Consider the following 121,422-nt stretch of genomic DNA (forward strand, 5'->3'; position numbering starts at 1 on the left):
CCTGGACAGACTCCCATCCACGGAGCTCTCAGACAGGGCCGACCTACGGGACACACTGCGGGACCGCATACGGCTCAGGTCCTAAGACACAGGGATTGTAGAATGAATATCCATGTTCAAAAGCCCCATCATCTTGGGATCTGTAGCTACCACTCACTCTCACGGGCTGTGGGGCTGTCACTCACCTGGGAGCCCTGAGATCTCCTCTGTCCTCTGGCCTCTACCCTGGGGACCAGAGGCTCAGAGTCCTGGGAGAACCAGGTGAGCTCCATAGGAGTGGTGGTGGAGGTGGGACCTCGGACTGGAGAACCAGGGGCATTGGGCTCTCTCCTAGGGAAGGGGCCAGAAGGTGATGGTTCATTAGGCACACCAGACCAGCGTCTCTCTGGGATCAGGCTTGGGGCTGTGGCCCTCTCCTCCATCCTGAAGAGGAGCTGTTCCAGGCTGGGTTTATTGGCAGGCTTCCTGGGTGGCTCTGGTCCAGCCAAGGGTCTCTCCAGTGCTGCCTCGCCTTGTCTCTGATCCCAGAGCTCCTGCTGAGAGGAGGCCCACACTGGGCTTGGACGCCCCACAGCACCCTCAGGCACCATCCTGTGGCTGCCTTCCCTCTCTGGGGTGTGAGGGTGGGATCTCACCCCACTCCCTTGATTTACGCCCTGGACACCAGCAGTGGGGAACACTTCCCTAGTGGGCGAGGACTGTGTCTGTGACCTGAATGAGTCTATGTCCAGGATGGCAGGCCTGTAGTGCTCCTCTGACCTGGGAGAGGGCTGTTTCCACCGGGCACTGGTGTGGGGGGTGGCTCTGGAGAACTGGTCACCCCGGGACACAGAGTCCAGATCGAGCACTTTTGGTCTGAGGGGTGAAGAGTCCAGCGCTCCCCTTTCCTGGTCCTCTCGCCTCTGCTTTTCCTTTAGTCTCTGCCTCTCTAGCTCCTGCTGTCGGGCTACCTGTCTCATTTTCTCCTGCTCATCTCTCTCCATCAGTCTATGTTTCTCAACCTCCAGGATCTGCTGCCTCTCTCGCTCAACCTGCTTTTGTTTTTCAAACTCAAAGAGTTGCCTTCTCTCCATCTCCTTAATCCTGTCTAGCTCCTCTGCCCTCTGTCTTTCGTTCTCTGACTCCCTTTGTCTCACCCTCTGGTTTTCCAACTCTTGTCTTTCAAAGTCTAACTGCTTCTGTCTCTCTCTCTCCAGATCTCTTTGTCTCTGTCTCTCCAAGTCCCTCTGTCTCTCCATGTCCCTCTGTCTCTCCAAATCCCTCTGTCTCTCAAAGTCCCTCTGTCGTTCTCTTTCCAGCTCTTTAACTCTTTCCCTTTCCAATTCTCTTAGTCTTTCTCTCTCCCTGTCCAACTCTCTCTGTCTGTCTACCTCCTGTTGTATGGCCATTTGTCTCATTTTCTCCTGCTCATCTCTCTCCATCTTCTCCCTCAGTCTCTGTTTCTCATGCTCCAGACGCTGCTGCCTCTCTCTTTCAATCTGCTTTTGTTTTTCAAACTCAAAAAGCTGTCTTCTCTCCATTTCCTTTATTCTCTCTAACTCTTCTCCTCTCTGTCTCTCCCTTTGGAGTTCCAACTTCTGTCTCAGTCTCTCCTCATTCTGTATCTCCAGCTCCCGCTGTCTCTCCCTCTCCAAATCTTGCTGTCTTGCTCTTTCCAGCTCTCTCTGTCGCTTTATCTCCAGCTCTCGCTGTCTTTCCCTCTCTAACTCTTGCTTTCTCTTCCTCTCCAGTTCTCGTTGTCGCTCTCTTTCTAACTCTTTCTGTCTCTCCCTTTCCAGCTCCCTCAGTCTCTCTCTTTCTAACTCTTTCTGTCTCTCCCTTTCCAGCTCCCTCAGTCTCTCTCTTTCTAACTCTTTCTGTCTCTCCCTTTCCAGCTCCCTCAGTCTCTCCTTCTCCATCTCCTTTTGTCGCTCTCTTTCTAACTCTCTCTGCTTCTCCCGCTCTCTCATTCTCGCAAATTCTAACTGTTTATGTCTCTCCAATTCAAGCTGTCTCTGTTTCTCTCTCTCCATCTCTCTATTTCTCTCTCCCTGTTGTTCTCTCTCTATCTCCAGTCCTCTGAGTTTCTCAAAGTCCATTTGTTTCCTTTTTTCAATTTCCATCTCTTCTATCCCTGCCTGTTTTCCCCATGCCATGCCTCTCTCCCTTTCCTGTACTCCTGTACTCCTCTCCATCATTTCGTTGCCTTGTTCTCGACCCTGGGGACGTTTTCCAAAAGCTTCATCTAGAGAGGGATTCCTTCGTAGTGGTAAGACCTTCCCTTGAGAGCTCCATTGTCCAGACCTCACAGAGAAATCATCAAATGGCACTTCCATGTTGCCTCTCTCTGCCCCCTCCTCTCCATGGGATGTTGGCTCCTGGATCTGACCAGTCAGAGCAAAGTAGGTGGCCCTGGGTTTGGGTGGCTGCTCATCTACCTCTAGCATTTTCAAGCGTTTTGGTGCTGCTACTTCCTCTCTCTCCCTCTCTGGCTCTCGATGCTTATCCCTGTCCACATCCATTTGCATTCTCCTTTCTGCTTCTTTCTGCCTCTCCTTCTCCTCTTCCTTTATTTCCTTCTCTCTCTCCGCCACCAACTGTCTCTCCTTTTCCATTTCCCTTTCCCTTTGCCTTCCTTTCTCCACATCTGCCTCCCTCTCCACGTCTGCAGTATTCCACTTCTGTAGTGACCCAACCCTCAGGTACCGGGGTCCATGTTCCTGCTGCGTGGCTGGTGCTTCCCTTTGAGGCAAACGGAACTCTCCTTCTACCTGAGTGGGTCTACCTTCTGCTGGCTCCCCCCTGGCTGGCTTGTTCCAGTCTGATCGTCGTGAGCGGAGAGTCATGGCCTTGTCCTCATGCTGAGCAGAGGGCACACTCTCACTCACTGCCCTGCGCTCCCCTACCGCCTGCACAGTGTCGAATGAGTGCTCTACACGCCGTGGGCTGGAAGGGGATGCAGGCTGACGGTAGGTGGCAGTGACCAGGTTGCCGTCATCTTCCACATCCCCCCGCCTGAGAGAGAGGCTCCTTCTGGGCATGGCCTTGCTCATGTCCTGTGCACGGTCGTCTTCCATCACCAGCACACTGTGCCTCTCCACCACATTCTCAAACACGGCTGCTCGCACCGTCTGCACGCCAATGCTGGGGGAGCTCTCCAGGGCCTCACTCTCCACCAACCTTACAACTGAAGGGCCAGAGGGCGGCTGTATAGGTTGCTCTTGGAGGCCTCTGCTGTCCTCCTCCACCTTATAGATATAGATAAAAAATAAAATAAAAAAGATAAAAGCAAGTAAGTAAAACTTTATTTATATAGCGAATATATATTTGTACATGAATGCAACTCAAAGCTCTTAAAAAAAACAAAGTTCATTTAAACTCAGACGCAGAGGACCTGTGTCTGTAATACTCATCATAGCTTGGACATAAACCCAGCTATAAACTTCACCATAGTCTTTAATTTACTCACATGTGCATACTGTAATAAACGTTGTGTGTATACTTGTAAACTAGGGATCAGATAATGATTTGGGGACAACTAAGTGAAAAATCTAGTTTCAGAAATTCAGTACTAGACCAGCAAGTAAATGTCTATAAACAAACAGTCTTGTCTGGTGTGTGTATTTCTCAATGGGAGATCAAAAGAGAGAGCACACAAAGAAAAATGACTGAGTGAGAAACTGTGTCTGCGTAGAAAGGGGATCCAACTCCTCTTTGTTGGACTCAAACGTGGGTGTGGTGCTGATGTGGTAATCAAAGCCTCCCCATGTTGACCTTTTCCCAGTGCTGTACTCTCAGCATGTTTCATAACCAACACAGCCACCAGAGATGACTTAATGCCCCCTCTTAGGTTTCAGAGCTTTGTAACTGCATGTCAGTGATTTTCCCTTCACTTCTATGCCCTCTTTTCCTCTGGGAGATGTTTGCCTGAGAGATGATTCAGAGCAAATGCTTTGTGCTCAGGTTGTTTTGGTTGCTGAAACACAACTCCACATTTTCCTATGAATACAGTGCTTAGTGCTTATCTAGTTGCAATTGTGCCCTAAGCTTCAGTCATTTTGTGGGCTTAGAGTGAATAACTACATTCATGGTTAATGGCGATGTTTTCAAAACTAGTAATATCTATTTTCAAATTATCATCATCTCCTATACTTCGATATACTACGATCTCACCAAACAAACAATGATCGTGGAACAAGACAAGATGAAACACATAAAATAACTCACCAATCCCTGTGTGTTATGAGGCACCTCCTCTGAACTCTGATTTATTCAATTTAATCAGTTATAAATGTAATCTCAGTAATTTCCTTTCTAGGCACTAAAAAACTGTATGGACATTAGTAAGCTGTTCTTTTTTTACAGAAAAATCTTAACTAACAACAAACCATTGCCAGCCAAAAGACACCCGTATTTAATACAGGATTTCTGATAGTTATGGGTTGTGACTAGGTTAATAGAGAAAATTCTCACATACGGGTCCTCAGCAATTCAAGACCAAGGGTAGGTTTCACAGACAAGGCTTAAGCCTAGTCCTGGACTAAATCACACTTTCAATGTAAAATCTCCATTGAAGATGCTTTTTAGTCTAGGATTAGGCTTAAGCCTTGTCTGTGAAACTGGCCCCAAATTACCCACATTAATCTTAAGCAAAGCCCTAACCTCTCTTACCCTCCTTTGAGGATCAATGTCACTCTCATGGCGGTCTGTTGCCTCATTGGGGGAGGGACTGCTGAGGTCTGTGGAACCCTCAGGTGCAAACCTGATGAAGAGAAACGCACATCACACAAGACAAGACAATTCACCACAATGAGTCATAAAGGGACATGGACAAAGACAAGGACAGACTGTGGCTGGTGAGCAGAGCTTACCTTTTGGTCAGGTCAAGGGGCAAAGGGCGGGGTTTGAATGATGGTTTCACAACTGGGGTCTGAGCAGGGGGCGTGTCTTCAGTTAGCTTCTTGATTCGCTGTTTAACACCCAGTAAATCGGACTCTGGGATTGGCTGTACTGGAGAGCGAGGTTCTGGCCCCTGAGCAGCGACGCGCCCTGCAGGAGAGAAGGAGGAGTCAAGCAGGAGACTGATGCGTCTCTTAATGCTGCCTCCACCTTTTTCCTCATCCTTCTCTTCATCTTTCTCCTCCTCCTTTTTCTTCTCAATCCCTCTTGCTGGGGGTAAGGGCTTGGTGTCTGGACCTTGTTGTGGAGGAGCTAAGGCCCCCTCTGGGCCTTTCTCCCTCTCTTTCCTCCGCGGCGGAACGCCCTCCTCTGGTGTGTTTTCTTTGCTGTCAGCCTTGGCAGGTCGGCGGTGCAGTGACAGGCCGATTGACTCAAACTTGGAGGTGAGGTCAGCTGAGAGAGGCCGTCTCCCTGCCCAGCGAGAGGCAAGGGTGGGAGAGTCCGCCTGAGACGGAGACGGCATGAAAATGGCTGACACAGGCCTTGGTCTCGAGCCTTTAGACTGGGCTCGGAGTGTGACAGTCCCCTCTGGCCTTTCTTCCTCCTCCTTCTCCTTCTCCTCCTCCTCTTGCCCTATCTGACTAAGGAAGCCCATGGACTTGGCTCTGGTCATAGAGGCTCCTCCAGTCCTGTGACTGGATGCTGTTTTGTCCCGCTCTACCTCCTGCTTGGTACTCCCAGACCACTCTGCTGCTGGGGGTTTCCTGGGGCCTCGTGGTTGGGACCACCCTGCTGCACCAGACTTCTGCCGCTCCACTGGTTGGGGAGGTGTTGGTTTGCTGGGCTCACCAATGGTTAGGGGAGGAGCTGGTTTAAAAGGCTGGACTATAAGCTTGGTGGTTTGTCCGGTGCTCAGTTTGGGGGAGGGCTTGTAGGAGGTAGGAGCAGGACGGCAGGGGTTGGTCGACACTGGCCTGTGTTTGCTGGTGGTGGTCACATTCGGTTGCTGTGGTTTTGGGGCACTGGGAGGGTCAGGCTTGTAGGCAGTAGGGCGAGTGGGCTCTGGCCGGGGCTTGGTGTGAGGCTTAGGGGCAAGTATGGGCCTGATGGTGGGGTTTTTCTCCACAGCGTAAGGTTTGGGAGTCAGGCGTGGTTTGGGTCCAGGGGGTGGCTTACTGGGTTCTGGAGTGATGATGAGGGACCCCTGGGTGTTGGATGAGCCCTCTATAAGGCTCTTGTTGCTGGAATCAGCCAGGGGGCTGAGGTGCAGTCGTCCCCCTACACTTGTCCTTCCAACCTCCCCAGGTTGAACCTCCACCTGTGCAGCCATCCCCTTGAGTAGCACCTAGGAGGGAAGTACAAATCATTACTATATATAGTATTGTTCTGTATACCAATATAACCATAAACTACATCCAATAAATGATCTATCCAAATCTCTTTACTGGGTCCCATTCTGTCACTCCCATCTCTGACTCAATGTAGGGTTAGCTGCATTAGCCTACACCAGGAACATGGGAGGATCAAGACTAGCTTGATAATACTTCCTCTATCTGGGTATTACTCTGGACTTTGCCTTTGGAGTGGCTAGAACACCATAAGCAGGCTGTTGAACGAACAACATCAATGACCTAAGTTAGATTGGAGATATCCATTCCCTCTGGAGGGTTCAGTTCTCAAGTTATACTCAGAATCCACTGTTTCTCTGCTATGACTTTATCTGAGAGAACGCTCCCTCTCCTAGGAGGCGCATTGTTTTATTTTCCATAGTGTCGTAGTAAAGGCCAGCTCAGGCCTATGGCTGTGAAAGGGGAATTCCATTGAAGACTCACTACCAGTACTTAAATATACCAAGCTTCACCAAACCATTTAAATATCCTGATCTCAATAGTCCAATTAGTGTGAATGGGGATGGTAACAGAGACATGTGATCATTTGGGTGATGTTGTGGTTGTAGGCCCATACTGTATGAAGGGGTAGGTACCATGTAATAATGAAAGTGAAGGGAGGTTCCTATCTTGAAGATGAAGAGCAACAACATTGGTTTTCTGCACTTTAAGAGGCTTGTGCGTCAGACCTCATAATGTATTCCACATGTTCCCCTCTTGAGAAAGGCCCTACTACACTTCAACAGATTGACTTCTCTACCTCGGCACAAGGGGAGGGGTGCACAGAACTGCTTGGTGCAATTATCTAATACTGCCTTGGCTGCAGTTTCTTTAGGTTGCTGTGGGCAACCCCATCATAACTCACCTGACTGGCTGTCAACCGACTGCAGTGGAGCCCTGGTTCCCGTGGTAAGCATGCAGTGATGTCACAGTCATATCACATAGAAAGCCTGAGAAAAGAGGACACATTCTGTCACCACAAGGAGCTCTCCTTTCAGCTTCCTACAGCCTAAGGCTGCATGTAGCCTAAATCACAGTGTAGCATACTCTACATTACACTGGGATATAGGCTACATGCAGCCTTATAGGCAGAGGACATAGCCTACACTGTAGGCTATATCCTCTGCTTCTTTACTGTATTCTAAGCACTCCCTCAGGAAACTCAATGAGCATGTTTACATTGACACAGACAGAATAGGACAAACAGAGACACACCCAAACATCCATATTGAAGCACAAACAAAAAGGGAAACACATTACGGAAAATAAAACTCCTCACATAAAAAGGGATGTAACATTTAAATGAGAGAGGGAAACTGGACGAGAGAGCCAAGGGAAAGTGTGTTCTAGTAAGGTTTGATAACTTGAGGCAGTGGTTGTTGACAGGAAACGCCTTTGCAAAGCTGGAATGCTAAACATTCACTGTAGATGGAAGGTCCAGCAACACAGCAGGGATTGAGGGAGAAGTAGCAGCTGGGATTGCATTGCACAACTGCAACACTACTCCATGCAAACAACACCTTTGGTTTGCTAGCTTCAAAGATTTGCCTACCGCCAATTGTGCCTAATAGATGAGAGCAATCGTGGGAGTTATACCACACATTCAGAACAATACTATGTGTAGGCCTATGTAAACAGACACAAAAGATAACTCGGATATTAGACTGCACACGACACAACTAGGGAGCAAAAGTCCTAGAGGAACGGTGAAGGAGAGAGATAAGGTTGAAGGGGACTGATAAGATGGTACAGGGGAAGAGAGAGACTATGATATGTGTAATGTAATGTGTGCATGTACACACAATACACCACCATTTCCCACTATCACATTCTAGTATCATGTGACACTTGACTCTGAAGACTTCAATTCAACTCAAATAGTCATGATTCATTGGGTGACAACACACGCTAGGGAAAAAAAGTCACCTGGAAATGGGTTAAACATAACCTTGCTTCCTGTAAGTTGTTGTGGCTTTGTGAGTGCGTTGGTGACATTTAGTGTCCTGTCAATGACAGTCTGGTTAAGCCAGTTTAGCAGAGGGAACACTAGCCCGCTCCTGAATCGGAGAACAAAGATGAAAGCACCACTAAAACAATAACTGGCTAGATGATGATGGTATGGCTGATCAATGTCAGCTCACTGGTACATCGGTAGCAACTTCCCGAAATTGGTAAGAATAGGCCTAGATCAGACTATCTAGTAAAGAAAAGGGCTTATTCCATCTGGAGTAGTGTTGACCTAGGAGAGACCACCACACCACGGTGGCGGAGTTTTAAACAAAACATTTTTTTACGTCAATTAATCTCACCGTCAACATGACCAAAAAGCAATGAACTAAAACCAACTTGGAGCTAGCTAGTCAGGAAATATATAATATACACCTACACAGAGATATATCATATTATGTCGCGTACTAACGCGTTGAAGTATTATTGATGTGAAAGACGCCGCTGAATTCGCAAAAAAAACAAAAAAAAAACGACTAGCTTTGACACCTGCTTAGCTAGCTAGCCATAGGACTAAGGAGTTCATGTTTCAAACACTTGAAACCATCACCAATAGTTGACGGATTCAAACAGAAGACAGGATAAAGTTAGAAAACATTGGTGATGTTCGTTGACAAAACGAAGCTGAAATCGTGTTCGTTGTGCGTGTTAACGCTGCGTCAAACAGCACTGGTGGCTAACTGAGCTAACCCCTAACCCATGGGTACATTAGGAGAGATGAGCCTTTACAATACTACTACTAGACACGTTACAATACTACTACTAGACACGTTACAATACTACTACTAGTTAGAGAAGTCATACTGTACAGCCCAGTGCTTGTTAGACCTTCTCACAGACTCCAGTTAGTCGTTGACAAAAGAATTGCTAGCGTGTTGGTATAGCCACTGGTTGCTATTAAGCTTAGCTAACAGTGAGAAGTCCATATCCATCCTCACCTCCCTTCTGCCTCCTGGCATTTCGTCTTCTCCTTAACTTCAGCCAGATCCCGATCAGTCACGGTGTGTTGTTGTATATTTACTGCACTCTCTCTGTCAGTCAACAGTTAAGACAACCTGTTGCTAGACGAGTTTGTTCGGACGAGATGAGCTTTTTGACTTTCTTTTTGCACTTCCCATGCTCACTGACCTGACCTAAGCATTCACCATCTTTGCTCTTACCGTACTAGCTCAACTTGCTATTGCTACTAGTGGGGGATTTGTTTTGTTTTGATCCGTACCGTAGTCAGTGAGTAACGAGCTGGGATGTTGGTATGGTGTGCCCCCATGTGGGCAGTCTTAATCATTACATAGGCTGTCAGGTGACATACACATTTGTGGAAATTTCCAATGGCCATTAATCCATTTTCATTTCATATTCATCCTGTTAGGAATCCACATTTGAAATGGTTGTTGTCTTTAGTGTTGCATGTTCAGTGCTGTGTGTTACCACAAATAACCATATCATTACTTTGATTGTGCATAATCCTTTATTCACTCCAATGACAGGCCATTGCCAGTTTCACCTTTCATCTTCACTATAAACCTCCTCAAAACTAAAAGTGAATCAATGAATTCTCCCAAAAAAATATGTAATAATATCTTTATATCTCGCCTTTTCACACCTTGTATAGTAAGCAATCAATAGTCAGCAAAAATCTCTAACTTCACACAATATATTTGCAACACTGAATTGAAACTGGGGGTGGGGGGGGGAAAGTGCCATGTTATAATTGTGACTGAAAACTGGTTCTGGGTGGGGTTGGGGGGGGTTATGAATGTGGTATGGTACAATAGGAGAGATGAACACAGATGGGAGAGAACAATCTGCATATGCTTGGTCTAATCCCTTAGCCTACAGTGTACTTGAGTTACATCTTCCACCAAAACACAAGTATTTAATACTTTGTTTAATACTACCGTACACTGTATTATAAGCACAAGTCCTCAATACATGAGATCATTCTGATGTTCAGGCCACCTCAGAGTGAAGCTCCCCAAATAAACTGTCACTCGTTTTGTCTGTAGCAGAGTTGAGGGATATATATATATCCATACAGAATTTGTACCTGGGAGTGAACACCTAGGAAGGGTTCAGAGGGTGTGACGTACCTGCAGCTGGCTAACTGCTACCTCAAATATAATGCACCCCTTAACCTATTCCATTACACTTCACCCTAGGTAGATCCTAATCTGACCAATCCAACCCCAGTATGTGTCCCGTGACTGATATTCCTCTTCTACTATCATCATTTTCCATATGACAGGAAAGCTGACTAACCCTTGGCCCCCTGATGTACTGTACTCTGCATAACACAAACCAATTGCATGATATCCCCTTGATGGGACAGTAGGTGGCACAGTACTTACTTTGCTGCATACTAAACTTGTTCCTGTTGATAATACTTCTATAACAGAGCAGCATGGAAAAACCTGTGAGAGAGCAGGATATTTAACAAAAAGCTGGGGGGGGGGGGGGGGGGGGGTTCAGTGAGGACAATCAAATTCAGTGTTATCTACTTTGTGTGAACCATGGAAGTGCTGAACAGAAGCTTCTGTTTTTTCTTCTTCTTCTTTCCCCCGTTCTCCACTGAAAAAGAGAGGCGTGGGATGAGTATGCACTCAATTGATATTCACAAACTCTTATAACATTGCGCAAAACAGGCATCAGCTATTTAAGTGTCACTGATACTGACCAGGGATGACCACTGGTTGTGGTGGGGCAGTTGGACCATGGTCCAGCTGCAGGAGTGCCTCCTCAAAGGCCTGGCTGAAGGAGTTCTGGAAGCTGGGCACTGGGACCCGGTCAGACCCATCACTCTCTCCATCGCTGTCTGCCACTGGGGGAACCAGCAGCATATCTGAGGAATCAGCAGAGGAAATGGAGTGACTCACAGTACAACACTGTTTGTTTGTCTGACCATCAGTCATTTACATTTCAGTCTGATTTAAAACAATAGCACTAACAGACACTGGGGAGAAACAAAGGATTTAGACACAGTTCTCACCTTTCTTTTGAGTGATTTTGGACCCGACATCATTTCTAGCTTTGCCATCTCTCAGCATCTAGGGACAGCGAAACAGGATGACATTAGTCAGGTGCTTCTTTTTTTGTGTTTTTAATATCCAAAATGTGATGAATCTCCCTGAAGTCAATGGCAGAATAAGTTTGGCATACAGACCTGGGCGAAGGACATGCAATGAGAGTCATCCTCCACACTACCCACACTGGGCACAGGACTTTGCCCACTCAGACTGGGAAACATCATTCCATCTGCAATCGCACAAAGGGCCCATGTCAGTTTTCAAGAGACAGACAGACAGACAGACAGACAGACAGACAGACACACACACACACACACACACACACACACACACACACACACAATTGACAAGAAAAGTATGTCATAAATACTCTATAAGATTATAGTCGTGAAGCACCTCCTTTCAGTGAGTTAATGGGGGTCTTTACTCCAAAATCATTTTCAAGTAGATTTCTCATCAGTCAAGCTTGACATTAATGCTTATGTCGACCTCCCATTGAGGTAAGACTCAGAGAACGAGAGAGGAGAGCTGGTCTTACCAGAGGCAGGGATGCTCCTAGGAGGTGAAGGTGGAGCCAACAGCAACTCTGGGTACACAGGTGGACTGCCGTCATCAGACAGCAACCCAAATGCCGGGAACTGCTGAAGATTCTCTAGGCCGATATGTACTTCTGGGTCTGAGGGCGAGAACACAGTCAGTGTTTTGTGGAATAAGGCCCTGGGGCCGTATTACAGAAACTTCCTAAGTTGCATATCCTATCATAACTGTTTGGTAACCATGGTAATTAGGGTTAGGACCGAACCCTAGTCTGAATACTTTCCGAACCCACTGTATATTCCCAAAATGTGTCCAGTTTATGGAATACCATTTGTTGATAGGTAACAGACATAAACTTTGATAACCGACGTTGGATTTAATATTTAGGATGAGATAATGAATGAATGAATGAATGAATGAATGAATGAATGAATGGTCTTTATTGTCATTGCTACAGATAAGATAAGATAAGACAGGATGAAGTAAATAAGATAGGATTCCTAAAGTTAGTTAGGATTTGCTTCTGTAATACCAAATTGAGATAAATCCTATCTTCTACTTTCCTATCTTAACTTAGGACTTAAGATAGGAAGTTTCTGTAATACGGCCCCTGGATGGCAAATCAGGTATACTGTAGGCACATGAAGGATTTCGTTCTTTACAGAGCGACTGCCTCGGAGCAGAGTGAGCGCACACAATCCAGAAGCTTAGCAGCCATAGAAATATAATTGTAATTCTGTTTTAGCAACAAGATAAAAACAAACATCACAAGCAAACTTGATTAAGAGGGGGAAATGAATCAATCCCAGGGATAGTTTTCAGTTGCGTACTATGCACTGAGAAAAGACCAAAACAAATCACTTACATTTGCCCTGCTTTTTGTTCTCCTCCATCTCAATGCGCTTCTCTCTCCGCTTCTCATCCCTTGCTTTCTTTTGTCTGTGGCGCTTTCGTTTCTCCAGATCATCTAAGATTTGGAGAACAGTGGAGGAGAGAAAGATATTGAATTTCAATGTTAGGCCATGTAACAAGCATACGCAGTTCACTCAGATGGCTCATGTGTATGTTGGGCTATCTGACCTGCAAAGCTGTCCAGTGTCTCTTTGGACAGGATGGGGGACTGCAGGGCCAGCTCACAGATGCTGAACTCACAGGTGAGTGGCAGATGAGCCAGGTAGCGGTGTCGACGGCGAATCTCCTGTAGCCAAGCAAAACATTGGCACTTCATGAATTAACATTCTTGGTGTAAATGTAAAACATCAGCAGCAATCGTCTCTGAAGTGCGGTGTGATGTCTTACCTCAGTCACGGTCTGTCCCTCGATCTCCACCACAGTGGCAGTGATGTGGTGAGGGCTGGTCTCTAGGCTGCCATATTCACGCTGCAGACAGCGCACGTTCACCGGGTGCAGGAACATCTGCTGGCAGTCCTCCGCTGGAGAGGGGGATGCAGTGAAGCTTATCTCACAACTGTCTCTTAACCATGGTATGTACACCTCCGTTTATAGGACCTTTTTTCCCCAGTTTGTCTTTCTATCCTAATAATGTATGCAGTGATTTAAGATGGGAGGCAGGCATACCTTGACTAGCTATGTAGTGGAGAGTCACTAGACTGTCGAGGTGTATCCTACCTTGGTAGAAATAGTAGTAGGGTCCATGTTCCGCTGGGTTTTGGGGACGCCCCGTTTCAGCCTGGCTGGGAAGGTTTCCCTCGGCCGGCTGGGTCTCTGGGGGTGCGTCCATCAAGGCCTCAGGGGCCTCCTCCAGCACTCCCTCGAGGACCCCATCAGGGAGCTCTGGGTGCTCATCTGGGGCCTGCTCAGGGACCTCCTCCGTAATCTCTGCCACCTCGTCGTCAAATGCAGAGGAGTACTGCATCACCGGCTGGAAGGAGTGAAACATGGAGAAGGTCTCAGAGCCTGAACAGTTCGGGAAATACACAAGGTGGTGGTGGGGGATCCCACACTCACCTTAGTACTGCTGAAGGTGGTTACCACTTCCTCCATAGGAGAGGGGGGATCTGCCAGGGTGAGATTGGACAGTTCAAGGTTGTCCACAGCATACACCTTCTGGTGTTTTAGCAGAGCCTCCTCTTGCTCCTGGACCACGGCATGACAGAAGAAAAAGGAAGGATCAATTACTTATTCTACTTATTCTGCTTGAGGTCAACATTTAATGTAAACTTCATTCATAATGGTTCCTATGGAAGAAGTTGTCAGTGTTTTAGGTTGTCAGGGGTACCTGCAGATGGCACAGGGCGCTCTCGACAAAGCAGGACTGGGCGTCCTCTTCTTGGGTGAGCTGAGCCTGCAGGGCAGCCTTTTCTTCAGCAACCAGGCCCAGCACCTGCTCCAGAGAGGCCAGCAGCAGCTTGGAGTATGGGCTCAGACGCACGTCTAGAGGACAAAGGTTTAAACGTGTTATATGGACTCCCAACACAAACTGGGGTTTACATTAGGGAATGTTCGTCCTCATCGTCTCACCTCCGAAGCGAATGGGCTCCTCCACCTTCACCCACTGGGAGCTGGGCATAGCCACCAGAGCCCCCTTCTCCCTTCGCATCAAGCACATGGTGATGCGGTCACCGGCTGCATACTGCCTGGTCTCCATGGCAACCACACTGCAGCGATAGACAATGGGCATAGAATGTATTATTCGCAATATTCAACAATGATTGATATTCTAGATATTTAGCGACACAACATGTTGTAACATAGCTCATGTAACATAGTAACATCTCATCTCTAACCTTTTGAGGTCTGCCGACTGCACAGATTCGTAGCAGATCGGGCACTTGGACCAACTCTTGTCGCTGAGCGACAGGTAGTGCAGCATACACGGCCAGCAGAAGATGTGGCCACAGCGTGTGATGCGGGCCGCCACCGGAGGGTAGAGGCAGATGGGGCAGGAGGGCACCTCATGGCTGTAGATGCGCTGGAGGGGAAGAAAAGTTCACTGTACTTAGAGTTAGAATTCAAATGGAGGGTGGCTTGGGAGAGGGTCATGCAAACGAGACTGATTATAGGTGAAACACAAGAGACAGGGCTGATATACTCACTACTTGCTGAACACAGTCCCAGTTAACCAGCGTGTCTGGGTCAGTGAAGTGGGCCTTGTAGTCCTGGTCATCAGTCACCACAAACTGGCAGCTGAGGCAAAATGACACCAGACAGTGAATTCTCAACAATTACTTGCTGCGTTTCATAAGAATACACAGTACATCAATGGAAATGGAGCTTACTTGGCCTGCAGGAACAGCTCCTTGTTGAAGGGCTTGTGCTTATGGCCCCACTTGTTGCGGCGACCCCAGCCGGAGGGACTCTCTCCTCCTTGGCCCCCACGGGGTTCAAAGGTAAAGTTGAGAAGGTGGTTCAAGTTGATCTTTTTGGGTCCAGCGAACTGAGCCGAGCTGAATTCAGCCCGGCAGCTCTCTGCTACCTAAGGAAAGGGAGAGAAAAATAAAATGGGGACGATAAATGTACGCTACTTTATACAATATTGAGAGCCTAAATCAGAAGATAGAAATTAGCAGGAGTCCATAACACTTACTTACTTAGGCATTTCAATTCCCTAGGGAACATAGGCCATTGATGAAATAAGTAATAAGTAATTAAGTAATTGATGGAATAATAATAATAAGACCATAACAAGTGATGCGAAATAGATAATATAATATAATAAAATAGAATACATAAAGTACAATAAAAGTGTACATATGTGTCCCCTACAAAGTATGAAGCATTGCAAGCATCCCTCTTTGTGTGAATTAGTGACAATTATTCAAACGTAGGACAGAAAAGTTACCGGAACATGTAGTGCTTATTTGATTCATTATCAGTTTTGCTTCTTACAGCTTTGTGTTTATTTGAAGGTAGTCCCCGGATTTGAGGTAGGCTGAAAAGTTACCGGAGCTGGTAGTGCTTCTTTGATTCATTTCCAAGGATCTGACAGTATTATTCGAAAATTGGCCAAAAGGTACAGTCTGACATTCGCACTCCTCTTTGCACCCTGTTATTCTAATTATAACAACCTATCACTTTTGCCACACCATCAGGAGATTAATCGGCGTCACCTCAAAAGTCCTAAAAAATCTCTATGGCAAATGCACCATTCAAGCTTCGTCAAAATTGGGCCAATCAGTGTAACTTTGTAAACGCTGCCTCTGTATGGCAAGACACATTATTCACCCAAGTTTCATAAACATTGTCCAGTGGTGTTTAAGCGTGACATACGAATGGACAGAGACAGATCCATAGTCACCCCCCGATTTAATTGTGGAGGACAAAAAGCTACCTTATTTAGCCAGTTAAGCCATATCCACCACTGGTCAATATAGATATATGCACTGACAATGTGAGTGTGTACTAGGCTCTCTACTGTAAAATATTGCTATCCTCCATTTCCCACAAATCATTAGTAATCAGTAATGTTACACTGTTACACAGAGTAACATTATTTAATCGTCCTCTGGACAATGCTCACCTCATCACGTCTTCCTCCTCCTGCAACCCCATATTGCCTTCCACCTCCACCTCTCTGAGGGGGTCTCTTGTCATAAGTCTTGCTTTTCTGTGAATTGTTGCGACGAGGACCTGGGAAGCTGTCACTCTTGGGAAGGACGGGCTCTCGCTTGCGGCTATAACGTTTAGAGCCTCCATTATTCTTTCCATCTGGAGAAAATGGAAAGAAAAATGAGGAGTGTCATTTTATACCAAAATATCTTAGTGACATTATGGGCTCAGTGGAGAGATGTTGATAGATGTTAGAGTTTGATTATCAGATGCATGTTTGCATTGCCACTTACTAATGTAGAGCAAGATAACATGTAGGCCTAACATGAGACTGAAGATCTTGTTGAAAATGCCAGTCTTTATTCTATAACTGTTGTGCTATTGGCCTACGCCTATTTCAAAGACAACAAGGCGGTGATCAGTAGATGACAGTTAAATCCTCCTTGGATTAAGCATGCCATTCTCTATCTTAGTTCTAAAAATGGCTACGTTGTTTGTCAAAGCACTTTGAAGAACAGCTCTGGACTGATATAGAAGCCACATGATTAGTATGGGGTGGGCCCGGCACACTTATCAGCACTAAACAGGGACAGGAAACTCATGTTGTTTTACGTATTCAGACCTCAAAGGTGGTCAGATGCCAAGATGACACGAAATTGGTCCGCAAAGAGCAAGATAACAGGCTAGAAATATTGCCGGGATTGTCTAACTCACTCGGCAAAGCCTACAACAAAGATAGGCCACATTGCAGTTGGTATGGAATACCTTACTTTTATTTTCGGTGTATTGACAAGTAACCGTTTGATCAAACTGCACTGTGATATCCAAGCCATGCATGCATGTGTCAAAAGGCGATAGTCGGTTACGTCACCCGTATCAAGTAAACAAAACATGCTCTACCGTCTGAAAGGCCTGTACGGCAGGCCCCACATGGACTCAGCAGGGTTGGTCCACTTACATTAGTTCTGTCATGACACGGTTATAATTGGGTTTAAATGGCATATAATGGGGATATTTTCACCTGTTTTCGGTTTAGATTCGCCGGGGCTTGAACCCTTGTTGCTGTTGGCGTTGCTGTTTGGATTCTTCTCCATGTTGGTCTCCTGTCTGTGAACGGGTCTGAGGCCGGGCTCCGGTGAGAGAGCGTCCGAGCTCTGGAGCATCAAACGGGGAAAAGGGTGAAGTGAGCGGGTTGTAGCGAATGCGGGTCAGGCAGCGAAGGCCCTGGTTCATTTCGGTCAAACACGGAGACTCCATCACGGAGACATCTTGACAAACAAAACAAACCGAGAAAAATAGAGACACAATTCAGGCGTCTCAAGTAATGGTGGTTGTCAAAGAAGGAGAGCAAATGCTCACACCGCGGGGCCAAGACCCCGAAAATCGTAGCTTTTCCTTGCTGTGGTAAACACTTGGCCCCAATAAGGCGTTGCCCGTTCTCCAAAATATGGAAAACGTGCAGTTGACAAGTTTTTTTCCCTAAAAAAATATGTTCGTTAGTACGAGCTAGTGCTAATGGCGACGGGTCGCCAAACAGGAACCTGACAGACCCGGATGGAACAATCCGTGCAAACTGTTTTGTAGGAATGGGTATTCTGGGAAATGTAGTTCGCGTGTTATGTTTAGAGACCACATGGCAAAGAAAGAAATACCATAAGTGATGTGAGGTACATTTATTCACTAAAGATCCCTGAATATTTTTTCATTAAAAAGGTGACAGTAAAATGGTTGGCTGGTAAATATCTTTATTTATGTTTGAAGGACATTGGATAACATGTAAAATAGCATAACAGAAACAGAAAAACATTTATGTACAATATGTAAACCATCTGTCATACTTCGAGAATGACATATGCCATATTTCTTATCAACATGGGTTTAATTAGTTACCAACTGAGAATACAGTAACATTGGATGAAACATACTCTCAACGGTTGCATTTAAGCACTGGGCTAATTCCTGTCACTAATTCCCTCAGTCCTGTGACAGAAGTACTTTTACTAACAGCCTTAGTTACTGTAGATATAATTCCATCGACAGCTTTTCTTCTACTGTCCTGTGGCTCACAAATGAGTTTCATTGTAGCAACAAAATCAGGTCACTCATCTTCCTCTCCCTCACTCTCTTCATCCGTGTCATAGACCCCACGACTTCTTCCCCCACGACCTTCATATAGGGTGCAGCTCAGTACTGCTTTGCGGACGTCTTGTCTTTCTGCTACATATGGAGAGAAGGGAAATCCAACTACATTTAATACACTTAAGACATTTTATCAACAGAACATCACATTACTATAACCAATAGACCACACAGGTATGTGTACTAATTATAATGTATGTATGTCTGTCTGTAATTTGTTCATAGTGTATGTCTGTAATTTGTTTTAAATGTATGTGTGTTAATACCAGAAGTTTGTTTGTAATGTATGTGTGCCTATGTTTGTCATTTGTCTGCAACATTGGTCCCCTGCTGCTATCTTGAACCAGGTCTCTCTTGAAAGATTAATAAATAAATTCTATGTACAATTCATATCAAGTAAATCAGATCATCTTTCTATCCATCTGAATGCAAAAATATTGACTGACAGAATTTCCTTTCTTCTTTAAAGATACTTGACAAATGGGGAAATGACTCAGCATATTGACTGCAATGAAAATGTATGCACAGATAACTGATGTACAACTCTAAAACAAGACCCATGTTTGAAGCCTGAGTTTGGGATTGTTCAAGAGTTGCACATCTCAATGATCTATGCATTAATGTAAAGAAAAACATCACTTACCCTCACTCTTGCAGCTGGGAAGCATCCGGTGGAGCTGCTGAGTATTGTATCGGACAAGAAACTTCTGACATGTTCTGATTGTTCCTGCAACAGGGTTTCAATATGCTTAAATATGCTTGTTAAATAGAGACACATTTCCAGTTATGTCATCTGAATATATGCAGGGCCATTAATGAGCGTACATCTGGTGATATTAATTAGGACTAGAGCAGAGGTACACAGTCAGGTCTGCGTCTATGTAGCATTATTGCATTCCAATGACGAATATGGCAAAAAGGAAGTTGGTCTCTCTTACCTCCAACATGCAAAGAGTTCAGGAAACATGGCAGTTTTTGACCTCCTCTATTCTCTAGACTGGTGATGAACGGTAAAGCAGACCAGAGGAGTTGATAGCAGCTCTTCGGAAAGCGCAGGAACACAATTCCAGTGTGAGCATTCACATACTTCACTGAGAAGAGACACACAGTTGCAAATCATATTACAGGTTAGTACATTAGAGTTCCTGTTAGCCCTAGCCCATAGGCACAGCAGAGGAATTGCAAAGGTCCCATCAAATACTCTATCCATTTTATCATTAGTCTCTCAGTCCACCAATATCTTTGTTTTCTACTTTGTAGGTCTATAAGAGTGGTATGTTTTGCCATATATGTGCCTTATTTTAACCGGTTTTATCTTTGTGTGAAGCGTATTGCATTCTTGATCATTACTTCACCTTGCCTTCTACTAGGATTCTAAACTTAAGTGGAATTGATCAATCGCAAGACTGCAGGGGTAAGGATTCAACAATGCAGCCCAGTAGCCCAATTATACGCATTTCAAATTAATTTATCAAATACAGATATTTTTCTCTTGCTTTTCTCTTTTTACTGTAAAAACGCCATTAGGGTATAGTAATATACTATATTCAATGATTTCTCATAACTACCTGAGAATCTGAGGCTACAGAGCGCTGCTCCATAGTCGCCGTGCGCCTGCCACACTGCAGCTCTGACGGCCGTGTAGATGGTTCGGTCATCTAGCATTAGCAGCTTGCTTCGATCTGAGACGCAAACTTCGCACAGCAAATATCTGTGAACACAGAGCGATGGATAAGCAATCAAATGGGATACCAATAATTGCTGTCCCGTACTCAATGTCTCAAAAGGTACAATAACTACTCACCTGTTTTTAAGTCGCACCATCTCATTCCCTACACGCAACCGTTTACTTTTCACTTCCGTGATGGGCGGTGTGGGGCTTGACTGGCAACCAATCGCTGTCGTTTAGGAACGTAGAGGAACTTACTGCACAGGCGCCCGCCCGAGTCATCTACCTCCTGCGCCACAGCCGCCACCGATTGATCAATGAGCTACTTTTAAACGCACTAACACGAACTAAATGTCCGGACACATAAACCCTCTTGTGAAACAGTTAAATCATATTAAGCTAAACAGTACACTGCTTTACACTTCGTCATTGGCGATATCCTGCGATTTATTTATTTTGTTTTGTTTAATGTAACAAATGTTCCTAAGGGGATAATAAAGTAATGATGATGTTATCTTACATCTTACTCGGGTACATAAGGTTCAGAGATAGGAAATGTTAGGATATTTATAGCATAGCATAGAGTACAGCACTGTGTTTTATTTGCATAGTATAGTATAGTGGATAGTGTATATAGCCTTTATTTATGTAAACCAGCTCTTTTTCCCTTCTTGTTTTTAGTAAAACATTTTCCTAGCACCAGGGGAGCCCCCCCTCCCAAATTTCGTTGTATGGTACCTGTACTATATTAATGACAATAAAGACCATTCATTCATTCATTACATGAACACCATCGTATCCAATATAGGAATACAATAGCTTTGTTTAAAACAAGCAGTTGGATTGAGTGGTCCAGGTGCTGTCTTTTCCATCTTTCTCTTTCACACCAACTGTCAAAACTTGTGTAAAAGCCAAAAAAGGGTATAACTTTAAGACTAGAAAAACATATGTCGTGTTGACTGAGAGAACAGACAACTGCTACTCACAAAAACACTAGGGCATGGTGGTAGGCTACTTGTAAAACAACAGAAAAAGAGCTCTCAACACCGTGGTCAAGACAGGGTTGTGAATTAAGCCAGCCCCAATGTTGCAGTTTGATTTTCACTTTTATGAACCACTCATGGTTACTGAAATTCAAGACCTCTGACATCACATGAGTACCACCCATTTAATACAATTGCCAATTGGGTTTCAATGAAAAAACAATAAACATATGTGTTTATATACACTATTTACATCTTAACAAATCAATACATTTCAGAAACACAAAACACAACAACACTGATAAGTTAATATATTCAAAAGATTTGCTGAAGTGCACAGAACTCCATATAGAGTTATTATGTATATCAATTGTTTTTGTTTTCACAAAGAGTCACAGCAAAAGGTATGTAGTGTACACTCCAATACATAACAAATAGAATAGTTGAAATATTGTCTCCTCAGGATAAATGCAGTTACTTAGATTTGAGGGCATTAAACACAACAGGTGGACATTTAGAGAAATTGTGTCTGGGATTAAGTTAAAGTAAAATGTGACACTTTGTGTACAGTCTTGGTTTGTGCAGTCTTTATCTATAGGAGAGAGCAATGAATGGAGTGTGTAGTAGGTGGACTCCATTGTGCTCACAGGACACTCCAACTCCCCCCATCTTGCAGTTCAGGGCCAGGCCCATATCCACAGCATTCAGCAGGGGGCCCAGCCCCTCCCCCAACTGATCAGTAGCAGTGTCCTGCAGAGATAGTCGAGCTCTTGGCCTTTCTCGTTGACCCCCTCTGGAAAGCCCCCCCACCCTCCGCATGTCCACCAGGCTTGGCCCCCCTCTGGCACCACCAGCTGCCTCCTGAAGACCGTGGAACAGAAACAGCAAATCCACTCGCAGCTCCAATATGTTATCCTTTGACCACAAACTGTACCTGTATAGGAACAAGAAAAGGAATGATAAGGACCATGTGTATGGTATATCAGCTACAGAAATTGTAATTAATTAGCTACAGAAACACAACGTTCACAGTCCATATTAGATATCAGCAGGTTATTAATTTCAGGTTATCAATTGTCAGTTACCAGATGAACAAAAACAGGAAATGTGACAGGCTGGTTAGCTTGGTAAGTGTACCATTTATGACAGACAGTGTTCATAGTGAATGAGCTCTTACCGTGTAGGAAGCTTGCGTTTGGCCATGTATGGAAGCACAGGCTCAATGTTCAGGTGTTGAGGATTCAATACTTGGAGATGTATCTCAGCTCTCAGGATTGTAACAGTCAACACATCCTGACTGAGGAGGAATTCCACATCTGTATCTAGGGGAGTGGGTGGAATAGTGGAAAAACATAAGGCAAGACTCTACACATGTGATACCAACAAGGTACATGAATGATGATGAAAGTACACATGTTCTTGACCATGGCCTATAATTACAGTAAGGCACATTCCCTTACCTCCACTCAAGTGACCCTGAATTCCTTTGACGCTCCTGCAATGGAAACCTTTCTGACAACAACGATAAACCCGTCGGACAAAACGGAAAAGCGGTTGTTCTGGGAAAACAGCGCGCCGTGAGCCTCCCTGGGGCAACGAGAGCACCCGGAGACGGTGTAACAGTGCCAAATCCCTGGGAGACTCGTGGCTCTCCTTCCAAGGTGCCGCCAGTACTGCGCAATGTTCCAGTTGCGTATCCACGCTCTCTCGTCGCCAGCGTCTCAAAATATCTGTGCGCAAAGTATTGTGTCCATCCTGAAAAGCAGATGACTTTGACAGTAACTCCTGCACTGCGCGACAATGGACTCCAACGAAACTAGTGAGGAAAAATAATGCAATCCAAGAGCACGGGGTAGATGCCATGGTGTGGTGAGACCGTGACTGGCTTGGAGAGCTCCACTGGTAAGAAATGGTCGTTCCAGGTTACGGTGCTATAACTCCGTTCAGTCACCTGGTCATTCTGAAATGGACAGCTTATCTGCGTGGTTTTAGGGGTAGCTCTATACGCCTACACTGACACAATGGGGACGTTCTGCCACTTAGAATTTGAATTATGTCCCTACTTTACTCTCCACCCCCTCTGTTTTGTTCGTGTCCTTAACCACCCATTTGCGCCCCGCGGCTCTTTAAATGCGCTTGCATAATAAGGCGCCCCAAGAACGGCGACTTCAGCCATTCAAATTCAGCTAAGTATCTAATGACCCTAATTACACTATATTTGGACCATCAAGAATGAACTCATTTGCAAGACACGAGGCACAGAAACCAACGGTGAATACAACTTTTCTATATGAATGTACGGCACGCAAGAAGCTGGAGACCTATGCTATCCAGTTTCAAATTATCTTAAATTTCACTTAAACTTGCGCTTTGTTCACTTCACCCAAAGTAATAACATTTCCATGATAACACCAGTGGTCAGATCGTGCTTTTCAGTGTTTGCTCTGGGTACCCCATCTGTTTACATTGGGCTGTATTATCTACTTCTGTAGAGGGAATATGGCCTGTAGGACCCCTGTTTAAACATGCGTTTTAGGGGACAATGTCACTCATTTAGACACAGCTTAAAGATTAGATAGGCTACTTTATTTATCTATGAATGAATCTTTTGAATGAATGCATTTTCAATTTGATTACTTGTAAGAGAAGTGTTGCAAATGACACAGGTATTGAGGAAAGAACAAAATCTGCAGTCAATTTTTACAAACTGCCATCTAATATTATTGAAAGAACATTTATGAGTTTACTTATACATAGTACTGTATCACAGTGTCAACAATTGGCTTTGCCTTGATTTCATGGGGCTAAAAATCAACCCTATTAAAGACACCTCTCTCAGTGCTAGAATATTACACTTAACATACAAAAAGAATAACATGGATATTGACAGTTGTAATTTGAAAGAAATAAAACTATTTACATACAATATGTCACCTATGAGTAGCCTGTTATTAACAATTCAGTCAGGACTGAATTCCTTGATCCAAATGAATAGGATTAAATTGATTAAGAAATACAGGAGGCATATATTAATGTTTATACTCTGAGTAGCAACTACACTATACAATATGGTTACAAAACCGCTCTATTTAAGTTAATACTGTAGTATTTGTGAAGTGTATGTACCTTATTATGCGCCAAAATTGCTTTGCAGTGACCGAGACCTCACAGAACATGACCACCGTTTCCACAAATCATTTGGCCAGATTCCTGTACTTCAATGCACCATTTGTTCAACGTGTTTCACATGAATTCAGACAGATTTATTAGACAGCATATTTAGAGCAGAGAGCAGTTGCTGCTAGATGTCGCTGTGTCACTCCCAGTCAGAGGAGGTTAACCCCGTGTTTCAGTAACCTATGTCGGGCCTTGGTGGGCAGGGAGAAAGCACTGTCCTGATGGTTGGGGATGCCAGAGTTTCTGATCGCTTTTTGATCCCCTTGCTGCAGGAAGTAAGTCTCCTGGGCTACGCTGCGGGTCCCATAGACGGCCACACCCGCGTTCCTGTGGTAGAAATGTTACCCAAATGTTACACATACAACATACACCAACACTCAGGGACAATGATTTAAGATAACAGACAGACACATCATAATGATGGCCCCCGTTCCCCTCCCCCCCCCCCCCCCCCCCCCGTCATCTGACTGAGGAGTAATGAAAGACAAGAGAGCCCCCTCTGTCACTGTCATACTGACCTGACAATAGCCTCCTGCAGGGCGTGAGTGTGAAAGAAATGCGAGTGAAGCAGTGATGTGGCTCTCACAAAGGAACGCTCCTGGGCTCCCCCTGGTCGGCCAGACAGGTTGGCTGCAGGGACACACAATCACACACTATTTACCTCAAACTACTATGAAACCACAAAATGCACCTAATATCCCAATCCGACTGAAGACTCTTGCAAAGTACCACAAATATACCACAATATACTCCAATTAACTTCCCGAAAAGCACTGCACTTAATACTCACTCTAGCAGCAAGGTGAGCAGTGGGAAAGTGAGAGAAATAGGGTTTCAAAAACATTACACAACAGACAGGTTAATAGAGGGAGAAAGAGAAAAAGAGAGAGAATGTCAAACAGAGAAAGCCAGGTGAAGAAAAGATGGAGCACATGTAGAGAGATCTGACGATAGTAGAGCCTCACTAGTGAGTGTGTTCTGTATACAGTCATAGTGTGCAAAGGTGTAGGGCCCCTGAGGCCCCGGAGCCCCTGGAGTGGTGGTCCTCAGGTGTGCTTCTAGTCCATTCAGAGATGCAAGGCTGCTGTGATACTGGAGATAAAGCACACGTTGGGAGTCAACAAAAATGGTGTGACAACTTTAAAGCAGTCCATACTTGCAGTTACAAGTTCTAGAGCGGAGATGGGGTTTCATTATCAATTTGCTAATTCACAGAGCAGGTTTTTTCCAAACGGGGTAAAAAGAACCATAGAAGAAAAAAAAAAAGAATCATATATTTGAGAATATTCCCCAACAGTTCTCACCACTTCCTCCATGGCAGCAGTGTCACTGTGGAAGTGGGGCTCCACCAGAAGAGCCAGTACCAGCCCTCTGATCCTGTGCTGGTACAATGCCATGGGGAGCAGGGGGGTCTCTGCAGATTTCTCACAGTGAAAAGGGACACCCACACCAGCCTGCTGGACACCTTTGCATGCACATCCATCCATGTTGCCTTCCCTCACACTCAACACCTCCTTGTCTCCCTGTCTGTCCACATCCCCCATTCTCTGACTGCCAGGCTCATGGTTGCTCTTGCCAAACAGCTCCCGGGACACTCTGTGTTCTCCAACGTTCTTTCCACTTATTGCAATATTATCACCGGTCTGTCCATTGAGATGAGACATATCCTCTTGCATTGAGCTGCCTTCCACAAAACCTTCTCCTGTAAGGTCCTTTATATTTGACTCACTGAACTCACCATCATTGCTAATAGAACTGTAATATAATGAACTTTCAAAGACACCTTCTACCTCACATGACCGCTTTCCATTTGACATTGTGTGTTTAGGGGACTGTAGGGACGTCTTGAGAGGTGAATTGCTGAAAGCGCCAGCAGTGCCTAATGACGGAATTGGTCTAAACAATAAGTCATCGGATATGGATGACCGTGGAGTGGACAGCATAGCTGGTGGGGGGTCAGGATCAGAGGGATCAGTGTCTGTAGAGGGTGTGTCAGACAGGGTCCTTGACAGGCGAGTCTTCCTTGGGCGAATAGCCTCCTTTGGGGTAGAGTGGGGCCTGCTGAAGACAAATAAAGTGTCAGAGGTTACATTTTCCCCCCTACTTCAGGGCTGCAACATTTCTAACGTGGTCTCCCACTCATACTCTTCTACATCGTACTCCTGCTCTCTTAATCAGGTGGTGTTTCTACACAGTATTTCTACAGTGAAAGGCGATGAGTCTCTGTCCGAAGGAGTGAGTGGACGCTCTGACCTGGACGCTCTGTCCACAGGAGAGCAGCGCAGGTGCTGTAGCTCGGCAGAGGTCAGGAACACGGTGGTGGACGTCACTGCAGCGGGCAGAGGAGCAGCGCCCGAGGAGCTGGACGAGCTCAGGTCATTGGGTCTCTGATCCTAAATCAAATTTGTAACATTTATTTTTGAAGTAGCTTTTATATTCTGATATCAATGCATAAATAAACGTTAAGCATAGAAAATGTAGGATGATCAGAATCTCCAAATTCTCAATTGTGAAACGATCCAATTCTCAGTCATGGATATCATACCTGGTTATACGTTTCAGTCTCGTGAACCATGACCTTCACAGTGAGATCAGGGTGCATCTGTGTGCTGACAACCCTGTAAAACAAATACAAGTTAAATGACAGAGCATGACAAGTTAGTACGCAGCTTATTTCCATTACAGTCCTTGGGTGCTGCAAAGGTAAACAAGACAACTTACCTGCCACGGTAGAGTATGCAACCGGCTAACACCAGGGGGCAGCGCTGACAGGCCTGAAGAATGAGGGCAGCCTTGAGTAAGAGAAGTGGGTCAATCTGAAAAACACAAAGTGATGCAATTAGGAGAAGGAAACTTGGGTAAGTGGGTTGTGTAAATCAACTTAAATGGTGAACGACTTGGGTTGAGGGTTAATCGTTAAGATTAACTGCAAACGCAACCGATAACCTGCATTTTTATATACGCCATTTCAAGTACATATAATACACCTGATACATACATGTGTAGAGTCAATTGTGCTCAAGCAACTAAAGATGTGATGAAGCTCTGTGGATCCTCCTTGCAAATGGGAGAGGTACTGGGCCCATCGAACCGCTAAATCTTCCTGACTGTTGATCTACATTCAAGACAAATCAGAGAGTGGGCACACATGGCAGAGACAAAACAACAAATGTCAGATAAACAAAAATCACTATGCAAAATGAAGAGAATCACTTGAGTGTACAATATTCAGTATTCAGTATTTCAGCATAGGGAAAAGACACATTTATCATAACTACAGCAAAAACATCACACCCATATGTGTTATACACATATCATATGTATTGTGACATTTAACATGTTTGCACAACAAAAAATAAAAGCATGTCTTAGTAGACTTTACCTGATAGCTTTGGCGGATGGGGCCGTTGTAGAAACAGAAGAGATTAATCATCTGATCAAGAAAGTTAGAGATGCTGACATCTGGTATATCCACTGAACAACCTAAGGCCTGAGAGGAAGGAAGAGAGATCAATGCACAGACACAAGCTGAGAAAAACAATTGGAGGACAGGGAGAAAAATCATCTTCAGGCCAGGGTGATGCTAATGCATTTACCTAGAAAGTGTTGTTTACAAGCCGGTGGATTCATAAAGCAATTAATTTGAAATGCTCTTAAACCTAGACACATTTGTAATGTTTTATATGATATGCATTCACATCACAATAATTCATGTGAAAGATTGAGATCAGATGTTACATATTAATGTAACAATTGATTCAAACAACACCCTCTAGAAAACAACAGAGAGCAAATGTCTCACGGACCTTCGTGGTATGATATAGAGCTTGATAAAGGCATGTGCATGTGGTGCAGGTCTAGGCCTTGAGGAACTCACCCACAAGAAGTCATCCTTCATGCGAATGGCAAACTTGCTTCGGCGCAGCCTGAGCAGACGCACAGGGGAGGAGGAGAGCTCAGAGACACAGCGGCTCACGCCTGCCAGCTGTCCACACATGAGCTCTTGCTTATCCAAAGGTGTCTGGATGAAATAAAAGGGCTAAAGTAAGCCGAAAGGGTCTCCTCACAAGGATCAACAATAACAATAATACATTATTAATTCAAAACCTTTCATCAATAACCATGACGGCTTCTTCTCTGAAAGCCCTACCTCTTCAGGATAAAAGTAGCAGATACCAGCTCTTGTCAGGTCACTCTCCCCCTTGACCTTTGATCCATCATACAGGAAGAAGTAATTGCACCTGTGAATCACAATAATAAGTGGAGTGGAACAGGCAGTTCATTCTCGATGGAATTAATTGACATAAAACCACTTCATGGCATAGGTGAATAGCCTAGTTGAGATCATGCACATTAAATGAAGAAAACAAGAGCAAGGATAATAATGGCATAACCACTGAAGGAAGAAATCTGCATAATCATGGATGCTGTCAAAAGACCAACAATGTGGTTTTACCGTCTTGAATCAGGCACCGTGATCTCTGCCATCGCTGTCACACAGGTGGTTGTTGGTTTTTCCGGGGACAGCCCTCGCTCTCTCACTGTGCCCGTAATCCAGTTGCTTCGAAAGGTCAATAAACAAGCTATCCGACTGTAAAACTATCATAGCGATAATTGTGATATGAACGAGCACTCAATTGTATGTTCATATTTCTTCTAATAAGCCTGGCGAACAAAGTTATTCGACTTTTATGGTGGTTATTATTGAGAATGTAGCTAGCTAGTAATATTTTTTGCAAACCATAACATGTTACTGCCAATATGGAGCTAACCAGTTAGACCTGTATCGGTCAATGAAACACACTTGTGAAATGTCTAAAAAGTTGACAATCATGACACCATACCGACAGTATTAGTAACATTGACGAATTCCATTGTCCTCGTCAATGTTGGCTTCTATGGACACAATTACGAAGGTAAATCATCTCTTTGGTTGACGACTCGATTTAGCTCAGTAGAAGAATGCGAGTCACAAGAAGTTGGTCATGTGAAACTTTCAAAGTAAGGGTAGCAAATAGGGCCAAACAGTGCGCACTTATAACGAATTTCTAACGCCATTTATAAATGCACTCTCCCCGGATCTACACCGATTTATTATGTTATTTGTACTCACACAACTGCAAAAAAATAAATAAAACAATGAAACAAATAACAATATAATTACGGTAATAGTTCTTTATTTCTGTTAAGATAAGCAGATGTGTTAAATGGTCCAGAAAGAATTGCAACTAACATTTTGGGTGCCTTGTATCAAGAGCACAGAGGTAAACTGAATGAATGAATGAATAGTTTAATGACCACACAACCTAGGTCGGTGGAATTTGTTGTCGGTACAGCTCAAAAGCAGTGTCAAAAAACATACACACATTGTACATGACTATTACATGAATGGAAATGAAGAGAGTAAACTGTATGAGGGAGTGTGGTCCAGTAACTGAATGAGGCAATGAAGGTAGGCTGGTCCCAGTGCCAGTGATGAGGTCTGGAGGGGGTTCACTCTTCATGTCCCTCATAGCCATCAGGGAGGGCATTAAGTTCAGAGTTGTGGAACAAGGAGTGGGTTCCATCTCCCCAAGGGAAACGCTGTTGAGAAACATGAGTCAAGTTAATTAAAAACAAAATTCAATGAATAGTGGGACACACAGACAGACTGCAACAGAGATCTCAAGTATCAATACCTGGAGAACTGAACTCTATATGCATATGGCGTGAGAGTTGGGGAGTTAGAGCTTTACTGGTCCATACTTCACTTCTTGCTGGGTTCAATAAATCAACTGCTGTTACCATACTGTTCTGCTTGTGACATGAATGAATGAATAAATTAATGAAAAACGTAAGGAATTTTGCCCTCAGTTAAGTGATGGTGGCAGGGCATAAGCTCAAAGGCATATTCATAAAGCAAGGAGCATTTTAGGACAGTCAAAGTGTCACAAGCAAGAAGGCGTCACTCGTAGTGGACTTATTTCAACTGGGAATAAGAGAAATGTGGACGAGTAAAGGCCCTATAATTTGGAGACTCAACTCAGAATTCATATACGTAACATATGGAGTTGGTCCCCTTTTATTTTATTTTTTTAAGTATGCACATACTCTCCATCCACATTACATTTGCATTTCTGCATAGTGTGTAGCTAAATCATAGGGTGATGGCTAAATTGAAAATGAAGAAATTGAAATCGTCTGTCGATTGTAATGTAGAGTGCCATATTTGTAGTTTTCCACCGTGAAGGGAATAAAGTTAATTTGGATATTAAGCTTCTGGACTGTTTATTTCGTGGGGCCGATGAAAATCTCAAGATGGAGAGTATGCAGATACTTTCACTCAGGCAGTCATTGATGAAAAAGTTGAATGCTCCTGCAAGCCATTGAGACGATACTTATTTATTAATTAAACTATACAGTGTCATGTCAGAGCTAGTTCTCCAGCTTGAGTATCATATGCATATCAACTTGTTATTTTCACACTTGAACCAGACCTTGGTACGAATGCGAAGGTGGCTATAAGGGACGAACTCGGGCTGTACGTGGTGCAGTGCGTGCTGCTGCATTTTCAGGTACATGTTCAACATGCACACTGCAACCCCAGGAAGGGCAACCACGAAGGTGAGGATCTTCCATGTCTTAGCTGGAAGAGAAACAAAGAAAGATAAATCAATTAGCTATCTGTATAATGAGTGACAATTAGCTATCTGTATAATGAGTGACAATGCACCACGGCTTGGATTAGGCCACATCAAATTTAGACGTGCTGGTGTAAGCGAAGACATCTAGATCAGTCTTGTCTAGCCCTGTAAACGAGATGCATTAGCACTGAGGATAGGACGGAGGAAGTCTCGGGGTTAGCTGGGTCGCTAGCTAGCAAACCATTTAGAGTACTAGGTAGCATTCAATTAAAACGATTCAGCATTGAATAGGGGTAAGCTAGGGACGTTAGTACTATAAGGCAACTGCCAACACAAAGGACTAGACATGTCATTAGCTATGTCGTGGCGACTTAATAACAACTGCCATTTTAGCCAGCAGTAGCTAGCAAGGTCACTGTATATGCGTAACTGTTTCTGACAAACAAGATATAGGTTCTATTAAAAAACTGTCCTGCAAAGCTTCTAATCTGAGGCATGTTTATGTGATCTTACCAGCTTGGTCCCCATGACCTGCTGCGGTAGCGGAGAGTTGACGGGTCTGGGTCAAGCGAGACCGTACGAGGGCATTACAAACACGTCCGAACGCCGCCATCTTCGCTGTCTGTCTGACCGTCTCACGAATGAACGGAGGTGACGCACTTCGCTCCAGAGACGGGTCTCCCACAGCCACGCCACCTCCAGGGCTGAAGCGGAAACACAACAGAGACGGGTCTCACACAGCCACGCCACCTACAGGGCTGAAGCGTCAACACAACAGAGACGGGTCTCACACAGCCACCACGCCACCTACAGGGCTGAAGCGTCAACACAACAGAGACGGGTCTCACACAGCCACGCCACCTACAGGGCTGAAGCGTCAACACAACAGACTAGCTTTCTACAGCCGCCGTCAGGTTGGGATTACTGAATGACAAGTGACAACCAAAAATGTCCGCTGCTTCAAAAGCAGCTATAGGGGAGGACAGCCAATCTCATCAACACCAGAGGAAGTATCGTATGTATACGTTTGTTGTGTGCTTCTCTCTAAATAGGATAGGCATTGCAACTACCCATTTCGATTGGATAACTCAACTTATGAACATATTATTCATGCAACTGTTACGTTCTTGTTCTCTAGGGATGAAGTAACAAATTACAGTTGGTATGAGTAAAAATTCAAGATATTCTATTGGCCAGTTTTGAAGTCTTATAGTAATGACATAAAAACAGAATTAGAACTAACAAATGCCTCCTATTAATCATAAACAAAATAAGTCACCAAATAAAAGAAACAACGACATCCACCAATCATGGTTTTTCTTCAATCAAATAAAAGAGTCATAAAGTATAAACGGTGACTATTAAAGCACAAAATAAACACTACACAAGTATCAATGAATTCACTAAACAAGTATCAAATAATTCACTAAACAAAGAACACAACTAACAAATTAAACCACCAGCATGGCATAACACAAAACGGTGGGAACTGTTGTGATGAACACAACAGCTCCTGCTGGTTTTCCCTCAGTGTCTTTTGAATCGTGTGGCCTCTGATGATTGGCTGGTGTGGCCTCTGATGATTGGCGGGTGTTTCCCAATTATCAAGGGGGGTGGATCCCCTGGACTAGGACTCCTCTTCTGTTTAGATTTTAAAGAGACACACATTTTAAATGCTTTATTTATGTCCACATACATGTACAATTCTAAAGGACATAAATACTAACAGTGCATTTTGATATCATGGAAACAATCTGTTACAGTAATGCTGAGCCAACAACCAGTTCTGCCACACACAGGATGTTATTCGCACCAGATGATAACAGTGGGTTGACACTTGACAGATACAGTATCAATACTATAAGACAGACAGTATCCAGCTCATGGGTACAGGAAGCACCGCCTTCTCCATATTGAGCGGCTACCAATAACAGCGGATACTGAGCAATATTTTGCTAACTGTTTGGCCCTTCTCTTAGGAAGACCAGCCATATGAAGGCCTCTAACAACAGACTTATGTTATGAACATGGCCCAGGCTGCCAAATATAAAAACTAAAAGTTGACATCTGTAGCCCAGTTGTGATATGGCCTGCTCCAGCTGTTAGTATTTTAAGATTTTGGTTAAAAAGGCTTCCTCTAGGCTATGGTCAAAGGTGCAGCCAACTTCTAAAATAAGCACCTCTCTGTGGTTTTCGTTGACAATTACAACATTTGCTGAAATATTAGAGAACACTCCTAATGACTCTTCGTCACTACACAAACTGAACATGTGGGGCTTTACAGTGGAGTGCTTGTACAGCGTTGCGGCAGGCCTGAATATGGAAAAGACACCCTCTGAAATCAGATCCACAATTCGATCATGCCTACATATGTAGAGCCCTTTATAAGCATGACAACCATTTAAGATGTGGGGCATGGTTTCAGTAATCTGCTGGTGACTGTGATGTATGCAGTGTGGGCTATGACTGTCAGGAAGCCAGATGGAAAGGTTTAGCTTCGTTGGTCAAACCTGCAGCCTAGCTTTTAAAGTGAAGGTGACAATACACTCGTCAAGAGTTACGCTTTTGAACACTGCGTGAGAGACAAAGTGATCAGCAGCAGGGAGACATGCCAGCTTCCCTTGCAATTTCAGTTCAGTCCAGTGCTGTCGTTGTCTTTGTCGTAGCGCCATCATAAGGTGTCCCCGGGTATTGACTGGTGGGAGAAGATGATCTGTCCCACAGATGTTAATGGTTGCCCTCACTGAGATGCTGGGGTCAGTGATGATCTCCTCAGAGACAGCCACCACCACTGAGTTTGACCCCACCCACTCCAGGGCCACGTTGTTCCAGCCGCAGAGATCGTTGAGGTCAGGCCAGTCAGACCACACTCCGAATCCAGGGGAGTGAGTGTCCAACTTTCCACTGGCTTTCCTCTTAAATCCCAGGAAACTAGACTCTGATGGACGCGCCATGGGGACCTTGCGTCTCCGTAAGTCCAAGAACAGTGAGGCTCTAGCCATCTCCCTCACACACTGGTCGTCACTGTTCAGCATGTTCAGGAGATGGCTGAGTCTGGTGGCAAAATAAGTCCACTCAAAGTTAGGAACTCAGAGTCCGCCCTCCTGTTTGCTGTGGAATATGATGTCACGTGTGGTATGAGTGTTCAGTCCAGTCCATTTTCTAAACAAAAGTACGGTCTTATCGTTCATTTCACGTAGAGACTTGCGTGGAATGTGTATATTAGAAAACAGATGCTGAACCTTGACCAGGGCTATTTGTCTGACTGCTTCTAGTTTCATGATGAGTGGCAGGGGTGATGCATCTATCAAATCAAGCCTGGTGGAGTACTCAGAAATTATGTCTGCAACTTGATCTTTCCACTCTCCTGCCACGTTGAATTTATGACCCAGATATAAGTTTCATGCAATGAATAAGCTCTGAGTGGCTGGTTATTGATTTTGAATACAGGTGTGGTATCTGATTTAGATCAGATTTTGTTTGATTTACAACCAGAACAGACACTACTACAGACACAAACATATAGACAGACAACCAGGCTACTGATAGCCGTCACAAACTACAAAATGCTTGTCTGAATTCAATACCATACCACTTTGTCACCTCATGTCCGCCTTTTTGGCTCTGAGCAGTTTCCAGTTGGAGACCAGATTGTGCTGTGTCGTTAGTGGAGTCCTGCCTCAACTGATGCAGACAGAGGAAGGTCTGGTTCTCATCTTCATTATTATCATCACCATGACTGGTGGCGACCATAGACTCTGAACTGAAGATGGTATTGGAGAAGACAGAGTCGAGGGTGAATGGGGAACCGAAGAGGGACTCCTGGCAGGAGGATCTGGGCTGGTCTGCGGCCGCTGCCGAAGTCTCTGGGGGACTTCATCGGTGGCGACGGCTCGCTCCCGTTAACATCTGGATCGGGTTGGTTATTCTGACCCGCTGTGCCTTCCTGATCCTGGTTCTGGTTCTCATCCGATCCATTGACAGGTGGAGGTAAGGGATCCACTTTTATCGCCACGGCCCCAGAGTCGCTGTGGACACTGGTGTGCCGTGAGGAGCCCTCGGCCGTGGAGATGACCCTACTGGCCCGGGGGAGTGTGGACAACGCCTCCTTCCTGACCTCATCCTTGACCTCAGACTTCTCCAGCTGCCTAGAACTGGCCATTGGACGTCGGACAGAGTCGAGGGGGAAGCCAGGTCATTCAGGGTGTTGCTCCTCTTATGGGGGGAGATAGTGTCGGCTATGGAGGTGGTGGCGGAGCCCCCGGAGCCATCTGAGCCCATGAAGGAGCCATTGTCCTGGCAGGAAGAGGAGGGGGGTCCCCCACCGTCAAGGACCTCACAGGAGCCCAAGCACATGGGGGTCACATGGTCACGGTCAGGGTGACACCCCTGCTCTGGGCCTGAGGCTTCGTCAGCTTTCTCATCTTCAGGGCGATCCAGTTCCCATGCCTCTGTGGAGGCGAGAGGTCGTACAACTTACGTACTGGTCCATAATCCTTTCCTCCAGCTTCTCCTTCTGCCTCTTCAGCTCATTCAACTTGTCTATGTACTGTCTGCTCCACATGTAACAAGTCCTTACTCTCCATGGTGTGCTCCAGCAGGGTGCGGCTCTGCAGCATCAGGGTCTGGACATGATCCAGCAGGTGGCGGTTCTCCTCCTCCAGGTTCCCCTTCAGCTGGCCCAGCAACTCACACTGGTTGGTCAGTTTGGTGGATGTGATGTCCAGTTGTTGGTACTGCTCTTTGAGCTTGGAGAAGCCAGACTCCTGACGGGTCTGGTCCAGCTTGACGCTGTTCAGCAGAGTCTTCAGGAGCCGGTTGCACCACGTCTTACTAAGTACAAACTAACCCTAGTTATAGCGTAAGTATTTACTAAATCAAGATTTAGTCACTACTAAACTTGAATGGGTTGCACCAACCACACTAGTTATGACGTAGACCTTAGTAACTACTAAATATTTATACATACCCCTAAGGTGGTGTAAGTTATAACTAACTCGTAGCTAACCGTAGTTAGATAAAGTAGCCTGCCGAAGCAGGGGAAAACCAGCCTATGGAAGATAGCGATTCAGACACATGAGCCGTAGTTATAACAAATTAAATTGTTTATTAATACAATGTATTACATTTTGGCTTGTAGTTCCACGCTTATGGTTGGATCACAATCACAATGGCCTAGTATTTGACTTGTAGCCCAGTCACGTATGATCCCAGTATTGTAGCATCAGGCGGACAGGTTGGGTTGTTATTGTGCACGTCATGTTATTGCTCATATATATTTATTTTAATCCTGTTCTTTTACCAACTGCTAAGACAACAATATAGTAAGCTAGTTACTTTAGCTAGCTAAAGATATTGGCCCCCCAAATCATTTTACAACTTGTTTAGCAATTGTTACGATGTTTCTGTGGAACTCTGCAGTGAAGGCAGTGTTGCCATATTGGTCTGATGCCCAAAAAAAAATTCTGACTTTTATTCAGAAATTTTATTTTTCAGACTTTTATTCAGAAATATTTTTAGATCTGGTAGATCTGGTTCAGCCTTTTCTTCCCAGAGCCTGTGGCACTCGGAGGTGGTGGTCCAGTGCTGTCCCTCAGAGCCTTCTCCAGTCCCTTCTCCAGTCCAGTTCTCCAGAAAGGAAAATCGAATGACCAAAAGATACACATTTTTTTTTTTTTTTTTGCTGCGTCTGAGAATAATGGCTATTATAAAAGTACATTCTTGTATAATGTTTTATTATCAACTTCTGTTCCTTCTTTATGCCAAGCTTGTTTTGGCAGCAGAATTGTTTGCTCTTTTTAACCAGTCACCTGATTAATGTATAGGCCTATGGGAGAACTCAACAGAAACACAACTTTGAACCTGTGATCAGAGACATAGATGTAGGCAGAGAACACTAGACACAGATCGGCAGAGAGGGAGGTAAGATGACATAAGACAGCATGTCAGAGTTACACGATTTTTGTTGGATTGTATTACCACTGTTCTCATCACATTATATTACTTAAGGTTATGGGTTATTTGGAGTTCATTAAGTGTCTTTCAATCACAATATTCACTGAATAATCCTATTGTAACTTAATTTATCTAAATATAATTTTGAGAAATCTGTGTTTGGCTTTTGGAAGGAAGAAATGTAATAATTAATTTCTTTATTTACTTAATTGGGGCACTTCATACTTGGGGGGGATTACCGTATATGATGGAGGTTTGCATAGACTATTGATTGAGAGGTTAATACTTAACATATTTGACGGTGCTCTGCTATAGTCAAACCACCCTGGCTGGCACAAAGACATTGTAACAGGTAGCTGACATGCACTAGGAATGGTCACCTATTTTATTCCTTAGAATACAAATGACAGATTGGGTTGAATGACATTTTTGTTTTGACTCAAGAATAAGATAATTATAGTAAAACAAAGGGACTAAATAAAGGAATATCTTTCACAGAAATGGAATCCACAAACTATGATCAGTTCAGTGCCTCTGAACTTGAAAGTAATAGTGGGCGGAAGATGATCCTACAAAGAGGTAAATTATACCATAGGTTATTATGGGGAACGACACATTCATCTAACCAATATGTGGCTATTAATTGTCATTTTCACCATTTGTGTGTTCTCTTAGTGAGGCGGGGCAAGGTGGCTTATCTCCTGTATAGTGTCTTGGTGTTCGTCTTGTTGATACTACTGCTGATTACTGGAATTAAATGTAAGGCTCACTAAATTGTGCAGATCATTTTCCATTGGAGGCGGCAGATAGTCAATACAAAATGTGTGTTTCAGTGTTCATCTTTATACACTCTTGTTATACACTGTGACCACTTCACAATGTCATCACTTTTATTACCACTCTGTCCTCCTTTTCTCCAGTTTCTCAAATAAACAGAGAGCTAGCTGAGGTGCAGCTTAAACTTGAGTCACTTAAAAAGCATGTGATGGGTGAAGAAGTCACATTAGGTAATTATGGCTATCAGACAAAAACAACCATATCTTGATGGAATGTGATGACAAACATCCTGATACCAATATATGTAAATAACTGCTTGTAGTAAAAGTTATTCAGTTTTAATAAGTCCAGGACTGATTGCATATTTATGCTTCCCACTCCCCCTTGACAGCCCCCCCTTATGCCACGTATGGATATTATGATCCTTATGATTATGAGCTTCCAGTGAGAGGTAATAGACTCATTATTAGACTACTTAGACATTACTATCCCTTGGACTGACGTTTGCTCACCATGGCAGCCTGATCACTTTGATCCCATTGTCCCCAGGGCCGTGTGAGGAAGGCTGGACATTCTTCCACAGTAGCTGCTACATGATTTCCAAAGAAGAGGTCCAGTGGACCAGCGCAGTGGAAACATGTAGTACACTGGGAGCACACTTGCTTGTTCTTAACAGTGAGGAGGAGCTGGTAAGGTAGAGGAGAAGTTATTGTTGGTCTCACATGAGGCACCATAGGATGATGCTAAGAGAGCTCCTATTTTTCGACTGTTTAGGACTACATCTCAACACTGCTCTTAAGCTCCAAGAGCTACTGGATTGGGCTTATGAGAGGAGAAGAGGACCAATGGACCTGGGTGGATGGAACTGACTTTCAGTCAACTCCAAAGTAAGGGATGATTGTGGGATGGGGGGGATGTAGGATATGAAATGAACTGCTGTCAAGAACTGTAGAATCACTCTGTGTCTTCTGCCGTACACTGAAGACACATCTCTTCAAGCTACACCTTAAACTGTCCCTCCTGAGACATCTACTTCCCCTCTACTCCTCTGTAAAGTTTCTCTGCTGTAAAAAAAAAACTAAAATAAAAACGTCCTTATTCTAGCACTACGACTGCCAATGGCGTCTGGCCCGAGCAGATAACATTTTCCTGCTATGACTGGTGGATAGATGATTCACTTAGACAAATGTTGATTCACTTATTCACTTAGACAAATGTTGTTGTAAGTCGCTTTAGATAAAGGCATCTGCTAGATGCCAAAAATGTAAAGTGAAATCCTTAAACCTGTTCATATAATAGCTGCTACCTTTCTCTCCTCTCAGATTCTGGGATCAAGGGCAGCCAGATAACTGGGACTACCGTCTGAATGGAGAGGACTGCGGGCAGCTTCATCATGCAAGTGCGGACCCTCGACGCAAGCTTTGGAATGATGCAGACTGTACCCTGGCCTTCCAGTATATTTGTGAGGCAAAAAGGAAATGATAAAACAGTGTATCCATTTTTGCTAATGATGCATGAGCCTGGCCCTCAAAATGATGACAGTAATATTAGGGTGCTTGATTAACACTTGGTGCAGCCTATCATTAAATAAGTGCCTATTATCCTCCTACTTTTCTGTATGTTAAAAATAGTGGGGGGGGGTTTGGAAAGAGAACAATAAAACACAAAGCCACCTGTTTGATAATATCTATTATTGATGTCAAAGAAAGTGTGTGCTAGTGATAACAACAGTAAGCAGTGACAGCGTCTCAGGTTCTGTTCTCATGAGAGTTCATTCGCAGCGGTCACTGGGAAGTTGCTTATTCTCCTCGTTGTACCCTGCCGTGGCAAAACAATGGGCTGCCTTTCTGTCACACTCACAGATAAACTGCTCACATGGATTGTTCTTGTCTGTTTGACAGAGGGAGAAAAGGGGAGGGGAGAGGGAGAGAGAGAGAGAGATATGAGGGTAAATGGCACAATTGTAAAACTAGTAGTAAATGTAGTTGCAAAATGTGTTTAAAAATGTAATGAGGCTCTCATGTCATGTCACTCCTTGAACACTACAAACATATCAGATACATAAGTGTGTGTTGGGATGCATGTCATGTCATTCTTGTCATAGGATGGTTAATTAAGCTAAACGTTGGTGGCCCATTCTTTGATGAATTGTCTATGAATTGCATTTTAAAACCAGGTGGCTTTAAAATTCTGAGTAATTTCTTCCACATGTGTTCCAGGAGGCTTAAATTTACACAAGAATATGGTGTTTGGCTACACGAGATTACACAGATAATGTCATCGACCAAGTTCAAGAGGGTCATTGATATACAGATGTAGGAGCATAGAACAGCCTAAAGAGGGTGCTGTTGTATGTCCTATGTTCCCAATAGCACATACTGTATGCAGTCTGAAAGTTATTTTTTTCAAAAGGGCTATGTTTGAATCTTGCAATTATGTTTAACTCACCAGCACGGCAGGTGACAGTGTTAGTGTCCCGGTTACACTTGTAGCTGTATACTTCAGTGTAAGGGTTATTTATGATAGGCCAACATTCCTCGTGTTGCATGGCCTCACTGAAGCACTGGTCATGAACCTGGCAGCATCTAGAACACACACAGGGCACAAAGATCAATGGTTTCAAAACCCCAACATCACAGCCTTCACAGGCACATCACTTTTTTCCTAACCTATATCTCCACACAACCTTTCACACATTCATCTTCAATTCTGAGAGCCCTGTTCACTGCCTCTGCTGCCCCTGTCCTCCCCCACCTACGTACCTGTCAAGCTCATCCACAGGTGTGCCTGAGCCGCCCCCTCCACAGTAGCAGCCGTAGTCAGCGTAGTCCAGCAAAGGCCAGCTTTCAGGGTTGACGCAGACAATCATCGTCCTGAACTGCCATAGTGCAAGGTTGCTTGGTAATGCCAGTACTATGAGACACACAAGCATTGTGATGAATAATGGAGAGATAACCTTAGATTTGAAGGGTCACACAGGGTCTTTTGCAATATACAAGTTACATGTATGTGTAGTTTGTCAAATGTTTTGCAATACAAAGTGACTTTACTAAAGGAATCCTTTTTGCAAAGAAAAGACAGTACAAATGTATACTGCTCTGATAATGAAAACAGCATCAAAGCTGTCTCACATACATACAGTGTATAAAATACTCACAGACTGGCAGACAGAGTGTTAAGAACAGCAAAGTGTGAAATCCACTCATTTTGGCGATGAAAGGTCTGGGCTGTGAACCCATGAATATTTATACTGACTCATGACCTTGAGGGGCAGGCCTTGATGATCAACGCACACAGGGCCAGTTACACTTGAGGACAAAGAATAAAAAATTGCAAATACAGAGACCCACTAATTAACACTTATGGACTTGTGTACAACGATAAAGATGCATTCAATTGCATTTCAATATTTAGATTTACATGTAAATACACATTAGATGTAAGACTCAATAACTCATTGCACAATGCTTGACTTGAGCAATGTGACGTGTATGTATGGGAATTTAATCATGTGTTTATCATTTACACAGCTGTTCTGCTGGAAGTGTTCTTTGGAGGCAGTGACGTACAGGCTAAATTTAGTGTGGTGTTTTGTCAATAAAAAGACTACTTGTGTTTCAACCCTGACCATAACTCTCTGGCTCTAAGAAAACAGTGACAGACTTCAGGACAAAGTATGAAATAGTCTAATACAATTGGAAAAATCTATGAAAACTAAAATGCATTACATCCAACTGTCAAACATCCAGCAGTCATGAATTCCATAGTATTGTTCACACATAATTGCATTGTATGGTACAAAGTGTGTACCTTTAACTCAATTCTAAATAAGTAGATGTTGGTGACAAACACAATTCATACAAGAAAACATTTTTTTGTGTGGGTGTCATAACTAGGTGGTACTGTAGATCCCCAACCCTGTGCACCAATATGGTGGCAGGTGATTGGAACATAATGAACCATCACTCGATCTCTCATACTTAAATGTTGAGATATGGTTGAGATCCTTCATCACTGATCTCATATGGTAATGAGACAACATTTATTTTATTTTTTCATTTCAAATGTGTTATTCTTCGTTTCGACATTGCAAAACATTTTCCTGTAAGTAAACCTTAAAATAGCTTGAAAGGATAATACTGTAGTGATGAGATGTTGTCATTCTTTTCAGTTTCTTATCTCTGAAGTCCTCTCCAACCACTATAAAGCTGGAGCAAGTCAAGCTGCACACTCCCCCCTATTGCCTTTGCCATGAATACCTCTGCCATCCTGCTGCTGCTGACTGGTAAAACTGTCATCCTCTAATATCACTTAATTTCTATCTTCTAAGATTGTTGACTTTCCTTTCATTGCCTTACATGATAATGTAAGTCGCTTTGGATTAAAGGCGTCTGCTAAATGTAAAACATGTAATGTAAATGAGTCTGGCTGAGATTTTCACCCCTGTCCTTTACCAGCCTTTGTGGCCCATGGTGCACTGCTTCCTAAGGCTTTGTGGCAGTTTGGGCAGATGATCAAATGCGTCCAGCCAGAGGTCAGCCCTCTACTCTATAACAACTATGGCTGCTGGTGTGGTTTTGGGGGGACTGGGACCCCACGGGATGAGGTGGATGGGTAAATTAATCCTATTCTTTCATTTGTTTTACTCAATATCAACTTCTATCAATCCATACATGGATTTCTTTTGAGTATTCATCAAAATCTCATCACCTTCTCCTCCCTCCCAGGTGTTGTAAGGTCCATGACTACTGCTATGAAGCCAGTAGAAAAGCTCCAGGTTGCACAGCCATTGCTGACCTCCCTTATATCAAGGTTTATGACTACTCCTGCACCGATCAGCAGGTCTCTTGTTCAGGTAATATTCTAAAACTAAAATGAAAGTATCCTCAAGTTAAAACAATAACATGAAATATAATCTATAGTGGAACAGAACCGTTTGTTACCTTGTTATAGATGTTTGAAAATATAATTATAAAAGATCTCTGTAGGGACAGTTATAACAGCAGTACAAACTATTAATGCTCTTGTGAGTGTGTCCAAGTTCTTCTGTAAAATGTTCAGATGCAAAGTAATTGTAGGTTTGGTACTGTATGGTTTCAGCTTTTTAGGTGTACAGCTCACTGCTAATAATGCTTGTTATCACCCACATCCTCAGCCAACAACGATAAGTGCCAGGCCGCTGTGTGCGAGTGTGACCGTGTTGCTGTCCATTGTTTCGCCAAGTCAGCTTACAACGCTGAGAACAAGGACCTGGACCCCAAGGTCCACTGTGTCAACTGAGCCAATACAAATCCCCTAGTAGATCAAACATCTTAAACCACAAATATGCATTCCCTGAACATTTATTTTAATGAATGTTATTTCACCATGTCACCATTGATGCCAATTGACGGAGAGGTCCTGCTCTGAAAGCCAACCCCGGTCCACAACCAACCCTGATTAAAACATAAATTATATGGCATTCTTTTGAGTGTTTGTTTTTGTTAATTTTGCATTTTATTTTAAAAAACACAAAGGAACTAAATTGAGATTTAAATACCTGAAAATATAGGAGGATGTATCAATAATCAGTGTGAAATACACTATTACCTGTCTGCACTGCAGCCCATACCGGTTTTATATCTGTGTATCTGTGTATCTGTGTACTCACACGTTTGTGTGTTATGGCGGCTTTCCATTCCTTTTTAGGACTGGTTAAGCAGCTGGGTTTGTCTCACTCTTACACCATGGTACTTTTCCATCAAAGTGATGATAAGTGTCACATTCAGGTCATTTCCAGTTCCATGAGCTAACATTTAGATATTTAAAAACAACATTTCACCTTTGTGTTCAACTGATATCATGGACAGAAATACTTTTTATTACACAGTAAAATCTTTCTTTTATGCTGAAAAAGGTAAAAAAAAATAAAGAATAATATCTTTCCACTTCTGCTGCTGTAACAAACAACTTTTCAGTTTTTTTACAACAGTTTTTCAGTCGACTGAAAATTGTCAACTTATTCATAATTAATCTGCGATGTTTAATCATTGATACAAAAAGCTACATTATACAAGAGAAAAACAGACAACATCTCTATCTCTGAGGTTTACATGGACATCTTCATTATATTGGCTTGTACAGAAGCGTGGTCACATACTTCTTTTTGTAGCGGTGTGTTGCACTTAGAACCATCACTCCATCCTGAAATAAATAAAAAATAGACATGGATCAGGCAGAATAGAAGAGAGAGAAGAGCAGGTCTGAATCATCCTCTCATGAGATGCAGAGTTGCTGTCAATTAATCCAATCTAAATTCAGAACTATTCCATGTCCAATAATTCAACTGACAGAAGCCAAACCTGACCCCCGCTAAGGTGCATGGCCTCGATGAAGCAGAAGTGATTTACCTTGATGGAGAGGGCATAAAGGTGGTTCAGCATCACATGGTTTGGTTCTGGAAGCAGGGCTGGGTCACACTGTCCAAGATATAGAAAAACAAAACTAAACATGAACACTATCTATAACTACATGCCCATCAGTGAAAATGAATACTGACACCCCTGTATGAATCTCCCTGCAGCTGCACATGCTTCACCACTTCTGGATCTTCACTCACAGATATGCCTGTGTCCTTGTTGAGCAGGACCTGCAGAAGGTGTGGAGGCAGGATGGGGGGGTTCTTGAGCTTGTCGTCTGTCTTGGTTATGTATGCTTCCTGCAGGTAGGGTCCTGGAGGAGAACTGGAGAGGTCTGTAAAAGACAAACACCAGAACAATGCAAGTCATATAGGCTACTCTGCAAAACATGCGTTGGAAATATTCCTACAGTCTTCAATAAATTGTAATTCTCAACCCTCACATCTGAGATATACATGAAAATTATAATATTAGTCCCCTGAATAAACACAGATTATAAACTCCTCTGCAGTTAAGGCACGGGAACTCATACATCATCATCAGTGATTCTCCTATATGAATCCTTTACCAATAAATGGAGTTATAACGGACAACAGATGCGGAGCAGTGTCTGTACCTGACATGTCTGCGCATTCCTGCGAATCTATCATGAGGGCATCAAAGACCTCAAAGTCAGTCCTCTTCACCTGAATGACATTATTAACGGTGCCCGTTTTGGTTGTCTGAACAGCCTGAGGAGGATGAAATTATATTGATGAACAGAACACAGAAGAAATGGTAATCATATCCATCATTCAGACAGAGCGAGGCTTTGTTCTCACCGCTGTCGGGTCGAGGGTCCACTGTCCATCTACACAGAACTTATACTGGTGTTCTCCCTCAGGCAAGTCCACAACTGCCGCAAAGTTGTTCTGACTAGGGAAGTACATAACACAATTCAATACAGCAGGAAATGTCAATTATTAATAATAAACCATTATTCACATGTTTCAAGTTAAAGAGGCCAAAATATCTGCTTACCTTTTATTAAGTGGAATCTTGGTGGCCCAATTATTGAACGAGCCAGAGACAAATATGTCTTTGCCAGCACCAGTCCAACGGAAAACAGTGGGCCTTGCCTGACTTGGACTTGTACTGTCACTCTCCAGGTCCCGCTGCCAGGCCAGAAACTCCTGGATCTCCTGAGGAGCCTTGACAGTCAGGAAGGGACTTACATTAATAACATCACACAGAATAATTAGCCATTTGGTACTGCCCATCAGAAATACATTAAACACACAAATACATCTGTTTTTGATAAGAGTACTGCCATTTCTGCAATTCAATCAAATCCTCACGGTAATGTTTATGCAGTAAGCCTACTGTTTTTTTTTTTTATTGTTTTTTTTTAAATTACAGTCCACACACACTGGGCCTAATCTGTAGTTATACAACATCAGTATTTTATCATAAGAGCCAAGGAAATGTCAGTCACTGTGTGAACATTGTAGCCTAATGCTGGTTTGATAGAAGCTGTAGGATTCTGTTCAATCTGTTCCCTGGTACTGTACCTTTGCATCTTCTCTTTGAAAAATGTCAGCATCCTCTGTGCTGTCCATCAGCATCTTAGGGTGTGCGCCGTCCTTGGCCCCTTGTCCATCTCGCTGATATGACCTCTCACCCCCACTGGCCCTATCACTGCTGCTGTTCCCCATTCTGCCTCAGCAGCAACTGGTCACAACCACTCTACTTATTAACACATGATACTAATACAAGCCTATCTCCAACGATGGAATGTCGTCGTAATGATCTTTTCGGAATTCAACCATGTGTGCCCATATCTGATCGGCATCACTTATCCTCACTTATATTCAAAAGGCAGCTTAGTATCCATACAAATTAACTTTACACCGGAAGCCACGGTGGAAAACTCCAAACATGGCATAGCAATTGCATTTCCGCAATTTAGCCTACGGTGTTTAGCCAATCACCCTCTGTCTTACCTGCACACTACTGTGCGCAAATGCGGAGTGCCATGTTTGGATTTCCCCAAATGCAATTTGTACTGATATTCAGCAGTCTTTTGAATATTTCGTCGGGCCATTTCGATCGGCAAGCCAGTAGGCTACGACAACACTACATCTCTTGAAATGATGTGTGGCGTTGGAGCTAAAACAAACCATGCATGACAAGAGGAAGCACATTACTACATCCCCAAAACATAACGTGTCTTTGCTAAACACACGTTGTAATATTAAATAAACAATTGCAAGACATCCCCCGCCAACGGGCGCGCGCGCGCGCACACGTACACGTGTACACACACACACACACACACACACACACACAATAGGCATTGTAGGTTTCCCTGGGCTATAAGATCTGCGGAATTGTCTGTCGAACTTGTGCACAGGCAACAAGACAGAATGGTTACACAATAACAGCGTTTCTATGATAAAACGTGTAAGTCGATTCGCGTTTCTTACCTTTTTTATATTCTTTAAAAAGTTTGTTTCCCTATTCTATCGTGTTATGGCCATTTCCAAGTGGAAAGCTCCGAGGTAAATGACATTGTAGCCTACTAGAAAAGCACACACCTCTTCCGCCTCCTGTTTCCTTCTAGAGGTCATCAAGTTAATAAGTCACGTCTGTCTGTGATATGTTTCCAACATATACCATTGTTCTGTATTTGAAAAACAAATTCGGATCTTGTCACCTCAACTGAATAAACTAACGAAATGTGGATGAAAGTAAACTGAAACACATTTCAGGATTTCCCACACCATTGTGGTTGCTTAGGTAGTCCACTTTGAATGTATACTATAGTATAGGTCTACTTTTTAGACAAGAAATTATAAATAAAAACATTGGAAGAAAGAGACAAGCTATTAGTAGATAAGACGAACAGGTTATGAATAGATAGTATAGCAATGTTACATTACAAAGTCTACACTTTGATCAAGCATTAATTTCTGTAAATGTGTAAAAAAATAACATGTTTAAAGTGTGTTAGATTTGAATACTGTAAACACATGATTCACGTAATAATGGTGAGCTGCAGCCAGTTAATATCTGTAAGACCAAACAGCCACCTATATGACCTTGGAGGGAGCTAACCAACTGTGTCCATGCACCACCATAGTTTGACCTATTCTCTGATGCATTCTCACGGCTATCCAGTTTCCAGAACTGGGCCCTGCTGTACTCTGGGAGTCACATTTCTATCCACAGGGGCGCCAAAAAAGTGTACACACTTAGATAAACACAGATAGAGGTGTAAAAAGCACCAAACACCATGCTAAACATTCAGACCTTTAGTAAACTACACCAACATAGTTTTATACAACTAAGGATGGTAGACATATGGTTCTGTATTGGTTTTGTATGGTGTGTGCATGCATTCAGTTTGTTGTAGATGGTTCACTGTCGAATTCCTTGACTGAAATTGTAATAAAGAATGAACTCATCGATGAATGTGAGAGCCTGGAAATGACCACAATGATTATCACAAGAACTGTCATGGTCTACTTCATCATTACCATCATCATCATCATCATCATCATCATTGAATTCACTTCTGCATTCTTCATCTGCATAATCATCAAGTAATGTTAAGTTTAACCATCGCTGTAGTTGTAGCTCTGTCCCAGGCCAAGGAAGAAAAGCTCCTCTATATTTAGCCATTATAATGCTTCTAAGATTACATATCAGAATACAGGATCCTCCGGACTCAGCAGATTGCAATTCGTGTCAAGAATGAGTGGGAATGGAGGACAGGGGGTATGAGGGGTGTGTGTGTGTGTGTGTGTGTGTGTGTGTGTGTGTGTGTGTGTGTGTGTGTGTGTGTGTGTGTGTGTGTGTGTGTGTGTGTGTGTGTGTGTGTGTGCGCGCGTGCGTGCGTGTGTGTGTGTGTGTGTGTGTGTGTGTGTGAGAGAGAGAGAGAGTGAGAGAAATACCCTTTAGTGTCTTTACTACTTGACTTCTAGAAAGGAAATTGTTATGTTACCACACATCAACAATTCATCAGTTCATGCCTTTTTTTCTGCAAGGCAAGAAGCAAAACACAAAAAGCAGCTTCAAGCTGACAATGTTGACAATGTGAAACATACACACGTAAAAAATAATGACAGGAATTATACACCTCCAACCATCTGAACATAAATCAATTTGCTACAGTATGCATCTCAGGCTAGTGTTCAAGACTTGTGTTTTCAGTATGTATAAACAATAAAAAAGAAACAACATTGTATAAAATCTCACTGTACAAAACTGCATAGTACTCTTAATGCATAGTACTTGAGCCTCAACTTCATAGATTTGCACAATCTTTATAAAGATTGTATGTCAGAAGAAAGGTCTCTAGGGAACTGTTCCATCACATGAGGTCAACAGCATACATAAAAGAATACTGAATGATTAGGCTTGATATCCATCCAGTCCCATTTTCTGTACAAAGTAAACTGATTAAGTTTAACCTGCAAAATATTCACAAGAAATGAAACTGAAATGAAGGCTTGTAAAAAAAAAAAAAAAAAGGATTCAAATCATAGACAGTTGCAACTGATGATGCTCTGGAGAATGTCTAGTGCAATCATGAAAGTGTCTTTCCCTCTGGTGCAGATGATCTCTCTGTGTGAATGTTGACATCTTTCATCCTCCGTCAACATATCTCCTCCAGGTATCAGACCACCCCCTAGGGAGTTGTATGGAAATAATTGTAATAGTAATTATTATTATTAATAATAATAATAACAATAATAAATAATAAATAAAAGGAAGTACATCTAAGTTTGCTATTATGATATCTCTGTTGTGCAAAATATATATATTTTGCGAATATGTCAATGTTGGGCTGACAAGAATTATATTCTTAAAAAAAACAAAACATTTCAGCTACATAATACCATTAATACATAATACCATTGATCATACCGTGGTAAGGTGCACAATGCAGAAGGTAATGATGATCAGGATGCCGATGATCATGGAGGCAATCGCCATGTGGAGGGCTTTACGACCCAGCTGCCGAGATCCCTCATAGTCCTCAACATCATAACTGCTCTGGGCCTGCAGGACAAAAGAGAGACGGGTTGAGCAAAGGGAGAGTGAGTGAGAAAAGTTCTAACCAAATCATTAGAATCAACCATCAATAAACTGTGTCTAATACCTCATAATCCAATCATTAACAATCTGTAACCGTGTGAAAATGAACATACTCTCTAAATAGCAAGTAGGAGAGTACCACCCTGCCTGTCAACTCTTATAGAAACCATCTATCATACAGCCAGTGAGTCATAGTGAGACATAGTGGCAATGCTGACCCCATTCCAGACCAGTTAAAGAGATCAGAATACTATGAAAGGAGAGAAAGCAAATGCAATATCAATCTGGTGCGTCAGATGAAAGGGCGAGCATGAGCTTGAATACTAAATCATGTGAATCACTTCTGGGTAGTCAGTTGAAGAGAAAATGCTCTTGTGCAGTCTTGTCTGTCTCACACCGTCTATAATGTTTATATTAGGAAAGTATATCAGAGTGCAATGGACTACTCGATGTCTTCCTCTCCTCATCTTGTTTCTCACAGACACCAAGCTGCGACAGCTGTCATTCTCAAACATTTGGTGTAATGGAGGGGAAAGAGGTAAACAGTAGTGTTGCTTTCCTCTCTGGAACTCCCAAACCTGTCAGTTACAGAGACATTCCAAATCTAGACGTGTTGCTTTCCACTCTTATCACTGCTCTAGCTGCTGTTTCCAATTTTGTTCAAAATCTTGTATTTAGTTATTCATTATCACCCAACAGGGTCCGACACAAAACATTAACTTTGAAGCTGTACTCCTGTTCTATCCATATGCCTCAGCTGTGTGAATGTCCTTCAGCTGCCTACACTCTCACTGTAAAGCCTGCAACACATCAGTGGGGTAACACTAACCTTAGGGAGCCTATATAATATCCTGTTAGATAACTTGAGCTTAGCTCTTGTCATAACAGAACAGTCAGCATATAGAGTATGTAGTACGTGTGTGACACTGACAGGGAGCTCAAAGAGGTGAAGAGGCTATTTTTGTAACTCATGAGACTGAAGTTCACAGACTGACTCATCAACCATCAGATGATCATACAGCACTGATTCACTTTCACAGAGTCAGATCCACAAGTACATCAACAGGCAGCATGCGTTTCATACTGTAAGGAGCAGGCATTTCCCAGAAACAATTTAACGTTTTCAACAGCTGCAGTCCACACTGTTTATCCATAACACTTAAACATCCCTCAGTCCAATAAATGCAAACACATTTAATATGACCTGTTCATTGAGCTTAGAATCTGCCCTGATTATTCACATGGCACCAAACTGCGAAGAGACATTTTGTCCTGGCTGAAGTGACACCCATGCAGTTGTACTGTTAATCAACAGTCTTAGATCAAAACACACTTTCAGTATATTCCTTTCCCATTGAGGTGGAAGCAAACCACATTCGGGTGACTCAACTCTGGATCAGACTCACCATGACAGAGAAGACCAGAGCCACAATGTTGATGGGCCATGCTGGGCAGAAGCAGGTGAAGATGGTAAGGAAGATATAGTTCCGCAGCGGGGGAATCTCCTGTGCCTCCCCGCCCCTCAGGTGGTCAGCACTTCCATCCAGCGGGTGCTTGGCCTTCAGGTCCGGCTGTGGTGTCCCTTGAGACATCGGACCAGATCAGCAGGTCACACCGGTCAGAGATGGACAGAGTAGAGTTGAGGGATGGAGGTAGGACGAGTCAGCCAATGGATGGGGAGAAAGAACCCTGGGAGAGCGTTTTAAGACTGACTGCAGCGTGGGCTGCTGTGAGGACTGAGCCGACGGGACTCTGGCCAGAGATGGGAGATGACCTAATTACTGTCAGGGGTGAACACTATCCTCCCTCTGAGAGAGGAGGGGTCAGAGATAGCAGGAGCGCCGGAGGAAGAGGGAGATAAAAGAAAGTGAGATGGACAGAGTGATAGGAGGGCTAAGATCAAGGGATGAGATGCACATGGATTGAAGGAAGAAAGAGGTCCTCTGTGGCTCAGTGGCTAGAGCATGTTGCCAATAACGATTAGGTTGTGGGTTTGATTCCTGCTGGGACCATATATAGTGAAAAATGTATGCACTGAGTACACACTCACTGCAATGTAAGTCACTTTGGATTAAAGCATCAGCTAAATGGCATATATAAAGAGGGGCAGATCAAAATTGTGTAAAAATGACAGATGAAAGAGAGGTGAGAGTGAGATAGTTGAGGGATGCACACCTGGTCAAGGAGAGAGAACATGTGCGGTGAACCTCAGGTAGCAGCCTCGGAGAGCCTGCAGTGACAGCGAAACATAACATATCATTTAAGTTTCCAATGTGTTAAACCAACACCAGACCCCAAACCTGCCATGCATCACCATGACTAGAGAGCCGAGGCTGAGGGATAAATGTCACATCTTGTATTCTTGGCCAACATTATTATTATTTAGCATCTCAAGAAAATTACAAACTTCAGGAAGGTGTTGTTGATAAAGAGCACCAGCTTGTGCTCATTCATTCAGACATTTCTCAACTTACTCATGACAATCTAAATATTGAGTGAGATCTTAATGTTGCTAAAATAATTGGTGGAAAAAAATGACAACTGAAAGCATGAGTGGAATGTTTTAAAATAATTTATTAGGAATTTTAAAAAGTTTTCCCAAAGGAAAAAAAGAGAAAATATAACAGAAACAAAAAAAAAACTGAAAATAGGGTTACAGTGTTGACAAGAAAGTTATCTTTTAGAGTGAACACAGAATCCAAAGGCTGTACCACCGTGGTAGTCAGCAGGCTTAGAAAATGTATCAAAATCTAAAACTTGGTGATAGATTGATAGTGCCTCTTGTTCTTAAACTAACCTTAGAATGAAAACACTTTTATTATGACCTTCCAGTGCAACATCGTAATATTTCTGAACAAAATTATTCTGGTCTTTAAAAAAATGTGCTTATGGGTAACATGGCTGGCTAGTCTGTGTAATGCAGTAGTTATGCAATGTCTCTGTCAGTGGAGAGGTGGGGTGGGGGAGAGGATCGATAAAGTCTCATAATGGATGATACACCACAGCATGGTCTCCTCTGCGATAGTGCTAATTTACCACTGAAAATGTCACATTTCAAGAATGAGTCCCTTCCCTTCCACACACACCGACAGAGACAAGGAAGTTTACATAACAAACCAAAATGGCAGTTAGAAATTCACATTTGCTACCAACATGTCTCTTCCCCAACAGTGTCTGACACACTTGATGCCAATATGTGTGACCACATATACATATACAACGCTCACAAATATGAACACACACAAACGCGCACGCACACACACTCACAAAATCTGCAGAACAATTCAGCCGTAATCATACCTTTGTGTAACAGTTTTACAGGCTGTTCCTGCGTGTTTGTCCTTCATTTCTCCTTTACAACCATCACATATTCAAAAGAGCAATTCTAAAACAACAATAACATAAAGTACCATGTAATGAGGAAAGAAACAGAATGTTTCTCTCATATTTGAGGAGTGTCCCCGACAGCCATCTCCCACATGAATGTAACATCTCAGACTCGCTCCCAATGTTGCTAACTGGGTTTCCTTGGTGAATTCACAGTATAGAAGAGAAAATCATTTCACTTTGAGAGGCCCGAGCCCAATCATCAACCTTAATAATTCTTCATTTTAAAACACACAAATATCTGTTATAAACCCTCACATACCCTATATTGTCACATCATGTCATGTGTCATATGATCTAAATTTGCCTGACAGAAACCATGTCTGACAATTCTTGTGATGATAAAGTATGATATGTAACAGTCAAGGTTTTCAACACCTAACAGGTTTAATGACAAAAACAAACAAACCAAATAAAAAATATTTGCAAAAAAACGATTGTACCATTTCACCCAGGCTCCCCTTGCCACCCTCCCCATGCCTCCCAGCCCCCAAATTTGAGCAGGGTCCCAAAACAGAGCTGTATTTACAATATTTTACAAAAAACAAACAGCACTCGGTTTAGTCTGACTGGATGTAGGTTCACTTTTGTTACTTTGCTCATTAGTACAACAAGTTATTGTTAAAATCCTACCAAGATATACATATTTTTTAAAAATAGTATTAATCAGAAATGTTGTTAAAATTCAGTATGAACTAAGAGACAAATATACACTTATTCGGTACAAATTATTGCTCCTGTCCTTCAAATATTTGATACCTGGAGATTTATCTCCCTCCCTGTCTCCCTCTCAATAAAACAAAACAAAATGTTCTGACAGAAATTCCAATAACCAAAAAAAACAACACAGAGAACCAAAACAGATAGGAAATTACACAATTTTCACAAATAGTCAGGTGAAATAAAAAATAATAATACATGACTACTATCTGCATGTGTCTATAAAACATGCATGAACGTTTGAAAGTATTTTGTTTGTGTAAGCTAACTACAATAACATGTTCTGTCAGACAGGAAGTGATTTGAAGACAGGAGACAGGTCATATCAGACAGAGAGGTCATCAAAGGGAGGGTGGAGACATCAGGGTTCAGGGATCACACTGCAGCTGTCACAGCCAGAGAGGTGTACCTAGAGAGACATGCCAGATCAGCTACAAGTAGCTTCACCTCCTTCCATCTCGAAGAAACAACCCTGCAGAGACATTGAACAATGTGTTTAGATGGACAACTTACAGTATTGTATCCATTAGAACACTTATGGCTCTATAGTTGAATTACCAAAACGGGTAAAAGTAATACTGGAATGCAAGGGCAGACTCACCCTCTCAGTGGTAGCCATTAGTAAAAGCTGTAGCAATCAGAGGACCCTGTGTAGAGAACATAGACATAAGATAGAGCCCACCTTCATCAACGTAACTAAAATCACACAACAACAACAAAAAATCACAAAACAGAATAACACCAGCACCAACAGAACCAAAAGAATATCATCTGATGGTTGATTCATGCTCATAACAGATACCCTCAATACAATGTGCACAAATCATACCATGCCAAATTGTGCAGCCAACATTGTACACCTTTTTTGCATTTCAAAAAACCCAAAGTGAAGTCCAAATACCTACGTGATAAGGGCTCTGTCTTACCCCCAGACTATGGCCGAACCCACTGCTTGGGGCTGGGCTGGCAGCACTGAGGTAGCTGCTGACAGCAGACTCCTGACTGGCTGCTCCGTACAAGTCTGCCATCGGCCCAGGGCTGCTGGTGCCTAGAAACCCAGCTGAGCGATTGGGGTTGGAACCTAACAGACAAAATGAGAGAGAGGCCCAAACTGTCTTGAGTGCACTCTTTACTTTACTGTATAGAAGTGTCTGTGGTAGGGGTCATGAAATGTGCTCATTGTTGGATGGACAGAGTGTCAGGGCTGTCTTCCGATTGGGAGACAGGGATTGAGAGATTGAATACACACCATACACACCTCTAACTACTGCCGCCGCCGCTGCCGCCGCTGCCATTGGTCCGTATGCAGACAGAGGAATGGCTGAGGAAGACAGGGAGGAGGTAAGAACAGGACGATGCAACAGACAGCAGACCTCTGTAGCACAGGAGGCTGGCGGAGGTAGAAATCGGAGGACAGGCTTATTGTAATGTATAGGAAGGAAGCTCGTCCTCCGATTACTACCTCCGCCAGCCTCCCCTACTCTGTAGACTTATCAGTCAGAGAATGAGTGTCCTTATCATTACTGCTCCTAATCGCGTCAAACTTTAGACATAATAGCTACATTACGGGTGAACAAAAACAGAGATTGTTCAAACCCCAAGACTGAGTGGCGTGAAATGACTGCTGACTAACAGTCCTGATGTGATAAAGTGGCGTGTAGCAGACTGACAGCATGCTGCTTGTAAAGCCCAGAGGAGGGACTGACCTGTGAGCTCAGGGGGGTGGGGTGATGTCAGAAGGGGAGTCCTCTCTAAATGGAATTCTAGAACAGAAACATCAGACTGTTGAGACACACACCACCACCGGCAAGGGACACACTCACACAAATGCACCTAGAAAGAACACACACACACACACACACACACACACACACACACATACACATACACATACACATACACATACACATACACATACACATACACATACACATACACATACACACACACACACACACACACACACACACACACACACACACACACACCCACACCACAACCACAGACACCACAGGAGCACACCACTGAGATGAAGGGATGGAGTAAGAGGTAGACAAGATTTCGAGGAATGCAAGAAGCGAGAGAATGGTAGGTGGCAGCTTTCCTTTGTAGGAGAATTCAGTTTAACTGGCTGTGAAAGCTTGCTTAAGTTAGGAGGGACTAAGAATATACTATGAATAAATATACTATCAGCCACAGATTCTCTCTCTCTCTCTCACACACACACACACACACACACACACACACACACACACACACACACACACACACACACACACACACACACACACACACACACACACACACACACACACACACAAAGCATGTGTAATTCCACTCCCTGATATTTACAAGCAGCCAATGACACTTCAGAGTGCTTTATGAGCTTTCATGGAGGCATGTTTGTGTATTTGTGACAGAGTCTGTGTGTTTGTCAGAGTTATGAAACTAATTTACAGCACCCTGAACTCTCGTACCAGTCTAGTATGCCAAATCAATGTGGCAGCAGCTGGTGAACATGTCGCCAACCATTCAAAATGTTCAGACTGAAATGTATAATTCAGAAAAATGTAAATAAATGTCAACGTTGTTGCAGAAAAAAAATCTGAACAGTCCGTCGGTTGGCGACTTGTTCTCAGTTTCACCAGCTGCTGTCACATATTAACAAAACACAAAAATAATGTACCACACACAGTTATTATACTCTATAACACTATAACACTGCAACAGTTTAGGGGGAGTCTTACCAGGGAACTGGTAGGTATATCCAGGGGTAATGCCAGTATAACCCCGACTGGCATACGTAGCAGCCTGGAACCCTGGGTAACCTGTGGTGAAAGGACAGTGAATGACACTGCTGCCCCCTGCTTGTGGAAAAGGCAACGGTCATTTTCTGCAGTAGGTTTACACAAACAAACCACCAACAAGTATATTCTCCACCTTGAGTCTGGATCTGTTAACTGTGTGTACTTGAACTCCCAACTCTATCTTAAAGCAGTGTTTGGGTGCATTTCTCATCAGCTCACCATTGACATCCTGAAAATGTCATTATTTTGCACAACAGAGCAGAACATAGAAATCCTAATAGCAAGCTTAGATTTACTTCATGGAACAGTCTCACAAAATCCATCACTATGAGACTATTCCTTGAAGTAATTCTGAGTTCACAAGTAGGATATCTATGAGGTTTGTATACACAAAGTAATATTAATAATCATATATTTTTGGACCATATCAATGGTGGGCTAATGAGAAATATACCAAAAATTCCACTTTAATGATTGTGTCCCTACTATAAACCCCCTTTTACTGAAAATGTGATCGAGTGTTGCAGTTCTCAGACTGAACAGCAGATGATGGTAGTGTCTAATTCCAGTTTCTATGACATGCTTTAGCAAGGACTTACAGTAGTATAATGGTGATCTTATGAAGGGGGTATTACACCTGCCTCCTTGCTGTATTAACATCAGTGGTCAGTCATCTCCACATTATGTAAAATATGATCTTATGCTAGGGGTCTTAACAGTATTGGGGGGCCACATCATCAAGAACATCAAACATTGCTGTCATCATTATTATGAGCTTACCCAGCATGCCGATGCCCAGCATGAAGGCGTCCATGCCGTAGGGCATCACCCTAGAGCGCCCCCTGGCTGAGCCCGTGGGTGACATCACCTCCTTCGGTTGAGCCTTCTTACACTCCACCTGTCGGAGAACCACACATGGCATGAGGGACGCAAAGTAGTCGACGCCAACGACTGAAAAGATCCCATTGTGCTTCTTAACAAATGGACTGAACTACGGTCCTCTCAGCTTACCATTTTGCTGTTTATCTCATGGAAGTGGATCTCACAAACTTTCTCCACCACATCCTCATTCTCAAACGTCACAAAGCCAAACCCTAGAGGGGACAACATACAAATGAAGGTGAGGAGGATTAACCCATGATGTGTTGTGCACAACATCATTCAGAAACGAATTTCTTGGGGTCACACTGTAGGCCTAAACGCACCACTACTAACGTCCTCCTGTTATAGGTACTGTAATAGCCGCTTAGCACATTTGCCCCCCCCCCCCCTCCCCCCTTGTGCCACTGTTCCTGCCTCATCCCCTCTTCCCTCCCCTCCTGGCCAGCAAGCCCAAGCAAAGCTGGTGGACTGTCATAATCGATCAGTCCCAGGGTGAGGAGGAGGAGGTGCTTAAGGAGGCTTTATCCTGATCCCCGATTAACGGACTGGCTAATTAGCCTAGCCTCGTTCCTCTCCTCCTGCTCAGCCCACTGGGAGGAGGCCGAAGGGGGTGGGGATCCAGGGAGAGACAGGCAGGACTGGATGAAGAGCAGGAGAGAGAGAGGGGGGGGAGAGAGGGAGAGGGAGAGAGAGAGGGAGAGAGAGAGAGAGAGAGATGGGGGGGGGGGAGTCAGAGAGAGGGAGAGAGAGTGAAGAAGGGCCAGGGGGACTGGACAGGGAGAGGTTCATTCAGTCTCACCTCTATGCCTGTTGGTGGTCTTGTCGAACATGAGCATGGCGTCGTCAACCTAGAGGAGACAAAACAGGGAGTGACTTTTAGACAGATCACTTTGCCACACGCCATATTGTCTGACCTCACCCCTTCTCAAGTTCTACTGGGAGGCTCAGCAACAGATGGACGGAGTGGGCAGGCCGAGGGTGAGGGGGGGGGGGGGCTGTGAAGATGGGGGCAGGTTAACAAAGGGGGAGAGAGGGAAAGAGGGAAGAGAGGGAAACAGTAGAAGAAAGACACAATCTCAAGAGGGAAAGAGCTGTGATTCACAATGTGTATGGCGGTTGTTATCGTAAGCAAAACACTTTTTAATTCCGGAATACTAAATCGGAAACACTTTCTCAGTTAGTTTCTCTGCCTCTCAACCGCATGGTCAATCTCTCTCAGGAAAAGAGCGCATAATCCACCCTCGCCTCCCTACTCTCCAAAGTTTGCCATTCCCATGGTTACTACAAAAAAACGTATTTTAAAGAGCTTTATCCGGCACCAGGCCTTAGTCATGAATAGAGCGAGAATGTGAGAGGGGTAAATAGAGAGAGAGAGAGAGAGAGAGAGAGAGAGAGAGAGAGAGAGAGAGAGAGAGAGAGAGAGAGAGAGAGAGAGAGAAAGAAAGGGAAGGAAAGGAAAGGAAAAGAGAGATGGGTCGTAGGGAACACAAGTCAATGGTACGGCCAGGTGTAGACTTTGATAAGAGGTGGGGTTGAGGATGGGAGAGAAGTGATAGGGTGAAACAGAGCGCGGTGAGGTAAGAGAGAAGAGGAGAGAAGAGGTGGGGTTCAGAAAGAGTGTGACAAAGTCGAGAGGGAGGAGAAGAGTGACAGACAAAAGAAAGGGAGCGAGAGAACAAAGAGGTGTGGGGCCTATTGTTTGTTGGCACGGTCACGGGCATAATTCCTCCTCTTCTCCTAGTGACTTCCTGCCTCGCTGCAGAGAAACAGGTGTTTTCTTCTACTCGACAGACTAACTAACACATTTTCACGATCAATGTCATGAAAATTGAAAATGCATGAACAATCACAGTGAACACATTTACAGTGTTATCCAATTGACCAGACAAATTAACTGCTGACTGGCAATTCGGTAAGACAATCTGTACAGTTTCACATTCAATATCTGCTGCCTCTCAGTCTGTTAGGAGACTATTGGCAGACATCATCCAACCTAACATTTGGCCACAACAACATAATCACACGCATATACAGTTCCACCCAGCTCTGGTACATTGTGGGATGTTTTAGTACATTGTGTGCGTGTGTGTGAGTGTGTGTGTGTGTGTGTGTGTGTGTGTGTGTGTGTGGGCGCGCGTGCGTGTGTGTGCAGCCAGGGACGCAAGCCCAAGGGCAGCTAGCACAGAGAAAGGTCAAGGGTGAGGGAGGCGGGCCTCCAGCCAGGGTGAAAGGGGACCTGTTGGTCTGAGCCCTCTCAAATCACTGGTGCCTTCCACTCTGACATTTCCCCATCACCCCTCCTGTCCCTCCAACCAGCCCTGCCCCATCACCCCTCCTGCTCCATCACCCCTCCTGTCCCTCCAACCAGCCCTGTCCCTCTAACCCTCCAACCAGCCCTGTCCCTCTAACCAGCCCTGTCCCTCTAACCCTCCAACCAGCCCTGTCCCTCTAACCCTCCAACCAGCCCTGTCCCTCCAACCAGCCCAGTCTGTCCAGGCCAAAGCCTCATGACACAGCCATGTCACACCACAGACCAGCTAGCTCCAGACCACTAAACTGTACACACTTTAGTTCTGAAATGTTCATATGTTCTGATCTTTGTCTTTGATGAAACTGAACTTAAAACAGGCACAAGCCCACATCTTAAACAAATAAACAAGCTCCTGCATAGTCATCAGTAGAGACATAATCGTAAGCGCCATTAAAAAATCCAAATGAAAGATTTACGACTTCAACAATGTACCAATTTCACACTGAATGTTGCACAGTAAGTTAATAATGCTCCTTTAATGCTCAATATTTCAAACACTGGACATTTTAATGGTGCCCTGGACAATATTCTCCTTTTCCTCTTTTTTTTCCACCTCTCATCCTCCCTGTCATTCTTTCCCCATCTCTCTCTCCACCCCTCGTCCCAAACAGGACAGGAGACAAAAGGTCCAGTGAGGCAGTCTAATCAGGAACTTCCATGGGTGGCTGGAGCCTACATTTCTCCATCCATCCAACTATCTCTCTCTCTTTCTCTTTTCCATTCATCCTCTTATGATTAGGAGCAAAGTACTTTGGTCACGCAGGCAAAGTCTATGCTGTGCTGTTACTAACAAGTAATAACAAATATTCAACCAAAGCACAACGTCCCACAAGTTCAAACACAAAGCGTTGTAAGAATACAGTCATATTTGAAGTAAAACAGTGAGACAGTGGAAGACAGAACGTTTGTGGTATCGGTGTGATTTATAGAAATAATTATTTTATATAAATAATAAAATAACTTAGTTGATGATATCAATTAAGTTAACATTCAGGCTCATTAGATATGGTCAATCTTTCAGATTTCAGAAACCTGCAATGATAACTAGTAGTTTTAGTAGTTTTTACTAGTTTATGTTTTAACTAGTTAGGACAAAGAGTATGTACAGTTTAAAGTCTCAAGAGAGAGGTAAGAGAGAACACAAGAGTCCACCTCCCTGCGAATATTGAACTTCAGCACAAACTAACAAAATATTTGTCTAGCTTTGTTTGAAGACATTGTAGTCTAACTAAATCCCTGCACCCCATCTCTGCCCCAGTTCTCTTTCTTAGCCTCCGCCACCCTCCCCTCTTTCTCTCAGGCCCTCCCTTCTCCCTCTCTCCACTCAAGCCTTTGTTAGTCCATCAATATATTCTGTCCCCCTGCATTTCAAAGCCTTCTGAATCAATGGTGGGAAGAGTAGAAACTTTGAGTAGACCCCATCCATGGATATTCAAATAAATTGATTAAAAACAGCAAGCACAGACTGTAAGTGACAACTACACAAGTTTGGGCCTGTTTCGACCGTTGGTCGTCCAGTGTTATTGTTACACAACTCTAGGGTTGACAACCCCCCCCCCACCCCCCTTCAACACAAAACCCCTTGCCCGCTGAATTACTTGGGGACAATGGGCAAGCCGGGTCACCACGGTAACGGGCCGGGAAGGGGTTGGGGGTAGGAGCAGCTGTTACATCAGATTAATTCAGATTCTGATAATCCCTCCCCCTTCCCCGCCATCACCGTACACTCACTCACTACCCTCTCCAAAACTTTTTTTTCTCTCCCCCTCTTCACTCTAACTTAGACTGGGGCTCTGTACTTCCCTGCGCCTCTCAAGTCCTTTCTCCTCTGTTCCTACCCTCTCGATCCCTCTTTTCCAGGGTTGCTCCTTCATCCCCAGACAGCTCCACTAGTTCTTCTCCAATCCTTGTGACAGAAAGTTTTTTTTTCTTTTCTTTCCCCAAACTCTCTGCAATCAACTCGAACGAAACAAGAAAAGATGTGATCCGATAACATGAAGGCAGAAGAAGAAGAAAAATAAAATAAAGTAACATCATCTCCTTCTCCCTCTCAGTCACGGCAGCAGTCTGAGGCAGATCCATTCCAAACAGGTCAACTCACTGCTTCACATACACCTCAATAGATGTAGCTCACAGGCTGCTTACCTTTCCAAACTGGTCGAAATACTGCTTGACATCCTCAATGGAAGTGTTTACAGACAGACCTCCCACAAAGATCTTCTTGGTCCGAGTCACTAACTGCAGGGGGGAAAGAAGCCAGTTTATGAATGTACTGAGACTGAACCAGTATCAATACAACTGATTATGATACATTGGTTGCTGTAGCTGGGTAGCGTGATATTGTCTATTATAAGCATGTGTGATCATCCATCATAGTGTTTCATCTAAATAATAAATGAATTTAGGTGCCAATGGAAAAAGCCTCAGTAGGCAAGCTTCCCATCTTCCCAAAGCTGCCAAAGGACATGGGTGTCGAATGAAACAGGTTCACAGGTACAACCATGAAATGGTGTTAAATGACACAGTTTTTAATGTTGTGTTTAAAAATCCTCAGTACATACGATAATACTGCTTATACCTTTTAGTAGAACTACCACAATCGAACTAACCTACATGAATTAAGGGAAAGCTTGTAACAGGTGGTACGGTGTTAACGGGCACCCTTGATCACACGACGGGTGTGGAGAACGCTGATGTCACAGCGGCAGTCATGTTCATCTGATTACAACGCATTAGCCCAGATAGAATGTGAAAAGCTAAACGCAGGCACAGACTAACTGCTCCCAGCAATGTCATTCATGCTGGATAGGACTAAGTCCTGTTAATGATGACTGGACTGGCTCACTCACCTTGGGCTGGGCTCTACGTGGGAATGCAACTTTCGGATCAATCTAAAGAAGGGAGAAAATCCAGTTTAGAGACACATCTCAATACTTGTACAGTAGCCTATCACAGACCGGCACACCTGGGAGGACAGCCAAGTCCTCCAGAGTATTTGTTATTCCTTTGTTGGTATGGGTCCTGTCACATGACCTCTGGTCTCATCCTGTAAAGGGTTTCTTATCATGGCTGTGTGGGTTATAATAATGCTGCAACTCACTAGGATCACATGCTTTAAAACCCCTCCCCGTCACATTTTTAAACACAGTGTACTTAGGCCATTGTGCGGAATGCTGAATAAGGGGTGGGACGAAAAATGTTGATTCAAAAAAATCGTATTAGTTAGGCTGGATATCATAAGTGATTAGGAGAGGTGTATACGAAAAAGCAAAAGAGAGGGGTGATCAATTGTACACATCAGATTGTAAGGTGGGGTATGGGGGGTGAAAGATATGGGCCTACGGTTCTACTTTATCACTCATTATGTACAAAACTAACATATGGACCCTGAAAGATAATAAAACTTACTATACTAGGGGCCGGTTTCACAGACAAGGCTTAAGCCTAGTCCTGGACTAAATCACACTTTCAATGTAAAATCTCCATTGAAGATGCTTTTTAGTCCAGGATTAGGCTTAAGCTTTGTCTGTGAAACTGGCCCTAAGTGTTATTTCAACTTAAGTCACACTATTGGATGATACTCTGCACTAGTCAGTGATGGTATCAGTCTGAATACTGCTCAGCACCCAGAGGTGTTAGTTGATTAGTGTGTGTGTGTGTGTGTGTGTGTGTGTGTGTGTGCGTGCGTGTGCGTGCGTGTGTGTGTGTGTGTGTGTGCGTGTGCGTGCGCAGGTGGAATGTCTGGGAACATCCCAGTGACCATCAGCAGCACCACAGAGCTGCCCCTCCGACCTGCCCTTCTCTCCTCCCCTTGTCACCAACATGTGACATGTGATCTCCTGGAATCTCACACAGGCACCACAATCACAAACATATCTCACCTCCGCCAAAAAATAAAGGACAGAAAAAAAGACAGAGAAGGAGCGGTAGACAGGAAAGAGACGGCACAGAGGAGAGAGATACGAGGGGGGAGACGGGGGGACAGAGGAGAGAGATACGAGGGGGGAGACGGGGGGACAGAGGAGAGAGATACGAGGGGGGAGACGGGGGGACAGAGGAGAGAGATACGAGGGGGGAGACAGGGGGACAGAGGAGAGAGATACGAGGGGGGAGACGGGGGGACAGAGGAGAGAGATACGAGGGGGGAGACGGGGGGACAGAGGAGAGAGATACGAGGGGGGAGATGGGGGGACAGAGGAGAGAGATAAGAGGGGGGAGACGGGGGGACAGAGGAGAGAGATATGAGGGGGGAGAGTAGACCGGGGGACAGAGGAGAGAGATACGAGGGGGGAGACGGGGGGACAGAAGAGAGAGATACGAGGGGGGAGAGTAGACGGGGGGACAGAGGAGAGAGATACGAGGGGGGAGACGGGGGGACAGAGGAGAGAGATACGAGGGGGGAGACGGGGGGACAGAGGAGAGAGATAAGAGGGGGGAGACGGGGGGACAGAGGAGAGAGATACGAGGGGGGAGACGGGGGGACAGAGGAGAGAGATACGAGGGGGGGGGAGACGGGGGGACAGAGGAGAGAGATACGAGGGGGGAGACGGGGGGACAGAGGAGAGAGATACGAGGGGGGGGGAGACGGGGGGACAGAGGAGAGAGATACGAGGGGGGAGACGGGGGGACAGAGGAGAGAGATACGAGGGGGGAGAGTAAACGGGGGGAGAGCTGTCAAACACACACACTGACAGCCTCATTTTGTTTGTTTGTGTTTGTTTGTTTTTGCCTTCCTCGCCCTACAACAGAAATACTGACGATACGATGGACATTATTAGACTACTGGTCTCCCCACACAGTGTGAACGCCTATATTCCACAGTGCAGCACACAGCTCTTTCACTGTGTTGACTGTTGACCTCTGCTCCATGGCGGTTGAACACTAAACAGTATGAGAGCTAAACTATCACTAAAGGTGATACTACTCGCTGAAACGACTGACGTTGGATATAATGATGAAAATACTAGCTAAATACAACTCGTAGGTTGACCATGCAATTTGACACACAAAAGCCGAAAACCATAGCTTTTTTTAATACTGTATGAACTCAGCACAGCACAGACACAATTTCAGATTGGACGAAGAGTCACTACACCATGCCATGAAGATGCAACTATAGACAGACTAAAGTACAAGATTTGTAGACCTCTATATTAGTCTATACTGGTCTAATAGATCTAGAGAACAACTAGACTAGTCCACACTGTACTGTTGTTACACTAAGACAGTGAGACAGTACAGTGCTAAGAGCACTATATTAGTCCGTAACCATGATAGGGTAGAGTGGAACTACAGTAGAGAGAGCTAGAACCTCTATGGTAAACCACAGACGTTGACCAGAGTAAGGTACAGTGTTTAGTCTACATGTGTATCACGGCAGGTTTCTAAAGAGCAGAGTGAGAAGGCTAGGCTAGACTGGACGGAGTATTGGATGCAGAGTCTACTGTTTAGTTCTATTGTCTCTAGACTACTCTGATAGTCACCTCCGGTCACCAACCCTCCTGTTGTCCAACACTCCTGTGCACATTCAAAAACAAACAAACAGACACACACACACACACACAAACAAACAAACAAAATCAACATACAGCAACCAACACACATCCATGGGAGGAAAATTATGAATATTAGACAGATGAGGTTCATTAAATGTTTATTTTTTCTTCTTCATTAAACGAATGATCTGTATCGAGCACTGGGTGGAGAAGAAAATCCCATGTTTCAGGAATGCAAAATGTTTTTTGTTTTTTTTACGATATGTCGTAACAGTGCTAATCATGCATCTCAGATCAACTAATGCCATGCTTTTTTTCCTCTTCTTTTCAACAGTCGAACACATTTACTGCATGGTAGCACACCAAAAATGTAAGAGGCACAGATATTTTCTCTTGGGTCATGATAGAAACGTGAGAGGCGTTGTTTCAGAAGGACCGGCCATAACACAGGCCCATTCCCACTGTAGATACATAGAGGGAAGCAAGAAATGCTGAGCCTAAGAACAAGGAGGTTTATCAAATCAGGACAATCCCCTTCGGCCAATTACAGCCAATTACAGCTATAGGGCAACAGTTGGCGGGTGTGCAACACACTAAAACAGACACGCTAATTGGTCAGAACTCACGCACGGTCTGAAGTAAAATATCTGTGACTCAGAAGAACAACCAAAGCTTGTTTCCTTAAATCCGATTATCTGCTTTGTAGATCCATACTAATCACAGATGGGGGTTATCCCTCCTGCCATCCCTCCATTCTCGTCCTCCTGGGTCAGCATGTTTGTCCCTACCAGTTGGGGTTAACTGAAACACAGGCGCCAACAACAGCAACAAATCCTTTTCGTTGTCACTGAACTCAGGAAGCGGGAATACTCATGTGATTACATTCTGTCCTGTTCATTATTCCAAACACCTTGAAGACATTAGTACAAAGTCACTTGGTTGGGTAGGCCTACTCCCCACCATAAACCCTAACCTATCACTAAACATCCCATCCCCCTCCTTCATCTTGTGTCCACTAGGAACCAAGCAAATGTGCTCTGAGAAGGCACCCCGGGGAGCCACTAACATGAGCTGACAACCTTGTTCAATAAATCTACAACACACTTTCACACACTGTCACATTATGTTCGAAAATGAAATCATGCAGCTATGAATAAGACCAAACAAACATCCAACATGTCCCCCTCTCCAGTTGTGAGAGTAGTTGCCCTCCACTCTCTCTCCACTGTGTAAACCTCTCTTCATTCTTGTCCCGGAGCAGTTCAGTTGGTCACAGCATGGCACATTCTTTCTGTTGCCACTGGAGAACTTTTCTCTCTCTACCCTAACAGGATAACCAGCCTGTGAGGGAGGGGGCAGGGTGCTGCTCTGTCTAAAGCCTACTCTACTCACCATCCCACCCCTGCGGCTGGTCACTGAGCCCTCTCCACGCCAAACACACACTCTCTAAAGCTGCCACAGAAGACCAGTACTGCCAGAGACACACCCCGCTACCGACCACTTTCAGCCATGCTGCTGCTGCAGTGCTGACAACATCAGATCTAATAGATCCTTACTACTATTATGCTGTAGCCAACCAGGGTTTGCTATTTTACTACTATAATATTGAAGAGAGAGTATCATGAGATAAACAAAATCAACAACATATTCTGTGAGACAACAACAGTTTTTACTGTCTTGATTTCTGTTATCCTGAATATGACAGCCTTCAAACATGTTGTGCATTGCTAACTCCACTTTGCTTTTGTGTCTTTGCAATTCTTCAAGAATGGAAGTGGTGGAGGTGGTGTGTGTGGGGGGGGTGTCACTATGGAGACAAAACCCCATGGCGACCAACCATAATGGCCCCCCTTGTAACTATCATCATGCCAGTTCAAACTGCAAGTGACACTGCTACAGCACGACAGCCTGTTTGTTTTTCACTGGCCTCTTATTACCTATCAGTCAACCTCTCTCTCAGTTTATTTAGATATTGACTGTTTACAGAATTTCACCCCTAATACCAACTTCTGCTTGAAAACATCTCAGCCACACCAGGGTGACGCCCTTCCTTCCTTCCCTGCACGGTGTCTTCTCCACTCTCCACTAATGTTTCTTGTGTGTATCTGTATATGTTGAGAGGGTGTACCACTCAGAACACAAAAAGGAAGAAAGAGCCTCAGCACATTTCAATACAGTGACCTACCCACAGCCATCACCACTCCCACTGAGTAAGGGGGAACTCAACCGTCCCTATGGCGACCAACGGGCAGCATTGTTCCCAGGCCAGCCCACATTCATTACTGACAAAGACACACACACACTCACACACACACACACACACTCACACACACACTCACACACACACACACACACACACACACACACACACACACACACACACACACACGCATCGCACGCACATGTTCAAACACAAACAGGTAATGGATGGCTGTATCTGACCTGTCTAATTTGTTTGTCAGTGTGTATCATCACAACGTCCCTCCGTAATGTTAGTAATGACAACCCTTACTGAATAACATCAACATGGTACTCCAACACCTGCCCCGTCCATGTTTCAGGTTACAAGTACTCATTTGTTCACCTCAGAAAGTTTTTGAGGTCATTTTTCCACCCTTGGGACAAATACAAAAGTATGCAGAAAGTTTGAGTTCACACTTGATATAAAGCAACCGAAGGACTGTGGTACTGAGCACAACCCTGTCTGGGTCCCCCAGTTACCATGGCAATTGACACTGAGTAACGCTTTCTTGACCGTTTCACTGTGGGAGGGTGAAGCGAAGAGAGAGTGCACTCTGTGGCCTATTCCCAAGCTTTTTTGAGTAACTCATCCCAATGTTCATATAGCATGGGAAACACTTACAAATCATAAAGGGATTGTAAAGCTATTTAGTGGATGAATTCAAAGGGAGTAGTGATATACAACTTTAAAGGTGAGAATATCTATTTGACTTTTTTCCCTCATGACAAGAACTTGAAAAAAGATGTGGGTGCAGGGAAAACCACAAGCAATGCTGGCCTAAATGCCAGATTATATTGGGCCCAGAGCACTAATAATAATACCTTGTAATCTTGAGTAAAAACTAAAAGGGGAGGTGGGGTGACAAGAAAAGTAGCCAATAGAAATGCAGCGGATTAAAACTCACTGTTTTTGAATCCAACTCGTGCCTGGTTTGAGCCAAAACTTTATCCACACCGGCCTGGTCAACAAAAGTGACAAATCCAAACCCTCTGCAAATAGATATATAACATATAATCATTGAAACAGCAGAAGTTGACATATAATATGGAATAAAGCAGAATCGTATCGTGGCGTGCAGTTCAAATATCAGTGGAGTGTTGTGTCCGAGCGGGCTTTCCTGATAGGGCGCTGCGGCGCGCACGCCTCCCTCACCTCGAGCGCTTAGTAACTGGATCCCGCATCACCATGCACTCCTTCACCTCACCGTACTTGCAAAAGTACTCTTTCAAACCCTCTGAAACGAAAGACCACAAGAACAATACTTGATGTCAGTTTTGTTTATAATACTATGAGATGAACACTAATTTGGGCAATACCGAGAACGGTTGGTGTGCAGAATTTATTTGCCAAACTTTTTGTTAGAGCTAGATCCATGGTCAAAATCTCCGATGGTGTTTGCGCGTAAACAATGTTTAATGTTAAGATAATATAATTGATCAAGGTGTCCAATAGAGATACTAGGTCTATAATGATAGCGGAACAATATAACGGAAAAGCGTCAATTGATACAATGACAAAATCAGGACATTCGGGGCATTTGATGAGTGAATGGAATCGCTCTTATGTATCTATGGGGTTTTTCATCAGGGCTTTCCAAACATGTCACATTTCTCAAGGATTCATATCTTATGGTCGTAGACTTCTGTCATGACTTTCGGATTGGTTTATTCAACTTGGAATTGTGCATAGGCTATGTGGCTGTCTATGATCTGAGTTGAATGGAGGCTTTGATTTGTGAACTAGTCGGCCACCAGATTGAACTGAATCTGGACATCAGCGAGTCGATTTATATAGGCTAAGCAAGCACAAACACTAATTAAAACACTTTTAGAAATGTTAAACCAAATGTCTGCCTCTGATTCTTCTGACCTCACTATCACACTGTTTTGGATATCTTTAATAGTTTTATTATTCAAAATTATTATGTAAGATACTGACAAAAGTTTTGATATAGTTGACTGGCGAGAAATGTCTTACCTTGCGTCGTTTGCCAGCTGAGACCGCCTATGAACATTTTGCTAGAAAAGAAAACAATTTATCGTGTAAATAAATACACATCTACACGCATACTGTAAATAAGGTAGTTCATACAGTCAGACATTCCAGCAAATAACTGCATAATATAGAACTAGCTTTTTCCCAAGTGAATACACATTTTGTAAAAGCAAATATCCTCTTTCTGTCCAAGAGACGGTGAATAAACGGTCTGTTTGAAGATGAGGTGTGCAATGGACCAACAAAGCAAAAAAAAGTGCAAGCACGCTCTCCCTCGTCTCAGCACTCCCATAGGTAGTTTCTCTCCACTCCGGGGTCTATCTTGGAGGTGTATCCGAACCGAGGGCAAGGAAGAGAGGCAAGGAGGTCAGGTTTACCAGGGGTCGTGAGGGGAGTCCGTAGAGGACAGCAGGCTAATCTGGCTCCCTTCCGTCTCCATTCCGCGCCCGTGTATTCAGACTGTACCGTTTGGGAAAACAGGCAGAGTGGAGTGATGGGGCGGGGGTTTAGCCAAGGGTTAAGGGGGGAATGGGCTGTTCCAGGGAGGGAGGAGGGACGAATGCATTGGGCTAAAGGAGAGCTGGTAGACTCCTCCTCTCCCTGTGCCCGCGTGTTCCTCTCATCCGACTTATCGTGCACTGCACCTCCATCCATACTTTGTGTGAGTTACAGGTAGCTCGTCATTTACGCACATTTTTACGCGCGACACCACTTATTATATATGCAATTAAGTAGTCTATTCAAAATGGCATGACATTTTGTCTTGTGGACATCCTGACAACTAGCCTACGGTTAGGTCTACTCTACTCAAAGACTTTAAAGGGGAAACTGTGGTTGGGACAATGAGGTCTGGTCCTTTATGGAACAGAAAGGATGTAGTGTGCCTTGTAAGTAGATGACTGGTCACTGGATCGCCATGGCTTCAGCCTTCAACCATGGCTGTTCTCCTTCAATCACTACATTGGTAGCCAGGGGCGCCGCTAGAGATTCTGGGCCCCATGACAGAATATCATTTTGGGCCCCCCCCACCTAAACCACCCATCAACCTAGACAACAGGCACGTGCCGTGAGCTTTTAGATTGGGTAAGCATAAGATATAGAAATACACATAATTACACATACACGCTATCAGTGAACGCAGTTTCAAGGAAATGCAATTTTGATGCCCTAGAACCCGCTAATAAACTGTAGGGTCACTTTGTGATCAGATTACCAAAAACAAAAAAAACAGTTGCCAGTTTCGACTATATCAGGGGTGCTCATTGTTCAATGTTTTTTGAACCAAGATCTTTTCAAGTAGCCAACCTGCTGAAATCTACAAGTCCAGTTGCAACATCGCAAACGCACACACGCACAACACAGACACACACCGTTTCCATCCTCCATAGTAAACTCACAACACACTTTCTTTTCACACTTTTGTCACACAGGCACTTGACATCACATCACATCTCTATCTCTCTCAAACACTTTTGGTCCAGAACCACTGGCACGGACAGCGACATTAGGCCTATCTCAGCGATTGATTAAGCAGCTCTCTCTCCAAACACAACGGCACAGGCCTACATTCAAAGGTAAAAGCAGAGGAAGTCTTAAATAAGGAGCCATAACCAGCAGTACAGCAGTACTCAAACCATATAAACTAGCACAGATCGCCACCAGCCTCGCGAATCATATAAACCGCTCATACGATACCAGGCTTGCTGTAACCCCTAGCGACTCTCCCTTTCTGGGTGTGAAGATCGGTGAGTGGTGGCTTCGGGCGGCCTTTAGCCAGTAGTTGTGTTTTTCCAGTCCAGTCCAGTCTACGAAATCCCTTTAGGTCGCTGACAGTAATGTCCATATTCACAAAATCAAGCAAGTTATCCTTATTGATTATTATTATTTAGATCGTTTGAGCTAGCTGGCATAAGCTATTCTGCCGGGCGAGAGAAAGTAAGGTGAAATGTTAAGTGAACTTGAAAGTGATAAGAGCCAATCAGTAGCTCTTATCGGAATGAACAAACTACTGATTGGCTGGTAAGCATGCTTACCCTGGCCACATTAAACAGCGGGCTGAGGCATTGAAGAAAAAAAGACATTTTCACAGAGAGACGCAGACATTACATTATGACATTTCAGCAGAGAGAGAAGTGCTTATAATGCAACGCAATGCAAGCAAGCAGAATAGCGAGTGCTTACTCCTGCAGGTGGCGCCAAAATGAATGACTCCTGCTGCCCTGGGACCTAAAATACGACTCTTTTAATGAAAACAAACAAACGGTTACATGCACTTTTATTTTAATATTTTCACTGTCCTTTTTTATTTTTTCGTTGGGTAAGCACTGCTTACTATGCTTATATGGACGACACGTTCTTGCTAGACAACCCAGTTGAAGTTGATGAACGAAATCCAATGGTGGACATCTTTTGTAAATGTAATTTAAAATTACTTAATACAGGAATCAACAATTCAGCAAAGAAATCTCAACATTCTTTAACTTATTAAATTAAGACTTGAACAACAGAAGGACAAAAGTATAATTAAATGAAGATTTGAACCCAATTATAAATGTATAAATCACACAAAAAGTCTAAATATAATTTTAATGGGGTGGTATTGTGTCTAAATACATTTAGATCTTTTAAAGATCAGTTGGCCATAATACTGTCAGGATTAGATCAATGAAGAATTACAGCAGAGATATTTACTGACTCAGCATTGCTTGTTTCACACAAAGACAAAAGTGTTTTATACAAGAGGGACAAGTGACAACACAGACATGGTGCCAGCGAAATTGAATAGTGAAATGGGAAAAAGGTAATTTTTACCCACTGCGGCAGTACTGTGGAATAGTATACCTGGAGAGCTAAAAACTATATCTAGCCTAATGCACAACGATTCAAGATAGGAGTAAAGAGACCAAATCAAAGCTAAACGCTGGGCCTTCTTAGTAGCAAAATCTTTAATAAGATCCTTGAAATCTAGTGATAAAGCCAACTTGCTGTGCTGCTGTCATTGTCCTTTGTTACTTCTTGCTCTACATAATTCATAATATGTCCTATAACAGTATTAACATAGTAATACATACATTACACCAGATTAGCTAACTTAAATGTTATCTAGCTAGCTAACAATAATATTAAGATGCCAGTGGTCAATGTTATTGCAATTACTGGAAGAACTATTAACTAAATATGAATATTAGCTAAAGTTGTATTCAATGCTTGCATGGTAATGCAGCATACATTAAAATATTCAAAATCTGTTTGTTAACCCCAAACTCCTACTGCTCACCTCCTTCTCCTTCAACTGAGAGGCTGCATCTGTGCATGACGTCATTAGCATGTAACCTTATACTAGTTAGCAAGCTAGCTAGCTATAGCAAGAGTGCATAGCTGCTGAATTCACTGAGCTCTAATAACCTATATTTGGACCAAAATTGCCCTCATCTCATACAGTGCACTGTAAGTTAACTTTACTTGAAGTTGAAGTTAATGTTAATTAGCTGTAGCGAGCTAACTAGGTCATCCACGCAGTGATTAGCTAGAGCTAAACCACACAATGTTGGCTAGGTAGCCTACAGGTTATGGGCCCCAAAAGAAGGTCTGTGAATGAATACCTTTCTTCTTTTCTTTGTCACTCTCCTCGTTCTTTACTTTTACTTTTCTCTTTTGAGACCCTTACCTGACTTTGGCGTTGACTTTGGCGTTGCCCATGACATTGCCCATGACGTAATCGTCTCTCTCCTTGTCAGAATGTTTGCGTTAACGTTCCTCTAGTCTAGCAGCTTGCGCGCGGTGGACTGAACCATGCAATGAATAAATCCGCTTGTTAAGTCTGACGTCAAAAGTGACGTTTTGCCATTTCCGAGTCCAAACCAGAAATTCCCTCCACCAGAGTACCTGTGAACTACAGCGGTAGAATGACAGTTTAATCGTTTTTTACACTCGGATCTATTCATACAACAAGGGACACGGCACTTTCCCGTTTTCTCCATATTGTCAGGGTATTTGAGCCTCGGAAAAGCGCTATATAAATATAATTAATTATTATGATTATTTCGGCATTTCGAAGACAGCGCCTCAGCCAACGTTGGACCCGGATACACGTCACGACTTAACAAGCGGATAGAGGGGTAAATAATAAGGCTTAATTTTGTCAAACATAGAGAAACAAAACTCCAGTTTGTTTCTTTTGTAACTTTTTTAAATACATAGAATTATAATTTTAAGTCGGCTACATTAACTTCCTTATGATAATAATAATAATATTATTATAAATATAATATATTTTTTAAAAGATTCTCTTGGGCCCCTGTCAGTGCTGGGCCCTTAGAATCGTCCTAACTTACCACGCCCTAGCGGCGCCCCTGTTGGTGGCAGTAGCCAGGATTTTTTTAGTAGTCTCTTGATAAAGACAATATAATTGTTATAACAGACAATATAAAGAGATTATAAATGATACAATTATACACTTGATCTGTGCAAGCTTACATATCAACATGTATTTAAAAATAAGCAATATGTGTTAAAGATAAGTAAAAACAGAACAGCAGCTTGACTACATTTGGTCACGGTAACAGTATAAAGTTGAATGTAATTGGATAGTAGGATTGCATGAATTTGCCTACAGGCTTGTAGGCCCCTCAAGCCTCAAACACATGCTTATGTACATGTTTTTGTGTGAGCTATGCTGCAGAAAGACATGGTGTAAACAAAGTAATCACTGATTTAGTTTCATATATTTTAATGGTGAGTCACTCTAAACTTTTGTGTGCTTTGAAAAACAAACCATCCTAAAATCTGTGTCCTCAGTGTCCGTATGTTAATGTGTCAATATTTTGGTTACATGTACACTTGTTCCTGGACTGAAATAGCTTTTTTTACTGCTTATAACAGTAGCATCAGTGATAGGTGTCCCTACGCCCCCCCCCCCCCCCCCCCCCTTCTATATTCTAAATCCTCTGACAAGGCAAAAATGGTATAGATGTTTTTCGGCAGTATGCTCATTCACTGCTGGGGTCTTAAGTATTTAATTAGTACCAAAGCCAGCTCCAGCTAATCTCCTTTCCAACACCGACTCAACATGTGACTCGTTAACCGCCTGAAGGCTACCCTGTGTTGCCTTTCAGAGTGCCCTGCCTAATAATTCAGGAAATCAATAGCAATCTCTTAGTGTCAAGGTTTTAGCTGATAGTACTGTTAAGCAAACATAATAAGATTCTTTGAGTCTCTGTGCCATCTCTTTAAAATGTACATCAACTACTTGGTATCCATAACTACAGTAACCTCCTGTCACATGCTGTATGTGAGTATGCAGAGGAAGGGCCCAGGCAATTGATCTAGGTTGTTGAGTATTCACCTCTGCACCATAGGACAGCCGGTTCAAATCCCCCATAGTGACCCTCTCCTGTTACTTTACTATGTTGTCACACAAGCGTCAGGTGCTGCAACTCCCCATTGCACATTGTACTGAGCTTGTTCCATTAGGGGGTGCACCGTGGGCCCCAGATAGAAAAGCTGCTTAACTAATGCCAGATGACATATGAATGAGAGACTACAAACTTATCCTCAACTATGAAATCCTGAATCTGACTAAACAAAACTTACATGTAATATTCTGGTGCATATACATGGAAGACAAAGCTGTCTATTTAGGAGGTTTGGAAATGTTATGCATTTAATGTGTTTTGTGCTATGTATGGTTAGGCCTATTTGTGTGAAAGTGTTGCTGCAGTTTTGGATGTTGTTGGAGGCAGCAGCATATTTCCAGTTCAGCCTCTGCGCTCCCCAGAGGAAGTTCCAAAAGTGGGACAGGGGCTATTCGGCCAGGAATTAAGGGGTGTGTTAAATTTCTGCATGCATGATCAATGGGGTTGAATAGTGTGTGGGGGGGGGGGGGGGGGAGGGGGCATAGACACTAGGCTGAGAGAGGAGGGAGGCAGAAACAGGGAGAGGGGTTGGGAGAGATGGCTGACTAATGAGACTGGGAGGAGGATAGTACGGAAAAGAGTACGTCTGTTCTCTTGTCCAGTACAACAAAAGTTGTTTTCCAGGTAATTCAAGAGTAGAAAAACACACACTAACACATCATTCTCTGTTAAATTCAACTACAACTGTTTGTAAATACACCTGCCTTACTTTATGTAATACATGTACGCTTACTGTAATATAACAGATTGAACATGGTGTACCCTGGCCTGCCCCCTGTCTTTTTTGGAAAGGATTGTCCTCTGAACAGCACAATGGGACTTAATTACAGGGCAGTAGTGTGTCTCAGGGAGATAGAGGGAGCTCTGTTTCCACTCCGAATACAGTACAATGCCATCTTCCCTAGGGTAGGGTGGAGTGGTGAGAGCTGCACACAAAAAGGTGGTGAGAGGCTGAACTAGAAGATGAAGGTGAGAGTGAGAGAGAGAGAGAGAGAGAGAGAGAGAGAAAGAGAGAGCGAGAGAGAAAGAAGGATTGTCTTCACACTGAAAAAGCAATACCACCTGTACAGTATAGCTACAAGGCCATCTGCAGGAGGTAATGAGTATTACTAAGTTTAGAAGCAACATGTAATTAGAAAAATCATGACACCAGACCCTTTTCACACAATGAGATGAAAATAATTACTAACTTATCAAACAAAACAATGCACTCAAGTCTAATGCTCAAAGACAAACTGTGATGGAATCTTGAAACAGGTTGACAGGTAAATCATGTGATATTTCTAACTATATTTGTATGTAATTTTTCTAGAATTATTACCTGTTTCAATGGTGATTGGGGTATGAAGAAATAGGAGGGGAAAGAGTGAAAGCACTTCAGTGGAGAGAGAAAGAAGAATGAGGGCTGGAAGGAGGGAGCCAGGATGCTTTTGTCTGGCCTTTATGGCCCAGATTGTCTACTGCTCTGGGAAAGTGAAAACCCAACACTCCTCCCTCAGGTTGGGTTACCTGGTGAGAGATACACAAGAAGAGAGCCAGAAGAAAGGCCATATGATTGGCAGGCAGGAAGCTAGAGAAATCAGATCGGAGAGAGAAACGGTGGTGCCATAACCTGCAAGGTAGCTGTGATGGTTGTAGATCTATAATCGACGGAAAAGTTAGAGAACATAAGTCATCTACAAATTCCCTGTGTTGGGGGCAGTTTTCTCGACTGCTTTCAATGGTGTTATTTTTTCCTTTTGTTCTGCCACTCTTGTTGCCACACACAGCTTTTCCTGGAATTAAACTGCATTCTACTTTATTCTCAATCAGCAGAGTTTGAGAAAAGGAGAGGGCAAAATATTTGACATTTTATTTTAGCCCTAACACCTGTGCTATGTGAGAGTGTGTAATCTTTAATAGCATAACATAAGATATTATAAAATCATAACCAAAGTCACAATGAAAACACAAGGTGGTGTAGCCTACAAGTTACACTACTTAGAGCTCAGAGCCAGTGAGTTGTGGACAGTGCAACAGTGCCATCTAGTGTCATGCAGGTGTCTTTTCCTTTTCTCTGACCAATCCAGTCCAAATGTTACTCATTCTCAGTCTTTTACATTTCAAGTTTCAACATCCATTGGGCCTAACAAGACTTTTACAGAAAACACTATACTAGATGTACAATGGCCAGGCCAAAGGTAGAATTCACCCACATTCTTTTGAATCCTCTAAAAAGGAACATCAAGGTCTCTGAGTATTTGTGTTTATTTAGTAAATATGAGACATCGGGTATGGTATATATAAAATATGCTTAAAACACCTTTTCCCTTTACATTTTACCTCTCACTGGAGTGAGTGACCTTTGGGTATTATACAATAGTCTGTATGAATGTGCATGACAGTAGCATAAGTTTATTTTCTTTTATTGTCTTTTAGTGCACTTTGTTCGCAGTTAGGGATGGAGGGAGATGGGGACAAAGTTCACTGGGAGCACATGGGGAGGTGGGGGGGGGTGAAGGGGAGGAAGGTAGAAAAAATGACCTTTGAGAGCAAAACAGCAGGTGGAGGGCTAAAATCAGAAAGCTCAGAACTTGAAGAGAAGAGAATCAAACCGGGGGAAAATGAAAGCAAACCTTCTCCATTCTTGAACTGAAGAAGGATTAACACTGCCTTTACCCAGTCTTTAAATGTGACTGTGGTGTGTGTGTGTGTGTTTGAGTGCGTAAGTGTGTTTGAGTGCGTAAGTGTGTGTGTGTGCTTGTGTGCGAGTGTGTGTTTGTTTGTGACCACCTGTGGCCTGCGTCGTTTCAGCGCAGCATTAGCGAAGTAAGGATTTGGCAACAGTGCAATGGAGGGAGAGGAGAGGAAAGGAGGAGCCGGCCCCCGGCTGTCAGCTCTCCAGGAGCAACTGATCTGGGCCCTGCTTGGTTCTGGACTGTCCCGGGAGGTCCTGGTCCAGGCTCTGGGGGAACTGGAGCAAGAGAGTGTCACCACCGGGGCAGAGAAAGGAGACAGGGGGGATGGAGAGAGCTCGGAGGAAGGAGAAACGGATTTTCCACCTCCCATAATCCAGGATCTGGAAAGGCTTCCCCCGGAGGAGGCAGCCAGACAGAGGGCTCATGTGGACCAACTACTGCAGTGAGTACATCACAAAATCCTTCTCCTTGTCCTCTCCTCAACAAAATGTATATACATCTCTTCATTTCCTCAGTCCTCAATATATAATACACACAACACATGATCCTTTGCTATTCACCCTAACCCTTCATCATTCTCTCACACCACCTTCACTTACTTTACTTGTTTTTTCCAACGAAAATGATTATGCAAGTAGTCAGAATAATTGCATAATACTTGCAAAAAAAAAGAAAGAAAGTCTTTACAAACAGTAAAGTAAGTGATAGTCCGTTTTAGGGTGGTTACTTTCTTCCCTACTGCCTTCGCTCTCTGTTCTGTAATCTCTTCCTGAAACGTTCCCACTAAGAGTAGGCCACAGCGAGTACAAACAATTGACAGTTTTACCTGGTAACATCCCTTTTATTCCTTTATCCTTGGAGCTTCTGAAGTTTTGTGCCCCTCTATCCCCTTCCTCCCTCCTTCCCCTGCTTCATCTAGCTCTTTCTGCGATCTCTCTCGGCCACTGAGGTGAATTTAAAGGAGGGTTCCTCCTTTCCTGGTTACTAATTACCCAACCTTTCATTATTCTCTGGCCATTTTTATCTCCTTAATGAATGAGCTACATGCATGGGTTAAGATTAACAGAAAAGTGCTGTGTGTGAGTGTGTGTGTGTGTGTGTGTGTGTGTGTGTGTGTGTGTGTGTAAGAGAGAGAGAGAGAGAGAGAGAGAGAGAGAGAGAGAGAGAGAGAGGGGGAGAAAGTGTGTGTGTGCATGTGTGTGTGTGTGTGTGTGTGTGTGTGTGAGAGAGAGAGAGTTTAAACAGATGTCAGTCAATATTTTTGTAACTCTTTGTATACCACAATATTTAAAACTGATATGAAAAAAATAACTGCTTGTTGAAAACACAGATAAAGTTGAGAAGTTTTGTACGTCTATTTAAACCATATTTTAACAGATAGAAAGTCTAAGCAAGTATCCATGTGATGTTTCCTAATATTATTTCCAGTGACCAGAGAGAGCTGGACTTTGCCCTGCTGTGCTTCCCCTTATCTCTCTTTGTCAATACCCAGCCCCCCCCTCTCTCACTCTCTGTATGTGTTTTGTCTTGCTGTGTGTGTGCATGTGTGAATGTGTGCACGTGCTTGTCTTAAATGTGAATGTGTGATAGGGAGGATCCATGGCGTGTTGCAAAACTGGTGAAAAGCTACATGCAGCAGCATAATCTTCCCCAGAGAGAGGTGGTAGAGTCCACAGGCCTCAACCAGTCCCATCTCTCCCAGCACCTCAACAAAGGCACGCCCATGAAAAACCAGAAACGGGCTGCTCTGTACGCCTGGTACGTCAGGAAGCAGGGGGAGATCAGCCAGCGTGAGTATTCTGCCAGCTGTGGAGCTGTGACCATGCCTGTACTCTCCCTCACTCTCATCTTGACTTGTGCTGTACTGTAAGCGCAGAGATCTCATTTGCTATTAGCACTTTTTATTTGAAAAAATATATAACATAATGCTGTATGAATAATACTGAAAACTCCCTCCCAAATAAAAAATATCTAATGAATATTACCAATGACCTTAAATGAAGGCTTAACGAATAGTACAAGTACTTATACAGTATATAATGATCACTGATGCATCCTATGCAGAATTTACCAATGCCAGGCATGGCCTTGGATCTGGAGATGACCAAGGAGAGGATGTCAGGAAGAGACGCAGGAACAGGTTCAAATGGGGACCCGCCTCCCAGCAAATCCTCTTCCATGCCTATGAACGACAAAAAAATCCCAGCAAAGAAGAGAGAGAGGGATTAGTGGAGGAGTGCAACAGGTGCAACGGTTTCCCTTACAGACGATGCAGGCATTGTTAAAATCAGAATAGATTTGAGCATGTCACCCATGAAGCATACTTGTCTTGACCTGCTGGCTCTTCCTGTCTTATCTGCAGAGCTGAGTGTCTCCAGAGAGGTGTGTCTCCGTCCCAGCTGGCTGGCCTAGGCTCCAACCTGGTGACAGAAGTACGAGTGTACAACTGGTTTGCCAACCGGCGCAAAGAGGAGGCCTTCCGCCACAAATTGGCTCTGGATACGCCTTACACCAGCCAGACTGGAAGCTCCTCCAACCACACCCTCCCACCAAGCCCTGTGCTAGGTAACACCAAGCACCCATGACTATACATCTACAAATGTAAACCTGAAATGTTATCTCAGGAGAAAATTTAACGGCACATTAATACAAGATGGAAAACGTGTGTTGGTGTAGAATGCTGCAGTCATTCTCATAATAAACCTCTGTGAAACATTGACCTCAGATGGGTTAAGCCGGGGTGCTTCATTCCCTCTCAGGACTGAGTCAGTAAATATTCCTCCCTTAGGCATGAAGTACAGTCAGCAAATCACATGTGACAGTTTGGGATCTGCGAGAGGTCACAATGGAGACAGGTGTGTAGGGGGGCGCATGGTGATCAGTCCTGTCCAGCTTGAACCCAGCCACACACTCCTGGAGACGCATCATCTCAAATCAGTAAGATCATCTCCTGTACCCCCTACCAAACCATTAAGATAATCTACTGTACCCCATCTACTGTACCCCCTACCTCAAATCATCTACTGTACCCCTACCGCAAATGATTATGAAACATATCTTACCACACACTGACTGCAAACATCTCTCCTATCTCAGGTATCGGGAGGTGGACCTCTGCCCCCAGTCAGCACCCTAACCTCCTTACACAGTCTGTCTGCATCGTCTGCTCCCCCACAGGGACTTATCATGGCCTCCCTGCCCAGCGTAATGAGTCTAGGAGAGTCCTCTCTCCTCATAGGTAACCTACACTACACACACATCCCCTAGCTTCTAACTGATAACAAACAGTCTCCATTCACTTAATGGATATACACTCTACACACAATCTCAAATGGCAGCAGTGTACTATCATTTCAAATTCTCAGATGGTAATCACTGTAGTCTACCTTTGTAGATAACCTATTGGCAGAGGTAAAAAGAAAAATGTTAAGGTGAAAAGTCATCAGACATTCATAAAGTAATGAGGGGTAGTGGTGGTCTAGTGGATAGTGAGTTGGACTTGTGATCGGAAGGTTGTGAGTTCAAATCCCGCCTGAAACCACACCACTACTAGTGTGCCCTTGAGTAAGGCACTTAGCCCTCAGTTACTCCAGGGGGAATGTCCCTGTAATTCGTAATTGTAAGTCGCTTTGGATTAAAAGCGTCTGCTAAATGGCAACATTTATTTATTTAATGAATGTAAAGACCAGTGTTTTCCTGGTCTTTGTTGGTCAACAGGTCTGACCTCCGCCCAAGCTCAAACGGTACCTGTTATTAACAACGTGGGAGGCGGGTTCACCACCCTCCAGCCCATCTCATTCCAGCAGCAGCTTCACACATCTTCCCAGCAGTCAATCGGGCAGCAATACCAAAGTCACATGGGCCACATGGGCCACAGTCCTTTCATGGCAACAATGACACAGCTCCCATGTCACAGTAAGGCTACAGTGGCAAAGTGTCACTCATTCATTTGATCATATGACAAGACTACACTTCAAGACAACACTTCACACATCATTGATGGAACAGAATAGAACAGGGAGAGGTTGAAGTGAGACCAAAGCCAGGTTTGGTAAAGTAGCTCTTTGACTGCTCTCCATTGCAGTGTACAGCAAGACGGATATGTCCCCCTACCCTCCGTCCAGCCTACTGTCCCAAGCCATGGTCATCACTGACAGCAGCAGCCTGGGAACACTGACCAGCCTCACTGCAGTCAGGCAGGTACTGTAAAACCTACTTAGATTTACATTTTTGACATTTAGCAGACACCTTATTCCAAAGTGACTTACAACAAATACATTTGACTAAGTAAGTGAATAATCTCTCCACCAGTTTTAGTAGGAAAAAGTAATCTATGCTCAATCCAGGGGCCATTGGCATTCGTCATGCTAGAAGGATTTTTTGTTTTGTTTTTTATGACACGGGAGAAACAGTACAGGGGGGTAGTAGATGTCCAGTGTCTACTTACCATGACTTTCACGTGGAGTTCCAGTTATACTATATTCAGACAGAGAATTCAGTACTAATCATTTAAAGCTGTCTTGATGTGAGTTCAAGCAGCTCATGACTGTGATGTGTTGGTTAGATTCTGACCGCAGACCCGGAGGAGCAGACAGACCCACCTCTCCAGGAGGACTCCCTGCACCTACAGCCCCAGTCACCTGTGGCAGGTAAAACACATTTGAATAGATTATTTTACAAAAACTTCATGACGTAGGTTGTTTAAAAAAATGTAATAATCTGGCAGATGCTGGGAAGACACATCCGAGATCACAACAAAGTTTTAATACTGGTTGTATTTACAATGTTAGTCATTCTAATAAGTAATTACCAACTAATTATTTCTCCTTTCTTCTAGTTGAGCTGTATCCTCAATCTCAGTCAGCTGAAACTCATCCATCTCACCTCCTTTCATCTTCACCATCGGACATCAACTCCTACATTCCTGCACAGATGGTCTCTACTGCACAGTAGACAACTGCATAATGTGAAGTACAGGAGGAACACATATTTTAAAGGACAGTTATACATAAAACGTATAAATTCAAAGAATTTGATCGACAACTACCTCTGCTGTACATTTTCACAGAGACTGTTGACTATTCTGATGAACCCATACATCTAGGGGACTCACTGCCAGTTACCAGTCTATGACTTCAAAAAGCTGCCTTGTTATTAAGAACAGTGTACGAATTACCGTACAAAAAGCATAATTGAAATTGAATGAACAAGACACAAATGAATTCACTAATCTTAGGTCAGAGATGAAATGCAAAACTGACCGATAAATCCCGGTTTTACAATGAAATATTCAACACAAACATAATCAATAGCTAAATGTATTTAATTTAAAAAATGAAATTTCTTGTACAGTATTCATTTTATAAATGTACATGCAACACTACCTCAGTGTAAATTGCTTTCTTGACAACGGGGCATAACAAAACTGTATATTGAAAAAAAGATAAATGTTCAACAACAAAATGATTCTACTGTAGTTTCCTCGTATATCCATTATTTGAGAAAATAATGTTTTCCTGGTATAAACCCCCAGATTGACAAAGTTAGAAGCCACTGTTGACTTTCAACATTCCAGAGAGAATCAAGGAACATTCAATACACAATTTCAGAAAGGTAGAATGATATTACATACATGTATACAGATTGCAGTACAATATTGTAATGATTCTGCTTCTGAGAAAAGAGCAGTGTATGAACAACCTTCAAATTAATTCCAGGTTATTAATTAGAAACTTAGAACTTGGATCAAACTGGGTTAGTAAAACTGTATGGGCCGCAACAAAAGCGTCAGCTTTAAAAGGAGTAATAGTTTCCTGAGCTAAGCATCTTGAACATAGTATTCTTTAACAATCCTCAAAACCAGTTGTTATTGACTTTCATAAATTCCCATTTCTCTTCTCTCCTTTCTATCCATCAAGATTATTTCAACCTAATTAGATGACAGGGAGCTATATAACATAATGAAATATTTCACAAGCAATGGGGAAACATCCAATACTCTGAAACATAGACCAACATGTCAATAAGTCTCTCAGTGCACAGCTACTCCCCCTTCTCCCCTTCCATCAGTGCCTTTTTGTTTCTTCGTCTTTTCCGCTTGAATTTCTGTGCTAGGCTCACCTCCACTGGGCCATTTGGCTTGTCCTCAGTTTTAGCAATCAGAGAGGAACCTTCACAGTCCAGCTTACTCTCTACATCCTCACTTCCCTGGGGTGATTTCCTTTTTTTCTTTGGGGCAGGGCTGTCCTCTCCTACGTCCTCTCCTTCCTGTCCCTTTTTCTTCTTCTTCTTCTTTTTCTTCATTTTCTCTGAGCATGGGATCTCTGTTGGGGAAGATGGCAGGCCACAGGGAAGGGCTGACGGGGGCAGGATGTCTGTGACTGACACTGCTGCCTCTCTGAATCTCATCTCCATCTCACTGTCACTGTCACTAAACAGTTAGGAAATAAACAAACATTTCAGTCATACAGCTAGATTAGAACATTACAAGAGGGGATACAGCAACGTTTCAGTTCTGTATAGCTATTAGCTAATGTATAACGATTACTTACAAAAGTAGGAATGAAGGTAACATCAAACCCTCCCATAAACATCAAAGGCTAAAAGATCAGGCATGTCCTAAAGTTCATACTGTGTCCTATTTAGTAGGTGGTGTCAGTATGCAAAACCAGAAACATTGAGTATGTATAAAATGCAGCATGTGATACTAGATTTTGCTTTCCATGTAGTATTAATTCACTTTAGTCGCACAATTCAATGCAGCAGGTAGGGAGATAGGTAGTAGTAACAGCAGGTAGGGAGGTAGGCAGGTAGGGAGGTAGGTAGTAGTAACAGCAGGTAGGGAGGTAGGCAGTAGGTAGGGAGGTAGGTAGTAGTAACAGCAGGTAGGGAGGTAGGAGTAGGTAGGCAGGCAGTAGGTAGGCAGGAGGTAGGGAGGTAGGCAGTAGGTAGGGAGGTAGGCAGGGTAGGTAGGGAGGTAGGCAGGAGGTAGGCAGCAGGTAGGGATGTAGGCAGCAGGTAGGGAGGTAGGCAGAAGGTAGGGAGGTAGGCAGGAGGTAGGGAGGTAGGCAGAAGGTAGGGACGTAGGCAGCAGGTAGGTAGGTAGGTAGTAGCAGCAGGTAGGGAGGGAGGTAGGTAGGTAGTAGCAGCAGGTAGGCAGGTAGGTAGTAGCAGCAGGTAGGGAGGCAGGTAGGTAGTAGCAGCAGGTAGGGAGGTAGGTAGGTAGTAGCAGCAGGTAGGTAGGTAGGTAGTAGCAGGTAGGGAGGGAGGTAGGTAGTAGCAGCAGGTAGGGAGGGAGGTAGGTAGGTAGTAGCAGCAGGTAGGGAGGTAGGTAGGTAGTAGCAGCAGGTAGGTAGGTAGGTAGTAGCAGCAGGTAGGGAGGGAGGTAGGTAGTAGCAGCAGGTAGGGAGGTAGGTAGTAGCAGCAGGTAGGTAGGTAGTAGCAGCAGGTAGGGAGGTAGGTAGGTAGGTAGTAGCAGCAGGTAGGTAGGTAGTAGCAGCAGGTAGGGAGGGAGGTAGGTAGTAGCAGCAGGTAGGGAGGTAGGTAGTAGCAGCAGGTAGGTAGGTAGTAGCAGCAGGTAGGGAGGGAGGTAGGTAGGTAGTAGCAGCAGGTAGGGAGGGAGGTAGGTAGGTAGTAGCAGGAGGTAGGCAGTAGGTAGGGAGGTAGGCAGTAGGTAGGGAGCAGGTAGGGAGGTAGGCAGCAAGGCAGGTAGGTAGGTAGTAGCAGCAGGTAGGGAGGGAGGTAGGCAGTAGCAGTAGATAGGCAGGTAGGTAGTAGAGAAATTGAACCAGTTACAGATGGTTTCTCAGTATGAATGATGTGTAGTGTATTGATGTGTCGCTTACTGAATATATTTGACTTAACGGTTCTAAATAGTATGGTTTGGTATGTAGAAGTTACTTTTAGTAAACAGCAGGTAATAAGCTTTACGGACATAGCCAAAGAATCACCTTGAGCTGGGGATGGGGCGACGTGTTACAGGAGGGGGAGGTGCACACTCCCCTGGGACAGATGTGGTGAACAGCAGAAAACCTATTAGACAGAGAAATCAGACCAGTTCACATTTATACATGTTTTGAACACATCTAACAACACAACTGGCACTGTGCAAGTACTGCAGAACCCCACCGTCATCATCTTCAACTATGGTTGTTTCTGTGCAAGAGGTTGATGTTTCTGCAGATCTCTCTGAAATGCAACTGGACATCAAATTACAGGTTAGAGATGTAGTTGACAGGTGTGTGAATGTTACATGTGTGACGTGAACAATCAGCGACTGACAATAACGCTTTATTTCAGTAAAAACAATAGGCCTACTTGTCAAGCAAAATTCCAAGCTTCTTTGCCACGTGCGTACGGAACTCCGGGGTCGTCTGAAGCTCGTTCCCATCATGTTCATGTTTTGATACGGTCATCCTGTTGGCGACGGACAAGTAATATATAATCCGTGTTGTAACATTTCATTATTGAGATGGTTTCAAACCTCTCGGAGAATCAAATAGGTTGAGGGAAATGGCGAAACCGAGCATTCAAGTAAAGCTTACCGCCGTGACTGCATTCCATTGCTTTCCCCATCTAGAACAACAATAATCAACTATCAGGATTATGCTGGGGATGCTTTCCATCCTAGTGCATCTCATCTCCACCAAGCACGCACAAATACATACATACATCCACTTCATAGCAGCAAGCTGGAAGACTTAGATATGTGTATGGTTTACACGACTCAGCCGTGGAGATTTGCTAATATTGGACGTAACGTCTGAACCCAGAAAACGTGAGTATACCTGCGGCTTTGGTAGTATGTATACCATTTGTATTTCCACCCGTGTCAAAGGTCCATGCTGCTTCCCTGAATTTTTCAAGATCTTCATCACTACTACTTTCTTCACCGACCATGTTTGCAACGGGCGCTGACATGTTGAATCTAGCTGTGTATTATGGGTAATGGAGTCTTTCCAACTAATATAAATGCCCTAGCCTAAATGAAATGGGTGCACATAGATTAGGTAGATAACTTGGGTAAATCGACAAAAGCATTGCATTTTTCATTTAAAGTTGCAGACACAAATCAAATAGAACATAAAAGGCAATATTTAGAAGGGCACAGCCTTTCTACCAGATCCTCACAAAGTAATAATATAGATAGTGAAAGGCAGTTGACAAGACAATTGATATTGTGTGTATATAAAGCCCCAAAAATGTAAATTTCCAAAACAAACTTTGCAGTTACAATTTTATTTCGTCTTAGCCATAAAACACATTTGACAAATAAACAATAAACTCAAAATAATTCACTCTCACTTTTCACAGCAGAAATCAGAGGGCCCAATTCCATGATTAACCAGAATGAAAAACAATATCAGTAGCAACCATGTTGTTAATGCCATAACTTTGAAGATGCTATTGGACATCTATCAACAATGGTGGATACTAGACTATTACAGATCCTTCTATGGTAATAGTAAAGAACAGACTGACATGTATTAGCCTGCATCATGTGTGACTGTTGAATGAATGTTTTCTGCCACATACATTCTAACATCACCATCACAAAGTCAAGAGAATATTTAATCCCCCCAGTAGTCTATGATGTATTTATCATTTAATAGTAGACTGAATATATGGGATGCAGTTAGGTATGAATTCCACAAATCTCTTCTTCCAATCTGCTGCTTCTGAAGTGTAAGATGTGTTACAGAGTACAGGGGACAGTGGCCTCTCATACTACAAAGTCAGATGCCTCTTTGGCTAAGCAGTCTGAATACAAGGCACACGGGAAGGTGATTTTTACATAGCTTTGAAGAAAATTTGTAATTCCAGCAGGCTCCAACACTTTAAGTACATTTTCAGCACGGTCACAAATGCAAACAGGCGTTGTAAGTCAATATAAAAATGTGCCTGAGAGCTCATATTTTCCTTCTAACCATTAAACAGGGAATTCTGGTCAGACATGGAACAGTTGCCAGTTTCAAAGCTGACTATTGCCCACTTTATGTAGAGGAAAGAAATATTATACGTGGGTGATGTTACTAAAGCAGAAATGACTTAAGACAATAAGTAATGATAAATGACTGCCATGCTATGTAGAAACCAAATAACTTTTCAATAAAAATAGGTAGTATAATATGGTTTTAATAAGCTTGCCATCCGTCCACCATTGTTTATTGCATACAAGAACATGAAATCAGTGTTCTTAAACTTGCAATCTTCATCTAACTGGCTAAAACAACCAGTATACATCGTTCAGGTGGGCATCATAAAGCTGCCTATGTCCTCCGTAGAGCATTCTGGTAAGTGTGATAGAACATTCAGGTGGGCATCATGCTTCAACACTAAAACTCCACTCTAAACGTTGCGTATCCGTTCCTTCAGCGTAGTTTTAAGGCTCCCTATGCCCTTTGCAGAGCGGTCTGGTAACTGTGAATGGCAATTTGCAGTGGGGTTGGCATCAGACATGAATAAATGTGGTCCCTCTCAAAAATCGCCTATTGCTACAAAGAGTGAAATCAAGGCAGACTTTCATAAGCAGCCATTTACAATCTAAATGTGGCAACCCTATAAGAGATGCAGACAGAAAACTGCGAAATATCACATGTAATAAGAAATGTTTTACAAGACTAAATTTCCTATGGGTTCGGGGGGGGGTTATGAGGTATTAAATGAATATAAAAGTAGCTTGATAAGGCAGATATGGTCCTGTTTTCATTCCTTTACTTTAAATAGTAAAGTTTGTTGGAATGTATGAAGTGGAGAGCATGCTCTTTTTCCCAAAAGAGCTGTACGGTGGTGGTTGTGGTCTGGGGAGATGTGACCTCTGCGTTCCATTGCACACAAACTTCTATTCCTCAGGCACTACTGACCTCCATTGTAGGCATAGTCAGCTTTATTGTGCATGATTAGTTTGTTGTCCACAAAGTAGAAGCTGTCTGATCTGGTCTCATACGGGTGCTCCACCATTAGGCGAACTACAAAGAGAGATGGGGAGAAAAAATGATTCTGTATGCAAATGCATGGTAAAGCATCAGAAAAACTGACATATATAGCTTGGGTAACAGTTTGTCATCTTTTTAGAGCAAGAGCACCATAAGAAACGTCTTGGAAGGGAAACTTATGACTGTCTATATCCACACATTACACATTTTAGAATGTGGTTAGTGGCCAGTGTCAGTCTGTATGAGTGTGATACAGACCTGGTCAGCCACATTGCAGCCAGTCAGAGCTTTAGGTTACAGAAACACAGGGATAAAGTATAACAAAGGTGACCGAGAAGGCAGAGCATTGCAAAAACAGATGCACAACTGGTACTCACTGAGGTCCTCTGGGAGCTGGGGAAACTCATAGATGTGCTCGCAGGTGTTGCGACTATTTGGAATGCAGAAGCCAAAGTCAAAGTCAAAGTTCTTCAGAACGCGCTCCTGAAAATAATGCCTCTCGATCATGCGAAAGCTGTTAACTGGCCTGTCTCCCACGGTGAACTCAACACTGACAGAGGGGTGGAGAGAAAGAGAGAGACACATAAGGTAACAGGCACTAGTAGTGACTAAGACATTGTTGTTGCCATAGTAGGCCAAGGAAAATTGGCAACATTGTGATACAATGATAATAAATATTTGAACAGCAGTTAGGGAGTGTTGTGCATGGGCTCCGCCAAATTCATTCTATCCATCTTCACTTCTAGTCCTGCACAGAGCTGAAAGATTTTGCTTTGTTGGTAAGCCGCAGGATGGCAAATTGTCATACTACTAGCCACACTCCCACACCTTTTCCATAATTTATTTTTTAATTTAGCCATTTAGCAGACGCTTTTATCCAAAGCGACTTACAATTACAAATGACAGGGACATTCCCTATGGAGTAACTGAGGGCTAAGTGCCTTACCCAAGGGCACACTAGTAGTGGTGTGGCTTCAGACGGGATTTGAACTCACAACCTTCCGATCCCAAGTCCAACTCACTATCCACTAGACCACCACTACCCCTACACCATAATCCTCATGTGATTAATTATAATTATTATGTATCCTGTTAAATCCATCAACTTACGTGGCACCAACAGTGCGCAGTCTAAGGAAGGCTGGTGTAAACTGATACCGTACAAAGCGCCCAGCACTGGTGTCCCCATCTCCATTCTCCTCATCCTCTTCCTCAGGGTCTGATAAAGAGATCACAAATTCAATAGGGCAACATTCTGCAACATTTAGCTAGTTTCTTTCAACCACTTAAAAGATGGTTCAAAAGGAGGTAGCCTAGAGGTTAGAGAGGCCGGCTAGCAATCGAAGGTTTCTGGCTCAATTCCCGCCTCAGGAGGGAGCTTGCATGTGCCCTTGAGCAAGGCACTTAACCCCTAATTGCTCCAGGGTCGCATATTAGGGGCGCTAATATGGCTGACCCTGTGCCTAGAGCAAAAATACCAAATGACTGACAAGTTGATTGCATGGCAATAAATCAGTAAAAAAAAAAATGAGGAAAAAAAAGAAGGACGATCAGCAAAGAGTACATGGTTGGTTTAGGTTGGTTTAGTATTTTGAAATAGTAAGCATACAATTAAATGTGCATCCAGTCTTGGTTGTCGCAAACGAGTACGAGTAGTGTAAACGTGTTGTGGCGTAGGTGTCATGATGATTGGATGACAAATGTATTTGGACTTACCACTGTTGTGAGGTTTAGCAATCTCAAAGAGCACAGTCGCTGTCTCCAGATCTCTGATCTTGAAACGTGTGAAGTCAATATTGTAGACATTGTCCTCAGGTTTACAAAGATAATCTACAGGAAATACGTTATTGCAGTTAGTTAGCACACAGTAGGCCTGGCCTGTTTCACACAATCGCAAACGAAGAGGTCGATCTAAACTGGTTCGACTGACTGTCTATTATTGACTAACAACGTTAGCTAGCTAGCCACTTTCAGTCTCGTCTCTGTGGCAAAACGAATAGACTGGGAACCTCTGATTTCCCAGTCTGCTCACCACCAGCCCGAGTTGAGCCAAACACATACCCCGAGTAACCAAACACATACCCCGAGTAACCAAACACATACCCCGAGTCACAGCGCGCAGCCCCAGGACCTCGTCGGGTGTGATGTCTCTGCCGAGCGTCCTGAGCTCCTCTTCTGTTACAACAGGCCGCTTCTCTGTTTGGTTTCGTCGCGACTTGAGCCTCTTCAGCACATTTCCTCCCGACTTTCGATCCCTGGAGTTAGTAGTTGGCCCCATGTCAGTGTCTGTCGGTCCTTTGACGGTGGCTGCCGTCTTGTTTCGAGAGTTGTGGCCGCTCATCTTTGGGTTGTTTTGGGTTTGTTTGGGTGACCGTGTGGATACGAAATTCAAGATGGCGAAAACCGTCTCTATGGAGAACCTATGCTGAGAACAGTCGATTGTGATTGGATGAAAACGTTGGGTAGTTGCCATAGTGACCAGTACAGCATTGCAGGACCACTAGATATACAATATCATCCTTATTTTCCCCATCTACAGATGTATATTTATATATATATATGTATATTTAGCGATATGATTCTGTACTGGTCCACGTCATACGGGTGTGGATAAAGTGGGGATTAATTCTACGATTCTAATGGTCAGAGCCCCTTCTTGGAACAATCTGTCTCGCAGCTAATGGACCAGGTGCACAGGGGGCTCAGACAGAAGGGTACACAGCAACACTGTTCCAACTGTGTGACACAGCCGCCCAGACCTTTAAGCATTAGACATCTTAATCATAATCCATTGTTATTTCATCCGCTGCTATATGACCCTCACCTGTGGGATAACTATCTGTTGGATATCCCATGTTGTAGTGGCACAAAGTGTTAAGAAAAACATTTTGCAACAAGAATTACATAAAATAGCACATTTATTAAAAAGAGACAGCATTTTTCAGAAGTTCCCACTATGTTATTTGTAGAGCCACAACTGTGTAAGGAGGGGGCATCTCAAATGCTTGCATCAGTCCACCTGCTGCTGCCTGTCACCCTCGGGTGGGAGAAATCAATAAGGAGAGTAGGATTCCTTATTGACATTGATCACTTTCTCTCGCACATTCACACAAATATTCATACTGTGTGATTCATATGGCTGTGGCACACAAGAGTGTAGCTATGTTTTTTGTGTGTCTGTACCTCTGTGGTGACAATGGGAGAGAATAACTAAATAAATTAAAAGACTAGGCATACAAGTCGACATGACAGCAAGTCTTTGGTTCTTATCTGAGGTGAGTTTATGTAAGGTTGGGAATTTTGCAAACTAGGACTTTTGTAGACAAGATTACAAAATAAACCATGCAATGGAGTAACAAAAAGCACACCAAAAAAGAATCTCAAAGAAGATAATGGTAGATCACAATGTATTCAAAACCAAGGCAACAAGGACTCAAATCAAATTACACACAACAAATGACAGAAAAAAAGAGTAAAATAACCAAGCAGTGCAAAATGTCACACCAATACAATCTGATGGTAAAAAGTTAAACAAAACAGGTCCTGAGGAAAAATAAAAAGCAACAAATCCATAGGAATCATTTATGAAATATCTCCAGATTAATCCCCACTCTTATTTAAATTACAACTGTAAGGAATCCCACATCTTTAAACTAATCATTTTTTTTCTCTGACAGTCAGTGTCTGCCTGGTTGCCTGTCTAGTCCTTTATTCCACTGCCTCCCTAAACTGATTCAGCCCAGCAGAAAGGCCACATCGTCTTCTTTCCTCAAGCTAACAATTAAAAAAAACCCGAACACCAAAAACAACAATAACAAAATTGTGATGAAAATTTTACCGTTTCCACACTATAATCAGTGTGATGTTGTACCTTATATACACACACATGAAACTGTGTACACATTTTGATTTGCCAATAAAGATTCTGGCTTTGGTGGCGAATTAACAGAACCTTTCGCTTTTCAAATAAAATAACAAAAGGTGCTTATATCTTAACTTTAAATATGGATTGTTTAAAAAACACAAAACACCCACACACGAGACCAAATAACAAACATCAAATGACTAGAGTCACAGGACTGAGTTCACCACTTCAACTCAGTTACACCAGCAAGTATCACAACCTTCCCTCATCTTTTACACCAGCATCTAACATATAGAGGTAAAGGGGGAGAGGGGGACAACGTAACAGACTTGTACTTCTTGGAAGAGAGCGAAGGTCCTGAGAGTTACAGGTAACTGGGGATGTGGCTTGAGACACCAGAGATTAGTAGGCCTAATCAAAATAAAATGCTGCAGTCCATATTTAAGGCAATGTTTTAAGACAACAGATTGAACTACTCTATTTGCAAAATATTTCCAATTAGTTAAACAGAATTTGCATATGGCAATATTTACTAACAGGTGGAAGGCAATTAAAGATAAATGATTAAGACTGGTACAAACACACAATTGTTTCAAAGCAATTTGACTGATAGTGCACCCCTAAAATATGAAGTTATACAAGTGTAGGTATCTGTTTGACACACTGGCTCTGGGAATATAACGGAATTCAGCATTGCACAAAATTAAAATCTTATAAAGGCTGCTCTCAAGATTTCTGCTAATTGCACGTTCCAGTAAAGGGCCAAATCCTACCCTAGCTCCATTGCCACTATACCTTAATAGTAACTCTGTAATTATGCTAGTAACAATGTATTAAACATGCTGTAAGTACAATCTGTTTCTTTGTAACTGCATAGTAATGGAGTTATTTTATTACAAAAGTGGAACAAGGACCACTTGTGTAGTAAAATAAACTGATAACTACGTAACATGTTAATATAATGTTGTTACTACAGCAATTACAATGTTACTAGATGGGTATACAGGCAACTTGTAAAGAGTTACCAAAATTAGCTTGGGTGTCTATGGCAACAGACAAATATACAACCTGTCAACGCATCATTACATTTTTTACATCAACTCCATCATGTATGATTTTAAACTATAGCTGATCTATATATACACACACAACAGTTCTTCAAATTACAAGCCCTACATTTAAATTCCAATAAGCATTATTTAATTCCATAGCATCCACAAATCTTTCTACAATATGAAAACCTTTAGGCGTGTCTGGTTTTTATTCATCCTGATGAATTTCACGTGACTATAGATCACTAGTATTTGTTGATCTTGTATTCTGTCATCACGACAGCTCCAATTGTGTGACTTCAACAAATGTAATTAGTTCAAAAACAAAGTAATATTAAACGATGTTATGGATGGTGGATTAGACTGGTAGGAGTTTTATGAAATAAAAAACACTCTTTGGTGAAACAAAAGGCATGCAAAGTAACATGAGTGGAAAAGGCAGTGACCATGACAAAAGACTAAACTACATCTTTGTCAATTTAGACATGGTCTCCCTTGATAAATAGTTAAGTTACCAGGTCTCTTGTCACTTTATATTGGCAATAATAACGCACGTAACCCTTCAAAGATGGTGTTTTTCTAATTGCAACTGTGTACCGTTTAGGGGGAAGCCTAAGTTAGAAGGTTAGAGGATTTCAACAATGGATTCAAAATAAACAAACATGTAAACCCTCAAAAGGATTAAAATACTCTTACCCTGCAATTTATGATAAGTTTTATAGTCTAGCTGTCTCAAAGGGTACCTGGTAGAACAGAAGCTCATAAGTGCCAGCATAAGAATTTGATTTCTTGATCACATTTGAGGAAACATTGCCATTGCGCTGAGGCAGCACAACATCGGTACTCCCATTGAGGTACACATGCATTTCTAAACACATTATGCAACACAATCGTGAAAACTCAACTTGGATTTGTGAAAACACTTAAAAGCCCTCTTATAAAACAGCACAATAATGCACAAATGCCCTGAAAAGAGAAGGCTATAAGGCTGCCAAAATTATTAGTATGTCTCGTTTCCCCTCAAGAAATCATGGCACTGCATCTGTACTGTATCTAAAGCTAATTTTGCTTTATTCCACCAGCATGTTGAGAAAATCAAGCACAAAAAAGGTCAAAGGTGCAAGCAAAAACTAAATCCAAAAGCCTAACTGCTAACTGTGTATTTCCAATCTCCACCAATAACTTGTAAAACACATTCTCTCAAACAAATCCATGTTAAATTCCCAACCTTCACATGTCCACAATATCCATACATTTTTCTGGGGCCAATTTTTACTTCAATCCAGATAAACATCTTCCTGTGCTGTGTTAAATTCTGTTCCTCCCTTTTACATTCAGTCCCTCTTTGCTTTTAACTGAAAAATCTAGTAAAATCTGAACTACATTGTCATAGGCTACAACCTCATCAACATCATGTTTAGACTGTATGATCCCATGACATTTTGTTGAAATACTGTTTTTCAGTTTCTCTTAGAACAGAATTCAGACAACAGGATCATTTTGACCTTTGAATAAATGTCTGGCCTCTGGGGAATGGGATCACCTCATGGACAGTACCATCTCTGACCAAATGCTCAAATGAGTCAGATCACTCTAACAGGCCATTTGCATTGCCTTGTCATCAAGCCACAACCCATCCTATTAGTTTATAGGAGGGCGACTGACCACAAATCAGCACCCTTTAGTATAGCCAAGTGGTTTGAGAGTAGCAAGTCTTGCCTCATGTCTGACTGGATGTATAATGTGAAACGTGGTTGAATTGTATTAGGAGTGTACCACACACACGCGCACACACACACACACACACACACACACACACACACACACACTCACACACTCACACACTCACAAACTCACTCTCCATCCCCTTTTCTCTGAGTGACCTTAAGTCAATGAGGAAGGCTTCTTATCCTGCCGTCTGCCCTGCATTCCAAATTGGTTGTCTCTCTTGTCCTCTGTCATCACCATTCTCCCCATGGCACTCGTGCGCTCTCCTGTCTTTATGCCTTTCTCTGTGTCTCTGATGTCACATTGAACCCCCCTCCCTCTTCAGTCTCTTGTCCATCATGTTCCCCCTCTATCTCACTTCTCACAGCCGACAGAGGCAGAAGAGTGTAGGGATGAACACCCCAAATGCCACCAGGATCGGGAACATAAGGCTGCTATTGTCGGCCGCATACGGGTTTGGTGTTCGAGGGCCTGACTGGACTCTGTACTTGGGAGCTAGTGAGGCACTCTTCTTACCGCCCTCCTCTCCACCCTCACTCTCCTCTTCCTCCTCCTCCTCTTCTTCACGCTTCTCCAGCCCAGGGTGAGGCTGGAGTTTTGGTACATCTGAGATGCAGACATTAAGGGGGGGGGGGGTGAAGGGCAGGGTTTAGTGAACAGTGAACAATGGAAATGTATAAATAAAATAATTGAAGATTTTCAACAAAATAATAACAGGGAATTTAAAAGTAATCTAAGAGACAAGATAATACATTGGAAAATGCTTTTCTTAACAGGCAAAGAGTGAATATAGGCCTAATCTTGTTTATGAGGCCCACCTTCTAATGTCCCCTTCATCACATATAGAGCACAGACCTTGGGGTTGTCATAATAACCCTGGAGAAAAAACCCAGAGAAGCGCATGTTATCAGTTCACAACAGAGATAAAGACAGGTCAATAAAAAATGCAGTGCATGGTTATATTGTTTGTGTGTACACAATACATTACTACCTGTTGCATTTGATGACGTATATACCAGATTTTTTTTCGCAGAAACATTGAGCAACACGCGTTTTGGTTGTCTCAACTCACCTTAACAAACTCCACAGTCAGCTTGCCGTTGAAGGTGGACACCTCCCCCTGAACACTCAGCTTACCACGGCGTATGGAGAAGGACACTATCTCGTCATGAGCTGTACTGTGACCCACTCGCTCAAAGATATCCAGGTCTTTCACTACCACGTGTCCATTAAGACGCACATCAAATACCTGAAGAAAAAAAAAGATAGAATTTCAGTCAAGATGCGTGATTTGAACATTATAAATCTGGAGATGTATTTTGAACATAATTGGACAAATTAGGACAAACACAGACAATGACCAAAGACTGTCAGTCTGTAACAATTATTGGTCACTGCCTCAAAATGGTAGGCTGTGTCTTCAGATACCACAATATAATTTTAATTACATTACATTTACGGCATCTAGAAGTTGAAAGTGACTTAGAACAAATACATTTGTCTAAGTAAGTGAATCATCTATCCATCAGTCATTGCAACAAAAACAAAAGTACTCTAAGCTAGGGGCCTTTTTAAATTATTATTATTATTATTTACAATAGAGAAACTGTACAGGGGGGTAGAGGGGATGAAGAGGTCTTAAGAGGGACAGTTAAGGTGTAGCCTGAAGAGATGGGTCTTTAGTCTATGGCGGAAAATAGGTAGTGACTCTGCAGTCCTGACAGTGAGATTCCTTCTTGGCAAATTACAAACAATTTTGGGCAGTAACGCTTACATTAACAAAACTGATTTAAAAAATGAATTATTAAAAATAATAATTAAGATTCGGATAGAAAGCCATTGTACCTTCTGCTGAGACTGGGCAAAGTAAACCTCAGCATACTTCATGACTAGTATATAGTCTCCTTCCTCACGAATCGGCACCTCGTAACCAAAGGTATCCTCATTGTAGCGCTCTGTTTGGTAGAGAACCTGGTCTTCCGGACTGGAACGTAATATGGGCAGGCGCACTCCATAATCTGATGCTGGAGGGAGATGAAAAGCGTAGATATGGCTTTCACTGTGTTTTAATATGCACCTCACATAAGCATGGACAAAAACAACCCATATACTTAACCATAGAGTGTTACCACTTGCATACATTGAAGGTACTGTTAACTCCTAAATCAAAGTTTGTCAAATACTTTCAGATCTAAAAGTAGTCTCATATCAAGATAGGTCCACACTTCGTGCAATCTGTTTTATAGACCTAGCTGTAGGGTATTAATCTCCAATAAATAGAAACGTGAAGCTCCAGACAATTTCTTGATTCATTTAATTTGGTATTTACACTTTACAAGCCTGTAATCAGATTAACACAGCCAGTGGCAGGGACACATCTCAGCACATTTTGAGGTCTGTAGACAGACATATTTTGATTCCTTTTAAGTGTATCTGTACTCATATTTTGGAACATGCCATATAGGCCTAATGGCTGGGTGACAAAGACTTTGTGAGAGGCATACTTGCACTCCAACCATGGCTTTATGTATTCAAATATTCATGGATCCACTTTCTGTTCTGGCAAGTGAGAGGTGATACACCTGTTTTCGGTAACTGAACATTACACTTCTTTAGTTGAAGCAGGCAGGTTTATTTTCTAATGGTCTCCATACTTTGGGGATTTTTAGAAATAATCTGTCTCAGAGTGAATTGTTCATTTAAAAAAAAGAGCATACCTCGGAACCAAGTATAGTGGTTATCATTCTCAACTGGCATTAAAATCCCCGTGCTGTTAAAATCACTCCTGATGTTAACAAACACGGCAAACGTGTCTGAATATCATGGTAGTAAATGCAGGTCGAACTACGGGCCTAGGTGCTTCGAGTGACTTTAGATAGAAGGTGGAGCTAGACGCACCCGTCGTTATGCTGACTCTTCATTGCGGTGGGGAAGTGCGGAAGTTAAATCAGAGGAAGTAGTCAGCCATTCACTCTCGTCGGTTGTACAGCTTGACATCACATTATCGTCATTTTTGTCACTTTTAAATAGGACATTATTAAAACTACGATGTGCATCCATCCCCCTCTGCACAAAGCCACGAGACGAGCGAATGAGATTTATCTTGCAATGACTAGTGAATTCACTCACCTTTCCCAAGCTTTCCTTCCAATGGATCCTTCTTGAAATGAATGCCATGCATATCCGTGTGAGCTTCACCTCCAGCATTCACTGCCCAGATCACTCGTTCTGCCAGGCTCAGGCCCCCTCCGTCCGCCCGACACTGTCCAGCCAGCAGCACTGACAGCACCGTGGCGACCAGCCCGGCGAGCAGAGGCACCGGGACCCGCCGCATGGCCATACAGAGCTCGGTCACGTCGCAAGCCGATACACACCAGTGGACCCGAGAGAACTGTGCGGGGTGAAAGCAGCATATGACACTCAGCTTAGCATATCGTGACGTTAGAATTATACGGTTCTATCTCCATTTTGGTCAGAATTGAGGTTTTTTACATAATCGGATCCATTTGGTGTTTATTAATGCCTGTGTGGTATTATTTTTAAAATGTTGACATTTTTGAGTTAGTAATTCATAAAATACAAAGGTTCCATCTCACAAAACATAATGGAATGCAAAAACTTTGACGCTCAATATCTCTGAACTCCCCTAAACGGAGATAGAACCTTATCATTCTAAGCTCACCATATGACACTGTCATTGACAGCAGCACTCACTCAGCCAGCTAGCTCGTCATCTGGCTAACCTTAGCTTTATCTGGACGAATAAAGTAGCAGCTAACACACATGATTGTGACATGAATGACTAATTACTCTCAGTAGCAATACAGACCCATCGGCCTTACAAATCGCATGTGATGTGTAGCTGGCTGTTTTAACGAGCTAGCTACTTAGCTCGCTAGCTGCTGACTTCCTCCTGCTCTGTCATCAACGCGCCCGGCTGTAGAATATCAGGTTCTTACATTAGACGAATCCTGCAAGTGCAACTTGCTTCTGTGCTTTGCTCCGTGCAAAGATGTATGTCAAATATCCACAATAATCTCTGGTGCAGTACTCCTCTAGTAGCTACTGGGCCCGTGAAGTCCCTTCATTCAAACTGATCGGACTGACATTGATTTCCAAACAGTCCCACACCACCGTGCATGAAGCCTGATACGGCTGCTGGGTGCAGATTCAAGAGAAAGTGTGATCTAACATGCTGGTTCCCTCGGATGAAACGACGGAAGCCCTACCCAATCATAAAGCATTATTCCACTACACAATTCGTACTGGCATAAGCGAGGAAGACGGCCCCTACCGCCAATGTGCCAACGTTTACTTTCTTATACAACAATCACGTATAGCTAGAAGTATATTATTACAAAAAGTGAAATTGATAGAAGACGAAAAAGGGGGCAGTTCTTGAGGGTCTCCTCAAGTTTGGTAGAGGTGTACACCCGGGTTGACAAAATGCGGAAGAAAGGTAGCCACCACGGGGAGCTCGTCATGATTCAATGTATCCATGTTTCGTGTATTCAAAAACAAAACATACATAATATCACTATAGTTTATCAAGAATAACATTGTGTCCACGGTTACATAATTGCAATGTATTTTGTGAATATCCGACGCATACAAAGATCTTAGATGCCCCCGCTTCCCCTAGTAAAAAAATGGTTCAAGCGATGACCAGCTCGGCCAATATCGCATGGGTAGAGACATATGACATAATGAACACCTTTCTGTAAAGAGACAGCCCCATTGAGGTAGTCTGACTTCGCTATTGGAAATTAAAATAGATGCATTTAAGCATTGCTGAGTTTAACAACACACAGAAAACACTCACCGTGTGTTGGTATGGACTCTATGTGCATCTGAACCGTCCGCAGACTCCACACATTATTTGTTTGGTATGTCTGAAATTATTGTCCAATCAAGAGAGTCCAACGCAGCGTGCACGCGGTGCACTCTGGGTCTGCCGACAAGAATGAATGAACGAAAAGCGTTGTCATAGTGACAACGGACGCCTTCCAGTACCATTATGTCTTCCAGAGCACAGAGATAGCCAGAGATAGTCAGAGATAGGCAGAGATAGTCAGAGATAGTCAGAGATAGCCAGAGATAGTCAGAGATAGTCAGAGATAGCCAGAGATAGTCAGAGATAGCCAGAGATAGGCAGAGATAGCCAGAGATAGTCAGAGATAGTCAGAGATAGTCAGATAGTCAGAGATAAGAGATAGTCAGATAGTCAGAGATAGTCAGAGATAGCCAGAGATAGTCAGATAGTCAGAGATAGCCAGAGATAGGCAGAGATAGCCAGAGATAGTCAGAGATAGGCAGAGATAGTCAGAGATAGGCAGAGATAGTCAGATAGTCAGAGATAGGCAGAGATAGGCAGAGATAGGCAGATAGCCAGAGATAGTCAGATAGTCAGAGTTACTTCGAGGAAGAGGCTTTGGTAGTCCTTGCAGTTTTGGCACACAACAGCACAGGTTGTACATGTTTGGGGCATCGGCCATCCCATATAATACAATCATGTTCTTACAATTCGGTTTGCCATTAGGGCACTTTGGAATGGCTTGCCTGAAGACATAAAGCTGGCAATGTGCCTAGTTTTAAATCTCTCTTAAGCACCAACATGGTTTAACTTTTAAATTGGATTAAATCCAGGTTTATCTACTAATCCTGTTGCTACGACAATGTGTCTCTGATTAATTATAAACCAGTTTAAACCTATATTTACTAAACCTAGATTAAGCCTAAACCAGGATGAATTTAATCCATGTTGGTGCAACCCAGCCTAAGTCTTTGAACTTGCATTTAATTGTTATTGATGTATCTAGATGTTTAAGTATTATTGTGCAATTTCTCTTTCTCGTTTTAAATTATATAATATTTGATTAGTTTTTTTATTTTATTTTTATTTTTATTTCAGTGACTTGCCTGATTCTGAAGTATAATATTCTACTAAATTGCATCCTTATAGAAAAAGGTTCATGTAAACACATGTATTTAAATAGCCTACCAGACAGCCTACCAATCTATCACACATAGTCCATAGTATTTCATATAAGGTTTGTCTCTTTGGCATGCATAAAAACAGCATTAATGACAGACTGTCTTTGCACTCCATTTGTCAAACAGAGAAACAAACAAAAAACAAACAAACAAAAATAAATAAAACTGATACAATAGGCTACACAATTCCATCAAGTGATGAGTGCACACACATTTGAGAATAAGCTTATGTTTTCTCAAGATCTTGGAACAGCCTGTTCATCAAGGTCCTCGTTTCTGCTTGTAATGCATTATAGTGCTTATATAGGACTATGAACACAGCTCATATCGCACAAAAGATCACACAATGACAGGAAACAAGTTAACAAACAAATGAAGGTGTAACATTGCTCTTTGGGTTCTTTGGTTACATACCAGAATCACACAGAAAATAATCCAAATAGAGCAGCATCAACAAACATTTCATAAATGGGGTTTGGGGAGATGTAAAAGTCACACATCATAAGCTCAACCAAAAGTACTAAATATTCACATTCTGAACAACCAAATCTACTACTTTCCCATCTGGATCCCATCTATCTTTCTCTCTCATACCAATGTGGAGAATGTATAGACACAAGTAATATTGCTATTTAACAAACAAAACATAACTGTCTACACCACAGTAGGCTACATATAAGATACAGTTCAGTTTGTGGAGGGTTAAAAGTGCAGAAACCATAAGCGGGTCAGTCTGTCAGCTACAGTAGAATTTTCCCCAGTTGGAACATGGGCCTTTTTAGGGAAGAACACTATTTTGGGGAGAACTGTGCGGTCATCATTATCTCCAGAGAGGTAAGGACTTTAATTCCAGTTTTTCTTTAATTCCAGAAAAAGTGGCTCAGAGTTTTTAGCATGGCCTCTATTTTGCTCAGTCGATGATGATGATGATGATAGAGAGGAAGAAGATCACATTCAAAATAAGTAACATCTTAAAGTTATATCTCCCCATCTCAGCGTGACATCATTCGAACAAACTCTGTGAATAGAGAATGAGAAATGTACAGAATTAGAGGCTCACTTCAGACAACAAAATGTAATAGTGTACTATCCAAACCATCTGTAGGAATCAGATGTACTTTTTGCATAACGTAATGTAAACATACAAACAGCTCATTTAAAACCTTAACAAAGAGAAAGCTAATGTGAATCTTGAAAACTTGTAATGATTATTAGCTATTGTTAAGTTAATAAACAAGTCAATTACCACTATATAAGTCACCACAAAAGAGATACATATTTCCTTTATTCCTTTAGGTTTAATTTAATTCAGCCCCCTTTCTATGTTTTGGACACAGGAAGCCTACCCCAAGATTTAAGAGTAAGACAATGTTCAATGGAGAATCAACAGTATATCCTGCGTGCCCAAGATTGTGTTCCTTAATCCATCCAGCCCAACACGGACCACATGGCAAAAACACATTTTGGTGAGTGCAAGATTGTATATCATAAAAATCGCAACAAACACTGCTTACCTTCAAAGTCAACATGTCCATCCCCATTCAAGTCAATGTCCCTCAGAATATCTTCCAAGTCCCTGTGACCAACCTACAGTATAGCACCACAGGTGAAAAAACACTTTTGTTTAAAAACACTTTCTAGTTTCTAGTGCTGCTGCACACCCACAGCATCATATTCAGACTTGCATATACCTGCATAACCTCACCTGTTGTCCGAGCAACTTCCTCATGGCTTCTCTGAGCTCAGCTGTGCTAATCGCTCCATCACCATTGGTGTCAAACTGACACCGGGGGAGGGATCAAGAGGAAGACACAAATTAATGGGAAGTCACAATTGTAATATAGTATATAAGCAAGAATACAAATTGACATGTGAAGCAAGACATACAGTATCAAACAGACAAAAGACCCCCCCCCCCCTCTCTCTGCCTCATATTTCCCAGTTTCTCACCTCTTTGAAGGCATCCCTAAGTTCTTTCACACCAATCATATCTGCAGTTTCGGCAAGGAGTTTGGGTCCCATCAATTCCACAAAGTCATCAAAATCAACACGTCCCCCCACTGAATAAACAAGGAGCAGGGAGAGAGGAGACCATGTCAGGGTAGAGAGGAGACCATGTCAGGGTTGAGAAATTACAAACCCTCTAATTAAATGTACTGCAAGACAGAAACACAGACACATCTAACATATTCTTACAATTCATGTTGATCTGTTGGCTCAGTTCTATCAGCTCCATCTCAGTGGGCATGTATCCCATGGTTCTCATACAGTTTCCCAGGTCTTTACAGCTGATGAAACCGTCCTTGTTCTTATCAAACTCTGTAAAAGCCTCCCGCAATTCTACAGAATGATTAGAGAGATTTTTTATAAACATTGATCTGAAAACTAGTGCTACCATCTATCTCCTCTGGCCTCAGCTCTCTGTCCTATATTGGACATAAAAGACAGATTCATAATCGATACAGCACATAAGCAATACTTTAAAATGGCAATTAAGATAATCATGTAAGGACTGCATGAGTAAAATAGTATCCTATTACATTATTATTCATACATTACTGTATTACTATCAATGGTAGAAACCTCTAAAGCTGAATTGACAGTCTTCTCCATGACAATCCTCTTTCTACAGTATACCGATAGAACTGGTAAAGGACACTTTACAGCTAAGAATGAGGAACATACAGTACGGTCATTATAAAATGACACATGTTGAGACTAACCCAGCGTCATAGAGGCAGAGCATACCAGGAAAACGCACCTCTTTGTGTCTGCTAAAGAATGTAACTGTGTTCTTTTATGAGCTCTTGCTTACAATAAAAGCATCCTTTAAAGGATATGGAGCACAGAGAGAGAGAGACATATCCCAGAACCCTTAGGGGTTAACAACAGGAGCAACGAGAAGTGTAAACACAGCGTCAACCCTGACGTCAGGCCGAAAGAGCTGTCTGACCGGAACCACTGACGCAGAAAGCAGGCGTCCAATGGAGACACAACCAGCCAACCCCACTGAGGCTACAAATCAAATCATGCAGTCAGATTCCTTAATCAATCAATCAATCAATCAATCAATTTGATAATCCTTTCTGATAGTCTCTCCAGTCACCCTCAGCCCAGGCTTTTCTACTGACATCATGCACTACTACACAAATATACAGTGCAAAACGAAGAGTTTTAACTAAGGAGTACAGTAGCTCATGGTCCCTCTTTTCTGTCTCAATCAGCACACATATACTGTTTCTTTATCACACATTATGTGTGAATTGCTCACATCTCTGATAACGCATATAGAAGAATGTGGTCATGAAGCTATCTAGCTTAGTATTAAAACAACTCATGTACAGTATTGGATGCAAATTAATATGAATCCTACATTCATGTTGTTAAATTAAATATGTTGTTGTGTTGCATGTATTGTGGGTATTGCATGTACTGAATAGAAAACTATTAATGTAAATGACTGTTTGTTCATGCAAATGAAAATGAATGAAAATCATTTTTGTAAATGAATAAAGTCATGAACACTAAAGTGTGTGTGTTTGTGTGCGAGTCCAGACTTACGTACAGCCTGCCTACAATCGGCCAGGCCTTTGCGCAGGAAGACCCAGGCGGGCCCCAGTAAGTTGATGTGCATAAGAGCACAGTTTTGTGCTACGTCCATGAGGGGCTCCTGAAAGGTCCCTGGACCCCCTTCCAGGCCCCTCTCCTCCCAGCACTGCACCCCTCTGTACCTCCTCATGTCATCCCGGAGCATCTTTCAATGGGGCCAAGGGGGGTGCAGGTAGGGGGAGGCAGAGACATTGTTAGAGACCCGTAGCAGACAGCAGCTTTGGGACAGAATGGACATAGGAGTAGAATTGTGAATGTGTAGTAGTAGAGCCTGTTTTACCTGTGTAAATATGGCTGTTTGAATGTGTAGTAGTCGAGCCTGTTTTACCTGTGTAAATATGTCTGTTTCTATGTGGGTTCATCTGAAGTGAGTTTGTGTTTGTGAATCTGTATCTCTGAGCTGTCTGTCATCACACATCAAAAGGTGGTACAAAAGCAGATTCTATTAAGGGCATAGGGCATTCTATTAAGGGCTCACCCCACCAGGTAAGGTCATTGTAGGCAACAACGAACAGTAAATATAAGTGAATAAATGTGAATAAACTTAGAGATGTTAGAAAATGTTTGAGAAACCATAAGCCTTCTCCTGGCTAGTTTTAGTATTAAAATAACTGCAGTGTCAGGTTTTCTCTAGCACTTGTTAGTTAGTCAAGTTATCTAGATAATGTTGAGTAGTCCTGCTGTGTGAAAATAATTATGGGGAGATATATTTTGAACAGTAGCAAGGAAAGAGTACTTAACAATTGTTGTTAATTTAATATATCCACATTAACAGTTACACCATTACCTTACGATAGACAGGGCGACAGAGAACTCGCAAGATAGGTAACAGGTGACAGGTTTTCTCAAAAGTCACTAGAAATGAGAATTGAACAGCTGTTTTCCGAGAAACATCTACCGGCGCAAGCTTCTGTACCCCTTTGTCATTCTGTAAATGTTACTTGATTTAATATGTGTAGGAAATACAATATGTGTTTCAAATGTGATTTTAAGTATCAAAACATTTGTTGTGAAGCATGTGAAAAGCTTTGCTGCCCTCTGGCCATCTGGCCATGTAGCCCTCTGGCCATATATATATATATATATTCAATGTTTTCTAATAGCTGCAAACATGTGCAAAACAAACAAAGTGTAAATAGTTACATAAAGGCCAGTGCTAGACCATGACACCAGATTTTACAAAGCGCTTTGTTTGGACCGAAACAGAGCTCTTAAGTAAAGTAGGCCTACTTGAAACGACAAAGACCTTTAAGGGCTAAAGTACTTAGGTATATTTATTATACATATCTGATTTACCTTTGCAATGTGTTCAAGACTCTACTGCACTACTACATTTCATCAAATTCCATTTGGGCTACTCTTGCTGGAATAAACTACAGCTTTAACACCCAAAGCTTTAGTTTGTTTAATGAATTACTCCCAGTCACCCTTCTCCTGCTTCCTCATTTATTGAAGTGATATTTTTACAATGACCTTTCAGATACAGAGCATGACTAATTGATAGTCACACAGCAGATTTACTAATGCGGCCAGGGGGATGGGTGCTGTTGTAAATCCTTTGGCACATCAGATTAACTTGTTTTACTGTGCTTGTAACCGTATTGTGATATCCTTTATGTCTTCATGTGTTCTGAATTTCATTGTGTGTGTCGCAGGGTGAAGTTCACGGGTATGGTTAATAGACGCGGCTGAAATGGGTTAACTGATTAGCGGGATAGCGATGGGATTGGCTGCTTTATCCTTTTAAACCCCTGTGGTTTAGGTGAGGGGGAAGGAGGGTTAGATGGAGAATGCCTCTCTGTCTGATCGCTATTTTGGTTGGCATTAACCGACTGTTTCGGCCAGGCCTGGCCCTCGAACTTTGGTGGCCCTAAACAAGACGTTGAATGTGGCCCCCCCAAAAAACTAGAATAGGCTTGAAGAATAGCCTAACATTGCGGTCTGTAGGATATGCTTTTATGCCCATTTTCATTACTGCCGTTTTGTTATTTATTATTATTATTTGATCTATAGGCTGTGCCCATAGATTTGTTGTTAATTTCAGTTTTAACAACGTTTGGTTGACAGACGCCGGAGAATTAATGTCATGTCCTCGAACTATTTTTTTTATTTAGGTCTATAGGTTACCTGCTGTATTTGCACTCAATCTTTATATTTGTAGCTTTATACAAATCGTTTTGTCCTGTTGCGTTTCCCGTAGTTGTCTTTCCGGGTTCAGAGCACGCTGGCGTCCGCGTTGGGACTGCCGCTTCTGTTCCCGGTCCTGTCTCCTGTCTTTTTGTATCCTGTCTTTTTGTATCCTGTCCTGTCTCTTTTTGTATCCTGTCTTTTTGTATCCTGTCTTATCCTTTTTGTATCCTGTCCCGCCGACCTCCGCTGCCTTGCACCCCGCCATCTCCTGCCTCTCACCGCCTTCACTACCGGACTGCAATACTCACCGCCTTCACTACCGGACTGCAGTACTCACCGCCTTCACTACCGGACTGCAGTACTCACCGCCTCACCGTTCCTGTCCCCCGGCTCTGTGTTGCCGACCGACCCGCTGCGCGCCGCTCTCAGACATCGCTGGCCCGGCCGTGCTGTGCTACTACCCTCGTCCCGGGAGGTAGCCACCGCTCCCTCCCCGGTTCGGGGGTTGCCATCTCCGCAGGTGAGTGTCGGTCCTTCCCAGCCTTCACTCACTGCTGCGCGATTTGGTCGCTGGCATGGCACGGCTAGGCTGGCCGGCCGCGCGGGTTCGGTCCCAGGCTGGCAATACTGACGACAACGGCAACGGCGGCACCGCCTGTCGTTTTGCCCTGGACTCCCGGCCATCCCACCTGCCCCCACCTCCCCCTGCCCTTCTCTCGTCTCACCTACACTCTGCCGCCGCCACATCCATCGAGGCTCCCAGCAACACCAACACCGGACTCTATACCACCCCCCCCCCCTCCCCGTTCGCTGACTCTGTGTTCCATGTTACTCGTTGTTGTTACTTGTTGTTTTTGTGTCTCCCATATATGTGTATCCTATATTGTCAGCGTCTTTGAGCCTTGGAAAAGCGCTATATAAATTTAATTAATTATTATTATTATTATAGATGTTGTTAATGTTTGCTATTCTGATGTTGTTCAGAGAATAAAACTGGAACATGTATCACATTTTTGTCGTTGTATGGAAATAATAATGATAATAATCAACTTTATTTGTATAGCACAAAGAAATGACATGCACTGAGTGTTTCACATAAAAATATACATACAATTAACATTAAAAACATGTTTAAAATGCTAATGTTTTGTGTCATCTTTGACTCCGAGCTTAACCTTGACCGACAAGTGAACTCCGTCGTGAAGGCATGTTTCTACCAACTACGCATCATAGCCAAGATCAAGTCCTTCCTCACCCCCAGCGACCTGAGGAGGGTCGTCCTCATACTAATCTCATCTAGGCTCGACTACTGCAACTCACTCTATGCTGGACTTCCTGATAAGACCATCTACCGCCTGCAGCTAGTCCAAAATGCCGCTGCCAGGCTGGTGTCAGGCACCAAAATGAGGGACCACATCTCCCCTGTCCTCATCTCCCTTCACTGGCTCCCAGTGAAGAAGAGAGTGAAGTTCAAAATCTGCACCTTTGTTTTTAAAGCTCTCAACAGTCTCGCCCCACCCTACATCAAGGACCTCCTGGACCAGTCTACCTCCTCAAGGCCTAGACCCAGGCTCAGGTCTGACGCCCAACTCAGCCTGAGGGTCCCACGTACCAACCTCAAGAGGAAGGGTGACCGTGCCTTTGCGGTGATAGCACCGACCCTGTGGAACGCGCTCCCTTCTGCCATCAAGTTTGCCCCCACTCTGGACTCCTTTAGAGCCAAGTTAAAAACCCACCTCTTCCTAAATGATATTCCCTAAGTCTACTCCCTATTTGTTGTGAATTGTATGCCTGAGATTTACGTTTAAGTCGTCTGTGTCTGATTGCTTTCTGTGTTCCTTGTCTTTGTCTTTATCTGTTCCTTTACCCGGGCTGCGCCCCGGGCCGATGTAAAAGTTGGATGGGGGGCGCATTATAAATAAAATTAACAATTAACAATTAACAATTAATGTAACATAAGATTGAAAATGTAACAGTTGAAGTGCACTGCAGCCAGCCACCTTGTGGCGGGAAACGGTATAGCAGCTACTACATACATCATTTGAAATTGGCGGCTCCCTCAAAGCCCTACGTGATTTTTAATCCCGCGGTTATACCGTAAACCGCAGTTGAATTTGGACGGTAAAATGTTTTATTCCGCCCAACCCTGTAGGGGGCTCTGCATTGCCTACACTTGTAGCCAAGAGAAGGAGTCGTAGAGTAGGGGTGGTCTTGCAGGGGGCTAGATTTTAAATAAGTGTCCTTTATACATTTGTAATAAAATCGACCTTTTTAATATACTTGTCTTGTCCTGGTCGTCTGTGTGAGGGTGTGTGCTGGAGAATTGTAAACCCTGTATCGGGAGGGGTTATCACGCCATACTGTGACATCTTCATGTGTTCTGAATTTCAGTTTGTGTATGTGTGTGTGTGTGTGTGTGTGTGTGTGTGTGTGTGTGTGTGTGTGTGTGTGTGTGTGTGTGTGTGTTTTTGAGAGAGAGAGAGAGAGAGAGAGAGAGAGAGAGAGAGAGAGAGAGAGAGAGAGAGAGAGAGAGAGAGAGAGAGAGAGAGAGAGAAAAAAAAACAGAAAGAATGAGCACAATATACTGTAGGGACATGGTAGGGAGAACTGTATATCCACATCAATAAAAAAGCATGTGGCCAACTTTCCATTCATTTATCATAACTGTTTACCGGCCACATTGTGTAGACTGGCACTTAAGACCTATACACTGTCAAAGGGACAGTAAACACACGCTGAAGGAGACACGGGAGAGGCTAGCGGATGAAGGAAGAGTAAAGACGGAAGAGGGGACAGAGTAACATGTGCTCATTCTTCTTCTCTTACAGAAAGTCAATAATGCTGAATACTCTCTTCGTACACTGAGTTCATGTCTGTTGATCTAGCAAAAATCACAAACAAGTCATTCCAACCAGGACTTTCATTCACATGTGGAGTTCAGTTTGTATTCCGTATAGCTGTACTACTACTGTACCAGGGTCAGGCTCTGTCTGGCACCGTCTCATACTGATACCCAAGGCTGACTGTGAAAGCCTGTGAAAGTGTAGTCTTTCACTGCTCATGGTTTCTCCATGACTGAAGCTGTCAGGCCATGTAAGGGTACAATGAGAAGTAAAACATAAAGAGGGAGACATCAGGAATGTGCTATGTGTGCTAAAATATTGGATTTGCTCCAATATTCACATGAGTGAATCATGACATGTGAACTGACATGAGGAGGAAAACGGCATAAACACACTGTTTGTCACTTTGTAGACTGTACACAATTAAGTGTTATGTACTGTGATTGAAGTGTCTATGCAAATTTGACAAATAAATGACTGGAGTGAAAGAGTCAAATTCACATTCAGAGTTGCTAATGATACAGTGCAAAATGCAACATTGCAGTACAAGCAGACAGTTTTACACTCAAACTATGAAAAACTACAGTCCAATTCATTGCACAATTGTACAAGCAGTTTGAACCACTAAATGTGCACTGCAATTACTGTTTCAACTCTGTTCAAGCCATGATAACACACATAAAAAGACAGAGGATGGTGGACAGCTGGAGAGGAAGATCTACCGTTGATCACCAAAGACAAGCTTACCTTCTCGGAGAGGTTTCTAAGAGGAGATTTTACGCTGTTTCCCATGGTTAAAAATATGCATGAGCACAAGTGTTAAAATGACCATAAGGGTCTTTCTCTAGGAGAGGCTACGGTTTGGGGGAGAGGAAAGCTAAAGCAGGGTTGAGGCATACCCATGTGGACAGGGGGACTGAGCAAGGGTGATTATGAGAGATGAGCTGCTTAGCACCTAAAGGGAGTGTAAATGACAATGATGGAAGCAATAACAAAAGAAGAGAGAGAGAGGGGGGAGGGAAGAGGGAAAAGAGGCAGGGAAAAGGAGAAGGAAGAGGGGGAGGTATGACTCTTTTTTTTTAATTGCAAAAGCTGAAACCAAAAATGAAGAGAAGATGACAATCATTTCCCCCCACATTAGAGCACTTATAGACATTTTTACATATCTACCTTTCTCCGAACTCCTCAGTAAGTTCTACTTTATGGACTGGCAGACTTTATGGGCTTTATGGATAAGCTGACTCTTAACAGTCGAGCCATAACAATGACCTCTGACTAAACAATATATCTGGATGGAGAAGCACACCTCTATCTAATGAGTCCTTTCACCTCTATCTAATGAGTCCTTAAATGAGTCCATGAGACAGTTATGCTTGGGTAACACAACTGCCCCTCCACCCCCCAACAGGATGAACATTGCACACTCCCCCTACCACTCAGGACTTCAACTCAGCTTTCGCCCACTACTGTTTTTGCACACTGTACATACACTGTAGGTACTGTATTTATAACCATTGCCCCTGCTCTGTACATATCTACTGCATATAGTATCTTACTGCAAATATCTCACCCTTGTCTGTACATAACTCACTGTACATAATATCTTTATGGCTTTTGCACTATGCACTATTGCACCTATTGCATCTGGCTAGATGCCGAATGTACTATGCCAATGACAATTAAATTAAATTGAATCTGAATCTGAATCTGATTTAATGTTAACGATATCATGTGTGTGACAAATGTAAAACTTCCCTACTCACATATTCACTCATGCTCTATGAACTATCGTTCATTAATAGGCTACAAATATTAAACCAGCAATAAACACAGATGTAAGGGAACCGGTGGGATCCTTAAAGATCTCACAAGAGTCCGAAGGATCCTGGCACCGAGTAGGATGCATATATCCAGACTGAGTGTCCTGTCTGTTTTCTACCCTTCCTCCCTCACATGTTCTTTCTCTCAGGTGATTCATCTAGGAGAGGAGCAGACTGGAGCACACTGAGCACTGTAGCTCTTCCTTAGGGTCATGATGAACTTCATAAATCGTATCAGACCACAATCCTCAGTTTGCATCACACACATACACACACACGCACATGCCACGCGCACGCACGCACACACACACACACACACACACACACACACACACACACACACACACACACACACACACACAAATACGTATATGTAGATTACCTGAATATTGCAAATGTATTGCAATTCTTGGAGCCCTGGTGATTGCACCACTCTGATAAAGCAATTTTACATTTACATGATGGACATTATTCACAACAAGCCCTGAATGGAATTCAGAATTACAATATCCCTTTTTAGATGTACTTCTTGGGGAATGTATTTATAAGCCAGAGATGAATATCTTTCATGCTCAGCTCACCTGGTCTCTCCATTTCCTACCGCCTATTTCCCTGTCATTCGTCTATTCTCTGCTCTCGCCCCTCTCCTCCCCCTCCCCCTCCCCCTCCCCTCTACCCCCATCTGCAGACTACGTCAAGGTCACACTGACCTGACAGACATACAGAGCCAATCGAACGGGGAGAACAGGGAGGGACAAACTTGGAAGGGAAAAAAGAGGGAGGCAGAGCTTGGCACAAATGTTAGTGTAACGGTGTTATCATTTGTCCAAAGCAGGATGACGCGAGGGCAGCTTTATTGTTCCTGTATGTGTGCTTGGAGCATCACATGTTGTATGGGGATCTGATAGACCGCGTGTTATTTATCTTCCTATCTCTCACCTCCTCTTCATCACTGTCTCATAGGAGACCTGATTCATATTGAGTGTATGTTTTAATGGGCAGATGTTTCCTGGGTGACTCACAGATGATAAATAAAACAACAGAGAGACCGAACAACTGCAGCGAAGGAGGGATTGCTGAGGGCTGACTGCTTTGACCTCTAACAGCTTCAATTTGCAAACAAGAAATACACAAGAACGAGAAACAAATGTCATTCTTCCCATCTTTCCCCTAAATCCAATGTTGACAAGATACTATACAACACCTACCACAGGATATTCATTGAGAGCAACAGAGAATAGGACATGCCTCATATCACAAAACCCACCACCAAGTCACATCATCAGTACATTGGCAGGGTGAAGGCCTATGCTATTTGTATGCATAGTACATGGGTAAGTTACTGTGACTAAACGTCAGGGATATCTAAGAACACATGACAGGAGTTTATAAGAAAGGCCTGGGTACATTAACACAAGGAGAACACCAAACAGCTCCACACACCTGTGATCACGACAAGACACTTCACAGTGACGACTTTGCAAGAGAGACAATATTGTCGTCGTCATCATAGCTTTTTGAATAACTTATAAATAGATGTGCTGTAGTAGCTTTGTTTTCAGTCTAATACAAATCAACACTTCAGGCTTCCTACTCCTGACAATCTACTCTCTCTCCCTCTTTCTCTGTCTTTCTCAGTCCTAAAGGTTGCAAGAAGTGCCACAACCACACTGAACAGTCAAAGAAGATTACATCATTCTGTGTTTGGCTGTTATGAATACTTCACTGTCTATAATTCCCATACATGAGTATTACTATACATTGGGAGTAATTGGAAATTGAATAATATTGATTGATCACCATGTCATTGACAAGGCACAGGTGAGAAAATGGGTCCATTATCAACAGTGCAGTCCACCTAAAAGCGACCATTGCTTTCATGATGATTTTCTTTTTCTGGATCATGGTGACACTTTCATGGTTCATAAATAGAGCTGCTTCAATAAAGACAACTCACTAAAGCACTCTGCCGTTCTCTTTCACAGACATGGAAATCTATTATTAATGTTATTGATTTACTGAGCTCAGTAAGGCATGTTCAATGGCTAAGATTACACAACACTTAAACTAATGTGAACCTTAAAGCAAATTCAGTAATTGTCATGCACTGTCAAATAATTTCATACAGACTACTACTCATGTAACCGAGACTGCTTGTCTGATAGATGCATGGATGCATTACTTCATCTTCAAAACATAGCCCTACATTAGACTAAAGACAACTGTATATTTGTATGTGTATGTATTATTATGTGTATCATATGTGTCCTATGCCCTGCAGTATGCACATTATTATTGAAATACAATGTTGTCCTTATCCATCATTCACCATTATTTTATTTTATTTTGCATTGTAGGCCTACAGGCTACAGTAAAATAACTCCTCTAGTATTTCATCATACAGCCTTGTCAGTAAAGGTGCAGATGAAACAACTTGGAATGTATCCAATAAGACAGCAAGGACACTTTACATTGTATACCTAATGTCAATGAGCCCAATGGAACTCATTAATAAAACTAAGCATTAAAAACCCAAGTTTAGCCTAACAATTCCACATCCACAACTAACATATTGGAATTTTGTTGCCTGATGAACTCAATTCATATAGTGTGTTCGTTCACCATATACTTTTGTGAATATGATAAATTAGCCTATCATTTATTTTTCTAAATGCCATGTGTAGCTACTGTTACCAGGGCCTTACCTGCCCATAGACCGAGTTGAGAATTGGGCGCAAATTGAAATCGGATACAGAGGATGCCGCACTAGACCTGGCGGAGCGGCGTGAGGAGGACCGGCTGGACAACGGGACCGGCGAGGATGAAGCTCGGGACGGGATGCTGCTGACATCCCCGCTGGCAGCCGAACTGGCCCGTGTACGGTCCCTCCTCGGTTCAAAGAAGGGCGCTGTGTCGTCGTTGCAATCAGAGAGGGACGGTGTCCTGGGGGCTATGCGGGCAGAGTGAGGGTGGCTGCGGTGGTGTTCCGGTGGTGGTGGGTCGTCCCGGGTAGATTTTCGGTGGTGTCGGTGTGTGTTTTTGGATAATTTGCATCGTTCCCTAACCCCTCTGCCCCCACCGTTTTGTTCCGGCAGGTCGTCCTGGGAGTGTGCAGCGGCGGGGACGTGGCCGTGATCACGGGCTTGAGACCGGCTCTTACTGCCCCGGGGAGTTGCGCTGTTCCGATGGCCGTGGAGCGAAGGGTGGCACAGGGGTCTCCGGGCACTAACGTCGCACTCAGCCGACCAGAAGGACTCCTCTGCAGTATTGTTGCTCACGTGAATGTCTGTAGGATGGTGGTGGTGGTGGTGGTGACCTCGGCGGGTTCCCGTCGCCCGTTCAGGGAGGTGTGTCGCCGGTCTTCTGCCGGCCGATGAAGATTTCAGCAAGGAGGTGGTGGATTCCGATTTAGGAAAAGAGGAGCTCATGTTTGCCGTGGTCGTTTCATTGGTTTGTCATTGCCGGTTTTAACTGTGTCCCTTTTTTCACATGGTCGGTTCATCCATCATATCAATAACGCAATAGCTGCCTTCAGAAGCTGTCCATAAAAGTTGCATTTTACCACCTGATTGCTATGTGGCCGTGCCGCCAGGGCGCGCGCAGACGCGAGTCGCTACCAACACCGTGGTGAGTAATGTTCATGTCGCGTCACCCTCTCTCTAATGTTTACGACCTTGGCAGTTTGCACCTTGAATTTACACTGTGTGCCTAATCGACTGTGGGTGATACCAGCGAGACCATAAATAATGCGATGTTTTCTTGAAGCTCCAAGAATATGGTTATTCACAAAGCCAATTTGACAATAGCTGTATATTATTCCGTCGTCCATTTGACAGTAGCTGTATTATTCGAAATAGACTTAATAGAGTAGGTCTCTACGTCCCCAAGTAGCCTATAGCAGAGTGGGAGTGGAGTGCCTTTGCGTTGAGAGCTGCTGTGACAGGGTAGCGGAATCGGGACAAATAGCCCAACATGTGAGGTGCGCGGTGAGGCGCCTGCTAGACACAGTGCCTTCGGAATGTAGGCTACAGACCCTTTCACTTTTCCCACATTTTGTAGTGTCATAGAATCAATTTAAAATGGGTTAAAAAATTAATAATTTGCCATCAATCCACACACAATAGCACTGGCGGACTCTGGGGGGGGGGGTGCCCCCACGGTTGAAAAACGTCTTTCTTAAGTGCCCTTTTGAGTGGCAAAATGAGAGGATGTTCCCTATTGGCTGCCCTTCCAATGGTCTAAACTTGACCATGTGCACCGATGAGGTCCCATGTTGTGCAGTAGGTGCCCTGTTTTTCTTTTCGCCCCTGCCCTTCAAACAGCTTGAGTCCGCCACTGCACAATAGGTACCCGGGCCCAGAATGAGAAAGCGAAAACACGTTTTTTGACATTTCAGTAAATGTATTAAATTGAAATACAGAAATACCTCATGTAGGCTACATAAGCATTCAGACCCTTTGCTATGACACTCTTAAAATGAGCTAAAATGCAAAAGTGTCATCAACAAATCACTCAGTAAGTTCAATTTAGTCCATCTTAATGCAAGGATAATAGTTCATGTAATATCTTTGTTTTTATAGGGTCTCTTTGCATAGGAATCAATTTGCATAGATAGGAATCAATTACACACTGTGTAGATTTGTCTGAATCCTGACAAACTCCCCAGTCCCTGGCAGTGACAAACATACCCATAACCTGATGCAGCTACCACTATTTTTCACGTGCGGAAACTGCATTGCATGTGCTGAATTTGCACTAAAATGCTTTGTAGTAAAACCAAATAAACTAATTTCCAGCCACTTTCTTTGCCGTATCACTTGAATTCATTGTTGCAAACGGATTATGGATATGAGATTATTTTCCATTATGGGATTCTGACCAATATTTTGTAGAGTGACTGAGATGATGTTGTCAGCATGTGTTTTTATTCAACATTGTAGGTTTTTAGAAGTCTCCCCAAGCCTCAGGGTCACATTCCTGAGCAGTTGTGATCCTCTCCATTTGTTCATTTTATGACAACCTGATCCACACATGTAACACATGTAATTCAGAGACCCTATAAAAACAAAAATATTAATTCCAAAATGACATGAACTATCCTTGCATTAAGATGGACTCAATTAAACTTATTGAGTGATTTGTTGATGACATTTTAGCATTTTAGCTCATTTTAAGAGTGTCATAGCAAAGGGTCAGAATACTTACGAGGTATTACTTGTATTTCAATGTAAAAACGTGTTTTTGTTTTGTCATTCTGGGGTATTGTGTGTGGATTATAATTTGATCAATTTTAAATTGAGTCTATAACACAACAAAATGTGGAAAAGGTGAAGGGGTCTGAATACTTTCCGAAGGCACTGTATGCAACACTTATCAGAGCTGTTTGCCTTGTGTTATGAACCTGTGATCCAATGATTTCATGCTTTTCACTCACACTAAGTAACCACCACATTATTCTCCCATCAAAAGTAAGTAGCTTCAAAACATGGTGTTACAGTAAAACTGTCTGTTTGGCTCTGATGAAGGTATATTATCTCTGTTCACGATGTAGCTATTACAATTCACAATTGATCACATTACGTGTGAGCTCATTAGTGATCAAAATAATCGAACTTAACTTAAAGACTATAACAAGTAAATGTAAATAATCCGATGGAGCCCAGCCCCAACTGCCCCCCTTATCATGTGTGACTCCCCAGTAAGCAGCTTACCATGTGTGACTCCCCAGTAAGCAGTGTGGAGTCATTCAGGTTCCTGGGGACAATCATTTCACAAGACCTCAGATGGGAGGAGAACATCACCTCCACCGTCAAGAAGGCTCAGCAGGGCTGGATGGTTCGGATGTTCTTCCTGCGGCAGCTGAAGAAATTGATGCCGCAGAAAGTGATGGTCAAGTTATACACAAGATCATCGCTGATCCCTCCCAGCCCGGTTACCACCACTTCCAAAGTCTAGTCTATCAAGACCAAAACCTTGCGCCACCTGAACAGTTTCTTTCCCATGGCAGTGGGTCTCACAAACAAGCCCCCTGCCTCTCATTGACTCTGGGACTTCCACTCCCCCCCCCCCCCCCCCACCTGTCACACACACACACACACACACACAGACACACACACACACACACACACACACACACACATACAGCTTTACATATTCTAATTTACAGCCTACATAATTATTGTTCTACTGCCCCTTTCTGTCATTGTCTTTTTAAACTATTTTTGCTCATATAGTGTTGTTTATTACATTGTTGTTGTTTTTTCAAATTATATTGTTGTTTGTATCTTTATGTCTTATGTACCAACCACACCAAGTACATTTCCTGTATATGCAAAAATACTTGGCAATAAAAAAGAATTCTGCGTGCTGACAAAATGTACACAAATATGGATGTTTGCAAGTGCATATTGCATCCTTCACGGCTCCTGTGGCGGCTTTTGGCAACACTTCGTACTGTGAGATCTCTGCAGCTGCGGGACTTAGAAGTACCATGCTAAAGCGTTGGCTTGGGCCTATTAAACCTCTACATACTGTATACATTACTTTTACATGAAGAACAATGGCCTCTGCCTGGAGAAGTCTGAGCCTGTATGGCCCTGCAGGTAGTTGTCCAGGCTTGTTGGTTCAAGCCCCGCTCTGATTGCTCCTCTTTTCTCACAATGGGATAATCAGTGTGATGAAGTGGAATAGTAATGGTCTCTTAGGCCATTGTTTCAAGTGAGACGATTTCAAATTGGGGTTTGTGTTTTTGTTTGTTTACCTCTGCCACTAAGCCTGGACCTTGATGGCAGGACTCGTACAGTGTTAATATCGTTATCTTCAGGATTGCTGGATCAAACCTCTCCAACTGAAAATCCATCCCTGCAATCCCAAATCCCTGCAATAACTTCCAAAATGTAACTCCATTCCACTTACGCACGCACGCGCTCTCTCTCTCTCTCTCTCTCTCTCTCTCTCTCTCTCTCTCTCTCTCTCTCTCTCTCTCTCTCTCTCTCTCTCTCTCTCTCTCTCTCTCTCTCTCTCTCTCTCTCTCTCTCTCTCTCTCTCACACACACACACACACACACACACACACACACACACACACACACACACACACACACACACACAGTGTGTGTCTCCCCATTGTGAATCACTTGACTAAAAGCAGCACTGAACCCTTGCTCCAGACATCTGAGCTGCCAGGCACAACATGGCCCATTTTCTTATTGCTGTGTGCAGTTGGACAAAACGATAAAAGCCTGAGGACAAACTCAGAGCACTCAAACAAGGCTCTGTAGTTTGTCATAATATGATAACATCTGATCTGAGGGCCACCTGTGTTTCCTCTCAGGCATTTTACATTATCATTCACTGTCTCCTCTGCTCGGAAGGAGCAGATGTGTTGATGGGGCCTGAATCTCTGTTTTCATCTCTCTTGACAAGGGTTGGCTGTAATCGATCACTCAAGCCTCTGCTGCTCCAAGCAGCTTCAGATGAAACATGGCACACCTACACCACCTGCTGTCAGTAATACAAAACTGCAGAACAACTTCTACACATTTGCAAGTGATTTCATATTCTTCTCTATCATTCCATTCTCTAATGTGCATTTGTTATGCACTTGAAAATGCTACTTGAATTAGTTTTTCTCCCCCTCTTTTATTATAATAAAGTTTCAACAAGACCATGAGTATGTAGGAGTAAAGGAGAGAAGTACAAGCTGCATAGCAATTCTATGAGGTGACATTGCGGCATGCAGAGACAGTCTAGATTGAACCTAGAGCCACACAACACAATGCTGATTATTGCCATACATTTGCATTACATTTTTGGCATTTAGCCGACGCCTTTAACCAAAGAGATTTACAACAAATACATTTGACTAAGTAAGTAAACCATCTGTCCACCAGTCATAACAGGAAAAAGTAATCTATGCTCAGGCATGGGGCCATTGGCAGTTGTCGTGCTAGAAGAAAAAAAAAATATTATGACACTCTGGAAACAATACAGTGGGAAGCTGGTTCCACCAGCGGGGAGCCAGTATAGTGAAGAGACGTGACCAGGCAGCGTGACTGCAGCATCCGCGTAGAGGTGGTGGAGCCAGTTGCATAGCAGAGGTGGAAAAGCGGAGTGAACAGGCTGCTGTTTGGGGAGTGATCATTGCTTGCAGGTAGGCATAGGCTGTTCCCTTTGCCGCCTAGTAGGTGAGCACCAGGGTCTTAAATCTGATGCGAGCTGCTATCGGGAGCCAGTGAAGGATGCGAAGGAGAGGGGTAACATGAGAGAATTTGGGGAGGTTGAACAAGCAGACGGGCGGTAGCATTCTGGATGAGCTGCAGAGGTCTGATGGTGGAGATGGGGAGCCAGGAGTGCTTTGCAAGAGTTGAGCTGCGTCTCTGGTGGGGAATGGATGTATCCTTCTGATGTTGTAGAGGAAGACTCTACAGGAGCGTGCTGTCGCTCTGATGTTTGCCGCACAGGATAAGTCCAAGGATCACTCCAAGGTTCTTGGCTGTTTAGGAGGAGGTTACAGTAGAGTTCTCAACTGTGATGGAGAAGTCTTGGAGAGGGCAGGCTTTCCCGGGGAGGAAGAGTAGCTCTTAGTAGCTTAACAAGTAGTCTTGTTAAGGTTGAGCTTGAGGTGGTGGACTGTTCGGTTGGCAGTGGAGAAAGCAAAAGAAACCAGGCTCACGGGGTACGGCACGGGTCGGCACGGTAGTGGGAAATTGTACTTTCTCGAAACAAGTTATATTATACATGTCAGTAATAAAAGTCAGTAATAAAAGCTACCTATCTAAAGGAGCTGGTCTACTAACAGGCCTATCTAAAGGAGCTGGTCTACTAACAGGGCCTATCTAAAGGAGCTGTTCTACTAACAGGCCTATCTAAAGGAGCTGTTCTACTAACAGGTCTATCTAAAAATAGAGTTATTCTGAAAAAAAAAAGTTTCAGACTTTTATTCTGAAAACAAAAGTTCAGACTTTTAGAATGTTTTTTTCAGACTTTTATTCCGAATTTTTTTGTTCAGACTTTTATTCAGATTTTTTTTTGTTCAGGCTTTTATTCAGAAAAAAAAGAAAAAATCTTTCAGACTTTTATTCAGAAAAAATCAACTTTCAGACTTGTATTCTGAAAAAAAATTGCAGACATGCAGAGATGTCAGCAAGACATGCAGAGACACATGTCGCCTCATGTGAGTCGGAGAGGAAAGACAGGAAGGGAGGAAATTACAGAGCCAAAATACATAAGTATAGACTGGGAGAACAGTAAAGGCCATAGGACAGAGCCCTGGGGGAACCACAGTGGTGAGGGCTTGTGGAGAGGACAGCGATCCTCTTCACGTCACCTGGTAGAAGCGATCAGCCAGGTAGAAAGCAAACCAGGAGAGTGCAGAGCCAGAGATGCCCAGTTCTGAGAGGGTGGAGAGAAGGATCGGGTGGTTTACTGTGTCGAAGGCAGCAGACAGGTCCAGGAGGATGAGAAAAGAGGAGAGGGAGGAAGCTCGAGCAGAGTGGAGAGCATCCGTGACAGCAAGGAGAGTAGTCGCAGTAGAGTGCCCAGCCTTACAGCTGGATTGGTGGGGGTCAAGGAGGTTGTTCTGAAGGAGTTGGTTGGCAGTTGGAGTGAGGCAGTTGGTTAGATACAGCGCATTCAAGGGTTTTAGATAAGAAGGAGAGAAGGGATACCGGTCTGTAGTTGTGGACAGAAGACAGGTCAAGGGTTGGTTTCTTGAGAAGAGGCTTGACTCTGGCTGTCATGAAGGCAGCCAGGACAGATCCTGTGGATAGGGAAGAGTTGATTACGGTGGTAAAGAAAGGAAGGAGGTAATTGGAAATTGATTGGAGAAGAGGGTAGGGGATGGGATCGAGAGGGCAGAGGGCAGCCTGCTTAGATGTGATCAGTTTTAGAATATCATCAGGCGAGAGGGGGGAAAGAGATGATAAGCCAGAGAGCGAGTGTAGTGCAGAGGGTCCGGAAGGGGTGTTAGCAGTGTTGGTGCAAGGTGGAGAGAAGGAGCTGCTAATGTCATCAACCATACACACACTTTAAATATTAAACTGCATTCAACAGCTTGTATTCGGCTACGTGTCTGGTCCTCTATAAATAAGGTTTCAACTATTTGTTCATCAAAGGGCAAATTGATTAAGAATTAAATAAGATATTAATACACACAACATTATTATCATGCAAAAATTTGATGCAGAACTCAAGACATAAAGTTGGCTAAATCAGGTAATGGGCCATTTATTAAATGTACAGAAATACTGTTCAAAATGACCACGAGTATGCATCTATAAGGGAATAATATCACTGTGAATTTGATATGCAGCTGATAAATCACTAAATGATATAAAATGCCACCGAACAATTACTATATCACTTGATAAA

General features: G+C 43.2%; 15 protein-coding genes across 22 annotated transcripts; 3 read left to right on the forward strand and 12 right to left on the reverse strand.

Moving 5' to 3' along the window:
* Window positions 1-9,735: 9,735 nt before the first annotated feature.
* rnf10 (ring finger protein 10) lies at window positions 9,736-17,871 on the reverse strand. Its single transcript, XM_080530652.1, has 17 exons — window positions 17,364-17,871; window positions 16,314-16,501; window positions 15,073-15,269; window positions 14,890-14,980; window positions 14,581-14,765; window positions 14,315-14,451; window positions 14,073-14,227; window positions 13,802-13,930; window positions 13,463-13,715; window positions 13,133-13,266; window positions 12,914-13,031; window positions 12,699-12,800; window positions 11,835-11,972; window positions 11,434-11,525; window positions 11,260-11,317; window positions 10,948-11,112; window positions 9,736-10,841 (listed from the first exon to the last, which is right to left on the reverse strand). The coding sequence occupies exons 1-17, from the start codon at window positions 17,503-17,505 to the stop codon at window positions 10,768-10,770; spliced, it is 2,358 nt and encodes a 785-aa protein (XP_080386778.1). The 5' UTR covers window positions 17,506-17,871; the 3' UTR covers window positions 9,736-10,767.
* A 220-nt stretch (window positions 17,872-18,091) lies between these two features.
* Window positions 18,092-20,338, reverse strand: pop5 (POP5 homolog, ribonuclease P/MRP subunit). The gene is made up of 5 exons (XM_080532688.1): window positions 20,286-20,338; window positions 20,050-20,192; window positions 19,420-19,572; window positions 19,125-19,208; window positions 18,092-18,559 (listed from the first exon to the last, which is right to left on the reverse strand). The coding sequence occupies exons 1-5, from the start codon at window positions 20,303-20,305 to the stop codon at window positions 18,441-18,443; spliced, it is 519 nt and encodes a 172-aa protein (XP_080388814.1). The 5' UTR covers window positions 20,306-20,338; the 3' UTR covers window positions 18,092-18,440.
* Window positions 20,339-23,722: 3,384 nt separating this feature from the next.
* Window positions 23,723-29,293, reverse strand: hps4 (HPS4 biogenesis of lysosomal organelles complex 3 subunit 2). Its single transcript, XM_080531019.1, has 13 exons — window positions 29,155-29,293; window positions 28,767-28,871; window positions 28,461-28,551; window positions 28,188-28,331; window positions 27,693-27,800; window positions 27,309-27,425; window positions 27,032-27,126; window positions 26,856-26,928; window positions 26,564-26,703; window positions 25,615-26,368; window positions 25,276-25,402; window positions 24,829-24,940; window positions 23,723-24,637 (listed from the first exon to the last, which is right to left on the reverse strand). The coding sequence occupies exons 2-13, from the start codon at window positions 28,796-28,798 to the stop codon at window positions 24,460-24,462; spliced, it is 1,971 nt and encodes a 656-aa protein (XP_080387145.1). The 5' UTR covers window positions 28,799-28,871; window positions 29,155-29,293; the 3' UTR covers window positions 23,723-24,459.
* Window positions 29,294-29,470: 177 nt separating this feature from the next.
* cox6a1 (cytochrome c oxidase subunit 6A1) lies at window positions 29,471-31,560 on the reverse strand. Of its 2 annotated transcripts, XR_013937441.1 has the most exons (4): window positions 31,447-31,560; window positions 30,787-30,935; window positions 29,695-29,893; window positions 29,471-29,579 (listed from the first exon to the last, which is right to left on the reverse strand). XR_013937441.1 is itself a non-coding variant. In XM_080530821.1 (3 exons), the coding sequence occupies exons 1-3, from the start codon at window positions 31,544-31,546 to the stop codon at window positions 29,804-29,806; spliced, it is 339 nt and encodes a 112-aa protein (XP_080386947.1). In that variant the 5' UTR covers window positions 31,547-31,560; the 3' UTR covers window positions 29,471-29,803. The 2 variants fall into 2 exon arrangements, 1 of the variants encoding a protein (XP_080386947.1); XM_080530821.1 differs by having other exon boundaries at window positions 29,471-29,893.
* A 5,683-nt stretch (window positions 31,561-37,243) lies between these two features.
* Window positions 37,244-39,336, forward strand: LOC308157468 (C-type lectin domain family 4 member E-like). Its single transcript, XM_080531024.1, has 7 exons — window positions 37,244-37,467; window positions 37,564-37,647; window positions 37,809-37,895; window positions 38,057-38,116; window positions 38,215-38,354; window positions 38,440-38,552; window positions 38,988-39,336. The coding sequence occupies exons 1-7, from the start codon at window positions 37,389-37,391 to the stop codon at window positions 39,145-39,147; spliced, it is 723 nt and encodes a 240-aa protein (XP_080387150.1). The 5' UTR covers window positions 37,244-37,388; the 3' UTR covers window positions 39,148-39,336.
* Window positions 39,337-39,406: 70 nt separating this feature from the next.
* pla2g1b (phospholipase A2, group IB (pancreas)) lies at window positions 39,407-41,522 on the reverse strand. 2 transcript variants are annotated; one of them, XM_080531028.1, is made up of 4 exons: window positions 40,823-40,867; window positions 40,428-40,578; window positions 40,114-40,250; window positions 39,407-39,555 (listed from the first exon to the last, which is right to left on the reverse strand). In XM_080531028.1, exons 2-4 carry the CDS (start codon window positions 40,532-40,534, stop codon window positions 39,437-39,439), a joined length of 363 nt encoding a protein of 120 aa, XP_080387154.1. In that variant the 5' UTR covers window positions 40,535-40,578; window positions 40,823-40,867; the 3' UTR covers window positions 39,407-39,436. The 2 variants fall into 2 exon arrangements, with proteins under 2 accessions (XP_080387154.1, XP_080387153.1); XM_080531027.1 differs by having other exon boundaries at window positions 40,428-41,522.
* A 394-nt stretch (window positions 41,523-41,916) lies between these two features.
* LOC308157828 (phospholipase A2-like) lies at window positions 41,917-43,374 on the forward strand (the record flags this gene model as incomplete). Its single annotated transcript, XM_080531429.1, has 4 exons — window positions 41,917-41,950; window positions 42,123-42,279; window positions 42,393-42,520; window positions 42,821-43,374. 4 exons carry the CDS (start codon window positions 41,917-41,919, stop codon window positions 42,943-42,945), a joined length of 444 nt encoding a protein of 147 aa, XP_080387555.1. The 3' UTR covers window positions 42,946-43,374.
* Window positions 43,375-43,532: 158 nt separating this feature from the next.
* Window positions 43,533-46,637, reverse strand: prkab1b (protein kinase, AMP-activated, beta 1 non-catalytic subunit, b). Its single transcript, XM_080530778.1, has 8 exons — window positions 46,529-46,637; window positions 45,614-45,773; window positions 45,084-45,253; window positions 44,885-44,978; window positions 44,680-44,794; window positions 44,264-44,397; window positions 44,055-44,123; window positions 43,533-43,848 (listed from the first exon to the last, which is right to left on the reverse strand). Exons 2-8 carry the CDS (start codon window positions 45,755-45,757, stop codon window positions 43,771-43,773), a joined length of 804 nt encoding a protein of 267 aa, XP_080386904.1. The 5' UTR covers window positions 45,758-45,773; window positions 46,529-46,637; the 3' UTR covers window positions 43,533-43,770.
* Window positions 46,638-47,462: 825 nt separating this feature from the next.
* Window positions 47,463-50,737, reverse strand: LOC308157829 (transmembrane protein 233-like; the record flags this gene model as incomplete). The annotated part of the gene is made up of 3 exons (XM_080531430.1): window positions 47,463-47,525; window positions 48,975-49,109; window positions 50,552-50,737. 3 exons carry the CDS (start codon window positions 50,735-50,737, stop codon window positions 47,463-47,465), a joined length of 384 nt encoding a protein of 127 aa, XP_080387556.1.
* Window positions 50,738-53,857: 3,120 nt separating this feature from the next.
* msi1b (musashi RNA binding protein 1b) lies at window positions 53,858-69,423 on the reverse strand (the record flags this gene model as incomplete). 4 transcript variants are annotated; one of them, XM_080531107.1, is made up of 14 exons in its annotated part: window positions 53,858-53,899; window positions 54,179-54,367; window positions 54,509-54,573; window positions 54,959-55,015; window positions 56,000-56,080; window positions 56,840-56,957; window positions 57,071-57,153; window positions 57,741-57,789; window positions 61,398-61,490; window positions 62,102-62,143; window positions 67,894-67,978; window positions 68,142-68,223; window positions 68,967-69,007; window positions 69,362-69,423. In XM_080531107.1, the coding sequence occupies 14 exons, from the start codon at window positions 69,421-69,423 to the stop codon at window positions 53,858-53,860; spliced, it is 1,089 nt and encodes a 362-aa protein (XP_080387233.1). The 4 variants fall into 4 exon arrangements, with proteins under 4 accessions (XP_080387233.1, XP_080387234.1, XP_080387235.1 ...); XM_080531108.1 differs by having other exon boundaries at window positions 54,179-54,333; window positions 54,502-54,573; XM_080531109.1 differs by lacking the exon at window positions 54,959-55,015.
* Window positions 69,424-76,784: 7,361 nt separating this feature from the next.
* Window positions 76,785-82,459, forward strand: hnf1a (HNF1 homeobox a). Of its 2 annotated transcripts, none has more exons than XM_080532758.1 (10): window positions 76,785-77,518; window positions 78,667-78,866; window positions 79,141-79,321; window positions 79,439-79,641; window positions 79,865-80,013; window positions 80,173-80,314; window positions 80,761-80,991; window positions 81,161-81,276; window positions 81,641-81,725; window positions 81,914-82,459. In XM_080532758.1, exons 1-10 carry the CDS (start codon window positions 77,229-77,231, stop codon window positions 82,027-82,029), a joined length of 1,713 nt encoding a protein of 570 aa, XP_080388884.1. In that variant the 5' UTR covers window positions 76,785-77,228; the 3' UTR covers window positions 82,030-82,459. The 2 variants fall into 2 exon arrangements, with proteins under 2 accessions (XP_080388884.1, XP_080388885.1); XM_080532759.1 differs by having other exon boundaries at window positions 76,787-77,518; window positions 80,794-80,991.
* A 128-nt stretch (window positions 82,460-82,587) lies between these two features.
* Window positions 82,588-85,995, reverse strand: cUnh12orf43 (chromosome Un C12orf43 homolog; the record flags this gene model as incomplete). The annotated part of the gene is made up of 6 exons (XM_080531297.1): window positions 82,588-83,506; window positions 85,026-85,107; window positions 85,204-85,274; window positions 85,393-85,491; window positions 85,620-85,650; window positions 85,863-85,995. 6 exons carry the CDS (start codon window positions 85,993-85,995, stop codon window positions 83,119-83,121), a joined length of 804 nt encoding a protein of 267 aa, XP_080387423.1. The 3' UTR covers window positions 82,588-83,118.
* Window positions 85,996-86,376: 381 nt separating this feature from the next.
* unc119b (unc-119 lipid binding chaperone B) lies at window positions 86,377-90,351 on the reverse strand (the record flags this gene model as incomplete). The annotated part of the gene is made up of 5 exons (XM_080530903.1): window positions 86,377-88,043; window positions 88,388-88,560; window positions 89,121-89,229; window positions 89,727-89,840; window positions 90,114-90,351. 5 exons carry the CDS (start codon window positions 90,349-90,351, stop codon window positions 87,931-87,933), a joined length of 747 nt encoding a protein of 248 aa, XP_080387029.1. The 3' UTR covers window positions 86,377-87,930.
* A 1,039-nt stretch (window positions 90,352-91,390) lies between these two features.
* mlec (malectin) lies at window positions 91,391-99,539 on the reverse strand. Of its 2 annotated transcripts, none has more exons than XM_080532641.1 (6): window positions 99,478-99,539; window positions 97,785-98,046; window positions 96,501-96,679; window positions 95,728-95,904; window positions 95,474-95,531; window positions 91,391-95,261 (listed from the first exon to the last, which is right to left on the reverse strand). In XM_080532641.1, the coding sequence occupies exons 2-6, from the start codon at window positions 97,993-97,995 to the stop codon at window positions 95,017-95,019; spliced, it is 870 nt and encodes a 289-aa protein (XP_080388767.1). In that variant the 5' UTR covers window positions 97,996-98,046; window positions 99,478-99,539; the 3' UTR covers window positions 91,391-95,016. The 2 variants fall into 2 exon arrangements, with proteins under 2 accessions (XP_080388767.1, XP_080388766.1); XM_080532640.1 differs by lacking the exon at window positions 99,478-99,539 and adding an exon at window positions 98,615-98,742.
* A 2,002-nt stretch (window positions 99,540-101,541) lies between these two features.
* cabp1a (calcium binding protein 1a) lies at window positions 101,542-110,023 on the reverse strand (the record flags this gene model as incomplete). Its single annotated transcript, XM_080530581.1, has 7 exons — window positions 101,542-101,667; window positions 102,164-102,236; window positions 102,355-102,429; window positions 102,600-102,709; window positions 102,846-102,989; window positions 103,045-103,075; window positions 109,979-110,023. 7 exons carry the CDS (start codon window positions 110,021-110,023, stop codon window positions 101,642-101,644), a joined length of 504 nt encoding a protein of 167 aa, XP_080386707.1. The 3' UTR covers window positions 101,542-101,641.
* Between the last annotated feature and the right edge of the window lie 11,399 nt (window positions 110,024-121,422).

The sequence above is a fragment of the Nansenia antarctica genome (genome assembly GCF_963989245.1).
Source record: "Nansenia antarctica genome assembly, chromosome: 5".
Classification (NCBI taxonomy): Eukaryota; Metazoa; Chordata; class Actinopteri; order Argentiniformes; family Microstomatidae; genus Nansenia; species Nansenia antarctica.

Bases quoted from the DNA above. Each gene is read 5' to 3' on its own strand.
- cox6a1 (XM_080530821.1), bottom strand. From the start codon at position 31,546: ATGGCGGCGTTCGGACGTGTTTGTAATGCCCTCGTACGGTCTCGCTTG. The intron at 30,936-31,446 runs GTAAGATCACAT...TTTCTCTTCCAG, and splicing joins AGGTCATGGGGACCAAGCTG to CTAAGACATGGAAGATCCTC. The intron at 29,894-30,786 runs GTCTGGTTCAAG...GTTTCTCAACAG, and splicing joins ACCTTCGCATTCGTACCAAG to CGTTTCCCTTGGGGAGATGG.
- pop5 (XM_080532688.1), bottom strand. From the start codon at position 20,305: ATGGTGCGACTTAAAAACAG. The intron at 20,193-20,285 runs GTGAGTAGTTAT...CTGTGTTCACAG, and splicing joins ATGGTGCGACTTAAAAACAG to ATATTTGCTGTGCGAAGTTT. The intron at 18,560-19,124 runs GTAAGTGATGTT...CTCCATATGTAG, and splicing joins TCCCAGCTGCAAGAGTGAGG to CAGAAAGACAAGACGTCCGC.
- hps4 (XM_080531019.1), bottom strand. From the start codon at position 28,798: ATGGCAGAGATCACGGTGCCTGATTCAAGACG. The intron at 27,801-28,187 runs GTGAGTTCCTCA...CCTTCCTCTCAG, and splicing joins TGAAGGATGACTTCTTGTGG to GCCTTAGGTTGTTCAGTGGA. The intron at 26,369-26,563 runs GTCAGAGCGTCC...TGTCTTCAGCAG, and splicing joins CCTGTGGACAGAGCGTCCAG to GCCCCACTCTACCCCAAAGG.
- hnf1a (XM_080532758.1), top strand. From the start codon at position 77,229: ATGGAGGGAGAGGAGAGGAAAGGAGGAGCCGGCCCCCGGCTGTCAGCT. The intron at 80,315-80,760 runs GTAACCTACACT...ATGAATGTAAAG, and splicing joins AGAGTCCTCTCTCCTCATAG to ACCAGTGTTTTCCTGGTCTT. The intron at 80,992-81,160 runs GTAAGGCTACAG...TCTCCATTGCAG, and splicing joins GACACAGCTCCCATGTCACA to TGTACAGCAAGACGGATATG.
- prkab1b (XM_080530778.1), bottom strand. From the start codon at position 45,757: ATGGGGAACAGCAGCAGTGATAGGGCCAGTGGGGGTGAGAGGTCATAT. The intron at 44,124-44,263 runs GTGAGTGAAGAT...TATCTTGGACAG, and splicing joins ACAAGGACACAGGCATATCT to TGTGACCCAGCCCTGCTTCC. The intron at 43,849-44,054 runs GTAAATCACTTC...TATTTATTTCAG, and splicing joins TTTATGCCCTCTCCATCAAG to GATGGAGTGATGGTTCTAAG.
- pla2g1b (XM_080531027.1), bottom strand. From the start codon at position 40,597: ATGCTTGTGTGTCTCATAGTACTGGCATTACCAAGCAACCTTGCACTA. The intron at 40,251-40,427 runs GTACGTAGGTGG...TGTGTGTTCTAG, and splicing joins CCTGTGGATGAGCTTGACAG to ATGCTGCCAGGTTCATGACC. The intron at 39,556-40,113 runs GTGAGTTAAACA...TCTGTCAAACAG, and splicing joins CACTGTCACCTGCCGTGCTG to ACAAGAACAATCCATGTGAG.
- mlec (XM_080532641.1), bottom strand. From the start codon at position 97,995: ATGGCCATGCGGCGGGTCCCGGTGCCTCTGCTCGCCGGGCTGGTCGCC. The intron at 96,680-97,784 runs GTGAGTGAATTC...ATCTCCCTCCAG, and splicing joins GGAAGGAAAGCTTGGGAAAG to CATCAGATTATGGAGTGCGC. The intron at 95,905-96,500 runs GTACAATGGCTT...TTTTTTCTTCAG, and splicing joins TTGCCCAGTCTCAGCAGAAG to GTATTTGATGTGCGTCTTAA.
- rnf10 (XM_080530652.1), bottom strand. From the start codon at position 17,505: ATGCTCCAGAGCTCGGACGCTCTCTCACCGGAGCCCGGCCTCAGACCC. The intron at 14,452-14,580 runs GTTAGAGATGAG...CTATCGCTGCAG, and splicing joins CAGTCGGCAGACCTCAAAAG to TGTGGTTGCCATGGAGACCA. The intron at 13,267-13,462 runs GTAGGATACACC...CCCCCTCTCCAG, and splicing joins CTACTACTATTTCTACCAAG to CGGAGGACTGCCAGCAGATG.
- LOC308157468 (XM_080531024.1), top strand. From the start codon at position 37,389: ATGGAATCCACAAACTATGATCAGTTCAGTGCCTCTGAACTTGAAAGT. The intron at 38,117-38,214 runs GTAATAGACTCA...CATTGTCCCCAG, and splicing joins TTATGAGCTTCCAGTGAGAG to GGCCGTGTGAGGAAGGCTGG. The intron at 38,553-38,987 runs GTAAGGGATGAT...CTCTCCTCTCAG, and splicing joins GACTTTCAGTCAACTCCAAA to ATTCTGGGATCAAGGGCAGC.